Genomic DNA, 144,179 nt, shown 5'->3' with positions numbered 1-144,179 from the left:
AATTTTCACAGAACCCGAAAACGAACGTTGAAATTTGATGAATTGTTCAAATTCTCCGAAACAACCCGTCCTTTAAGATTCGTAGAATATGATTTGGAAGAATATTTAACATAAGCGGTGCCTGATTTAAATAGTTTCTTTGACCACATGAAGTTTTAGTATGTACGGCCACAAAGTTCAATGTAAAGCCAAGTCTAGTTGCACCGGTTTTTTGTGTATTTTCTGCAAATTCGATATTGATAAAAAATCTACACAGTATTTGAGTGATATACAGCTGTTTTATACATATACCGTTACATTCCTTATAAAGTAGGTTGGATGGATCACGGATTTTATTTGTACTTGATCCCCAACATACTATGTAATAAGAAAGTTGAGACTGGACTGAGGCAAAATAGACAGTTTTTAATTTCTCTTTATCCGAGTTCTTATGTGTCTGATATAAATGTGTCTGAGTTCTTTAAAAATATATTTCAGTATGCTGATATTCATTGTTAACATATCGATATGGTCATTCCAAAAATAAATGAATAACTTTAGTCCACCTCAGCACAGGTCACCCTAGTGAAGAGGACTATGAAATACAATTTACTATACATATATTTACGGTGAGCGGATAACTCATCAAAATGACAATTCAACATATATGTAACTATTTTTGGTTACATTTGTAACTATTTAACCTAATTTTTGTTTCGTCACTTTTCATAACTTTATAGAACTTTTTATAGGTGTGTTGAATTGTTATTTTGATGAGTTATCATTGAACCTATGTTCACTCTCATATTTTGTATGTACAATGTTTAAGGCGAAATAAGTAGATTTGACATGAAATTTGTCACATTTAGGCCAATTTTAGACGTACTTTTCTTCAAAAAAATACTAATTGATTTCGAAAGACCGTCATTTTATCTTTCAAAGCAAGACGTTAAATTTTGAAAAATAATGTTATTTTCATATCGTAATAAAGTGTTACCGTTGGTGGATGCGCAGATTTTTTGCATTTTCAATGGTGAATTTGTATTATAAAACAAATATTTCAAATCATATAATGTTACAGTATAAACAATCAATAAATAATCTACCAAAAATATGTATAATAATTTTGTTTTTATTTTAAATAAAATTACTAATAAATAAATCCGAGCATGCGATTTGTCACGAAAATCCCTCAATTTGACTATTTATTTATGGTCTTACAAATTGGGATAGTTCAGATTTTTTTACAAAAATAATGTACCAAGACTATTAGAAATAATTTATGACCGAAAAATATATTCTTAAAGTATAAAATAGTAATCGATTTCGATTTGCGTTTGTGCATTTTTATTAACTCGGCGCAAGACAAAATTTTGTCAGTATCCACCTCCACCGCGACCGGGCGGCAAGCGGACGTTCAGTTCACGCCGCACAGTGGCCAATTTTGATGATTTGGCGCGACATCGCTCTCGGCGTTCGACCATTTGGCATCATTGATGTTTTTTTAAGTATTAATAAAAAATACCACTTATTTTTTGTTAATTCTTATTAGTTGAAATGTTGATAATAATTTTAATGCTTTTATAAAAAGAAGCGTGTAACTTGGGCGCAAAGTTTGTATTTTATGAAAATTAAGTACAATAATTTCTTAAAAATGCAATTACTGGAGTGGCTGGCTTAAGTTGGTGGTGAGTTTTTTTCCGTGTACAAAAAAGACACAGCAATAATATCCTATTAAAATTAGCGTGAAGACTAGTGAAGATTTTTATTCCTACTCCATTAAAGGAAAAACTTTGGTAAAAAAAATTGGAAAAAAAGGTAAACTTTGAACCAAGGCAACAGTTATAATTTATGAAAAAAATATTTTTTTCAGTTATTTAAATAAAGCGCGTATCTTAAAGAATATCTCAAGTAATTTTTAAAAATACTTTTTTTGTGAAACAAGTACACAAACAACTTGATTTCGCACGCCTTCAAACTCGCCTAGATACAGCAGCATAGTTGCGCGCCCGAATATCAGTGTACCCCTGTTCTGCGACTAATTACATAATAATTGAGTTTCAGATGTTAATTTAAATTGACAGTGAATAATTGGGAATAACTTAAATTACCGGCGCGCCGGTCTGGTTAATAACATTTTAAAGAAATTCCTGAAAAAATCGGGAGGAAAATACCCTTGGATAAAAGTTTTATTAGAAACGTAGGTGGGAGATATATTTTCAGAAAAATAAAGGTTAGTGATATTTAATTATCCGTGTACATTGTACGTACTTTATTTGCTACAGGGTCGTTCGAAAGAATCAAAATACGCATATATATTTTTTATAACATTTGGCGATAATTTTGTGTTGTTTAATTTCCAGGGAAAAGAATCAACTATGGACAATCAGGAGTTTATGTCTGTCATCGATGTTCCATGTATAAATGTTAAAACTTATGCCGAAGTACATGAAACTGTTTGTGATTGGTGGTCAAAAAGTGCCACAGACCAAATGAATTTTGATTCATGATGTGCGATTCAAATCATGTTTTTGTTCATAATTTCTATTCTATTGTCGAATTCACTATTACATTGGTATAATTCAAAATATTTAATATTTTTTGTGTTACTTTTTGTCAGTTTCATAATGTCATATTGTGAATTGAGCCTCTTGTTTTAGAAAAAAACGAAGTTATTTTTGGCATACTAACCTACAATTTTTTTAAATTTTCATTTCAAAAATTAGACGAGTCAGGTCTTTCTACCTCTGTTAACCATGAAAACAAATGGTAACCGGATAAATCATAAAAATGATAATTAATTACATCTTTAGTGACAAGATAGGTAGGAATAGCTTGGAACTTCCTTACCTTCTTCCTCCCCATCTCCTTCTCCTCCCCATTACCTTCAGCCTGACATCGTAACCTAATTTGAGATGTCATAGTCTCCCGTACTCCAAATATTTGGGACTCTTGTACGGTTTCACATGACAAACAACCTTATATTAATGGTAGTTGTGTATAATTTAAAACATAGCCCTCAGTATGCAAATCTGTATAAGGTCCTCAGTGTGCAGATATTTTCAGGGCCGAACAGCACATACATGTTAACGTCAAATCACCACGGCAATCTAAATAAATCTAATTCAAATACTTACCACAGAATCGGTAAATACAATATAATCCTCTCCTTAATATGACAATTATGTTGGTAATTGCAGGTAGTGTATAAGATCTTTTACATAAATAAAACCACAAAAACTTACTTTAAAACTTCGGTAATTTTACTAAGACTTGAAGTCAAAATAATTATGATATCCATTCAATATTTATTATAAGTTTTTGACGGATTGACCATCTGTGCTAGTGTCCATCAGTTTACCGTTCCGCCCCCTTTTGAACCTATAAAATAATAAGTTGTCCGAAAACTTTTTCAAACTACTACAATGTGTCGCGTTGGTCTTATACTAGTCATACTATCTCTTGTTTGTGAACAGGGTAAGTTGTTAATTTCTGATGTCTGATTGATAGCACAATTCACATTCTCGTTGTTGAAAATTTTTGTTTTATTATCGTATTAAATTTAGAGTATATTTAGGAAACATTCAGTTTTACTTGAGAATTAATTTTGCATTTAAGATGTCGAGTGTAAAATAAACCACTTAAGTTCTATATACCATATTTTTTATGGTTACAGGTTTGGAAGAAAGTAGATATTTAAAATTGTAAGAAAAAATAAAAAAAATATTAAAAGAAGAGTTGAAATGTAAAATAAGGTATTCTATTCTCCAATCCAGGCCGCTATGGTCTCGTCGAAGTCGGTTGAACCACCAGTTGTTCGAGTGGAATGACTTCGTCGAGAATCGAGGCCCTGGGGCTCTATTCCTGAATCGAGGGCGCTCGTAATCGCCGTCGAAAGTACGCACATTGGTCGTCGTTGCGATTTCCGAAATTGGTCGAAGGTACATACTTCGACGCCAAACGTCAAAAGTCATTCCACACAACAACTACTGGGTATAACCAGTAGAAACAGGGCAGCGAGTGGTAGGTTGTTGGCGTTTCTATGGAATTGGCTGTCAAAATCTATTCTAGCTGTCAATTTTTGTTTTACCGCGCGGATTCCGCAAATGTAAAAGTGGGTGAAAATTTCCCACTTACTAAGTCTTTATCGGAGCTTACAAGCTCAATTAAGAGTTGATTTTGGCAATTTGTAATATGTCCCGCAGCCATTTCTGTTTTGAATAACGAATAACTGTTGTCTGTTTGACAGTCACACCATTGAAATCCCAAAAACATCAGGAACATAGACAATATTCACAGGGGTGCCAATATAATCATCTCTTCTACCAACTTCGACCGTTCGACGCTCAAGAATACGTAAAATTGAAACATTCGAAAAAGTTAGTCGCGACGACTAGTAGTTTTTCACTCGAAGACGGCGCATACGAAAACGATTGATCGTTTAACTCCAGAATCGCAGGCCTGGTATGTTATGTAAAAGAGCAACTTTCCATTCGCCGTAAGAATGATGCTAAAGCATAAAAAGACTTAAGAAATGTTGAAAGTTTATAATGAAGCTAATATGAATATTTTAGATATTATTAATTCTTGGTGTAAGTGTAAGATTTTGAATATATGGTGCCGGCTGCGAGTCCCAATCAAGGGTGATCATCCTCGTACAAATTATTTATTTTTATTTATTTGCATTCCAGAAATATATTCCGATATAATAGATACCCCATACATGGCTGCCGTATTCTGGCTTCAGGGAGATATTTACAAATTTCATTGTAATGGAGCCATCATCAGCAATAGGCACGTGTTGACCACTGCCACGTGCGCCGGGTAAGTTTATGTAAGATAACACTAGTTATATAATTCCTCAGATTTTGATATGTTGGATAAGATGCAACATCTCAATACCATTTTTGATATAGTTTCCGGTCACGTTGCTTTTCATGACTCGTTGCACTACAGCTGTTTCGGCATCAACAAACAAAGCTTCTATGCATTTTTTATTTATGTTGGTTAAACCGGATATACCTGTATAGTATGTATTTGTTCAGTTCATATGGTAACTATATACTGTTATGTATGATAATTTTCACAACTTAAGAACAAAAAGTAATTCAAAAATATGTATGCAGGTATTGCTGCTTGAAACAACTGACCATGAAAAACAACAAAAAAATGATTTGATGATAAGTAAGTACCGGCAATATAAGAACCTATATAGAATTATTATAAAAACAATGATCATAACAAATGTCAAAGGATCAATTAAAATTGCAATAAGGTTTAAAATTTGGCCCTTGGGAAAAACCGGCTATGTTGTCATGTAGGGCTATTTTATCAGTTTTTATAATCCAGCATCAGGCGATCAAATGAGACAAGTATACATTGTATAAATGTAATACAGAAGTGCATTGTTTTAATACTTATTTTACCGTTTTAGGGATAAGGTTGGGTTCAGAAACATAATGGTGAGAGTTGGGTCGTCAAACCACCTTTATGGAGGGCAAGAACACTTCGTGGAACATGTAAGCAGGCATTTTAAATTCAGTCCTGACTTGGATGCTGACATTGCAGTCCTCAGACTTTCGGAATCCTTAAAGCTCAGTAGTCGAGTTGCAGTGGTGAATCTTCCCCAACAGGATTTATCCCCAAATGAAGTCCTTTTACCGAAATTAACTTATTACGGAGAACATGTAAGTAACTGTTATTTATGGTACGTTGTAGGGTGAGTGATTTGACAAACCAAGCATAAGCCGCACATAGCAGTTATAATAATTTGTATTAAGTGTGTTTTACTAGTTAAATCTTCTAGTCTTCTTATATCTGTAGTTCCAATGAGACAAGAACAAAGTAAAGCGTAAAACACACAATCACCAGCCATACTAATTAAAAGCAGTTAATATTTTATTCAATTGATTAACAACCTATGTATGAAAAAAGCATGTTGGTAATCTTAAAAATAATGTACAAGAAAAGTTTTTTGTATTCGTCGCAGTTATTATGTAGTAAAAATAGCGATATAGCGAAAAGATCACTACACTAGATTGGGTTCTATCAGCCGGTGAATACCAGAACTTTCTTTGGACATAAGATTTTTTCTTATAAAGCTCCTTTGCATTATTTATGAATGAATCTAAAATTGACTAAACTGATCATCATATAAAATATACACATTGCTTCATGATGAACAAGTAAGTAAAATATTAAATGTTCATCTAAATCAAAATAATATTGATTACATGAATTTCAACCTGGTGTGTGCTAATTCTATGTGTGTGTGTGCTGGTGGTTTGAAATTAAAACTATAGTAAATCTTAGATATTTTAAGATTTTTTTTTTAAATTTTACTTTTAAGCTACAAACACGTACCATGTTTAATTTCACGTAAAAACTGTCAAAGTTTTTGTTTTTTAAACACAATCTGTATTGGTGACTTAATTCCCTATTTTAGATTTCAGGTGCAACTTTCGACTCTTTGATACAATCTTTAACTTCGACCACAATGACTAATCTCGAATGCAATGACTTCTTTAAACCAAATTACCTAAACAAAGATTTGATAAGCGATAATATGATATGCGTGGCACCGAGTGTTTATCCCCAAAATCGTATATTTGGTGCATCTTGGGTACATAATCGCACCATTTATGGCTTATGTTCGTGGGACCATAATGTAATACCTATTGGTAACGCCCCTTTAATATTCACGAGAGTTGCTGCCTTCACAGATTGGATCAAAAACTGGATAAGGTGATCTTTCGACATAGCCCTCTTTACTTGGTGTAAATGTACCAGTGAACCGTCAAAACTTTTTAGTTGTTGTTAATGTACCAGTGAACCATCAAAACTTTCGCCGATTTGGAGTTGTTATATAATATTGTTATTTGGATTATTTCTTGTCCATAAAAAGACCTGTTTTTATTTTCAAGCATGACAGAAGTTTCACATTCCGAAAGTATTATCGAACTTTGTAAAGCAAAACATTCGCGTACAAATAATCTTACTAAGTACTTTCAAAGCTGTACATGATTTAAACATTTTTGTTATTTTGATGAATGAGGCTGAAGTAGAAGTTTAGAGCTAAAAAAATGATTTGAAAAATAAATGTTAAATTAGTAAGCATCCGGAAACTAGACTGGCATAAAACAATCGGACCTTGGGCTGTATTGAAATAACAGGAATTGAGGAAAAGATTTATGAACATCCCAAAATAAATGCCAAGAAACTAATTGAAAATGCTAATCTCAAAATAATTTCAGTGGATATTACCTTAGCAATAAGAAAATATGACAGAAGACCATGTCACCCGAAAAAAAATCTCTTAAACATTAGAAATCCAGAAACAACAGTAAAATTATTAGTAAACAAGAAGGTTATTTCAAACTGTGAGAAAAAAATATTCTTAGGAGAATCATTTACTCCTTATTTTAAGGAATTATTTGGAAGCAAAAATAAAGCGAAAAGAATTGAAGTTTAAATATATTTGGTTTATAAAACGGATCCATTCTAATGATAGAAGATGAAGGCAAAAAATCAAGAACATAAAACACGAAGATGACCTCAATAGAATATTATAGAGGTTAAATAGTAAAAGGCGCGGAATAGATTTACAGCATTAAAAATGGATATTGATTTACGACAAAAAAATTGGATGACAATACAGAACCTATTTAAATTATTACAGATTCATTATCTTGCAAAGTTTTCTTTACTTGGAAGTTTAAATAAATATAAACTAATTTTAAACCTCCGTCCCCCGCTCACACAGATAATTTCCTTGAATCACTGAATGCACTACTTCACTTTACATATATACAAAATAACTAAGTCATTTTATGTGGGGACATTAATATGAATATTTTGGATTTAAGTAATATGAAAACTCCAAAATACATCTCACTTTTGGCTTTTCATGATTTTGAAGCCAATCATAATTTCACCTACAAGAGTTTACTACCATTTCAAGCTGTATCGATCATTTTATGAAAATCTGTATTTGAACCACAGGAAGATGTCTTCAAAAATTTATGAAACAATAAACAGTTTTAAAAATAATTAAACACAAATCGGAGCGTTTGTCGTGAGCTCGGTCAGGGCTTATATTATATTTTTTCATATTGTCAAAGGAAAAAAAAGATTAAGAAAATGTAAACAAATTGAAACTGAAAATATTTTATGATTTATACTAAAAAATGTTTTAAAAAAATCAAAAAAGAAATGTTTGAGGATATAGGTAACTATGAACTTATTTAATATAATCTCAAATAAATATATATTGATTATATTATAATATACCTCCCTTCGTTTTCATTTTGAAAGAGATTCCTAAGCCCGATTTCTCCAAGAATACCATATCTCCATTTGATTGATTAGTACTTAATATAATAATGATTGAGAGTTTAGAAGAAAATATATATTTTGAAGGGATTCTAAAGCTCGACTTTTCCAAGAATTCCATATCTCCATTTGATTAATAAGTATTTAATATAATTAGTATTTAATATAATATTTATATAATTTACATTTTTTCCACAATTTTTTTCCCAATTTCCTCACCTCTTCTCTGTCGCTATCTAAAAGAATTAAATCATTTTTCCACATGGAGTTTTTATGTCTAAATTTTTCTCAGCGTATTGAATTTGTTGATTTTTCGATGTACAAGTAATTGCTCCTTACGAAAATCGTTAACAATGTGCATATTGTTTCCCCTTTGGAAGTAGTAGTAATTCACGAATAGTTTATACACCCGTTGCTTCATGTTCTTATTGTTAGGTGTTCAAACGTTGAGCATGTAAAATGGGCTAAGCGATTCTGCATAATGCATTGTTGCCATTCGTATTTCATTATGATCATTTATTATTGGAAGTTTTTTTTATATAGTCGTTCATCTTTAGCGACATCTGTTTACATTGTTGAAGCTATTTGCCCCATTACATTAGCGCCACCTTTCGGCAAGATAATTAATTATTTTATAGTGGTTTTAAAAGAAGAAAATATTTTTAAAAAGTGGTGAAAAATAATTGCAATTCTTTATCGTTAAGTTCTTAAAAAAAAAACAAATTTTTGTGAGTTACCTTTAAAAAATCACTAAATGTAGTGTTTATGAAAAAAATTATGATTTAAAAACATTATGTTTGATCCAATATTGCGATTATTTCACACTGATAAATAATAACCCTCCACCGAAAAATTCTAAATCGGAAGAGGCGTGGCATTTATGGGGGTATTATCAATGACTAGAGAAAATTCCTTTTATTCAATGGGTATAATAGAATAGACAAGTCTTGACGAGATTTGATAAAATTTGCCTATAAATTAAAATTTGTACAGAAGGCCGCAGAACGTATCCTACCTACGCGAGTTGCTCCCTACTAGCAAGTAACTTTATAAATATAGGTAGGTGCCTAGGTACTTGAAAATCAATGTTAAGGCCCGAATATACTGTAATGATCACAATTGATTTCATTCAATTTATTATCGCCTTTCGACTAATTTTATTATTTGTTCGCTAGTTAGGATCCTAACTACGAGAAGCTCATCCTATCATGCGTGTGCGGGCCATGTGTACGAAGCTCTTGAAAATATAATAAAACTGTACTCGTATATTGCAATCTAAAATCCAACAAATAAATAATATTTCTTATTTTGGAACCGTTAATAATAAATTAATGGTAGAATTTCATTAACACGAATTTTCAGTAAGAACCTTAATAACTTTTTTCACTTGTTCATAAACAAGAAATGGAATTGTTAAATGCAGGTTGAAGTCTTAAATATTAAAAATTAAACATATTTTGACAGATTGACGATCTGTGCTAGTCTCTATCAGTTAACTGTTCCTCCCACTTTTGAACCTATAAATTAATAAGTTTGCCTAAATCTTTTTTAAACTACATACAACAATGTATCGCGTTGGGCTTATACTTGTTATACTATCTTCTGTTTGTGTACAGGGTAAGTTGTTAAGTATTTTCGGCGAAATTTGCGTTACTTTTGAAAAAAATTCAGTTATTTTTTTTAAGGTTAGTTTTGGTTTTTTATAGCTGGATTCTATTATACGGCTATTCAAAGCCATAAATAATAAATCTGAAGAATGAGTAGTAGGCATTACTTTCATATTTCAAAATCCCAAAAATTGCATTATTTGTCCGAAATTTGAGAATTTCGTATTATTTCTGCGAACATGACAACATTCGTGTTTTTTTCTATTAACTGAAAGTCGCGTAGGGTCGCATATTTTTGAATTTGCTATACTATCTCTTGTTCGTGAAGAGGGTAAGTTATTGTTTTCTCAATTTTTATTGGAATATCTTTTCTTTTAATAACTTTTGAAGGTAATACGCATCCTTTTTATTCTAATTCATTGATATGTTAATTCTTAAATTTATTTTGTATAGATAACATTCTCGTTTATTGGCAAATTCATTTTCTGTAGGTAGAATTATTTTCTAAGAAATACTTTTCATTATTTGTACCATTTTTTTTCTTCTTAAACATGATGCTAAATTAATTTTTTGTCGTACGGACATAAAAACTCTTACTCAGTAGGGAAAATGTAACAATTTGTTATAAAACCCTTATTACGATCTGAAAACGCCTGTGGCAGATCCCAATCAATGGTGATCAGTTCATAGAGTAAGGACCGGTTGTTTCGGAGAATTTGAACAATTCATCAAATTTCAACGTTAATTTGCGAGTTCTGTGAAAGTCCTATTCAAGTTCTGATATTATATCATTATAGGCTAGTTGCTTGACAGAACTGAAATAATAACAGAACTAGAAAATATCTTTCACAGAACTCGCAAATTAACGTTGAAATTTGGAGAATTGTTCAAATTCTCCGAAACAACCCGTCCTTATATAATTTAGTTTATGGTCTTACATAAAAAATAATATATTATTTGCATTTCAGAAATATATTCGGACATATTGGACACGCCGTACATGGCTGCCGTATTTTGGCTCCAGGGAGATGTTTACAGATTCCATTGCAATGGAGCCATCATCAGCAGTAGGCATGTGCTGACGACTGCCACATGTGTCGGGTAGGTTTATTATATTATGTTTATGGAAGTAATCACTGGTTATTAATTTTTCAGCTTTCGTAATTTCATTCCTTCTGATTAGACGCAACATCTGAATTATCTTTTATGAAGCAACTCATCCAAATCATTTATATATTTTGTTCCTTCAGGCTGGGAATTAATTCATTAAAAGCAGTCAAGTCGACATCAACCAGCACTGACTGCGCATCTATCAGTCCTCATAGATAAAATCTTATCAAAATTCAAAGACGGCCGTGTATTTAGTAGTAAGTGTTTGAAAGCATCAACTTCGCCGCCTACACCCACCCATATGGATTTTTCGTCTGTGTTTGTCCTGTACATGTGATGCAACTCACCGCAAACTGTCACCGCAACAGGCGACAGTCATTTTGGACGGCTGTGCATGTGATACAACTCAGCGCAAGCTGTAGTCGCAACAGGTGACAGTCATTTTGGACGGCTATACATGTGATGCAACTCACCGCAAGCTGTCGCCGCAATAAGCGACAGTCATTTTGCACGGCTATACATGTGATGCAACTCACCGCAAGCTGTCACCGCAACAGGCGACTGTCATTTTGGACGGCTGTGCATGTGATACAACTCAGCGCAAGCTGTAGTCGCAACAGGTGACAGTCATTTTGGACGGCTATACATGTGATGCAACTCACCGCAAGCTGTCGCCGCAATAAGCGACAGTCATTTTGGACGGCTATACATGTGATGCAACTCACCGCAAGCTGTCGCCGCAATAAGCGACAGTCATTTTGGACGGCTATACATGTGATGCAACTCACCGCAAGCTGTCACCGCAACTGGTGACAACCATTTTGAGTGCCCAGGCCTGTCGACAGATATTTAGTAAAAAAATAATATTTGGTTTAATTAGTTTATTTGTCTCACAGGTCGGTAAAGTATAGACAGAAACCGAGTGCGGTATACCACAAGCCCACCGATCTATATATTTGTATTGGGGCCTGCAAACATTGCAAACGGGTCGGGTGGCGAGCGGGAACGATGCGATATGCTTTCATTGTACAGCGGTACCAGGTATTACAGTGGGCGCTCGATATTTTTTCGCGTCACCGCCGATATCGCATAAAAAAATTCTAATTACTCTTTTTACCAGCTAAATATATTTCAGTTGAAAACATTTAAAAATATTCTTAGGAATTTATTATTTATGTACAAAAAATCACAACCTCGTCATCACTTAGGGACAGACTTGATTCACAGTCGTTTGTTGTTTTTTTTTCAAACTACAATTTATTTTAATATATTAAATTACCTTTTATAATAGTACCCGTGAATCAATTTAACATTAATAAGCTAATGACATTCAGCGTAGAGTCGGTAAATTCTAGAATAGAAATCCGCAATACCGATAGTTTACTGGCCACAAGTTACAATCTGTTTACTTGATATCTGCCATGTGCAGAGACATGCAGCATTCATGGCGCAACATTTCCAACATTTTTTCGTGAGATGACTACGGCTTTAGTCAGTTACAGTGCGGAACGTACTGACAGCAAAATAAACGGCAACAAAATGTCCGTATGATTATACTCAGAATCCTTAAATAAAATATTGTATAAATCACACATAATAGAAGTACATAATACTAAATTTATTTTTTTACCATTTAAGGGATCAGCTTGGATTTAGAAATATAATGGTGAGAGTTGGATCGTCAAACCACCTTTACGGAGGGCAAGAGCACTTTGTGGAAAATGTAAACAAACATTTTAGATTCAGTCCTGACTTGGATGCTGACATTGCAGTCCTCAGACTTTCTCATCCCTTAAAGCTCAGCCATCGAGTTGCAGTTCTGAATCTTCCTGAACAGGATTTATCCCCAAATGAAGTCCTTTTACCGAAAGTAACTTATTTCAAAGAATATGTAAGTAACTGTTATTTATGGTACGTTTTAGGGTGAGTGATTTGAAAAACCAAGCATAAGCCGCACATAGCAGTTATAATAATTTTTAATAAAATAAAATACTTTTTTGTTTTAAAACCACGATATTTATTAATTTAAGAACCGACCGGTTTCGCTTTACTTAAGCATCATCAGGGTACAAATTAATACTGATGATGCTTAAGTAAAGCGAAACCGGTCGGTTCTTAAATTAATAAATATCGTGGTTTTTCAAACAAAAAAGTATTTTATTTTATTAAATATGTCAAACCACAAAGTGATTGCTTTCTACGATAATATAATAATTTTTATTAAGTTTGTTTTCCTAGTTAAATCTTCTAGTCTTCTTATATCTGCAGTCCAGTGAGACAAAAACAAAGTATAGCGTAAAACACACATAATCACCAGCCTTACTAATAAACGCAGTTAAAGTTTTATTCAATTGATAGATAACCGTATATGAAAAAAGCTTGCTGGTAATCTTAAAAATAATGTTTAAGAAAAGTTTTTTGTATTCGTCACAGTTATTATTTAGTGAAAATTTTTCAACAATTAATACAAGTGCGCAATACTAGATTGGGTTCTATCAGCCGGTGAATACCAGAACTTTCTTTGGACTTTCTTATAAAGCTCCTTAGAATTATAATATGCTCAGTGTACATAATATTACTGTACTATTGTACCTACTGTATTATTTTATGAATGAATCTAAACTGATCATCATATAAAAGATACACATTGCTTATATATCGAAAGAGGGTAATTTTTTGTTGTAAAAACATGATTCTCATTGATTTTCGGAATATTTCCAAGGTAAATTAAAAATCTCATATTTTTGAAGATGTCGTAAAAATGAATATCGTTTTAGAAAAAAGATAATTTACTTTTTAGTATTTGTACTTGAAATATGACTTATTAATATTTACACATTAGAATTTTTTTAAATTATTCTTATAACATAGAAAAAGTAGAAAAAAACACGTTTAATTCAACCGTCGAAAAATTTTACAGAACACTAAATTTACAAATAACATTCTTTTTATTTATGGAATCTGCAAGAAAACTTTTACTTCACTTTCTCATTTATACAATTAAAAATAATAAGAATAACCCAAAAACAGACATATTTAATTAATTATTTGCAAAATACAAACGTTAATGTTTTAAGTTTTAATTTACCAACACATGCACAAGTCATATTTATATCAATAAAAATATCTCTTTAGGAGAATTATTATTTAATTTACACGGTAACAGTCATTTAAAAATGTAAACTTTCAGAAATAACCTTCTTTTTCAAGATGTGAATCTCATCCGTTAATTTGCCAAAATGCGACGCATCCAGCTCTTTCGCAGCACAGTTTAAGAATTTTTTAATTATTAAGAATTCACAACAGTGCTTGTTTGGTATTTTTCAACTTTGTAACCAAAACACCGTTTAACGTTTGGCGAGGTTTTTTTTATTAGTAAGACTGAATGTTTAGCACATAGAAAAAAGTTTAATTATAACTAATTAAAATTATTATAAGAGCTAAAAGCAAGGCAATTTTCGGTGTAAGCTATTCGATGGTAAATTTGTATTTATTTTATTTGTTTCATTTCTCTTTACATATTGCATTTCTTAGTTTTCAGGTGCTCCTTTCGGAACATTAGATGGATTGGCAACTATAAATTATTACAATAAACGTGATTGTAACAGCTTCTTTAAAAAAAATTTATCAGATAAAGATGTGGTAACCGATGACATGATATGCTTGCAACTATATTATGATCGCAATAATCGATTGTTTGGTGCACCTTGGGTTTTTAATGGAACTATTTATGGCTTATGTTCATGGGACCGTATAACAAATAGTAAACTCCTATTTGTTTTCACGAGAATTACTGCATTCACAGATTGGGTCAAAAATTGGATAAGGTAATTTTTTTCCATCGACTCGTTTACTTGAGGTTTATACACATTAGTCGACCGAAAAACTTTGCTGAATAATATTTTAATAACCAAAATTGTTACTTATAAATATAATAAAAACCTACTTATTATTATATCTTCGGGGTTTATCACAAGCTCTCCGATTAAATAAAACTCCGGATTCAACAAAACACTTGGACTTTTAATGTGGTATCATACTTGCATACGGTTGGAATAATATAGACCCCGACCTTGAAGTTCCCTCCTTATAAACTATGCAGCAAGGGCGGATCCAGCTTTGGCGCCAGGGGGGGGTCACGTAGTCGTGGTCAAGTTTTTTTTTTTTTTTTTTAAAGAAAGACAAACATTCCCGGGTTACGAATAACCCAACAATAACTCCTACCACCACCACAGAAAGCCGAAAATGCTTGCTTGTGTTGTGATGGAGGACTTAGGTCCGGTCAGTTACAGTTACAAAAAGTTATAATTTAATTTTGATAATAATATATACAAGTAAAAAGTAGGTATTGTTGGATATGGTAACACTAGGTATATCATTAATATTGTCTTTTGCTCCGCAAGCCCGGGCGGCGTAGGCTCGTGTAATGTCAATTGTCAACCAATACAGTACAGATTACAATTATTAATCGTGTTCTTATTTCACCACAATATAACATGGTGTCAGGTGTGTCTTCAACATAGTATTGTGTGTAGGAATCTTGCAACTTTTTGAATTTCCTTTTCCTCGTTGTAGTTATTCGCCATCATATATAAAAGAAATGATTGCTTAAAACGTTTCCACTCGCCAACCATATCCGTAGCATTCTGCATTTGCAGAATTTGACTCGACATTATTATTGTAACACTTTGCTTGTCACGACAAAATAGACAAATAATAACAGCTTGTTGACCGTTATTTCTTTGCTTCCTGGTAAAGAATTTGAATCGTTCCACTGTAATATTCACTGTAGGTATGAAGTGTCTATCCAGTCTATCGAAGAGTAGAATAATGCCTTCCAGCGTGCTCTTCTCAATAGTGAGGCCAAATGAATTAAAAATTTGAACTCCTTTAGGACCAATCGTGTGCAGCAAGTGTTATTAATAAATGTAAGTACTGTACTTCCATATTTAAGAGGAATATAAACGCTGGAAATATTTCGATTCTTGTGCTTTATAAATTTTAAAACCGAGCGCCTTGCACCGTCATATTTTGGCCTGATTTGCACGAGGCAAGTAATTTGAAATAAATATTGTTGCCATGACGCGGTGCTTGCAATACGTAAGAAGCGCCCAGCGAGATCTCCGTTCGCCGATGCTTCCATACGCTTGTTAATACCTTGTTACCTGGTGGATGAATACCGTCCATTCTATTTTGCCAGCAGCGGCCGAGCCGGCAGCGTAGTCAATATTATCGACAATCCTCAAACTATGGGGAACGCTAATAAAAGTAAATATTTATAAAATTTGAATTGATTTTATTTATTTACAATCCAAACAAAAATATTCTGAAAGTGAATTATTAATAGGTACATATAAATATTAATAAAAAGAAACTTGATTAAGTTAAATATAATATGTATATATATTAACAAAATGTAACTAATACGTTCTTTTACAAAACTAGGTATATGTACTTTTATCAAATTTACATACACTTTATCAAATTACCACATCTAAAATTTTTGTAAAATTTATTTACAAATAAATTATTTGGAAACAAATCAACAAACCAATCTCAATATTAGAAATGATGATGGAACAACTCACAGCTAGGTTTAAATATATTCTACAATAGATGCATCCATTTATGGATACATACACTTAAAAAAAAGGTTAAAATAAATAACTTGCATCTAGCTATTCTGAATTTATCCTAAAAGAGCATAATTAAAACAAATACAATAGATATCGCGGGTTCGAACCCCGGCAAACAAATCTCAGTATTAGACATTTTCAAGGAACAGCTCACAGCTACATATATTTAAAAATTATTCTTATAAAATATTAACTCTGATCTACCAATACTGAATTTAAGCATTATATTCGTCAACCTAAAATTTCTCAAATGAAAATATTCTACATTAGATACATCAATTTATGGATACATAGACTTAAAAAAAAACGGTGAAAATAAATAACTTGCATCTACCTATGCTGAATTTATTCCAAAAAGAGCATAATTAAAACGAATACAATATATATTATTTTAAAACAAAAAGTAAAATTTCGACGGCCTCCATGGTAGAGGGGAAAGGCTGCCAGCTAGCGATCCGAAGATCGCGGGTTCAAACCCGGCAAACAAATATCAGTATTAGACATTATCAAGGAACTGCTCCCAGCTACATATATTAATAAAAAGAAACTTGATTAAGTATATATATATATACATATTAACAAAATGTAACTAATACATACTTTTAAAAAACTAGGTATATGTATTTTTATCAAATTTACATACACCATACTAAAGGTCCCCATAAGGACGTCAACAACAGAAATTTTTAAGCATTTTGACGTTCCAAGTATACAGAAAATCTATGCCAAAAACATTCAGGTACACCACCTCAAAAATAATTCAGAAGTAAACACCTCACATACTTGTAAAACCAGAGCCAAAGAAACAGAGATACAAAATATACCAAAGTGTAACTCTACCTTTGGACAAAAAAGTTCTAATTTTTAGCAATAAAGGTATATAACAAACTCCCACTTAGTATCAAACAAATTAAAACCAAAAATCACTACATTAAGGACATTAAATCTTGGCTTAAGGAACTACCGGAAAAAGAACTCACTAGCCTATTAAAAACATCGTCGTAGAAGTTTCTGGAAAACCTTACCCAAAACATGAAGTCGAACCATAGAAGTCGCTGAAAAATTATTCAAAACCTAGTCCCCCTCAGCACAGGATCTCCTAGTGAGGAGGACTATAAAAATCTATATCAATTAATCATATAAATATATATAATTCTTATAAAAATGTTTAAAAAAATGTAATATAGTTACTAAATAAAAAAATAAAAATAAAATAAAAAAAAAGGATAGCTTCATCTTAAATAACAAAATCAATTTTTCGTTTACTTCTTCTCCCGAAACGCGTTATCACCTCATCTACTTCAATTGGTACGTTTTTATGAACGTGGAGAAGTGCCAGTCCGGTTAGGCGTTCTTCAACCATTGAAGCTCTTAGCCACGATTTGATTCTTCGTAACGTAGAGAAAGATCTTTCCGCTGTCGCTACACTAACAGGTAGTGTAGCCATAATACATAAAAAATTTCTTACATTAGGATACATCTCAATATCGCAATTTAAAATAATGTCAGAAATCGACTGCGGTATGTCCTGACTTTTTATAAACCGGAAAGACGGGACATAATTTTATATGTGCAAAAAAACGGTAATTAACTAGCCGAAAGTCATTTAAAAAAGAACGTTTTCCACACGAATGTCACAAAAATGGCATGAAATTGTACGGAGTTCTGTTCATAACATCTGTCAAAACACCGCCATCTTTAGCAAAAAGCATAAATATACCAAACCACCTACTCATGCAAAAAGTCAAATCAAAGGTTAAGTGGTTAAGTTCGCAGAGAACAAACAATAAATCTAGTGAACGTTAAACGTCAAATTCAAAAATTCGCCGGATATCAAAGTGTTGCCGTATAAAAAAAATAATCAGTGTGGAATTTTACAAAATTAAGGGAACATAATCGGAGACGGAACATTTTCATGTAAATCATTCAAAATCCATCATTAAAAATAATACTATGCATTTCTAAAAAAAATTACTAACGTTTTCGTAATCTTAGTAAAAAAAATCTATCCACACTTTTAGCCTTCATTTTAATTGATTCTGAAGAATTTGTTACAAATATTAAAAATGTGTCCACTTCCGAAGTTATTAATTCATCATCTAGAAAAATAAAATCTGGTACTTACCGCTAAGTCCGCTAACTTTATAGTTATACACGGGTTATAAAGTTTTAAAATCGTTGAACGTAAAATATATTAATTGTAAGGTATTGTTTTATTAATCTAAAATATAAATAACTTGCATCCCTCGTGCGGCATAATTTTATTTTTTTTTAAATTCAATTATAATTTCGCCGAAATAAATTAAAATGTTAGCCTTGGGCAAAACCTCGATGAACGAGGTTGTGTCTCGCCTTAAGAATTGCTTTAGGAAGTATAGGAAGGCTGGTAATTCGCGCGGGCGCGTTAGACCTGTCCAGACCTGTCAAAAAACTTCCGAAAGAATAAGTTCTGTAACTTACTAAAATTACGTTAAGTGACTTTTGGTGTCGTTTACATTGGGAATTTGGCCAAACTCGCCTTCAAGAGCGATTTACAGGAAAAAAAACTTACGAGTCTAACCCCAGCCTTAGAACATTAACAAATAACATTTGAGTTTAAACACACATACACTGGCATAATGAAGAAACTGATTAGATTACTTACCATTTCTTGTAATGATTTGAATTTGCAGCAACAATTTTTAAGAACACTATTACTTATAATTGGAACTTATTTTTTTTAACTTAGTAAACAAATAAAAGTAAACACTTTATTAATAAAGTTTAGTCGTTCCGATTGAGGTTAGGTTTTGCTAGACGTTAGTCGAAACAAAGCGCGCGCAAGCGTCACACGTGGTTACACGAAATGTGTCATAATAATATGAAAGGTGGCGGCCGAAGCGCGCGCCGGTGGCGGTGCGCGGTGACGCGGTAACATTCGAATTTTCGATGCGTTCGTTCCCGAATAATGCGTTTGCCGTCAAACAAAGTATTATATTAAATTAATTAAATATTGAAAGTACTTAAATAAAATTTATATTGTGACAAAAAATATATAAAAACATTATGGTACAATTTTAATTAGTGGTCCACCTAGGTCCTGGATGGGCCCAGGACCTAGGTAGTCATAACCCCCCCTGGGCTGGGGCCCAGGGGGGGGTCATGACCACCGTGACCCCCCCCCTGGATCCGCCACTGCTATGCAGTCCCTACAACATTTGACAGCTAACGCCATCTATGTGTAGCCTAATAGACAACTACGAGTGCCATCTATGGGTGAGCTCTGACATTAATATCAAGGATATTATTTATTTATTATTCCGGAATTTGTTCATCTGAAATGTCAGGTTCAAACGCATCTTTAAAGAAATCGGCAAACATGTCAACAATTTATTTTATGTTGCTAGAACTCTTTTGTTTATGATTCAAAGTTCCGGGGATCCCGACTTCATTTTTTTTTCATAGACTTTACGTGTTTCCAGAAATGTTTTACATCATGATTTATTGTATTTTCCACTTCCATTATATGATTTTTATAACTATTTTTAGACAAATTTTTGCAAGCTTTCCTGACACTATTAAATTTAATATAATTAGGTACAGATCTATGTTCTTTATAGATTTTATGAGATTCTTTTTTAAAATTTATCAAGTGAATTCATTCCTTAGTGAACCATATTGGATACGTTGATTCTTTATGTTGAGTAAGAGGAATATTATTTGAAATTACATTATTGAGTTGCGAGTAAAAATAGTCAGTATTGTAATCAATATCACCGTCATTAAGACTTGTCCAGTCAATACATAAAATATGATTCTTGAAGCTATGACACTAATCGATATATTTAAGCGTGTTAGCAGTTATACATTTCCTTAATATTACAGTTTGTAAGGGGAAATATCTCATTTGGGTTCAAATACCTAGCCGAACTTTAAATATTGTAAATAATTTAAAATATTATATTTTTAAGTACAAAAGTTTAAAACAAAAACAAATCGTAAAAAGTTACGATAATTTCTTTCCATAATATAATGCAATTTAACCCTTAATTAGGTTATGGTTAATATAAAATAAACAACTTCCGCAAAGTAAAAACACATTTTGTTATTTCCCAAAGTAATATTAATTATGAGGTCGCAGGTTCAAATCCTGGCTTGCGCAAGCAAATTTTATTTGATTAATTTGTGTTATTTCACAATTAAAATATATATTTAAAGGAATAAGTACTAATAAGTACTTACCTAGAAATGCCTAGGATTCCATTGTTTGAATTCTGAAGTTTTATTTTATTTTATACGCTCTTCAAATGTCATTGATGTGTTTCCTTGGTTACACATTAAACATCATCATTGTTATGTTGGTATGTGGCTTACATTTGAGTTATTGAAATATTTATTTAATTTGTTTAATATAAAAAAGATCGACAAATAAACTTTAAATGTCGTTTTTTTGTATTTCAGGTAGTGTTTGTAAAGTTACGATTTGGCTACTCAATGGCTTCCGACGGTTGGGAGCAGTTGGAAATTTTGTGCGGTTTCGTGTGAAAAATAAATAAAAATTAACGGTAAAATTTCGATCGCGCTGGCCTGATAAAACCTTTAGATTCACCTTAATTACTGTACGACACAACTTTTAACCTTCGGGGCGGTGGAAAATATTGCAATAAAAATTTCAATTACGTAAAATTAAAATTAGCTTTCGTTTTGTGAAACGAGACCGTCCATTTTCAAACTTTATTTGTTTATTGTCAAATGTCATTTTGTTTTGTTGGCATTTCTGTTACTATAGGACGAAACGAACGGCTAGAAGTGGCTAGAGACAATCGCGCGGGCGTTTTTTTTAATGTTAAAAAATTCCGTCAAATTAGTATTTACCTAATATGCATGCATTGTGTGCGTTGTGATTGAATTTTTCTAGCTGGATTTTATTTTTTTACGTTCAAATTTTATTTAAGTTAACTATTTTTGCGATGTTGAGCGGCTACGCTAAGTTTGTAATACAAAAGAAAGTGCCCCCTTTATAGCGCCTGCTCGCGTCAAGGCAAGAAAAACATCCCAGTTTTCAAGTAGTTTAGCGGCTACGCTAGGTTTGTGTAACATGGTTTGTGATACAAAAGAAAGTGCCAAAAATTAAGAAAACTATTTATTCATATTATTCATATGGCGTGTAGACGGGCGAAAACAAATAATTCGTCAATATTTAAAAACATAACTTGCAAAAAGCGTATTTTTATAAAATAATTGAATTATCACATTCTGTGAACGCGTAGATTATGACGGAAGTTATGTTTTTCCCTTAAACAATAACAAATCATTACAGTTTATGTTATAATAATTAATAGTTTACGTAATAATAATATGTTCAATAAAATACAAGTAATAACCCACGTATTTGTTTTCAATCCATACAATACAAGTGTTACTATCCAATACCTGTCTGAAGTTATTGTTATTAGATGAAAACTTACTTCAGATGTTAAGAAGTATTTGTTGCATGTTAAATTTCAACACCATGTACAAAATAACAATAGTACAATCTCAAATCACAATAATATTATTCCATGGAAAATACATGACAAGTCTTGAAAATATGTTTTTTTTACAAGGAAGAGGGGTGGGTAGGAATCTAGGGATCAGTGTATCCAGGAGTGACGGACGAATGATCTATCCCTCCCGCTGCGGTGCTAGGCGATGAAGAGAGAGAGCAGCTGGAGAGGTCAAAGAGTCTCCCTTGAAGAGGTGGGCAGGTACATTCTGAACACACCACACCCGATGAACCCGCGCCCCCTGATAAATTACAAAACGTAGCGAACCACTTGAGGTGACCTAAGGCAGGGGTGTTGGTTATCCAATACATGATTCTCGGGGCGGCAGTACCCAAACCTGCTTCCCAAATTGAGATTTAATCCAGCTATAGGCATAAAATGGAATTTTATTAATAAAAAAATAAATTTGTAACCACTTTTCAAATTGATGTTATCATTGACTAATTTCAATGGATGTTATCCATATTAATTTCTCAAATATTTTGTAACTTTTACAGTGAAAAAAAGTTTTGGGGTATTATGCTGTGTTTCGCTATCCCCTTCTTTAACCAAAGTTTCGGACAGAATTATAGTGTGCATCGCCAGGAAAACATCACAAAAATTCTTCAATATTAATAAAGTCGACGGGGCTAAGCTCAATTGTTAGGAGTTAGCGCAGTACGGCATAATACCCCAAATATAAATCACTTTAATACTTTTGGCCGTGGAAATCTCAAATCATATTATTTAATAACGAATAAGTTGGGAGATGTAGTGTGGAAGATACATTATTAAAATTGTTACTTGACGTATACGTGTATTCAGAAAAGTAATGAACATTTTCCATAAAACAAAAAAAATATTCGAACAGATTGAAGATCTGTGTGAGTCTTTATCAGTTCTCTGTACCGCCCCCTTTTGAACCTATAAAATAATAAGTTCTTTTTTTTTTTTAAACTTCTACAATGTGTCGCGTTGGGCTTGTACTTGTTATACTATCTCTTGTTTGTGTACAGGGTAAGTTGTTAATTTATTTCTCTAATGTAATAACTAAAATTCTCGCGAAATTTCATTTACTTTCATATTTTTTCACATTTTCTATTCATTTTAATTCTTTGTAAACAGGACGCAAAAGTTTCAAAGTATGTTTAAAAAAATAATTAGGTAATTGAAAAAATGAAAAAGGTGATCAGTACGTTAATAACCTACAATCTGCGCATAATTAAAAATAAATAAAATCCATTTATATTTATCAAATAACCATTGTTAAAATTGTTCCCTTCTATGATAGAACCTAAACATTGTAACTCTGTAATTTAATTTTTTATTACAAAACAATACTACATTTCAAATGATAACAACATAAAAATCTTTTTTTTTTCCTAATATTCTACTACTCCATAAGGTGAACTCCAGGAGCTCGTGTTAATGGGAGGAGTAAGAATATACACAATGAAAATAATGCTTAAAAGGTGATGTGCAATCAATATTCAAAGTCTTATTAAATAACTACAAACGTAATTCAAAATACAAATGAAGATTATTCAATCTTCAAAATAACAAAATTCAATATTTACAATTTTTAGAGAATTAGTATTATAACAATATTTAAAGTTTTTTTTAATGCCAGATAGTATAGATTAAGAATACGTATATTAAGGGTACAGTATATCATTATAAAATTTCAGGGAGTTAATTTACTTTTTGAACTGTACATTTTTCAAAGTTTCGGTTACCATAATTTTGTTTTTGCAAAATAATACATTGTACCATGCTGAACCTTGATCGTTCTTAGCATTGGGATGGCTTTTAGACCCTTTGTTTTCAATCTATTGCTTATGCTATTTAAGGGGTGAATTTTGTTGATGAAGTATTCTTTATAAATTTGATATAATTAATTTCATATGCTGATGAAGGTTCAGGTCGAATCGAAACCGGTTGGTTTATATATTTAAAATATATACTTTATATTGTAATTATAATAAATGATTAATTATTTTTTATTATGAACTAATGTTTTTTAAGACAAAGTTTTTATGCAAGGCACAAAGGATAAAAATTATTTTCAGCAATAATTATTAGCCTGAAGCACCAATACAAATTGAAAAAAATCTTCCTAAATAATATAAATGCCTTGATAGGAATTGAACCCACAGCCTTCTGATTGCCGGTCAGCTGCTCTACAATAATATTAGCAATAATTGTTTATGAAAAATACTCGTACCTATATATTGAATAATTTAGAGGGTTTGAAATGAGACTATGTAGCTTAATTGGTTGAGCAGCTGACCGGCAATCAGAAGGCTGCGGGTTCAATTCCCGTCGTCGGCATCAATTTTATCTTATGGCTGTTTCAGATTAATAATTATTGCCTATAATAATTCATTAATTATTTAACTTTTTTTAAACGGGATGAAAATATAACATCGTTATTTAAAATTCTTAAAATAGTCTGAAGATGCCCGCAGTGGAGAAACCGATCCGTTTATCGCTTATCTAAATAAATTGACACAATTTGCATTTCAGAAATATATTCCGATATATTTGACAGCCCGTACATGGCTGCCATATTCTGGCTTCAAGGAGATACATACAGATTCCATTGCAACGGAGCCATCGTCAGCAATCGACACGTGTTGACCACTGCCACGTGTGTCGGGTAGGTTTATGAATGTTATCCCTGATTGTTCTTCAGTCTTTTCATTGTCATTTATTTTTTGATAAAATACAAAAAATCTGTATCTCATTTTCAACCTAAAACCTGCTTTTCAATACGGTTAAGCTTGCGCTAGCATCGGGTCGTGCTCTTTCGTCAACTTAGTGCCAAAGTATTATTGTATTGGGAACTTCGGAAAGCGCATGTTAACATTGCTTATTTTTTAAGGTTCTCTTCAAACTATTGGTATTACGGTTTAAAACGGGATTGAAGGCCGTTAACGAATGCATTGATAGGTTTCCTAATAAACTTTTAATAAAATACCAATGTATTGTCACGATATCGGAACACGTGTTCATAAAAATCCTAACATTTTGCATTTCGACATGATATATTACTATTACACAATTCAGGTGCATAAACACGTGTTCCGATATTAATACGAATTTACTAAAAGTTTATCAGGAAGCGGCCTGCAGATTGGTTTTTAACCGCATTATCAAAATTAGCATCTCCGGTAGCCTAGGAGGCGATTCTTACTATTACAAGTATTTTTTTAACATAGATACGTACGTATTCGATACGTATGTTTACGATGTTAGCTATGAAAAAAATTACCTGCAAGTTTTTATATTTCGGATATTTTACTAAATTGATTTTACCTCTCTTGGAATTTTACGATTGTTATTGAAATTTTGTTTTATTTGTCAAAAGTCCGACTTAACTGAAATACTGATTTCCTTTGCAATTATTGTAAGAAATAATATTAAATGTTATGTAGTGACTTGGTCAACAGTGGATCACTTTTTTTGGAGGCATATAACTTCAACATCAGTTGAGGCATTGTAATGAAAACTTTCACAATGGTTCATTGTTTATCATTCTTGTTAATTGTAATAGTTTAAACTCCGCCATTAAATGGGAAGGATAGTTATATGTACTTATTTGCGATGAGGGAAAATGATCCACTGTGGAACTTGGTGGTACACAGTGGATCAACCTATATTTAACAGTGGATCAAGGATGGGATTTCTTTTAAATAAAAAAATAAAACTGAGCCTTGAGATGCTTGAGCCTTCTGAAATTAGCTTTAATGCCTCTTCTATTTCCGCCTGTGTATGTTTGCCTATTTTTCTTTCTTTCGTCCCTTTTCGAGGCATCCTATAAAACAAAAAAAAACAAACAATCAAGACAAATCAGGCTTCAGTAGTACACAGTGGATCATGATCATCAGTGGATCATCTGTGTAATCTGATCCAGTGATCCACTGTAGAACAACACTCCATTTTTAACTAAACATATTATTCTGACTTTACCCTTTTGAATAAGACATATTTCTGGGTGTTAACACATGTTGTAATAACTACTGGTAACAACTAAAATATGCTAAAATGTATCATGGAAAAAATAATTAAATGGTACGCAAAAATATACTCACGTGATTTTTTTTCTCCTACCACAAAAACACTAAATACAGCACCACACGTCTATTCGTCTGCGCAGCCGGACAAGTACTGACTAACTGACTTGTTTAGTAGCATGAAGGAACACCTACCTAAGAGCCGAACACACATGCAAACACACTAAGAACTTTCGAGATATTGGAGTGATCCACTGTACCATACCGATCCACTGTAGACCAGGTCACCCTAAACATTATTTTTGTCGTAAATTACCCAAGTAAAACATAAGATTGTACCAAATAACTGTAATTTGTGATTAAATTAAAATTTGAATGTGAAAAATACTATTTTACTGTGAAAGTAGCTTTACAGGCAATCATAAGTAATTAGCGGTAAAAAAATTATATTGCTAGTTAGGGACATTTCGGCCTTTGAAGCCAATTATGATCTGAGGCTCGGCTTTAAAAAGATGATTTCCTTGAATGCATTTTTTTACCTTTGTACCCTTATATTGTGTAGATAAGTAATGGCGTCGGTTCCGAATCTTTTTTCATTTCATATGACACCCGTTAAATTAGTTAAACTAGGTAACCTAAAACATAAACTTAAACTTTAGGGCACAGAGCTTACACCCCGCGCTGTGCAAGTGGTTCCCTACAGACCATCGGACCATCTCTATCCCCATCCTCACCCCCAATAGTAAAACTATAAAAAATGAAATATTATTTTAAGCGCACTGTTATACATACTTATAAATACTCATATTTGACCATTACAGGGATCAGGTTGGATTCAGAAATATAATGGTGAGGGTTGGGTCGTCAAACCACCGTTACGGAGGGCAAGAACACTTCGTGGAAAATGTAAACAAACACTTCAAATTTAGTCCTGACTTAGATTCTGACATTGCGATCCTCAAACTTTCTCAACCCTTAAAGCTCAGCCATCGTGTTGCAGTTGTGAATCTTCCCAGTCGGGTTTTATCCCCAGATGAAGAAATGGCACTTCATGCGAAAGTAAACTATTATCAGGAGATGCGGGTAAGCTGCATGCTAACTATTATATTATTCTTTACGTTTTATAGTCACTTTTGAAATGCAAGTTTTCAATTTTAAAGAAAGGCATTAAAATTTGGGAAATTTAGTTCGGATGATCAGAAGATGAAGAATTGAATTTTTCGAGACGATGTATGAATTGAAATCATGTGAGGAGTGTATACCTAGGTAGAGTTATGTGGGCGTCCATCCCATTTTACTACATTTTGAGGGAAACGAAGTGACCCTTAACTATGACAATTTGTTTTTATTTTGTGTACGACGTCCTCATACCTTTTTTTAACATTAGCTCCACAAGGGAGGCCTTGAGGAAAATAATTTCCCTTAAGGCCTATGTCATCTTCGAGGATGATATGAGTATTTTTAAAGAAATCAATGAGGGGAAGTTGATGGAATAAAAAAGGTATTAGTGGTGGGAATCTGGGGTCAATCGATCTAGAAGCTATGTAAGTATGAATTCATCCCTCCCACTGCGGTGCAAGGCGATGGAAAAAGGTATGAGTGATGGGAATCTGGGGTCAATCGACCCAGAACCGATGTAATCCATCGCATGAATTCATCCCTCCCACTGCGGTGCAAGGCGATGGAAAAAGGTATGAGTGATGGGAATCTGGGGTCAATCGACCCAGAACCGATGTAATCCATCGCATGAATTCATCCCTCCCACTGCGGTGCAAGGCGATGGAAAAAGGTATGAGTGGTGAGAATCTGGGGTCAATCGATCCAGAAGCGATGAAATTCATCGTATGAATACATCCTTCCCACTGCGGTGCAAGGCGATGGAAAAAGGTATGTGGTGGGAATCTGGGGGTCAATCGATCCAGAAGCGATGTAAGTAAGAATCCATCCATTCTACAACGGTGCAAGACGATAGATCTCTATAGTCCTGCTGGAGAAGTCACGTGGACTCCCTCAACAGGTCTCTCACCAAGACCTAGACAAATTTCACCCTATGAACCAGGGGACCCCTGCTAAGTCACGATACGTAGGGTGATCTAGGGCATTATCTTATTATCATACATCTTTGTTTTCAGTTAGGCAGTTAGATTTTTAGAAGTTCTCGGGGAAGAACTAGTAAAGTTTCGTGAATTGCATTTTGTTGATGTTGTTTTATTTATCATATTACTTACAGATCCAACAGACAGAATTGACTTTATTTCCAATTTTAGTTTTCAGGTTATTCATTAAATACTTTGGCTCATTCTGATTCTATAAACCATAGGACTAATCTCGATTGCAATAATTATTTCAAAAGCTATATCCCATATAAATATTTGATAACTGAAACTATGATATGCTTTCGTATAAATAATTATCAAGAAACTAGTATGTTTGGTGCATCTTGGGTACACAATGGAACCATTTATGGCCTATGTTCATGGGACCATAAGGAATTGAATATTTTCACCAGAGTTGCAGCATTCACAGATTGGATAAAAAACTGGATAAGATAATTTTCCTTCAAAAGCTCATTTACTTGGTGTAAATCAAAAAATATACAATATATCTGCCTACACTAAAAACTTCGATGACTTGGAGATGAAAGATTGATAAGAAGTTAGTCATAAATAATTAGGTATGAGTAAATGACGTTCAGAAATCTATTTGTTATTTTTGAGTTTTCGAAAGCTACAACAACCATTAGATATGTATATGCTAAATGATTAAAGTTGGTATTCAAAACAAAGACTCATACAATAACATTAAAAATATATATTATTCAAATTAATGATTTTATTTTTTTATTTATTATTGAAATTTTTTTTATACATACATGGATAGTTACATAAAATATTGAAAAATGTATAAGAAATTTTGAAATAAATGTACATAATTTAAAAAAAATCCCACGAAGGCGAAGCCTGAGTGTGGGTATTATAAGTATTTTTATCTTATTTCCACGGTTTAAGTGGAGATACAATATCAAATATAAATTTAAGTTATTTTAAAAGAATACTGTAGAGATGCAATACAAGTAACTAAATCATGAAATATGTAAAAGTTTTAAAATAACACAAAAAATAAGGTAAATACTAGTTTTTAAAGAAGACATCTTAAAAAGTGAATTAGCAGATATCCTTCTACCCTTAATTTTGAAATGAACTGAAAATGACATTTTTTTTATAAAACGGGCATTTGCCTTGTTTGGCAATTATCTAAGCTCAAAAAGTTTGTAAAAAATAAAAATGAATAAAAATAAGCAAATATTTTTTTATTTTCTTGCTTTTTGGTAAAAACAATATTTGTCAATTGTTTTTATTTTATTTAAATCTTAATTCTTGTTTTTTAAATATTATTTTTTAACATGATCCGAAAACAATCTTACACCCTATAAAGATTGTAGGGATTTTTTAAAAACGCAATATTGTGTGTATTGTAAAAATAAATGCAGTGTTTTAACCTCAAGTCAGATTTTCCATTTATTTATTCCTAGCCCAACATCCCTTCCCTGGGAAAAAATGATTTTTTACTCGGTGAAGTCGACGGTGATGACTTCATTAATTATCGGGTTTTTAGGTATGGTAAACTTTTGGAAATAATGTGACCACCCGAACATTTTATATCTTAGATTCAATTTGTGTTCCTTAATATGAAGTATGATGCACCTTAGACGAGGACTTGTCACAGGTAAATAGAAAATAAAAACTACAAGAACAATCACTGTTTTTCAATTGTAGAAATGTTAAATCATGACATTTATTTTCGCGGCCATAAAAATTATAATCCATTCAGACCACAGACATTACAAACATTTGTTTTTGGATTCTATGATTCAGACAATATCTCTCAACTAATAAATTTGATTTTTCACTTGTAGCAAACACTTTGTGGGTATACATAATTATAATAAAATAACTTTGTTTGAATACCACTTTATTGTATATATTTAAAACCAACCGGTTATAAATATATTACAATATGTTTTTATTAACCTGATGACTTGAGAGAGAGAATGAGTCACAGAAAAGGTGTAAAGATACACGGGCAAAAGGTGGATATGATAAGGTTTGCTGACGATATTGCTTTGGTTGCTGAAAGCGAAGAAGAACTGCAAGAGGCCTTAACAACCATGCAAAGCATTCTTCAAAACAACTACAACATGAAGATAAATAAAGACAAAACAAAGCTGCTGACTGTAGGCCGAATGCAACATCGGATGAGAGTAGAGATGGCAGGAGTTCCACTAAAGAACACCAAGGAGTTTTTCTACCTCGGGAGCAAAATAACATGGGACGGTCGGTCTAAGAGCGAGGTCGACAGCCGTATACATCAGGCTAGGCTTGCATTCAATAAAAGGTCGAAAATAATAGAATCCAATAATATAGACCTAAAACTGAGAATACTCCTCATCAAGACCTATGTATGGAGTATCTTGATGTACGGCTGCGAAACATGGTGCCTATCCGAAAGAGATAAACGGAGACTAGAGGCTTTTGAGATGTGGTCCTATAGAAGACTGTTAGGAATTTTCTGGAGAGACCATGTTACAAATGAGGAGGTTCTCCAAAGAATCGAAGGAGGAAGGCACCTGCTCAGGACCTTGTCCGAAAGGCGTGCAAGATGGATCGGCCATGTTATACGACAAGAAGGCCTCTTGCATGTCATAATAGAGGGTATGACCGAGGGGACCAACTCTAGGGGACGCCCACGCCGAGAGTACCTGGAGGACCTGCTGGTGGACGTGCGCTGCTCATCATATGCAGAAGTCAAAAGAGCCGCACAAGACAGGGAAGAATGGAAGAGGAGATTAGATAAAATTGCTGCAAACCAATCCCAGGATTGAAACCAGAGAGAGAGAACAAACGGGTTGCAATATTTAAAGCAAAAGCGTCAGTTGGGAATGCTGCCATTGTTCTACTGATATTTCAGTAGAAGATGCTCAGTAACCGATGCATACTTGGTACTTGATAACTAAGCGAAACGTAATGTAACCATTTTCGTACGGTTGGCATTTGTATCACGAGAAGAGGTATTTGTATCATTTCCACGATTCGCTTTTGAGTTCAATATCTCTGTTGTGGAACGATTTGCCGACCTCTGTGTTTCTTCCATCCTGAAAAAATGAGATGTACGGAAATAAAATTAATATGCACTTTTAAATCTTTATCGTTTCGTCTTGCATTTTTCAAAAACATTTCCGCCAAACATTTTTTTTATTAAAGTGATTATTTTTTTACTTTGCTTTTAACCACTTTATTGAGTTATATATGTCAACCGGTTTCGGTTGCACTCAACCTTTTTCAGGACAATGGAAATATAAACTCACACCAGGTGAGATGGGCAATAAGTCACTACCGTAAATAAGTGTAATCTTTAAAAAAAAAATGACATAAAAACTAAATTTAATACAGAGGTCAATCACAAAGTAAACAAAAGGAAAAGAGAAAGCATGCGCGAGAGGGAGAGATCACCAAAAATAGGCTGATGGAGGGGTATGTAATCAATGAAGTGGTTTAAAAAATTGTTTTAAAAGAATCATTTATTTAAAGTCAATGTCTAATCGGAAAAACAAAATAAAAAAATACACGTTCGCAATACATAATTTACAAGTGAAAAATAAGAAGAATTGTTGGAATTTAACGAAAAATTGTTTATTGGTAAAATAGGCAGTATAGAAAATTCCCTAGCAAAATATAAAATAGATAAATAGATAAAACACAAAATTTAGAAATTTGTTAAGTCGTGGTGTGAAAATAATGTGTAAAATATTCAACAAATTAAATCTATTAACAGATTGGGGATCTTTGTGAGTCTTTATTGTTTATCAGTTCCGCCCGGTGCCGCCCCCTTTTCGACCTATAAATTAATAAGTTGTTTTACCAACTTTTAAAACTGCTACAATGTGTCGCTTTAGGCTTCTACTCGTCGTACTATCTCTTGTGCGTGTCCAGGGTAAGTTGTTCTTTACAATTGTTTCTGGCTTTCACCGTTCAAGGGTGTTCAAGGCCATCATTTCCAATTATGGAAAGAGTGAAAGTGAATTTATCTATTTTATTTAAACGGGCAATTTAAAATTCATATGGTATATTGGAGTCGAATTCAGACTTAGAAGATATGAGATGTTGAATGGAGGGGAGGCAATTTTAGATAAAGCTTGATATATCACAGAATGTATCTGAGGAGTAAAGCACGTGAATTTTTAAAAGATGAAAAGAAACGGAACAACGTCCAATCCTCATTCGAATAAGTGAAGAAATTTATTTCTTGGAGAAAGGAATTGTTGAAACGACGGTTTTGATAGGATAATACTTTGTATTGAGGCATAACAGACTCCCTTGAATTGACTGTGTAATAAGATAAGACAAATATTCCTGGGCTACGAATAACCTGACAACATTTGAAGATCTCCTACTACCACCACAGTAAGCGGAAAATTTTGCTTTTGTCATGATGGAGGACTTAGCTAGCCAAGGAATTGAACGCGATACCAACTCAACCACTGACCGGTCAACTAAATGAATCAGCACAAGTACTAAAACAAATAAAAAGAAAATATTTACATTCAGTTAAAATGTACAAAATCAACTTTAGAGTCAGGAATGAAGTAAAGGGTAAAAACAACATAAAATGAGAGTTTGTCAATATTATTGAAGTAGTTTGTTTTATTAAATAATACTAATATATTATTAGTGACCCAGTTTGTTGTATTAACCCTCCGCAAGCCTGGTTAAATTATTCCACTAGTTATGCCTGGTCGTCTGTGGGACATGGTGATACCAGGGGAACAGCTGCGCGGCCATTTTCATACAAAACATAAATTTGGATATGAGACCAAAATACTTTCTTTCTTTATTTACTTTCTTTATTCGTTCTTTAAATTATAAAATATAGGCCATTGAGGAATTGCATTTAAATTATAATAAATAGGCCACTAAGAATTACATTTAAATTATAACGTATACATGTTATAACATAGGCCATTAAAGAATTACATTTTCATGATTTTAGAGGAAACATTGGCAACTATTTTTGGTTATCGTGTTTATTACTGTTTACTCTATTAATATGAAAAAATATAATTTTTGATAAAATATGATTTAAAAATAAATTTAAATCGCAAACCACCGATTTCAGTTGGAACACAAATTTGTTGGATATAAATTAAAATTTCTACCAAAAAAACGCCGTTCTTCAGAATTTTATTTTATATTTTATTTATAATTATATTAACTCTCTAAGTAGGGTGAGTTAGATAATACTTACAACTAACTCACAAAAATATTCAAAAGTTGTCATTCAATGGCCCATATTTCAATATTTAAAACACAAATAAATAAAATATCACATATCCGTACTAGAGGTTTTCTAAATCTTTGGATTAAAAGAACATTTTTTCAGTTTCCTTCGCCTCAAATCCAAATTTAAATTTTGTATTATCCTTATAACCTTATTTTGTATTATCCTTACCGCGCAACCGTTTCCAGTACCAGTTGTTTTCCCATGCAATTGGCAGATGGAACATTGTTTTCATAAGGAAATGTGCTCGAGTACAAAGCAAATGAAACCATGTTAATATCTCTGGCAAGTAAAATTAAGTTACTCGTAAATGTCAAATGACATCTAAAGCATCTGAACTATTGAAAGATGAAATATTATGATTTAAGAAACCTTTCAAAGTTGTATTATTTTAATATTTTATACTATACACATTCCAGAAATATACTCTGACATATTGGATTATCCGTATATGGCGGCAGTATTTTGGCTTCAGAGGGATGTTTATAAATTCCATTGCAATGGAGCCATCATCAGCAGTCGGCACATACTGACCACTGCGACGTGTGCTGGGTAGGTTAATTAAGGTTATTATTTTATTGTTCATTACCCTTCAAAAGCTCGTATTACTAGTAGTTCTAAGAATAATATCCAGTCCTCGTTACAAAAATATTCATCCTAAAAAATTACGTTTCTAATTTTTTCATTAGTTCTGTGAACAGTATGTCCGAAAAAGGATGTTTCTAATTTTCTCTTTAGTTCTGTGAACAGTATCTGGTCCTCGCGTCTGAAATAGTACGTTTCCAATGTTCCCTTTAGTTCTCGAACAGTATCTATTCTGAAGGTATACATGACTTAAAATAGACTGAAATTAAATATTTTGTCAGATATTACAGTAAAAAACGAAAGAAAAAAATGTTAATCTTAACATTTCTAAATGGGGATATTTATTTAAATAATAGTTTTTATGTTTCACATTAAATTTTTAGAACTGTATATTATCTGTCTGTATAAAATATAAATGTATAAAAAAAAGTATAAAATATACCTACTGTGCTTGCGGCACATTCGAGAGCGGTATATACCTACTCTCAGTTTCGTTCTGGTGAATGACCAGCATTCAGAAACGTTGATTTAATTTAATGTAAGGTTTTAGCCGTTTTTGATGACCAGATGTAAATACCTGGTACACCTTCCTATCTCCATCTCCTTTCCCTCCCCATATCCTCCGACCTCACAACATACCCGATTGGGGATGCCATAGTCTAAGGACAGGTTGTTTCAAAAAATTTCTGTTCTATAAAGCAACTGGCCTAAAATGATCAAATAACTGGACTTGAATATAACTTTCACAGAACCTGAAAAATAACGTTGAAATTTGATGATTTTTTCAAATTCTGTGAAGCAATCAGCCCTAAGTGTTGTTATTGCCATAATCCGGTTAGAAGGGAGCAGTTAGAACTCTAGTTCAGAACTCACATTAAAAAAAATTCTGTGTGTTTATATTAATCGTGGAAATAAAAGTCTTTTAGTTTAATATTTCATTTATCATTTTAGGGATGCGTTCGCATTTGGAAATATAAAGGTGAGAGTTGGGTCATCAAACCACCTTTACGGAGGGCAAGAACAACTCGTGGCAAATGTAAACAAACACACTAAATTTACCCCTGACTTGGATGCTGACATTGCAGTCCTCATACTTTCTCAACCCTTAAAGCTCAGCTCTCGAGTTGCAGTGGTGAATCTTCCCGACCAAAATTACCCGACTGACAAAATATTGGAATCGAGGGTACCCTATTATTATCATTTCAGAGTAAGTTAAAAAGTTATTGGAGACTTCAAAATATATCTTGCTTGCATTATATTCCATCGGTGAAATATATGTATTTATTACCCCTCTTCTTAGGAAATTTTAACCACGAATAGTAAAAATTATACAGTACATATGTATTATACATACTTATAGTTCCACAAACAAATGATCAATTCTCTCATTACCTCAAAATATCTAACTTTTGTGGAAAAGCAATCATACGGCTAAAAAAACCGTTTTCCGCATCTTATGGTTCCGCAGCCAGCTGCAGACTTGTCTGCAAAAGACCTGTGTACTGGGAAAACAATTTCCTAAATTAAACTTTGGGATATAAATGTGTATGTACGAAGGGCTGACAAATTTTAATAAGAAAGATAGAAGACTCCCCTATCTATAATACGAATTAAGTGTGCAAACGACATACCATTACAGTAAACATGTACTGGGACATGGGGAACAAATCTTATCACCTTGACTATTAATAATGAATGCACAGCAAAACCCTTAAAACGGAAAACATAGCAGACTTAATAGATAACACAACACCAATCCTATGTACATCTAATAATGATTCCGAAAGAGTGTTCAACGTTGGAAATTTGAAAGGGCGCAAGAATTCTTTAAAAAATTTCTAAAGACTTCCTAAAACTATTTCATAAAAATTAATTATAAAATATATAAATTTTATCTTTACCTTTTTTTATTTATTTATCAATATAAAGTTTTTTACATAGATTTGTCGACATCTGTCTCACTAAGGTACATCTGTGTTGAGACAAACGTAAATTATTTACACTTTTTATGAATTTATTGTTATTTTTCACATTGTATAATTTATATGGCTACCATAACAGGTACGGTAGTGGAAAATTTTATTGTTCGTAAATCTATAAAATAAATGAACATGAAAACGATCACAAAGGGAAAACAATCGTAAATCACTAAAAGTCCATTTGCATTATGATATTATGGCTAATTAACTTAAAATTAACCTAAACAACTCACACCAAGATCACACAACCTCCGATTGGCAATTATGTGATTCAATCCTCAATTGTCACTCAACCATTACTAACTATACTGAATCGAAACCTGCATCCTGTCAATAAAATTTTTTGGTGAACTTGACATTCTAATCAACACTTTTATCAAAGACTTTAAAATTATTATTCTAACCGAACGTTCGATTACAAACGCTTTCACCCAGAAACATATACGGAATTACACCGTGTGTAAAACATCAAATAATAAAAAAATAGAAGTACGGTGTTATGGTCCACTTTCATTCACCTTATTACATCAGTTTCTAAAATTCTTATTGAAAACTCAAATGGTTTACAAATAATCATCAACCAGGAAACATGCATAATTGCATTATATAGATCACCATCCATACTAAGCATTTCACCATTCATATCTTTCCACGTACATTTACTCACGTCAATAAACTAAAATCCTTCAAAAAAATTTTGATACCGGTGACATTCACTTTAATATCCTACCCAATGGCCACCCACAAAACTATGATAACCAAATGATGCTGAAGCAACATGTAACATATAATACCTCAATAAAGGTAACGAGAGACACTGAGTCTTATATAGACCAAATAATAGTAAAATACCTCCACAAAGGTAACGAGACATACTGAGTCTTGTAAAGACAATATAATTGTAAAATTAAGATAGTTTGTAAATACCTTATAACAACTATTTTAGGCCTGACAATACCAATACCAAACTTGTCTGTTCAATGCAACTTCATAGTTAAAAAAATTGACTATGACTCTATAAAATCATGCTTAAATAAAAAAATTCATTAATCATATAAAAATATATAAAATTAGTCATTAATCCCTTCAGCAACTATGTACAGTAGGCAAAAATGGCGCAATAATAATGCGGTTGATATTTTGCCGCATAAGTTTAGTATTCAACAGCTAAGCTTCAGAATGATTTGACAGCCTCTGTGTTTCTTAAAGCAAGCATGGGTCTCTGTAAGACGTATAAATAACTTCAGCGTCTCCTTAGATGACATCCACCCCAAAGATGACTGAGTGAAATTATTAACCGATTTTCTGTGTGGAGTTAAAATGAAGAAAAAAAAGATTTGATAAAACAGTTCAATCCTGCATACGGAGTGCAAATTGCCATGCTTGTGTGCAAATATTATATAATTAAATAGACGAATGTGCATTTTCAATTATTGAATTATTACGTTGTAAAAAAATTTCGCGCTTTCACAATTGCATTGGAAACTTATTTAATGTTTCACAGTGTTTTTTAACTGTAATTTCTTAGTCACTCAGCAATTTTGCAAATAAATTTTAATCAATAATTCTTCCGTGTATTCGATTTTAAATAATCTGTTAATAAAAGTTGTTTTTTTTCAGGATTCAGAAGATTCTGTACGGACTTTGTCCGTTGCTGGGGTAAGATCTCGGTTGAATTCTGTCGAATGCAGAAACTTCTACACACATTATAAATTAGTACCGGGAAAGGATTTAGTTACCGGAAACATGATATGTTTACGTTTGTCAGCTGATCCCAAAACTCGTATCTTCGGTGCACCATTGGTGGTTAATGGAACCATTTATGGCATATTTTCATGGAACCACGAGGGTAATTTTTCTGACCCTCCATTTATTTTCGTGAGAGTTTATTTGTTTACAAAATTTATTAAAGACTGGATAAAATAATAATGTAAATATATGTAATAAATGTCCCAACACAGGGTCTTCGTGTTAATTTAACATATCATCGTAAATAGCAAACGCATGAAAAACAAATGCTATAGGTATATAGATTAATAAAGTACATTAAAAACCATTTTTCTAAAAAAAAACAGTAAATCAGTTTCATAAAAATCAATCTTAACTTTTTATGATGTCTTCTCTCATAAGTAAAATAAATATATATGTAATAAAAATTAACATATTACTAAAACGGACAATTGTTTCAATGATCTCCAAGGCCTAACAGGTTTTTAATATTAAAAATAGAATAATTGTTTATTTTTAAAACACTTGTACACGGCTCTGTTTTCATGTCTCTGATTTTATCCGTGTATTTTTTTTTTTGATTCTATGTTTATTTTTTGTGTTTTTTTTAATATAAATAACTCGAGTTAATTCGTAATTAAAGAAATAAATTTTGTTTTTGGGGTTTTATGCCGTGCCATCATCTGGGCAGATGTGGACACTATAACGTTGTCCGAAACATTGGCTAAATGAACAACACGGCAAGACCCCAAAAACAAATAACAAAAATAATTTTGGTCGTGAAAATCTTAAATCATATTTAAAGAAATAATTAATTTATTTGTTACATTTACTGATGCTAGATAAAACATATATAATATAATGTTATTAAGGATCCTCTGACAAACTATTAACAAGCACAGTTTATTGTGATACTAATAATATTTTAGTATGTAAGACTGAAAAAAGGAATAGGATCTACGAGGGTATTCTCAAAAGTAATGTCTCCAAAGTGTTGGGGACGCAGGTAAACTTTTCATTGCACGGAAGATCACAAACGCGCTTCAGCTAAAATGACTATTTTCGTCTTATTCAAATATGCGCCGACATTGATTAAAAAGGCTATCTGATGTATCTACCTAAATATAAGTAACAAAACACACAGTTTATGAAATATCTACGTAACACAAATATATACACATGAAAATAGATAATCTGCCAACATCCTCCACATCAACGGTAATATTAATAAATACTAATGATAGGTAAAGTACTTACCTTATAAATTTAAATGTACATAAATGTTCGTTTGTTCAAAATCTTAAATCTCAAAAAGTTCTTCACTGATTGCTTTGAAATGTTGACACAACTTTGCATTCGAATGCGCATGGGTTTTTATATACATATTGGTGCGTAAAAGTTTTTTTTTTTTTTTTGTAAAGAAAGAAAAACATTCCCGGGTTACGAATAACCCAACAATGTTTGAAAATCTCCTATTACCACCACAGAAAGCCGAAAATGTTGCTTGTGTTGTGATGGAGGACTTGGCCAGCCGAGGAATCGAACACGCGACGCTCGGGTGAGACCCAAGCGCTATGCCCACTCAACCACTGACCGTAGATCCGAAGATCACATCTTCGGATCTACCGGATCTGCCCTGATGATGGACACTGCAACGCTGTCCGAAACGTCGGCTAAAGAAGGAGTTAGCGCAACAAGGCATAACACCCCAAAAACAAACAACAAAAATGCTTTTGGCCGTCAAAATCTAAAAACTTACCACACCACTATTTATTCAAAATAATCGATAACATTGATTGCCAAATAACCTGGAAAAAGTCAAGTACGAGGACATGCCACAACTCATTGCCCACAAGCATTGTCGTTAATGTTTGAACATGAAACACGCCCACATAGCTTTTCTTGTGTTCGTCATTATTCCACAAAAGTGCATACTTTTAATTTTATTTTTAACTAGCTGAACTCCCCGGCGTTGCTCGGGCTTCGTGCAAATTTTCATCAACCCCGGAATAAAACTTTAGATTTGTATACAAATCAAATCGACACCGTCCGTCCTCCCGTTCGTGGCAATCAACTTTATACAAGAGATAAGTTACATAACTTAATTTTAATAGTCAAGTCACCCTTCTCTACCTTCCCCACCTTCCTCTGCCCCTTCTCCTTCCACTTCCCTGCTCCTTCTGCCTCACAACATACCCCAATTGGGGATGCCATCGTCTCACTGGCTCCAGACGGTTGGGAATAGTCTCTTGTGCGGTACTTACATACAAAAATTGCATAAGACACTATTATAATAAGTAGGCAGTACCACTGGCTGCTTGAGAAGTATATCGATATTTGATTAAATTAATCACAATACAAGATTAAATTGAAGGTTTCTACTAATAGTAAAAAACTTTGGAAGAAGTTTGTAAATCAAACTACCCAATTCTATACCTACCTATATAGTGAGATATATATATTATGCATCTTACAGTGTGTCAGTCTGAATATGGCCTTGTCCTAGTTTCGTGCTATAAACCTCCCCGCGCATTATAACGAATACTTCTCCAAGGAACACCCTATGACGGCTGCAGGAATTAGAATGATTTGCACCTTCACTAGAGAACTGAGGCTGCGATAGGATCAGATTTAATATCAAGCTTTATCTGGGACAGCCCATACATTTTTTTAACAGAGATCATTGGACTTAAACAAACTACATTTCATGGTGAAATTAGATAGGAATATCTTGTAGTGTTTTTATTATATTTAAATGAGCAACAAAAAGCATAGTAGTGAAGGTGTGACGAAACATTTGAAATTCAAACACAATTATCGAACTGTTTGATAATGCCTTCAAAATGCGAATTCATTAATAATTACACAGCAGAACTTGTTTATAAATTGATAAATAATATCATTGAACATATGAAATTTAAAAAAAACTTAAAATTAAAATGGAATTCTACAAATTGATTAAATTGTTTTCCTTAAATAAATTATGAATGCATTTATTTCTAATTTACTAGGTGAATATCCCTGGGTTGCTCGGGCTTTACACAGAGCTTTTGGAAATATAACGTAGATAGTGATTTTCCTCTTTAGGTCAAATGTGCAAATTCTCATCATACTCGGAATAAAACTGTAGTTTTGGATGCAAATCAAATCCACGACTTTCCTCTTCAGATTAAAAGAATTTAATTTTTGCAAACGATTTTATTAATGTTTCTTTTTTTTAAATTATCAATGTTGAACTTCTATAGATAAACATATTTTCTGTCTTCCAAAACCGAATCGGAGAAAATGGTTCCTATTCCCGCCCAGTATTCCAGCCATTCTTGAGCGACAAAACAGCTGACGACTTTTCACTTTTGGGCGGGAGAAATCGCTTTGTGATTACAGGGACCGGTAATGATAACGCTGTTTTGCCAAACAATGGCCAAGAAAACGCTATCTGGCTTGGCAATAAATAATAACTAATAATTAATATGTTATTATCGCCCACTACAACAATGGCAGGAGTAATAAATTACCAGTTACTCCGCTGTACCGCAGGCAAGAGGGCAAACTTTAAAGGCTACTAGATTTATATCTGGTTGTTATACGAAAAATATGTACTTTTAGGCACATTTACTTGAATGCTTCCCAAAATATTAGGAAAGTAATTTTAGTATTGTTATTTGGTTGTAGTTTCAATACCGCCCACCAGATGTTGATAGAGTGTGTAGATCTAAGTCATTTTAATCAAATTGATAAAGTTTTAAGATATTTCCATAACATAACAGAGATAACATGTCGGCTGTACCCGATTGATTACGAGTACAGCCGATGCTAGACAATCCCTTTTGGCAACGCAGTTCCAGTTGAATTCTCGTAAGAATAACTCCTAGAAGTCTTTACACCCGACGTATGTTCGAACGGACGAATATCTTAAATCATTGTTATTATCTTACGATAATAGAGAATTATTGAAAACTCTCGATCTTATGTGAATTCCATAATAAGAAGACAATTAACATTATGCCAGTACATTACAGTACATTAATACATGTTATTAAACGATCACATCTTCCCTGGTGATGGATATATTAACGCTACCCGAAAAGTTGGCTAAAGAAGGACAATATTCAATCACTAGATGAGGTAGGTTTTGCTGTAGAAATTCATGTTTTCATAGTAATGTAATGGATAGGTACGTTATCATACATACGGGCAAAAGAAACAAAGAAAACTATTTTAATTTGTTGTATTTAATTATACATCGACGTAAGGGAGGCTTTCTCATTTTTTTCTGTGTCTGTCTTCTTAGGGATATCATGTGTCGAGAATGGCTAGTTTAAAAATATGGCACTTTATTCGATAATTAGGAAGCAAAAATAATGTCTATATTTATATTGGTATTTGGGTGAGTTGACTGATTTATTATTGGACGACCTCTGTTGATCCATTGTATAATTAAGATTTTTGGCAGGTATGTTTTTACATTTTAATTGTAATGTGCTAGAATTTTCTTTGTCTGTTGTATTTATTTGTGTTTAGGCTTTTGTAAGAATTCTTTGTTTTATGATAAAGATTTAGAATTGCTCCAGCAAGCGATAAAAAATGCAATTTCGAAACGTTGAATTGCACACAACGGCGTAAATCTGAAAAATGTATAGACTAGATGTTCTCAACCCGCATTTTTTATTTCTATGCATTACCCTTTTACTTCGGCCTTCGCAAAATTTCCTTAATTGACGTTGACACAGTCTAAAGGCTGCAGATGGCACTCTAGTGCGATATCACACTTTAAAAAGTACAAGGAAGCTTTGAAATAAAAATTATGTTGACGGTTCACGAGAAACTTTATGGTTCTGAATGGATATCAATTTTTATTATATATAAAAACAAAACCACCCATTTCTCAAAAAACGTTAACTCGCCTCAAACCAATCTCAAAATGTGATAAATTTAAAGCATCCACGAGTAACAAGAGAGAAATTGATGATTTAAAATTACTATTCAGAAAAAAACAGTACTCTATTATAAACTTTGGGAAGTGTCAGAAATTATGGTACAACAACGACTGTTGATTTATATTTCCAAATGTTAGTTACTGTACGTAATAGGTATTTTGTTGGAGGTTATAATTTTAATAATGATCATTAACTCACAAAAAATTGTCAAAGTTATCTCTAAAATCATGGAAAATTAATTTTTTAATGGCTTATTTTTATTGTTTAAAACAGTAATAAATAAAGCGGCACATATCTGTAATAGATATATGCTATACCTTTTGATTAAAAAAAATAATAATTTTGTCCTATTTTGGTCTCACATCCAAATTTAAGTTTTGTATGAAGAAAACCGCGCAGCCGTTTCTCTTAAAAAGCCAATCCTAAGAGCAATCAACAACTACAAAATTTTTCAAAACCTATGCACAACCAGTATGTAAGTGTTGTCTAACTAACTAACAATCACGCCATTTCTCCGCAGGGGTATACAGCGAAGATAAACCTACACAACTATGACTTAGCACATACTCTTTGCTTTACTCACATTCATATATCGTCTTAATTCTGGTATTGTGACGAATGAGAGTGTTGTTATGCTAGAAATGCCATGTACTTTTCAAACCTTTCCCTTTCCCACCTTCAATACTAGCTCGGTATTAAAATATAATTTTATAATATACAAAATAAATAAATTATAATATAATTACATTCTAACACAGGATCGCGTTTCAATGCATTTTGTACTCGTACATATAGATATGTGTTAGAGATCGGCGAACCGGTGGATGCAATCTGCTAGCCAAAAGTTGATATTAGTTTGTCTAGTGTATAGTTAGTAATAAGATAGATCATTGTAGAAATATATTATAAAGTTTTACAGCGCCCTTGAGGTTAAAAATAATCAAATATTATTATTAATATTTTTAAGAAAATCAGGGAAAATAATTAAATGACATTGCATTAAATTAGTTTTGCTTGCTTGTTGCAACAAAATGTTTGAATCTCAGATTAATTTACTGTCATTTTAAAACAGGTAGGTCATCCATCAAAGCCTCACATGCAACGTTTGTAGTGGAAAATGAATACGGCGTATGTCGAGGATTTATTTGGAACAGCATGCAAGCTAAAATGAAACAGGGAAGTTTGGAGTTGCACACCCCGATCAGGATAAATGTTACAGTACAGTAAATATAGTACCTACACAGTACTAATCCGGCGTTGAGATACATTACGCCAGATGTCTAGAGTTATGGGGTATTTTACAACTACCGATACCTACCATTAAAAATATGTCGAAGGTAAAGTATATTTATACTTAAAATGTATAGTTTTCATTAATATTCCTAATTATTGATTTAAAAAACGATCTAAAACCGCACATTCCTAGTTGAATTACGTAGAAAATTTGTTCCTCCTGGAAACAAAAAGTTTATTTTTTTCTTTAAATAAATTTGACACTAATTGACACGATTGAAAATACCGTACTACATACTGGAGGACATTCGTCAAATTATTGTCTTTTTTAAATTAACCCAAACAGGACGCCAGGAGAAAAATAATATCCCTCGGGCCTGTCATCTTTGGGAATGCTGTGTAGTGGGTATTTTTAATGAAAGGTAGTTCTGGGAAGGAAAAGGGTATGAGAGGTGGGTAGGTAATTTTGGGAACAGTGTATCCAAGAGTGATGGACGTATGAATCAATCCTTCCTGCTGCAGCGCAAGGCAATGGGTCGATAGAGATGAGAAGGAGAGGTCTTCCCGATCCCCAAACTAGCTTCTTTCAATCTAGCACGCCATGTGGCTTGTAGGCGCATCCTGAACATCCTGTCTTGTTTCTGTCGTAAGGAGAGCAGGTCGTCTGATTGACATCTCCAAAGCACAGACGCAATGTAGGCTGATTCTGTTCGACAGGTTTTTCAATGGAGCCTGCTCGAAGAAGTTGATCCATTGCAGGTACAAGTGCGAGAAGCTCGACGGACATGCGCGGAACCCCTCTCATAATTATGGACGACGGCTTCGTGGGAACGGATTGTGAGAATGCTGTCAAAATATATTAAAAAAGTACTTAATTACTTGTATTAATTTGCTCTTTTTTCTAGAGCACTTTTTACTAAATATCCCTAAAGATTTTTGTCGATTTTTAATATTATGTTTCTCTTCCTTACAGTTAGAATATAGCTTTAATTAATTAATACTTGGTAGAATAAGATACAAATACCTGTAAAGTTTAATGAACCTAATGGTTTAGTGATAATTAATCGTCAATATTTTCTAGATCATTTACGAAGAGACGAGGACAAACCTAGCTAATTCAAATTCTTTGGTTTCAGCCCGAGGGTAAACAGCGCGCATATGGCACCTTGTTAAAAACTCATTTATAAATGTCAATAAACAGAACCATATCTTTTGGAAGTCGCAAGCGTAGATACCTTGTTTTGGTTTCCATACAGTGTTAGAATTGTAGTAGTCCCATAAATTATACAGTTGGTATTGAATTGATAAAATTAGTTCTACAATTACAACTATTTTAGTACTCTTAAAATTCGAACATTAACTGCTCTCAATATAAAATGTGTACCTAAGTTTAACGTCATCATTGTGTAGGATTGGTGATTTAATTTTTTATACTTCTTATAAGCACGCGCTAAAATTCCAAGGAGTTTGTCAGCAGATCAATTTCACAATATTAATTATAATGAAGCCATATTATAGAAAATAGGTATTGAAGAATAAAAAAACAATTCAGTACGATACAAAGGCATAACATAGGTAGACGGACAGATATAATACAGTGAACATACTAATAGATATACGCACACTCAATGTACACAACATATAACGCTAACACGTGGATTGAAAGTTTCCTAAACTCTAGAAATCAATATGTAAAAATAAAAAATATTCTTAGTGAACCGAGCACAAGCGACTTTGGAATACCACAAGGCACAATTTTGGGCCCTCTTCTATTCATCTTATATGTTAATAATATCTTTAAATTACCAATAACAGGAAAACTTATTTCATATGCAGATGATACTGCAATTATATTCCAAGCAAATTCATGGAATGAACTTGAAACAACTGCTAATCATGATATCAATACCTTAAAAGAATGGTTCGACAAAAATTTATTAACATTAAACATTGAAAAAACCTATTATATACTTTTTAGTATAAATAATAAAAAAAACCTCCTATCGCCTTAAATATTAAAATTCATTCAAGAAAATGCGCCGCTAAAATATTAACATGCCAAAATAATAAAAAAGAAATAAAATATTTGGGTGTAATAATAGATAATAACCTTAAGTGGAAGACTCAAATAACCAATATTATAAATCGATTAAGAAAACTCATATACATATTTATTAATTTAAGAAATATACTTAACTTAAAAATTCTTAAAAATATATACTACGCACTAGCCCATTCAATAATACAATACGGTATCGTTGCGTGGGGAGGAGCTTACAAAACCTCAATTTTGCCACTGGAAATTACCCAAAGACTAATAATAAAAATTATTACTAGGAAACCATCAGATTATTCAACCTCTCAACTTTGTCAAGACTTTCAAGTCCCACCTCTAAAAAATACATATATAAAAAATACGCTGCTTCAAATACACAAAGATTCTAAGAAGTCACACCACGCCATGGTACGCGTAGAGAGCAATAGACATAACACAGTGGGTCGCTTAAGTACGCCATTAATGCATACCAGTTTTGCACAACACTTCTACACATACAATGGAGTGATGTGGTTTAATCAATTGGAAATGGAACTGAGATTGGAACCTGACTATAATAAATTCAAAAATAGACTAAACAATTATATCTTAAATAGTTTGGCTACCTAAAATTGCATTGGCAATTGATTAAGAATATTTAATTGACAGTTTCTTTTTTTTAAATTTATTTTTTATTATATATATTTATAAATATTATTATTTTTTATCTATGCACGTATATATTGTGTTATAATTTTTTAACTTTTAATTTTAATTTTTAATAAACTTCTCTATGTTCCCGCCTTTACACACGAGTAATTTAACTCTCGTAAAGGTTATATATTGTATACATATATGTGTTTTTACAGTTTTTTAATCAATGTTGCAGGCTTAATTACTCATGATTATGTTACATATGTATGTATACAAAAAACTAATAAAACAAAAAAAACATATTTATAAATATTTATAGAATACGTGCAACAACAAAATATTTATACAAAAAATCTAGATCTATTAACCATCTTTTAGCCTTTTTGAGTTTAGTTGTGCAGGTTGATTCTCTTTTTACATCCATTGGCTTCCCATTAATATGGAAGGCAAAAGATAAGTCAATGTGCGTTAGCCGTATTTATTAGTAATACTTGGTATAGACACACCTTCTTTTTGACAAAATCTTGTGCTGTGTCTGTGTGATATACTTTTTCTTTATATATGGATTCCGAAAATAGGATTTGGAATATAATTTCAAACCATAATATCCCTCTACTAGGTACTATATTAACTTACTCATATAATGATGTAATCTCTTCTTAGTGCATGAATACTTTTGCTTACCAGAAGCTTAGTCATAGCTATCGTTTGCATGTAATCTACATTAGTTCATGTTTTAAAAATATTAACTCTTCCGCCTTGTAAGTAAAGTAATATCTTGTCGTAGATTTCGGGTAGCAAAACCTGTTTGTAATAAATGATAAAGTTATATGTTATGTTAACGTAGTGCTGAGTGATAAAATACACATTTAGAGTAATCGAGATTCCCAATAAGAGGAGATTCTGATTCCCAGAAATAAGGAGACTGTCAGTATAAGAATCAATAAAAACATCGAACACACTTGATAGTTTCATAATCGTAAATGAGTACGATTAAAGATAATATACCGTTTACTTGTTATTTTATCACCCTCAGGGCAGACTCCCTACTTGTTGATGCGCGGGAAGATTGTAGGTATAAATATCCGGCGTTCTCGGCGTTAACGAGGAAAACCTTTTGGGTTAAATGAATTGCACATTATTTTCACTCGTTTGTTGCTGGCTGAAATTATTACTTTGGTTGCCTGAGTAAGAATTACTTACAAAATACTAAATTATTCGAATTTCCGTATTTTAGAAGATTGTCTTTTTTAACTTTAGCTCCACTTTGAGGAAAATAGTTTCTCTCGGGGAATGTGTCATTTGGGGCGCGGTGTGGAGTGTGGAGAGTCTTTTGGGGGGAAATGGCGGGTTGAACCTGATGAACCTGAATCTTGAAGATATCCATGTAGTAAGAGGAAGGAAATACAAACGCCGGCATACAATTCCACAACTGAGCTGTTGAAATCAAGAACGAGTCGTAGAAACGACCCGTTCTTATTTGACAAATGTGAACTGTGTACAAATGTTGAGCACGCGTTTGGCGTACTATACCGATGCCGAAGGGCTCAATGACGTTAGCTGAAAGTTATTTTTTTAGTAATTATAATTAAGGTTTTGGCAATTTTATTTAAATAAGGATCTAAAGTCACTTTTTATTTCAAGTTTAAAAATGGTTATTTTTGTTCCTAATACTTGATCTTCATTGTTGTTATTATTTAAATTTACGAATCTGTATAGTACGATTACTGTATAATAATGACTAGCCATTTAATAAATAAAGATTCGAAATTTTGAAATTGGAAATTCATATATGTCATACGGCATATATTCTGGACTAGTAATGTGTAATTTCTATCACCTAAGAAATTCTAAAAAAAAGCACTATAGGATTCATATGTCTGTAGTTATCTTAGTGTACAACATAAAAATCTAGTTTATTATTCACAATAAAATGCTAGCGATATTTAGGTCAACTTGGCTGGCGGTTTGGAGACGGAATACTAGCGAGTTCCTTCACGCTGCCGCTTTTATAAGTTAAAGCTTCTAGAACAATTTGGTTGCTATGTATAATTTGCCAAACAAAAAATGAAAAATAATAAAAGAACATCCAAGAATCTTGTTTGGAAAATATCGAAACTTCTGGAATTCCGTTCAAATGAAGTAGTGGCGTACCGCTACATGTCTTATACTGATGGAAATGTGGAAATTCTAATTATACAATTGTAAATGTTCTCCAAAATGCCCTGGAAAGAATCTCAGACTTGTGATGTCCCGAAAGAAACCATTCATCTGTTCTGAATGCAATTACTAATGTTATCCAAATTGACCCTGGTAATAAATTAAATCTTTGCGATTCTTTCAAGGATAAAGAAACCATTCTGTCACTTCGAATGCAATCAACAATGTTCCCAAAATTTGTTTTGACAGCATCGCCATTCCATTGTAAGGATATTATGTACTAAATACACAATTTGGCTGTCCTGAAACGGGAATCCTCCCCAGTTGGAGAGACAAAGGTTCATTTTGTTATGTATTGTTTGTATTTTATATATATAAAATAAATAAATAAATACAATTAACTCACGAAAAATGCCAAATTTTCCTCTAAAATCAAGCGAAATCGAATATATAGTTTTAATAAAATAACCGGTACTAGTCTTTTACATAAAAATAATAAAGGTATTAAATTAGATAATCGAAAATCATTGGAAATTAGGAAGTCTTTAAAAACTAATATCGCACACCTAGATGAAGAGTAGTACAACTCAAAATACCTCTTTTTTCAGGAACAGCAAAAAACATTTGACTCGATTTTTATGTGACCGATTAAAAATATTTTTATATAATGTTGTATGTTATTTTACTAGGATATTTATTTGCTCAATTGCTTTTCATCAAATATACGTATCACTTGTTTATTAATTAATTTCGTGTTATTTTAGTATTCGTGACTAAATCATTGTTTAATAATTTTATCAACTCAAATTAATCAACTATTATGAATTAGTAAAATCAAAATTACTTACTTTTGTAAACAAAACCGGAGTATGTGGAGTTGATATGTAGAACGCCCGAGAAACAATACAGGTTCAATCACGAATACCAAATCAACTAAAATAATTCACGCTTTATGACTGCAGTTAATCACGAATACAAAACTAAGTCGAAATAATCCAGTCTTTGTGCGTATTGACAGCACCTTCCCCTACTGCTGGTGTGTCGTAATTGGTGATGTGTTACTTTTGTTGGTGGTGGGTTGTGATGGACTTGCCCTGGGATAATTTTTTTTTATTATTGATTTATTATGGTGGGAAAGAAATTTTCAGTTGGTCTCACGACATAGGGAATTACCAGATGTTGGACAACTGATTTTAAAACAAGTGCTTAGATTTATTATGGTACTAGGGAAAAAAATAGGAACATGCACTGTATCGTCAGAGACCTCCGAGGTGGTGCTAAAATTCTCAGATTTAGTCCAGTGCAGTAGCAGATTTGCCAGTATAGGGGGCGGATAGAAAAAACCCCTAACAAGATCAATAAGAAACAATTAAACTAGGCTGAGCAATGCTACTAAGTGACTTTCTAAGTAGGGAATACGCCGTTAAATATAGTTACGTAATTTTTCTAAGGATTTAGACGAATTATAATTATGAATAGCGAGGAAAATAACATTTTAACAGGACGAGTTTGGAAGTTGCTTAGTTAAATTAAAATCCTGCAAGAAGATTTAAAAATAAAACTTATAAATAGAAGATATTTAATACATCCTAGACCGTGTTGATAATTGTAAGCCGAGCTAAAATTCTGGTGGGCCGACACGCCACTGGACTGAGGGTAGTCAAGTTTCATCCTTTGAACAAAGAATTGGACAGTTTACTTGAGAAGTAACAATTTATTGGTTTTGAAACGATTTAAATTAATGTGACGGGTTCTAGAGCTCATAATTGATGAGGTCTTTTAGTGCGTTTCTGTCCTTGGATACACGAAATTTCGAGAATTCAGGAGACATAAATTAGAAATCGCATTTGGCGAAAGGCGGGGTTGGTTTGGGAAGAGGGTCTGGATTTGAAAGCGCGGAGAGACGGTCGGGACAGTAAGCGTCAAAGAACGGGAGAAGAAAGTCGATAGTCGTGGTTAGAAAAAGCGGTTCAAGATAGTCAGTTTGAAAGCGTTGGGAGACGATCAAAAAGAGTCAAGGGGGTCAGAGTTTCAAGGTCTGAGAGACGGCCAGGAATAATCAGGATCGGTCAGCGTTTTAAGATAGTCGAGTCAGTAAAAACTAGGAAGCGCGTCAACAAGAATTAATCTTCGGGACGCGAACACGGCTAAAGTCATTTAGTGTAGAAGGAGTGATTTTTCTAACAGCATGAGTATTTTACTGCATGTGTGTGTGGTTGTTTCTTATAATTATTTGGATTGTTGACACTAAGATGTATCGGTAAGTCTATTATAATCTAATTATTAACACTTATTTTCCTTTATGTAAACCAAATAATTCAATTGTATTTTGAAGTAAGAGTGTTTAACTTGAGTACTATAGGTAATTATGCTAAAGTCTTGAACGGAAGAATTCGTCACAATAGTCCGGACCCGTTAGCAAAGGAGGCCATAAATCACCTATTGTGTTAGGGCCGCCTGGGCACTGGTTAGTTTTAACACTCTAGATTATCGAACAATGCGCATTATTTGGGTTATGAGTTAGACTAATTTTTGCAATTTAGAATGATTTAATAATTTTCCAGTAGTTATATTTAGCGTTAAAATTTATAAAATACAAACCATTGTATTTATGCGGTGGTTTTATAGTCCGGCGAACGGTTATTAGTCGAAGCAATCAGATACCTATAGGCGGAGTGGTAACGAATGGAACGGTTAATTATATGCTTCAATGCCTGTTATTTGACAATAAGTTATCGTATCCTCCTTGAGATTTCAACTTATTCTTCACGGAATTAACACAGCGGATTGAAGTTAGTCGCCGAGAGAATGCATCTGTCTGGCATTCCTATTCTATCAATTGAGATTTTCATTTTTCATAAGTTTGGCGGGGACGAAGTGTACGAATTTTCCGTAGGCTGTCCTATCTTATCAAAGCGATAAAAGCGAAGGGAACGAAATTTGTGATTGGCTTGCCTAATAGGGACTTTTGTGTTAGCAAAGTCGATAACCCTGGATACCGAGATAAAGTCTATTTCAGTAGAGCAGCGCCGGCTTTTCCCCTGCTCAGGTGTGGTTGAGTTATTCCCGTAAAAGCATCGGTTTCTGTCGAAGGTGTTGGGGGACCAGCCTTAGATAGTCACCCTGAATAGACCCCTGTTTCGAGTATTTTCAGCTGGTGAGAGGACGCTTTCACGGAGTTCAAATCGAAGGGAACGAAGATTGCTAATGGGCTTTCTTACTTGAGTTGGCTTGGTGGATGAAAGAACAAAGCGGATAAGGGCTATGCTATTCTTGTCTGGCGTATGGGGAGGATTTTCTCGCTGACAGAACGAAGGGATCGTGACGAATATGAAGTTGTTTTGGCGATTTCTGACGACTTTCCTATCAAATTCAATAAATAATTACCCCACTATAGGAGGAGAAGTTATCCAGAATAAGGTTGGGAATTGACTCCGACTGAAACCGTTTGAGCTGACGGAGATCGGATGATTTCAGATTCACGACCTGATGATTCCAGTATCCCTGATCCTTAGCGCCGGAAGTCGAGGATATCATTTTCTACCATTCTTTGATATTTGAAGCGGGCGGAGGGTGACAAACGATAGAGCGAATGACCATGACTTTGAAGTGGGGTAAAATCTCCCGTCTCGGAAACATTCGTTATGTCGGATGGACACCCTCATTCAAATTAAATATTGAAATGACTATTTTGAGTGTGGACGAAAGACTTGAAGTATGTTCTGTATTGTACATATGATAAATATGTGTCATTACCTCTACTGGAACGAGAAGCTGTATAGACTGGAGACAGGAGCTATTTGGAGTAGCGTGACTGCAGAGACGAAGTCGAACAAACTGAAGCTGAATTCAACATTATTCTTACGAGCCAGAGGGGTGTTCACGGGACTCCCGAACTCCTGACGTTGCTGATGCAAACCACTTCAGTATATGTTTATGTTTGAGGTTAGTAGAGTGGACTCCTAACTTTCGGCATACTGGCGAAACTTAACTCATCATCGATTTGGGGGAGGTTGACGCGACCTAAACCTCGCGCTACCCACGTGACCCAAATGGTTCCTGACACCAGGCTATCATGCCACCGGACCGGAGCAGCTCCTTATACCTAACGGTATAAGATGAATCTTCTTCAATCATCATCATCATCAACATCATCATTTACCAACAAGGACCCACATCCCACCTTCATCACCCTCCGGCAGGAGGCAAAACATGTCATTATTTCATCTGTCGCTGAGCGATATTCAATTAATTTCTGGAGGTGTTGGGATTGGACCATCAACTTGGCTGCTTTCGAGCTGGTCACGTTGATGGATGGGATTTGGACGGAGACCAATCGAAAGCAACACATGTTTTGTCTCTAGCTATTCCCGAAAATACCTACTCATAGAAATAACTCACAAAACTAACAATCCATAGTCAAATCATTAACTTAGAATTTTGTGCATCTTGAATTGAATTGTTTATAGCGAATTTCATGTACTTGTAATTAATTGTCTCATTATATTAGCACTTTATCGACTGCAGCAACCGGAAACGTTTGGGCGAGCAAACAAGGTAGGAAAAGGTAGTTAAAATCAGGGTAGTCGGTCATTGTCTTATTTTCAAACCATACAGAATGTAACACGCCTCATCTAAAAAGAACCAAAGTTACCACAACCAATTAAAAGGATCCTTCAATGAATTAATCATTGTCGAAGCAAAAAATTGACACAACGTGACATATTAATTCGTTAAGATTGAAGGGTTGATAAACCGCGAGAAGTTGCAAATCAAACGTAACAAAATATTAATTCGTTAAGAAGTTAGTGTAGACGGTTAAGAACATTACAGGGTGTACGTGGAGCAACTCAGAAAGACTAACTTACATCGCCATCACATTATTATTGATGGAGATTTTAAAACAGGTGTCTTTGTAGTTTGTGTAGTTTTCGACGCAGATTCCGAAAATCGCAATAACTCAATTTTGAATTATTTCGAGTTGTGCTACCCTTTATCTAGGGGTGCGATATGTCAGACCATTTATTAAATAATCAAATCAACCTTTCTGAACAAAAAGACACACTTTATAGCCCCATATTTAATCTGTTTCCCACAATCCATTCCACTCCATAATATTATATATATGTTACATTGTGTTTCTTATGCCCTTAAAATTTATTGTTATATTAATTCTTATAAAATTATTATTTTCTGTAATTTGTTTTTATGTTATATACGTTTTTTCATTTTCACACCCATGTATTGTTTTCTCCCTCTCGCGTAGGTATTAATTATCAATTTTGTCTTCTCTTTCATGTATGTTGTGTCTGTCTAGTATATACTCTTACCTAATATGTTATATTCTGTCTCCCTCTGTCCTCCTATATATTAGCCCATTCTCTGTCTTAGTTTTTAGTTTTTAATTAACATCCTCATGAAGTTTGACTGAAGCGAAACTGGACGTTCCTCTTACACAGAGTTAATTTCATTAGCCTGCTGTCCGATGCCCAGATGCAGAATGTCTTTTGTATAAATTAAACCAAGCAGATTTTTGACAAAATTCAGCAGCTACAGTCAGATCTGGGTCCAGTGATGCGTGGAGTAGCTGATGCAACAGAGGCTAAACACTTCCAATTCCCCCACCGCTCACTCGTACCAGCATCCAGATAGAAAAGCTAAGACCATCTGTCTATTTTTTTCCCCAAACTACCGGGGGTCAATGAAAGTGATGGCACCAAAAAGATTATTAGGGTCATCGTGAAGCCGTAGCAGTTGGGAGTGAAAAAAAACAATAAAAATAACGACAAAGCTATTATCCAGTAACAAGAGCGACTCTTAAATGTTCCGATTGTAACCAGCTCCGACATGCTGAGTGCCCGGCTTCCAGTAAAGAGGCACCCTTGATATTTTTAACGTGCCTCGGGAGCTATCTGGTGTCAACTTTCTGGAGAAGGCACCCTCTGTAATCTCTAAAACTGATGACATTACAGAATGTATTTCCAAGTGCAAACTACGAGTAAGTCATATGGCTGGAGCCCGACCGGACCGTCTTGCCGCAGGGTGTACTCGGTGCCCGCTAACATTCATCATGCGCTAGTGCAACAAGGGCGGGTATCCGTGGACTGGACTGTTTGCGATGTGCCATAAGTTTTGTAAATAAACAAATAGAAGGACATGCGTGCAAGGTCTGTCCCGCTACTGCAGCACTACCCAGTTGTACCACATGCGCACGTTTCGGAAAGCCCGCAGCTTCCCGGGCACATCCCACCGGAGAGATGGATTGCCCGGTCTAAAAGGCTGCTTTATTAATAGACTTCTCTACCATCAACCATGGCGTCTAATCATACCGTAAAAGATTGCGAAGTACTTAGTGTATTATCAAAATGTGAGGTGTATTCAGGAGTAGGTACGTAATGAAATTTTAATCAATAATTCTCACAGATTTTTTTTCAAAATATTGTTGAACTCAACAGTCTTTAGTGTAGAGTAATTCGACGACAGAAATGTAATATTCAGAAGAGATCGTTAGTCCACCAAATCTGTGTCTAAAGAAGGTGGTGGAGTTCTAACCACCGATTCTAAAATACTTCTTGTATCATGATAAATCGAGTGGAAGAGTGACAAAGAAAATGTGTGGCTTGTGATAAAGTCCAATTCCCATTACAAGGAACTATTTTTTTTTGGTTCCTCTGTATTAGTCCCAGTGTAACAGTTGAAAATTATTGCAATAGGATTAATAAAAAAATTATAGGATCTGCATTTAAAGTACTCAAATTCTAATTCGCAGTCTATAATTATTGGTTATTTAAATTCCCGAATTCATTTAAAAATACAGTTTTTTCTCCGTCTAATTATAAAAAGCCAGAAAGCACATAATCTTCTCAAAATTTCATTAATTTGTAATTTATATCAATTCAATTATGAACTAAATATAAATTTCATTTTATTAGACCTTGTTTTATCTGATAAAGTTAACATAGATATACATTTCATTATCAGCCTTCATATGAAATAAGGTCGTTATCAGCATTCACAAGAAATTAGGTCATTAACAGCCTTCATATGAAATTAAGGTAAAGCAAAATAAAATCAATTCTTAGAAGTTAATAAAAATGATTTAAAATAAAACTTCAAGAAACTATGCAATTTTAATTGGATAGCTCTTTTTAAAAATTAAAAATATGAATAGCATGGTTCTCTTGTTATGTAAAAAATTGTGGAAAAAAAATTAAAAAATGTTTAAACCAAACTGAACTAAACTAAAACATTTGTCATGTTTTAAAAATTGTAATGTGTCAGAATATAGAGAATTCTCTAATTTAACGATGACATGACCAAAGTGAATGCTATAAATCATACATCAACTCTGTCGAATGTGGTCTGCAAGATAACAAAGGTGTTCTGGTCATACTGAAAATCCAATGAAATGCATCTTGATGATATTAAAAAGATGGAGAACGCATAGCAAACATATTGTCTAAATAATTATCTGTTTATAAATCGAAATCACCAACTAATGATTCAGTGCCAAACATTACTGAATACAACCAAAGGTATCTGGGTACAATACATTTTAGTGCAGATGAAATAAAATGTTTTTTGAGTAAAAGTCAGTAAATATCTCGGACCTGACAAAGTTCACGAAAACGGTGCAGAAGAAATCAACCAAAAATTATTATAATGACGACAGTCTTATTCTTTCAAATCAGAATGGATCATATTTCTTGGCATATGAAGCATATGAAGTACCTGCCCCTTCGATTCCCCGCAGTTCCTAATCCAGAGACATAATATTTCACCTCGCGTTGTCAAAAACATGCACCGCCGTATAACTTCTGGTCCGTACTCCAGCGCGCTCACCTGCATTCACGATGCTGGCGTACATTATTTCATTTACTTTGCAAAATAATATCCTTCGCCAAATTTATATATTATAGCATGCCTTTAACGAAATTTTATAGGTGTGCCGAAGATTGTTAAAATTACTCTTTTATGTACGTACCACGTATGTTTTTTTTAATACTCACTACATGTTAATCCCTCCACACAGCACCCCCAAGGATGAAATAGGCCCTGGGGTAAATTATTTCTCTCAAGGCCTTATGTGAGGAATTAATAAAAAAAATCTTACCAAGGTCATTAATCAAAAAGATAAACAACTTTTTTTGAATTTTCAAATACAAACGTTCGATTGTGAATATAATATTCTTCGTTGGAAACATATTTTTGTATTTTTTTTATTTATACCATCATGGAGAATCTCCTCACGAGTTTGTACACCTCGCTCATGAACACCCTGTGTATGTTCTGATCTCAAAAGAAATAAAACATATTTTTCAATCAGTTCATTGGCGTTTCAATATATAATTTTTGTGAATACTAGTGGGCCTGGGCAGACGTTGTCTTACCACAGACCGCCTTCTATGTAGGGAAGTAAAAAAATTGTGGTTGTACGTATTGTTGAATGAGAAAACTGAAAAAAAAATTGTAATTTTTTTTATTTCTCGAGAGTAGTGCCACCTATCAGGTCCAAACTATCTTATATTTCATGCTGGAATCAACCATACATATTCACAAAAAATCATTAAAATCGGTTGGGCGGTTTCGAAGATTAGCGTGTACGAACACAGTGACACGTGATTTTTATATATTAAGAAGATAAATAAATAAACACATATACCTACTTATCACATCACACTAAATAGTTCCCATTTTGAATGTGATTTACTTTACCATTGGCGTGCAAAATGTCAAAATAAGATTTCATAATGATAGTTCAGACAGTGTTCAAAGTAATTTATCATTTGTACCCTTTTCCATCGGTGACATAACATTTATAAAGGTTGTAAAGGCGATGGGAGAGAAACATTATTAAATGTACCGATGGGGTACTTTTCCACCCCATTTGTAAAGTAAAAAAAATATTATACGATTAATTACAAAAACCTGTCAGTTTTAACTTTCTTTTTGTTTTGTTCACTTGGTTTATTGAATGTATTCAAAAGCAAAATGTAATGCTTCATTCTTTTTATTACATTTGTATTGGCAATACCGTACAAGAGTTCTAAATGCCTAGAAAAAGACGTGGCATTATTTATTTAAGTATATTTTTAGGTTAAAAAGGGTGGGGGGAAATGGGATGGGAGAGAAAGAGATGGTTGAGAAGAACCTGGCTATTTAGATCACATAACTAAACACGGATAAAGTCATTTCAACCAGACAGAGAAAAATGAGCGAATCTCTTCAAATTATTGGTAATCCCGTTTAAAAACGGGATTGAAGGACGTTTCCTGATAAACTTTTAGCAAATTCCTAATATATCGGAACACGTCCATGACGAAATACGAACATATTAGGGTTTTCATGAAAACGTATTCCGACTTCCGACATAGTGATAATACATTTATCATTTACTAAAAGCTGATAAGTTGTACGGAGAAAAATGAGTATTGCTAAGAATCTCTTCAACTTATTCCTAATCCGGTTAAAAACGGTTTTCAGGCTTTAATTAATTAATTAATTGCCTTAATGAATGGTTTCCTGTACTAAGTAAGACAAGGAAACCGATTATTTCAGTCATTAGGACCTGCAATCCCATTTATAACCAGATTAGGAATAATTTGAAGAGAATACAAATTTTTCTCCGTGCAACCTTTCCACGCTGAATGGATTACAACGCCATCGACTTATGCATATAATTTATAATAAAAAACAATAATATTTTCATTATTATATATATAGAAACGATGAGTCCATGCCCCTAATATCTTCGAGTATCACAAATATTCAGAAATAAATACGTAATAAAATAAATCTAATCATTTGAGACGAATGAAAACACTGAGCAAACAGAGCTCCGTAAAAGTGACACTGATTTTTCCTGTGTACACAACTGCACCAAGAATATTATGAGTCCTTCTGTTTTCCTTGCACGTCTACCGTTATGGAGGGGTGTTTATATTTGGGGTAACAATGGTAATATCTGTCATATCCAGTGCGGGCTGGTTTGGTACCGTCCCCTTGTTGTGGGGGTTAGTAGGTACACAGCAAGAAGGCTTGGATGCGAGCCAACGATTGTTATATTATCGCTGTGAGCGGAAACAGGATAATAATAAAGCCATTGATATGAGATGTTAACCCTCGATGGGTTTAAACTTGGTATTATTTTGTAATATTTATTCAGAAAAACCATTTTTTTGCATTGGAATTAGAAGTTCCAAATAGTTTTTTTACGATAGCATCATAAGTTGGAATAGTTTCTATAATCTATAATGTTGGAAACTTGTAATCATTACCCAGCACGACTGAGATTGCCAACGAACAAACTCATAACGCCAACTAATAACACTTGACTTAACCTGTTTATTCGTTGGCGAACTGCAATCGTGACAGGTTACCGACATTATCGATAAAACATTTATCGATGTAGGTACTTATGCTAGGGGACCCGGTGTCTAATAATATCTCTTAAGGCAACAGTAGTAGGTGATGCTGATATTGTTAATGCCGAAATAAGATAAATAAATATAAGTTGAATAATACGCAATTTTTAAGCCGCAAATAATTATTATTTCAAACATATTCCAAAAAAATATTTTTTGATGACTTATCTAACTGACTCAAACTTTTAAAATGTTTGAGATAATTTTTTACAATGTGTATGTAATTTATCTGCATTCATTGGTATAATGATATAAGTTCCACCAAATAAACATTCAGTTGTATAATAATAATATAAGTTCAATAAAATAAAATTAAATCCAATAAAAAACAAGTCCCATAGGTTTAAAATTTACAGTATAATACTTCACATAATTTATCAGTTGTCAATCCTACTAAGGTTTTGAAGTAGGACAATCTTATGTCCTAGTGTATTAGAGATTTCCTTTTTCAATAATATCTCGAATACGAAAAGTGATCATCCCTCCATCTTCCGGCCGATATTCTAATAATCACGTGTGGACGATTAGCGACACTGATTTGCAATAGGCTGATTAACTTCGTATTATTGACCGGGTCGGAGCTTCGAAAAGCCCGGAGGGGGAGGGTGCACACCCCGAATGCTTTTGTTTCAACCACTTTATCATCGAATTATCCTGAGGCATTATTAACGGTTTGCTGGCGACGGTTTTTAATCGAATATCAAACATTTCGACTGTTTGATCTTTGGTATTTGGCCATGCATGGATGCCGCGGGCGAAACGCCTTTGCAAAATTTTGCTTTCGTTATTAATTTAAAAGCGAATGTATTGTATGAGATGGAAGCCGATTGTTTTTTAATCGAATCATCCACAGTCCTTTCAGCCAATCTAGGTACGATTTGATTGGAAATAAAATAATAATTTACTTGTTTTTTTAGTTTGGAATGAGAACCGTTTTGAACAAAGCGGTTTTGTATTTCAATTTTACTGTTTCAGGATATTTTTTTTTTAGTTTACTATTCTGTAATAAAAAAATCCTTTTATATAAGTGTTTGATAGATGAACTAAAGAGACCACCCACTTGAGCGATTTTTGGCGTACTATAGCAAGTTTTCAAAAACATTTTTGGCATACTATAGCAAGTTTGCAAAACATTTTTGGCATACTATAGCAAGTTTGCAAAAACATTTTTGGCATACTATAGCAAGTTTGCAAAACATTTTTGGCATACTATAGCAAGTTTGCAAAAACATTTTTGGCATACTATAGCAAGTTTGCAAAACATTTTTGGCATACTATAGCAAGTTTGCAAAAACATTTTTGGCATACTATAGCAAGTTTGAAAAAATATTTTTGGCATACTACAGAAAGTTTGCAAAATAATTATTGCTATACTGTAGCTAATTTTCCTAATCATTTTTTGCATACAAAAGCAAGTTTGCAAAAACATTTTTGTCATACTATAGCAAGTTTGAAATAACATTTTTGGCATACTATAGCAAGTTTGAAAAAATATTTTTGGCATACTACAGAAAGTTTGCAAAAACATTTTTGTTATACTGTAGCTAATTTTCCCAAACATTTTTTGCATACAAAAGCAAGTTTGCAAAAACATTTCGACGAATGTGCCAAATTTGTAGAACCCAACAATATGGGATAAACAGCGAAATCTAAGTGGATTCATTGGCTTTAATCCACAATAAGCAGTTCATATGTTAATATTTCGAGTTAAATACTATGGTTGATGCATAAACAATATAATATATATACAACAGTTCGCTCGAGTGGCTGCAGGTAACAGGGTAACTACAGAAAAACAAAGTAGTTTTTTACTTCCAAAATTTGCTATTATTTGATAGTTTAATGATAAGATCCATTCAGTCTAATCAAAACAATGATTTTCATATTCCACATTAAGAAAAGACGTATGAAAATAAATTCTATTTTTTCCCTTACGTTAAAGTAAATTTTAAATAATCTAGACTCTTTCCTACATATCCTAACCTAGCCTAAAATAATTATTGACATTGAATGCTGAAATCGCTGTCACAATAACAAAAGCTAACATAAGTAATTGCAGAACTTAATAATAATATTTGAATATTTAATTTATAATTCAATTAAAAATAAATAACAAAGCAACAATAAATAACCTAACCCTACATAAAATTCCACGTAAAGCTGTAAAAAGCTGTAGGCATCAGTTAGATCAGTCCACAACGATGTTAATTAACTATGTATTTAAAAAACAGAACTTTTAGTGTATCGTAAAAAATATATTTTAATAATAATTATTATTCTTTGTTAAATTCAAATCTACTGATTTTTTTTTCCAGCCTGGCCTTAAACAAGTGCGTCCTTTGTTTTCCATTAGCCCCGGGGAGGGTTGGAGGGAGGGGGGAGATGCGGGGGTGGGGGAGAGTGGAGGATGTTTTTGATAATCACCCCGTGACCACCGCGCCATGAATCATCCCCTAATTTATGACTTCTGATTCTGTCGGCTTTTTGTATTGTACAACATGCTACAGATACGGCGAGGAGCAGGGTGTTTAAAACTTCATTTGTCATTTTTTTGCGAGGAATAATGAAAATTCATGATTGCGTTGGCATTTTTCTTGTCGCTTGTAACGCAATTCTTACAGCGTTATACAATATTATTGTTTTAAACAAAGCATAACATCTTTTAAATAAATGGTGTATTTTTTAAAAATTTTACTTTTATTAATGTATCAATGTCTTAAGTTTCGGCCCAAATCGTCAAACATATCCAATTCCCTTCCATTGATAGGCTTGGTGTAACTCTAAGTGACCAGCTTAGGCACGGGGGCTCCATCAAAGCCAAAGTCAAGTTAGCTGCTCAGAAGCTGGGTGTATTGTACACTGTACAGTAGGGTGGAGTGACGTTGTATGGGACTTTTTTTTTTAAAGATGCCAGTAATGTAATAGCAAAAAAAAGTTGCCTTTATATAACACCTCTTTCGTCTAAAAAAATCAACTCGATCGAAACATTCCTTTATTCAACAACCAGCACATTTATATTTAGAAAAAAATTGTATGAAAAAAGTCGCTGAAAACTCTGCCAAGCATTATAAACAAGCGATATTCATAGCAAAAATACAATTTTATTAGGGGTTTTATAGCTAATAAGGTGCATAACACATGTGAAAATAAAAATAAAATTACCATAGTTTCAAGGCGGGGTCTATTTTTGGTTTTTTGAAGAGGATTATTGATTTTTTATTGTTTTTTTCGTGTTTTTGAGAAACATGTTTTTTATTAAATAAAATAATTTAACAAAGAGGATTTTTTTAAACATTATCGAAGTTTTATAATATTTATCGTGTTTTGAAATGAGATTTGGTGTGAAATTCGGGCATTATATGCCTAGATTTTATTGTCGCCCGAATGAATCCATCTCTTGCTTCAGGCCCAACTGTAGACAACGATGCCTGGGTAACTAATTTGATGCACCTCTCGACTGCTTGAGTGTGGCAGGGAAATCTGGGAAATTCAATACTGTCCTTTTCTTCACCGAAATTATTTATCATTTTGACTAGGTCGTCATTACTGATTTCGGATAGTATCGGTAGCGGTGTAACTTCGCATTCCTGCCAGTTGATAATATCGTAATATTTACTTGCTGAAAAGTTTATTGTTGGAATAATAAAGTCTCTAACAACAGATGGACTCGGACATCTATCTAGCGCCTTTAATATTCGTCTCAAACCCAATTCTCTTACCATAAGGTTGTCATCCATTATCATGGATAGTAGCAGATTTTCCGGGTGGCAAAAATAGGCGTTTCTTTGAATTACTGGATTAATTATATCTCGTAGATCGGTGCTCAAATATCGGGTGAGTTTTATTATAGTAAAAACATGTAATGCCCCATCTTTACACGACGGGTGCCTCTTTATCTCAAACCATGTCGGAGCATATGCTTTAACAACATATTCAGCAAGAATTTTTAGGTTCACTGAAGGGTTAGTTGTTCCTATATATAATCGAAGTATTGAGTTTGCTGTCGTCAGCCAGCGTGAGTGACAAATACTACCTGGATGACGGTTTGCTAAATTTGGTGGGCAGTGACCTGTTGTAACTGCAAAACATATTTCGTACAAGTATTTTTGGTCCGTGCTCAAATTTTTCAATTCCTCTGCGTTGAGTTTGTGCATCTCAAAGTGTATTGGTGAATAATTTATAACGGTGTTTTTAGAGCTGCTTGAAAGAAGTTTTCCAATAGGTCCTGAAAACCCTTTAGGTCCTGTTGTAGCACTATCTAAGTGTTGAAACAAGTGGCGAAGGGGAAGTTCGTTTGCATGAAGCTGACAGATAAACCATTGTAACGGATGACCTAATTCCAATTCCATGAATCTAGTAGTTCCATTTTTTTGCCTGTATTGACAGCAGTGGGTTTTGCCTGTATTGCAAGGAATTTTCTGGAGGTTGCGAAGAATGTGAAGAAAATGATTGGTTTTCATAAAAAAAGGGTTGACGTGGTTTTGTCGCTGATGCTGTAGATGAGCTGACCTTCGAAGCAAGTTCAGATAAACGAGCTTGCATCCACATTTTCCGATGTAATTTTTTTGTTGTGTCGGTGTCTATTGCTCCCAGCATCATTTTTCTCGAGGATCTTTGGTCTTGAAGGAATGCTTGTTCTTTGGTGGGTACCTTGCGCGTCTTTTCGCAGGAACACATATTCAGATTGTTACATTTGCATGAAGCAATATCGAAAAGTTTATTCATTTTGATTTTATGACACACTTTTTTTGGCCAATTTTTAAGTTTTAAGTGTTCGTTATAATGATCTTGGATCAGTTTCATCACTCGATTGTGTGAAACAATGGGAATAGAAGCGCGCTTCCAAATTCCTTCAACAATTGCAGATATAACACTTTTTATTTCGAATACTGACGGTTTTTTTGTAGAGTTAAGAGTACGCTCATATCGTAAGAACAAATAATGTTTAATCACTTCTGAGACAGTAAGTAACACTTGAGAGTTCATTTCAGTTGGTGCCCCGAATATTGGACATAAAATTTTGCTTCTCGTGTAATTTGCATTCATTTTCACAACAATTATATGTGTTAAAATTTAATCGGACAAGGATTCTAACACGTCTACGGTCAGCGGTAGCCGAAACGAAACTAGATGCAAGTCGCATCTAGTTTCTGCGACGAAACAATAGGAGCGAAATTATCCCCCCCACCTCCACAGCGCTCACAAAATTCTCTAGTTTAACAGTAATTTATGCAGTGTTTTTTTTTTATAAAACATGTAATGTTCAATAAGGTAAATGCAATTGAAAGTAATGGATATTATTTTATATTTTTGAGACTGTACTCAGATTTTGGGGAAAAAAGGCTAAATTTACGTTTTTTACGTTACGAAATCGCTAGGTTGTTGAATGAAGACATAAGTTTAGATTTTTTTAAGTATTTTTACGAGAATATGAATGACATGAAGCATCTTTTGGCAGCTATTACAATACCGAGATTTGATTTTTGCAATGTCGCTCCACGCTACTGTACAGGGCCCGCAGATACTTTAGTGGTACAAAACTGCTGACACTGTAGAAATTACAAGTGCGCCCCACTGTTGAATTTGACAGCGACCTCTGGTCTGGAGCCCGGAATTACCTGAAAACGGGTCCGCTTGATTGATTCCCATCTTTTAACAAACAGATTGCAATCCCTAAAACACAGGCATTAGGTAGGTATGCTGTTCTTGTTCTACCGGTATAACAATGGAAGATGCTCCGAGGAACTACAGTCATTGATCCCTTCGGCACCGGTGCGTAGTCTGGAAACACGCCAAGCGCGCGCCCATCTTACGTACATGGTTGAGTTGTGTCACATGAGGACGGGTCGCTTCTACAGCCCCTTTTTGAGTTCAACAGCTCGGGTATGGAACGATTTTCCGGTCTCTGTGTTTCCTCCCTCCTTCCTCTCCTCACAGACCTTAAAAGACCCTCCCTGAAGTGACCCTGTGTGAAGCTGAAGTTTAAAAAAAGGGTTATATTCAGAAACTATGATTACCGTTAAAAATGTGTGAGAGATTTAAAGTTTATTTTGCTGATAATAATTATCGTATTAAAAACATGTAATTTTTTTTAAATTTTCGTTCGTAATTATTGATTTTAACAACGATCTTAAACCGCATATCCTGAAACGGTTTCAACTGGCTACAACGTCACAGGAACGCCAATGTCTGGTAAGACGGCTGTCACCAACGTCGCCCGGCGGGACATCGATGCCGCCGAATTCACGAATAAAAACTAACATATTATCGTCTTGACGTCAAATTGAAAATGGCACATTATAAATTGAATAAATACCGGAAAGTTTAATTATGTCCTGTGCGTGTGAACCGTATCTAAATTTCGCTAATAAACAATAAACAGTGTTAATCTCAAGTGACCTTCCTGGCACGTATGGTACTGTATATTATCTGCCTGAACACAATGTAAATAAATAAGAATAATAACATATGTTCATTCTAGCATCACGTCCATCAATCAAATACATTTTACGTATAGCTTTGTATTAGTGATCGACGAACCGGTGGATGCAATCTGTGAGCCATAGGTTGATAATAGTTTGACTTGTCTATAATTAGTAATAACATAGATCATTGTAGAAATGTATTATAGATCTGTACAAGAGAAAGAGACTGGAGGTAATTTTGCACAAAAAAATCATCCAAACATTAGTATGGAAAATTATTTCTTCTACATAAAAATAAAATAAGTAAAGACTCACCATCGTAATTTTTTTCGAGTATAACATTAATAATTAATTAACAGTAAAAATACCCAATTTTGAATGTTTAAAAGAAACTATATTCTAAATCTCTGAGCTTGTTCAAAGGTGAGCATATACGAATAGTCAGGTACTTCTCCGCCTTTTTCTTTCCCATATCCTCTCTTTCTTAACTACCTTCAATCTGACAACATACCCCAATTTGGAAAGCCACTGTCTTACTGGCTGTAGACGGTTGGGAATCTTGTGCGGTACCTACTCACATAAACAAAATAACAAAATTAAGTAAAGGAATCCATCCATTGCTTATAATACTTACGCTCTGTACATATATTATATTAAAACAGCCGTTATAAAGCCTCTTATGATTTTAACAGCAATGTTAAAAAGTTTTTACCTGCTTTGGTGTTATGATGTACTTTCATTCAGTCTCAGAAAAACAAATTTACAATGGATATTAATTTTTATAAACCCTGACCTATTCAAAATAATGCGTAATAATAAATATTTCAAAATCTACCAATGGCAGTACAAAAATACTTGTAGCCATTTACGTAAATATTTTTAAAGAAATATCGTTACCGGCTTATAAATAACCTGAACAAATTTGAAAAACTTTTACAATCACTGCTCCTGCAATGATGGAGCACATAGCTGGCCCATCAAATGAACTTGGTGAGAATTAGACGCATTTGTTAACTCAGCCACTAGCCGGTCTGTATATTAACATTTATAATATTACAAACGAGTACACTAAGTATGCAGTCAATTGGCCGTAGGTGCTTTACAAAGGGGGACTTCGGCGGAATGGGAATTAATATAGGTTGGATCAGACGATGATGAGATTATCATTCCCCTCTGTATATTTTAATACTACTGTCTGCTTTAACTGGTCCACAATGGGAAAGAAAAAGGGTAGATTGCACGAGCTATTACGTTTTCAAAATCATAACAGAAAATCTTTGAATACTCGTATCTCAAAAGCGTGTTAATTTCTCACAAAGAGCAAATAAATCGTAAAGGCGGTTTGTTCCATTTGCCAAACCGATGTGTTGATAGTAATTTTTCCAAATCCATGGGGGGGAGGGGGGTAGCTACGGAAATATATATTATAAAATTCCCCAAATTTTTCCGGTCGCAAAATATCATCATAAGAAATACCAGTCACAAATACCCAACGGAAATAGCCGTTGAAAATACCCATCAAAAATACCTATAAAAATACATTTTAAAAATACCCGTCGAAAATACCCATCAAAAATACCCATCAAACTGCCCATCAAAAATACCTATCAAAAATACATACTAAAAATACCCATCGAAAATACCCATCAAAAATACCTATCAAAAATACATACTAAAACAAAAGTACCTATCTAAATACGTATTAAAAATACCCATCAAAAATACCCATCAAAAATACCTATCAAAAATACTTACTAAAAATACCCATCAAAAATACCTATTCAAAATACCTGGTAAAAGTACCTATTAAAAATATTTAGTCCCGGTATAAAATACTCATGAGTATTTTGGAACCAGGTATTTTGGAGATCTGTCACAAGTACAAAGTATCGCATGGAAATACCCAGTACTTTTACTGGGTACGATAAATACGCCTCAATTTTTTTTTTTTACATATTACATCCCATTAAAAAGGGTTGAAGTCAAAATTTTCTGTTTTACGTTTTATCTCTGAATAGTAAAGTGATTTTGATTGTCTATACCCCACGAAAACCATATTTAAATTATTTCACTCCGTCTCCGCGAGATGTCGTTGGTGTCTTTTTGAGACGGGACAGCTTGTTCATCACACAACTCTATGGTAAAATCACAAATACAAAGCAGTAGTATTTGTGATTACACTGAAGTGAAGTGTGTCCAGGGTGTATAACTGCGATCGAAAATTGGAACCTTTGGAAAAGACATGGTAATCTCCATGGCTTGTGACGACATATTGTTGCCTAACTATTTCAATTAATAAAAACTCTGAATGTCTTTTGAAAAAACTGTTGGCAGCTGAACACTGGTTGAGGGGTACATCTACGGTTGCTTGATGTTTTGATCTCGAACTACACGGTTGTCCTGTTGTTTTGGCGGATTTTAATTTATTGTTTATAGTTTTCTAGCGAGAAGATCATCAGTTTGTGCCTCTCATTTCTCAATCGGAAGCAAAAAGCCGAGTGGTTCGTTATGGAATTACGCATTGCCAATGCAACGTCTCGTGTTTTTAACCAAAAAACATGTGAGAATCTCTATTTGTTTTGTTCCTTATTTGATAATTTGTAATACCTTAATTTAACTTCACCACAAATAAATCTATTTTATTTTTCATACAGTATCCTATCCATATGTAATCCGTGTTATTGTTAGGAATATGCGTATTGTGAGTCCGTACTGGATCGTGATTATATCATGCTAGGTAGAATTCCATGGTTGTACCTTACTCATTAATGATTTGACCTGTATTTATAATTTATTGTCTTGGTGAAATAAAAATTCTAAACATGTAATTGAGTTTCTTTATTTTTTTTGTCGTGATGTGATAATGTTAAAACATTTTGGTTTTTAAAAATATTTTAGGCTAATAAGTAGGCTCTGAATAAGAATTATACTATCTATGGTCGCGCCTCATTTTTGAGTTTCCTCTATCCTCGTCGATGGTGTGTGACGTAGTGTCGTCGCATGTATAAAATTTGTAAAGTAAAATAAAATCCTTTTTGTTTTAAAACCACGAGTTTTTAATAATTTTTAGAACCGACCAGTTTCGCTTTACTCAAGCATCTTCAGGGTACAAATTATTACTGTAAAGCGAAACCGGTCGGTTCTTAAAATTATTAAAAACTCGTGGTTTTAAAACAAAAAGGATTTTATTTTATTTTATTAAATATGTCAAACCACAAAGTGATTGCTTTCTACAATAATATATAATTTGTCTAAATATTGGCATAAAACATCAAATATCTATAGTTAAATAGAGGATCAATTTGTTACATACAAAAAGCCCGAAGATATCGATCTAGTGAGTGGCTTATTTATATGTGTGTCTTTGATTTTTGAATTAAGTCATTGGATTTTTTTAGATGAAAAGTATATTATCTCCAAATTAAGTTTTAATAATACGTCATTCAATAAATTCAGTCTCATAAAACAATGATTTAGACTAAATTTGCACCTGATAATAATTTTTTTCATTAAAAAATGACCCTTCGTCAACAGCTTAGTTAAAAGTATTTTTTTGTTTTTGCTCTCCTGTGAAAATTAACTTTTTTCACTTCTATGGGATCACATATTTTTCTATGGGATGTGCGATATATATTTACAGTAATAATGCCAACTTGGACTCCACCCGAAATTTTTTAAGAAATATTTTTTATTAAAACACAAATAACTTAGTTTACATCACTTTATTTCGATAGCAAAATCTCAACATGTTTCGTGAACCAAGTTCACATCATCAGGAGCACAAGTATACTAAAGTTATAATTAAAATTAGGTCTAGAAAGAAGAGGTAGAAGGAGCGGGGAGAGGTAAGAGTGGGGGAGGGTTATTCAAAGTAGGAATTAAAATGTCATTAGACGGGAAAGACCGAGTAATTGGGAAAATATTTAAAATGGGGTTTATAAAAATTTTTTGTTTATTAATAATATCTGCTTTCATATTCACGTGTTTTCTTATTTCTAAGATTTCAAAATTATTGATTTGAGATACCTTGTAACCAGAATGTAGTATTTTAAAACCTGAATTAATATCGAAAGTATGGTCGTTATTTAATAAATGATCCGCAAATTCTGATTCAAAGTTTCCCTTTAAAGCTAAGTTATTTGTGTTTTAATAAAAAATAAATAATGCCATCACAAAGTGAAAAGCAGTTAGAAGAAGTTTTCTTCGAAAAATTTACTTTTATAGTTTATACGAGGTATTTATTTGCTCCTTTTTAAAATAATAAAACATTATATATTTATACAGCGTTAAAATCTTTTATTTTATAAAAAAAAAACTAAACTCAATCCAAAAATATGAGTAAAATTAACAAAAATATTTTTTTTTTGTATTAGGCAATTCACCCTAAAAAGAGTGCTATGTGAATTATTGTACACAAAAACATAGATTCTATGCATGGCGTCCAATTTTTTGAAAGGGATATTTGAAACATACAGTTGTACCTTTTTCATGTATCTTTTCTAATAGAGCTGTTTCAAAGTTATACGAAAGATATTTCAATTTTTTTAAAAATATTTTTAATTCGGTTTATATAAGTTTGGTATTGGGTATTCCAGATGGCAGATGCGAAATCGAGATGAGATCTTACGTATTCCTTATATATTAGTTGAAGTGTAAAAGGTTTATTGAATGGTTTTCTAATGTGAAGAATGAAGCCCATAAATTTTACAAACTGTGTCAATTTTTTTTTTGAAAATATGTTTTAGTGTTGTCAAATCATAAAGAATGCGAAGAAACAGTGTAAAAATATGTTACATGCAACTTTATGCACTGATGGGTTCTAATGTTTTTTATTTAACGCACAAGCGCCTGGCTGACTGTATAGATCAGTATGTAGATATGAATTTTGAAAAAAAGTATTTTTTGTCGGTCATAGACGCAGAATAACACGCTGCAGAATCTACGTAGTGCAAGATTAGCGCCTGCATAGCTAGCGCAACGCCGGAAACTGCCCGGCAAGGAAGTCACACACCTCCCTTTGTGTATCCGCTTGTGTGTTTAATTTTGAATTTGGAACGTAATTTAATTTGGCCAATGAGTGAGCCAACCCACGATAAGCAATCGCGACGCGCATAAATAATACCTAGTCAAAGAGATACGGCTGCTTTGAGCACGTGTGTCCTGCCAGGCTGAGGGGTGGTGAGGGGGACAGGGGAGACTGTTGGTTGGAGGGTTCCAAAATGGATTTACGTAACCGTATACGTTCAGTCACTTGTTTGGGACAACCCTGTTTTGGAATGAAGCCTCCTCGAGACAATGGCCATGATACAAAAACTGGGAATTGTGAAAATATTCTTAAATTAAAATGTTGTTATCATACTCAAAAATGTTTACAATAGTCTTCCATAAATGTGTTTTTTATATAAAAAATGTTTTTTCCACGGGTTGTATGTAAAACGTAATAATCAAACATTTTCAGTTCAAGATTTCTCATCTTAACATTTGGGAAGAAAGGCACTATAAAAGGTTTTAATTAATTTAATATACGTACCAACTCCTTCATGTATAAAAAACAATAGAGCAATTCAACTATCTTATATTAAATGTTTTAAAAGTTTACCTCAAAGTATCCAATATAAAAAATTAACAACAAAGATTTTAAACTTCACGTTTTAAAACACACGAAAAATAAAAACTGAATACTTTGGCATATACATACAAAATAACGAATTGAATGAATTATATGATTATGCGTTCCATACTTGCTTTGGTAAATCCAATATTCCTATGATAGTGCTGCCACTGGGTATTACCACTTTTTAATATTGTCTTGACCGATATATGTCTACAAGCAGATTTTTAGCAAAGTCCGCGATCTCCGTATTAATTCCATAGTAATACGTCCCTAATCCTGGGGGTCAGATAGACTAAAAATCTATCAGGCACTCATTCTGCGATATTACGGACGGTATATGCAGTAAAAAGGGGGGCCTCTGTAATCTCTGGCCCACGGGCCGCAAGCGGCTTTTTGGTGCGGTCCGCGAGCACTTGTGGTGCGGCCTATTGACCATACAAAAATAATATAAAAAATAAATAATTTCGGATCGCGGGAACGGTTTTTTTCACAGTGTTTCATATATTCTTCAGACAAAACCCATAGAAAAGTATAACATAGCTGACCGTATGCGCCTACGTTACCAGAAATTAGTTTACACGTATAAATAGGCGATCCAATATACCTTTTTAATTTTTTACTATTTTGCTAATCAGAAGTTAAATGTGTAATAAGAAATTATTAATGTAATACTAATAAAACTGGGGACTCGCTTATAGATAACTTTACAGCTATGCATTCATCCGCAGGCGCATTTAGAGATAACCATTCTCGTGTTTGAAGTGCAGTTATTAATTTCTATTTGCAGACTACGTGCTGCAGAAATCAGAGGAAACCATTTTCGTGTGATAGACGTAGTTTGAATCAAAGCAATTCTGTCTTCCGAATGGTTTGTTAAAATTCCATTTGCGGATTCATCTGTTGACGCGTTTTGAAAGAAAAAATAAGAAAAATTATTCTCATAATAAACAAAACTAATATTATTTTCTTTATGCTTATATTTTTAAGTATGAAGAAAAAATAATTAATACAAACCCGCCGCCAAAGGTTTGAATGGTCGTCAGAAAAAAAAACATTTATAAAAATATCACAATAAATAAATTGTAGCCAGGCCTATGAACCGAGGCGTCCCAGGTTAGGTCCGGACAGCGCGTACAATCTGATCAGTGTTGGCCGTAAATTATTTTTGTATTTTTAATACGAAACATGTCTCGCGTTGTTGTTGTTTTAATTCGTTAACAATTTGCAGAATTCAGTTTTAAGGATTTCATTAATAGAAACTTGAACTTCCCCAACATAAGGTGATACTCTCCTTTGTTGCTCCTCACGGCATTACGCAAATAACTATTTTTTTAAATCTACTTTGAATTTGAAGTAAATACATTTTGTGAAAATCATTTGCCCAAAAACTATGTTTTAACTGAAAACAAAAACGTCGAGATGTTGAAAATGGAAATCTTACTGTTAACTACTAATCTTTACTTTGAAAAACCCGGAAGGCATGGATACTATGGACAGCAGGAAATTTTTCTCAAAATTTAAAAATAATCTCTGATATTCACAATAATAAACGAGAGACATCAGCTCATAATAAAGAAACCAATTGAGCATCAACGCATTACAAGAGCACGTGAAAATAATAGTGCTATAGAGTGTAATAAATCACTACTTTCTTTTCAAGGCTTACAAATCGTACCGTAGAAACACAAATATTTAATCTGGTACACTTAATAGTATTAAAAGAATAAAAACAACAAAAACGCATCAAAGAGAGGAAAATACATTCACTTCAATATTTTTGCGGAAATCTTCATTCTGGCTACATTGAAAACTCGCCAAGAGCATCGTTGCTCTGCGGAAATCTTCAGTCTGGTGATTTTGAAAACTCGCCAAGAGCACCGCTGGCATGCGGAAATCTTCATTCTGGTTACATTGAAAACTCGCCAAGAGCATCGTTGCTCTGCGGAAATCTTCAGTCTGGTGATTTTTAAAACTCGCCAAGAGCACCGCTGGCATGCGGAAATCTTCATTCTGGTTACATTGAAAACTCGCCAAGAGCATCGCTGGCATGCGGAAATCTTCATTCTGGTTACATTGAAAACTCGCCAAGAGCATCGTTGCTCTGCGGAAATCTTCAGTCTGGTGATTTTGAAAACTCGCCAAGAGCACCGCTGGCATGCGGAAATCTTCATTCTGGTTACATTGAAAACTCGCCAAGAGCATCGTTGCTCTGCGGAAATCTTCAGTCTGGTGATTTTGAAAACTCGCCAAGAGCACCGCTGGCATGCGGAAATCTTCATTCTGGTTACATTGAAAACTCGCCAAGAGCATCGCTGCTCTGCGGAAATGTTCAGTATGGTGATTTTGAAAACTCGCCAAGAGCACCGCTGGCATGCGGAAATCTTCATTCTGGTTACATTGAAAACTCGCCAAGAGCATCGTTGCTCTGCGGAAATCTTCAGTCTGGTGATTTTTAAAACTCGCCAAGAGCACCGCTGGCATGCGGAAATCTTCATTCTGGTTACATTGAAAACTCGCCAAGAGCATCGCTGCTCTGCGGAAATCTTCAGTCTGGTGATTTTGAAAACTCGCCAAGAGCACCGCTGGCATGCGGAAATCTTCATTCTTGTTACATTGAAAACTCGCCAAGAGCATCGTTGCTCTGCGGAAATCTTCAGTCTGGTGATTTTGAAAATTCGCCAAGAGCACCGCTGGCATGCGGAAATCTTCATTCTGGTTACATTGAAAACTCGCCAAGAGCATTGCTGCTCTGCGGAAATCTTCAGTCTGGTGATTTTGAAAACTCGCCAAGAGCACCGCTGGCATGCGGAAATCTTCATTCTGGTTACATTGAAAACTCGCCAAGAGCATCGTTGCTCTGCGGAAATCTTCAGTCTGGTAATTTTGAAAACTCGCCAAGAGCACCGCTGGCATGCGGAAATCTTCATTCTGGTTACATTGAAAACTCGCCAAGAGCATCGCTGCTTTGCGGAAATCTTCAGTCTGGTGATTTTGAAAACTCGCCAAGAGCATCGCTGGCATGCGGAAATCTTCATTCTGGTGATTTTGATAATTTCCATATGATTTCCACGCTTCATAGAAATGTACAAAAAACGTAAGAATCGGAATTCAATTAGTACGCATGATCCGTATTTTTTGGTTTGTGTGCGAATTTTGCTTGATGTTTGAATGTGTATTCGAAGCAATCTGTTTGGGAGGAGCGTGCGCGCTCTCTACGTCTAGTACTCCGCTGGGGTCCATTAATGCGGCCGTGATAGAAGTTTATAATTGAATTATCTTACATCTACGTGCTATCCTTTGTTTTGGTGCGCTCGGTCTATCCTCTATCCCCGGCAGCGATACATACCCCTCCTACTTGTGCTTAAGTAATCTGCATTTTGCCAAAGGTTTTTGTGGGCGCTTTTATTTTGCTACGCCATTTTAAAAACAACCGGTTAATATTTTCTCTGAGTGCTGCCAAGCTGTGCTTTATGATGCTTTGGAAAGTGAATATTTGAACAAAATATTTCGAAAGTTTTTATTTCATATTTCTTTGAATTTTGGGTAGGTGGATCCTTTACCTCAGCACATCAAAACTATTCTTATTATTATTCGTATTTTTAATTTTACAAATCCTTTAATTTTGTCGCATATTAAAAAAAGTACCTCAAAACGAAAGGAAAATACAGATTTATCCACGGTCTTGAATCGTTAAATCTTTTTCGAGGTTTTAATTTTTTCAGGTTCTTCTAAGACCTCATATAAAAAGTAGTTCTTAAGTCATCTTTGAGCGTATTTTTATGAAAGGAAGGGGAGGAAGTTCTAGGAAGAAAAAAAGTTGTGAAGGAATCTGGGGGTCAATCCATGAGTAAAAGACGTATGAATCCATCCCTCCCACTGCGGAGCAAAGGGAGTCTTGCTGGAGAGGTCAAGAGATCTCCCTTAACCAGTCTCTCTCAATCCAGCGACATGCCACGCGGTTGGTGGGTAGACGCATCTGTGGCCGAGACACGGATAAACCTAACAGCATAAACCCGGGCACCCCTGCTAAGTCACCAAAGTAGTGAAGCATTCGGGTAACCCATGGAAGAGGTGTTGGTTATCTAATCAATGGTTCGGGCGGCAGTACCCCGACCCGTCTCCCAAATAGTTTCTTTCTTGTAACAAGCAAATTACAAATCAAACACAGATCCTTTTTTCAACCATTATTATAAGTATTTCAACATCCTCTGAAATAAAAAATTATATTCCCATCTTCTTATAGACTTTCTTCGAATAGTGTAAATAACTTTAATTCAGACTTTGCAGACGAATGCGAGACAGAACTAATCAATTACCCCTTGAATACTAAAAACATGCAAGTATTTATTTTGACAAAGAATGAGTAGGAGCTAATTAATATTAATTTTTCACTTGTAGCAAACACTTTGTGGGTATACATAATTATAATAATTAAAATAAAAAAATGGTATTCAAACAAAGTAATTTTATTTTAATTATTATAATTAATATTATATTTAATCTCCACCACAATAATGTTCTAATATAAAAAAATTAAAATGCTTTATTTGTCATGAAGGTTTTCACGCCAGAAAAGTAATCACTGAAGGCAAGTTGTTTTCACCCACACACCAAAGATCAGATTCCAATCATTCCCCGGCATATTTCAACTACTGAAATGGTAAGAACTTACTACTCTGATTCATGTATTTTATGTTGTATTAGTTTTCCAGTGTTGGCTCGGCTGCTTGAGCGATGGGTCTCTCGGGATCGCTCCCCTGCGCGAGTATAAACGGAATACCGCTTCATCTTCATCATCCCCCGATTCCTTTCTCTCAACAATGCAGTGAGAGCTATAAAACCAATCGCTAAGAAAACGTTTGTACCCGGACGAAAGGCGTTGAAGAGTATCGCTTTGGAATCAGTCAGATAATTTTTCGAATCGTTTATCGAAAATGTTTTTTCATAATTTGAAATTTACTATTTTTTTTATTTGCGGAGAAAAAAAAATGATAAAAGTAGAAAAACAGATGAAAATAAAAGATTCTTATTAAGGCGATGCACTACGTCGTGTAATATTTTGAATCCAGCCGCCATCAATAACACTCCTTATGTAGATGGCGATAAGGCTTAAATTCCCGCTTAACACCCTCCAGCTGTTTTGATTAAGGCAAGAAAAAAACGTGGCCAAAAAGTGCCTTTTATTTTATTTTGTGGATGTTCAGGCATAAATATTAAAATGTTTTCCGATCATTTTATAAATAACTTAATTTGCCACATTATAAAATAAAACCATAACCGAAAATGGGTTCGTAAGTAGGAAATTTTGAACTTTAAAGCAGTTTTCATAGGCCTTATAAATTTTTATTTTTCTGGGCTTATAAAAAGACTTGATTATTTTAAAGGCCAAGATGTATTATACTCGTGGTATTTATTTAAAGCATCTGAAAAATTTCTAGGCGACCAAATTTTTAAACCAAAAACACATGATTTTACATTAACACGTATTGCATTGCCTTAAGAAGATATAAAAAATGTGCTCAAATTAAAAGGAATTAAAAATTTTAAAAAAAAATAGTAACCTCATGTCAGAAGTAACGTTAACTCTATTCATATTTAAAAGTTTCCAGAAATTGTCCATAGCAAATCATTTACATTAATCAATTTTAGAATATAAAAACAAAAATAAAATATTATAATAATATTTATAGACCGGTCAGTGGCTGAGTTGGTATCGCGTACGGGTCCCACTCAAGCGTAGTATATTCATTTTCTCTGCTGGCTAAGTCCCCCGTTAAGATGGTAGGAGATTTTAAAATATTTTCAGGATTCCCGCATTAGCGGGAATGTTTGTCTCTCAAAAGTATATCCATTTGTTATAGAGATTAATCACAACACAGTCAATGAATGTGTATTTTTGTTTATTGAGGTGAAACATTGCGGATTGAATAATATTGTCAATTTATTTAAATTGTTTGGGCGTTGTTGATCTGCGTGACTTGTTCCGTCCACATGATGCCTGTACACGCGCTGAGTCACTTGAACTACCAAGTAAGCAAATACTTGAACGTTATTGGTAGGCCTGTACGTTTTATATTACCCATTTGATAGACGAGAGATGTTTAGTGCATTGTGCGGGCTTCGTGTGGACGGAACCATCTTTATGATATTTGACGATAGATAGGAGCATTGAACACAATTGACATCGATCTTTATATTTTCAAAGTGGTGCTAAAAGATCTCTTTTAAATTGATAACTATATAAAAAACAGAAATCACATTATGAAAAAATGGATAAATTTATTAAAATTCGCTTGGAAAATTCTTTTAAAATGATAGAACGACCAGGGATTGGGGAACGGGTAGCGAGGAGAGGGAAGTGGGGAGTGGGGAGAGGGGAGCAGAGACCCAGAGCTGGGAGTTAGTCACTAATCGAGTAAGATTTATTGCGCGTGAATGGATTGAAACAGTTCCTTGGGGCTTGGGCTAATTAACGAGCGCAGGTTGGTTACCGCACCGGGGCCGATTTGGGTACACGCTCGTGGCTTTAACGTATATTGTATTGAATTCAATATACCTTTCTATATTGAAAGTACGAAACATTAGACATTCAATATCATTGAAGAATATCATTTAAACAAATATTTTTTTTAAATACAGATTGCTTTCATCGATTCGATTGATTTTATGTGCATGTAGTTCTTCTGTTTGCATAGTTTCCTTTTACTTCAAATATACTTTGGCCACTTCTGGCCGCATCCTCCACAGAACATCTCCAAATATGTCATCAGGGCCTCCTGTGTAGAGCTAATGCAAAAAGATATACGCCTATAAACCACTTGCACCATCTGCGGAAACCGACCAGAATGCAGCTAATGTAAATACAATTACAGAAAACTGTAAATCGCTAGGATAAAAGGACTAATAATGACGTATTTTTGAACGTTTTGATTCTTTTTTCTTACAAAATTTATTGTTTTTATTCAATTTTTCTTACAATACAATTATTTCTTCTACACCACAATTATTTCTTCTACAATACAACTATTTCTAGACAACACAATTATTTCTTCTACAACACAACTATTTCTTGTAAAACAAAACTATTTCTTGTACAACACAACTATTTTCAGCTCAAAGTTTATATCAATGACGATCTATAAACCTATTTTTAAAACAATTCCAGCTTAAATCATTGAATGTTATCATTCGAGATAATGATATTACTGATGTGCCTTGATTTATCGACCCTATAGATTTTTACCGAGAAAATTTATAGGAATTAACACTCAATGTTGAGCAGTGAAATCAAGCAATACCCATGAGTCTATGTAACTGTAATACTCTAGATATTTATAAGAATTCTCGGAAAAAATAAGCAAGCAATATTCCATACTAATTTAGTCCGTCAATTTCTCTTTTCATTTGAGTATCTGAAAGTGGCCATTAATTAAAATTTTGTCGTAAACCGCTTGTCACCGTTCCGCTGAAAAATAATTAATCTGAAATCGCCGGGACATTAAATACTTTCCCCCATACTCTCCCTTTAAAAGCTTTCCATTAAACCCTTTATAAAGATTAGCATCGAAATAAAGTGGTAATAAATGCTCCTGCTCTGGGGAGGGTAATCGCATCCCTTCATACAAAGGGATGAAACTGGTGACGGGGCTCTTAGTCGTTTCCGCAACCTTAATGCTATTAATATCCACCGATGACTACCCTGTCTGGGCACTGGGTACTGGGCGCTGAACGCTGGGCGCTGGGCAGCTCAGCTATTGGCTGTGGCGATGTATCGTGCTGTTGGTCAGATGCACTTTTGAAAGCCTTGTGTTGTTTTAAGGGTAGGATGACGCTTATCTGAGTAGATGTGATTTTCCGCAATACATGTTTTACTAGCCTTTATTCCTGGCTTTACACACGATAACGTGGATTATTGTATTGCACAAAATACAAATTTCATAGAATTTCCTTAAACATAATTTATTTGGTCTTTTATTTTTATTTTTTTTATGTGCCACCTCACAAGAGCGCTCCTGTTTTTACAGTATAAAGACGGTCAAAATAAATGTTGGCAAGGGCTGTAGGAAGGGATTTATTAATGCGGGTCTTCGAAAGGCCTAGATTACATGAAGGAGGAAAACAGATGCTGATAGCTTGTTCTGCATCTAAGCCGACTGACACAAAAGTGAGTTTAAGAAATGACCCGTTTTCGTGAATCCAAAATCAACTGTCAACGGGTGTTCCACTCGCGTCCGTCGAGTTTCACGTATATGAAAGATCATTCAAGCAGCATCTGCTGAAATACCCATAGAACAGACATGTCTATTGAGCGTGTTCAGTAGATATGGTAATCTTGTACATTTGTAATAATTTAATGTTCCCTAATACTTCACGCGTTTTTTTCCGAAGATTTTGTTGTCAACTAACAAAATTTCCAGACGGAAAAACTATCGAAGTTTCATGATACCATAGCTCATCGTTTATAGATGATAAAGCGAGTTAGTTGATTTGATTTTAAATTTACTATTTAATTGAGTGTTTTTAGAAAAAATGTTTTTTTTTTTTAATTCTGGAAAGTTTTTCTTCAATTAATACGAGATTTGAATAAACACCATAAATCGTTTCGACTTTATAAGCGGTTTCCACAAAGCAGTTATTGAAAATTTTCAATCAGCCCGAACAATGCGGAAAATAGCTAGGTCCAGATTCACAATAACCACAAATCATAGCAGCTTCCCACAGGCTGATTGTAATCGCACCACTCACATCAAAAGCATATCATAACTTCATTTGAGTACCGCCCGGTCACCCGGTGGTCAACAATGGCTAACGTTCTCGGCTTAATGGAATATGTATATACTTACCTATATGTGAGTATATTTGATTATCTGTCTGCGTTGGTATCCTTATTTTTAAATACATGTATTTGAATTTCACTTTTGAGTTCGGGTATGAATAGATGAATGAATGCAAATTTTGGAAGCAGAAATTAAACCACTTTCCGACATATGATCGTGCCGAAACTCGGCAGAGATAACAATCCATTCTATCAAATTAACCCGCTTCCTGATATCTGATCATGCTGAAACTTTGCAGAAATAACAATCCATTCTATCAAATTAACCCGCTTCCTGATATCTGATCCTGCTGAAATTCTACAAAGATAACAATGCATTTTATCAAATTTAACTGCTTCCCGGCATCTGATCATGCTGAAACTTTGCAGAAATAACAATCCATTCTATCAAATTAACCCGCTTCCTGATATCTGATCCTGATAAAATTCTGCAGAGATAACAATGCATTCTATCAAATTAAACCGCTTCCCGACATCTGATCGTGCTGAAACCCTGCAAAGATAACAATTCATTCTATCAAATTAACCCGCTTCCTGACATCTGATCCTTATGAAATTCTGCAGAGATAACAATGCATTCTATCAAAGTAAACCGCTTCCTGACATCCGATCGTGCTGAAACTCTCCAGAGATAATAATGCATTCTATCAAATATTGGTGGAATCGGATGACGTTACAGCAGTTAAAATAGGAAATAAATGGCGGTCCTACCCAATCGAAATTTGGTTATGTTGGTAGAGTAATATAATGTAATAAAAAGTACCCGACATACGAGTACAATGTTGGTAGAGTAATATAATGTTATAAAAAGTACCCAACATACGAGTACAATGTTGGTAGAGTAATATAATGTTATAAAAAGTACCCAACATACGAGTACAATGTTGGTAGAGTAATGCTGACTCCAGTTCTTGAGTAGGAAGGTTCAATACTCAGTCAAACTTATATATTTGTAATTTTCAATTTGTCACGTCAAATATAGGTATTTGTAATTTTTGAAAAAGTTTTTAAAATTGATATTTACATTAATATAACTTTTTTTTGTACGGGTTAATTTATTTTACCCACGCGAATGTTGCAAATATCATTGTTGGTTTAGTCTTCTAGTTAAATTACAGAACCAATTCATGAATCTTTTTTTGTGAAATGGGATTATAGCATCACAACTAGGTTACACCAATTCTGAAAAATACACAACTAGACGCTGATAACTTAGGTAATGATCGACCCGTTTCAAACTTACCATTTATTTCAAAAATCCTGGAGAAAATTGATGTCGCACAAATAACCAGTCACTTGAATTCAAATAAATTATTCGCAAAACATCAATCTGCGTACAGAAAGTTCCACTCAACTGAAACCGGACTACTTCGTATGCTATCAGACATAACTCTGGCCGTAGAGTAAGGTAAGTTATCACTTATCTCACTCCTAGACATGAGTGCAGCGTTTGACACGATTGATCATGAATTCTTCATTAGGAGATTAGAGGAAATATTTGGTTTGAATTCCGACAACAAAAAATTGTCTGGTATCCTATTTATCCAACCGCTTACATGCCGTGAGGGTTGGAAATAAATTGTCCAACTTCACAACACTTTCTTCAGGGGTACCCCAGGGATCCGTTTTGGGTCCACTTCTTTTCATCCTTTTTACAAATGATGTCGCCAAAATAATCGAGTCATTTGATCTCTTGTCTCGCTGCTACGCTCAGATCAGCAAGTTTATTTTTACTGCGCTCCAAATGAAATCAATAGTCTCAAGATCCGTATAACTGAATGTCTAGAAGCAATAACTCGTTGGATGTCTTTTTCACCTAAGACAACTCAAGTCTGTTCGAAGAAACCTTCCTTCAGAAGAAACAACACTACTTATCAACTCTTACGTAGTCTCACGTCTCGATTACTGCAACGGCATTTATGCCAGCCTTCAAAATATCAAATTGACAAACTTCAATCAGTGTTTAATGCAGCAGCACGGCTCATAACCGGGGTTTCAAAATATTCGCACATTTCAGAACACCTTTGTTACCTTCACTGGCTCAAGTGCCCTGAAAGAATCCAGTACAAACTGTGCTGGATGGTGTTTAAATCCATCAATGAAATGGCCCCACCCTACATCTCGGAACAATGCTTCCCGGAAAACACTGGTCTGAGGCAGTCAACGCTTAGATCAGCAACATCAGCAGCTGTAGGCAGACTGATAGAACCTATGCGCAAGCCAAATACTAAGTTTGGTTATCGCGCTTTCGGAGTATCTGGGCCGAAGGCTTGGAATAAACTCCCTCCGGAACTAAGATCCATAACAAGTCCAACAGAATTCAGGTCTAAACTAAAAACTTACCTTTTTAAGCTGTCGTACCCTTAAATTAAATATACCAATCCTAAGAGAAAGTCCAGTTATATTCAATTTTTCAATTTTGTCTTAAATCCTGTATTTAAATTTCGCCAATAAACAATTAGATAATGTTAATTAAGTGTTAATCTCAAGTGACCTACCAGGTAAGTATTGTACTGTATATTTTCTCCATAAATAGTTAAGTAATAACATAGATCACTGTAGAAATGTATTATAAGTTTGTACAGCGCCCTTGAGGTAAAAAAGAAAAAGAAAAAGACGGAATATTTGTATTTACCATTTGAAGACCCAAATGCTGTAACTCCTTCGATGCAATTGGATGGAGTAACATTAGCCAACTGTGACTCATTTAAGTATCTGGGCTCACTCATCCACAGAGACGGAGGATGTGCAGCAGATGTAAACCATAGGATAGGAGTGGGATGGATGAAATTTAGATCCGTAACAGGAATTTTGGGCGACACGAAAATGCCAATAAAACTTAAAGGAAAGACATACCAGACTATTGTTAGACCCGCGATAATGTATGGCTCCGAATGCTGGACTATGTACAACTCCTACTCTAGGCAACTCGAATCAGCAGAAATGCGAATGCTTAGATGGACGGCAGGAGTATCATTAAAAGATAAAATTAAAAGCTCACGCATTTGTGGTAGCCTGGGTGTCACTGACATAAACAGTAAGCTAGAGGAACGACAGTTAAGATGGTATGGGCACATAAGACGGAGACCACCAGACCACACAGTGAAGCAGGCAATGTCTATAAAGCTTCAAAGACAGTCATCCAGAGGTAGACCAAAGAACTCCTGGATGACCCAATGCTCCAAAATCCTACAAAGAAACGGCCTAGATGAAAGCGACACTCAGAACCGAAGAAGCTATAACCTGAGAACGAGAAGAGCCGACCCCAACAGCCTACCTAGGCAATGAGTTGGGATAGTGCTAGGAAGAAGAAGAAGACAGCGCCCTTGAGGTGTTTTTGCACAAAAACGGCGCTATACAAGTCATCCAAGTATTATTATTATTATTATATATGTAAGTTAGGCTAAAGTGAGTGGAAGGGCAAGGAGATTTTTAATTGGGAGGCGGATATGGGTTCCGCCGCACCGAGTATCATTTTTTGGATAATCAACACCTTTGCCGTAGGTCGCCCCAAGACGTTCGCTACGTTTGGTGACTTAGAATGGGTGCCCGGGTTCATGGAATGAGGTTTTTCTAGGTCTTAGAATCCGATGCGGCTGCTCACTGACTGCGTGGTGGGCCGGATTGGAAGAGACTGGTGAGGGAGATATTTTGACTTCTCACGCCGGACTATCTCGGCCCATCGCCTTGAGAGGCAGTGATGAATGAATACGTCCATCACTCCTGGACCCTCTGACCTCAGATTCCTACCCACTCCTCATACCTGTTTTCTTTCCCTAAACTTCTTCTACTTCCTTTCCCCCAAACAGCATCCCCAAAGAAGACATATGTAACAGGGCCTCGTGTGTGAAGCTAATGTAAAAAAATCAGATGTTTGTGAAGAATTCCGAATGGCCGTCTTCAACCAGGGCGATACTGAGAGTATCTACCATTCTGCAACTCGCTGCAAATGTACTACGTTGGTCTATGGTTATAATGTGATGTGAAAGAAAACACTCAATTGAAATGAATTTATTTGCTTTTACCGGATTTCGAACGCCTGACCTCTAAACTCGTAGTTTTTACTTTGGATAATATTTTTGGGAATAAATGAAAAACGGTATGTAAATAATTCAGTGATATTATAATGGAGATCTTATAGTATTATTACGCTATCGTCTGGACGGTCTAGGCCCTCTGATTGGTCGAATTGAAATCGTGTTTTTCGGGTAAATTCCGCGTAGGGGGTCTGCAGACCAAATTCGACCACTCTGCCCCTCAATTTTAACCAACCGTAAGGTTCATTTCGGTTTGCAGGCGACCGGATCCAAAAAAATAAACCTTTAAAATTAAGACCCCCATACAGTTCATACTGAAATATTATCACTTCATGTAATACGAGAATTCTTCAAAAACATCGTTTCTGCTCATATAATTTTTGGATGATATCGAAGAAAATATATTTTAGAAAGTTCATAATCCATTCGATTAATTACATTACTTTAAAAATTATCCACAATTACGTATTAAATGTTTGACACATTTGACGTTTGTCATTATTCACGCGAATGACTGACTGTTCAGTGTTGCCAGCGTATATCGGTTTCCTATCAATGTAAAAAGCTTTTATAGCCAGTCAGTGTCAAGCAATGTACAGTGTCAGTGTGATTTTTTTAAAGTGCCATATGTGTACAAATTATAAAGCCGGCTGCAAAAATAACCAGTTCCACTCGATACTTAAATACGTTATTAATTATTTTTTGATATTACAACACCGACCCCATGCGCTGTCATGTTTAATATCTTGGTAATCATATAATTATTATTGACGTGATAACCTAGAACTTTGTTTTAAAAACTACCTGTGAATCGCTAAAAACAAATATATATTTTCATATTATTATTTCAATTTAATAACTATGGCTAAAAGGAATGTGGACGATATTTTACCAGAATTGTTCGAATTTCGGAATGTTCGAATTAGAGAGGGAAATTTACCAAGCGATCGAAGTGCCAGGAGACAAATAGAATATATGAAAGGTAACCAAATTGAACACAATAATTAATAAATAGAAGTAGTGTATTCATGAAGTGTCCTTTAATTAATAATCCTAATTATGTGCTCCCAGAACAGAATTTTTTCGGCGTCATGTCAAAAGAGAGTACAATCGAGCATTGCAAGGCGGTTCATTTTGCAGTTGAAAAAGGTAAACTGTTACATTCTTGCTGTCATAATGGAAAAATAATCCCACAAATTTTTAGCTTATCCTCCAGCACTTAACGCATTATTGACAGGAGATTGAAGTCAATCTAAAAACTTTAGGAATTATATTCGTCAATATAACAGTGCTAATGGATTTGCCTCATTTGGAGCGCAAATAGCTAATATCCCAGGTAATGGTCCATATTGTTTAAAAATTTCGGCGAGGTTTATCATCTGACTTACAGAAGTATGCAAGTTGAAGGTGAAATACCTCAGCTCAGCTCAGCTTTATGTATATGATCCTGATGAGGCTGTTAGAGTACGTATGAGTCATCCATCTAATGCCGATTGCTATCAAAATATAATGCAAATAATTGATAATTAAATACGCCAAATAAGCACTTATGTCCATCAGTATAAGAAACTAATAGAAGCTGTCGAGGAAGAAGAATTACGCATTGCGGCTGACGGTTGGCAGGTGAGAGATATATGTCTATTATTTACACGTTCGTCAGCTGATGACCAACGGAGGTACAATGCTCCAACCAGTTCTCACGATATCACCATGGTATACGTAGCAGACAGAGACGGGAATTTACCATCGGGTATAGATATCGCTGTTTATCCTAAAAATGTTGAAATACTTCAAGGGGTGGCAACTTTATCAAAGCATTTAGATCCTATGGTTTTCCCACTACTATTTCCATCAGGTGAATGTGGTTGGACCCCGGGCTTTCAGCATCATGCTGATTACTGTACTGCTCAACGTCATACTGTAACTGCCATGCAGTTTTATGCAAGTAAATTAGCAGTGCGAAGAAACATATTTAATCCAATCCATTATGCCGGTAAACTTTATTTAATTCATGCTTACATTATTTATGAATATGTTATCGCCTAGATTACATTAGGAAAAACCAACGACACCTCAGAGTGGAATGCTACCAAGGTTTGCAAGACCATGTAAGAAATTTAGCCGCTGATAGAGGAGTACGTGCAGGTAATATAGTCATTCTTCCATCTTCATTTACTGGTGGACAACGCCATATGAATAAACTTTATCAAGATTCAATAGCAATTATACGTAAATTTGGTCGTCCTGATCTATTCATAACTTTTACATGCAATCCCAAATGGCTAGAAATACAAACCAAATTGGAACATTATCAATCAGTCGCGGACAGGCCTGATATAGTAGTCTAGGTTTTTCATCTAAAAGTCAAGGAATTTATTCATGATATGACTGAGAAACATGTTTTTGGAAAGGTAATTTGTTGGGTGTATATAATTGAACAAAAAAAAGAGGACTCCTTAATTTACATGGTGTGTTTACACTTTGCAGCCAAGATAAGTTGTATACAGCTTCTGATATTGATAATGCCGTATCTGCAGAACTACCCCATCCAAAGAATTCGGCTTTGTACCGTATTATTTTAAAAAATAACATTCGTGGACCATGTGGCGTACTTAATTCAAGGTCAGTCTGCATGGTAGATGGTAAGTACTCCAAATATACTGATAATAATTCGGCAGGCTACCCAGAGTACAGGAGACGTGATAATTTTTCTGAAAATCACGTTGTTCGGGATATACGTATCGACAATCAATTTGTTGTTCCATATAATGCTATTATAATAATCCTTAGCAAAAAATATGATTCTCATATTAATGTTGAAATTTGTTCCTCTGTGATCAGTATTAAATATATATATAAAGGTTTTGATTGTGCTTGAATCGAAATAAGACCAGAAGCTGGAAATTTGGAAGAGAATGCGGTTTTAAAAATGAAAATTTAAGTGCCCCTGAAGCTGTCTGAAAAATTATGGAAAATCCTATACATGATCAATCTCACTCAATTTTTCTTCTGGCTTTACATTTACCCGATAGCCAATCTGTGTATTTTGTAGAGGGGCGGGAGGAACAGGCTCTCAGTGAAGCATCTACAAGGAACACCTCTTTAACAGCGTGGTTCCAATTGAATCTTCAAGATATTGAGGAACGCTCTATTCTGTATCAAGATGTACCAAATAATTATGTCTTTTCAACTGGTAAAAAGTGGACGAGGCGACAGCGGGGAGGTGGCAACATCATTGGACGAATACCTTCAATTTCTCCTAGAAATATAGAACTATTTCATTTACGGCTGATTCTTATAAAGGTGGCTGGAGCTACATCCTTTGAATCTTTGCGAACTGTTGATGGCAATTTACTAGCTACTTTTCGTGATGCGGCGCGTGAACTGAAGCTCATTGATGACATAGGAAAATGGAAGCAGTGCATGACGGAGGTTTTATTGTATTTGATGACTAAAACTCTTCGACATCTATTTGTTTTAATTTTAATACAATGTGTCCCTTCGGATTCATTGCAGCTGTGGAATGATTTCAACAAATGTATGTTTGAAGATTTTTTTCATCGTGGTGTTGCTGAAGAAACAGCTATTAATCTTTGTATTTTAAACATACAGGATATGATGATGAAGGAGAATTCATCTTGCAGAATGCAGGGCTTACCTGAAACCGATGAATGTTGCAGTTTTGGACAAGTGGAAAATATTAAATTGTTATAAGGTTATGTTGAAAATGCGTTCCTGATGACATAAAAGACACAATAAGCTAGATCTTGAATTAAAATCAATTATTTAACGTGAAAAATCACCTAAAAAAACATATTTAATTCATGTAGAATTAAAATAATCAGACCGACACAATAAACTTTTATTTTTCAGGTTTTAAAATTACAAAACGTCGCCAACGTCATAAATAAATAATAAATAACCAACACCCAGAGCAAATACCTTACTTATACTTGTATAATTGTACTCGTCCACAAAATAACCGTCTTGTTCTTACATAATTTGGCGACCAAAAAAACATTCAATATTCGTATTTTTTTTCCAAAAACAGATACGCATATCAATAATAGATTGAAGAAAGTTTTTATTCCCCTGGCTTCTCTTCTTTCTTTGTTGCGTTATTTGGTCTCTCAAGCCTGTTTGGTCTGTTAGGTCTTCCCCTCCTGTCGAAATCAGGGTATTCCTTCTTCTGTAATCGTTCTCTCATCCTATCGCAGGCCTTTGTATTCCTGACCAGGTCTTTGGGACAGGACAATTGCATCTCTCTCCATATGCAGTGGCTAAACTTGAGACTCGAGGAGTTGCATTTGGACTCTGGTTTGTCTTGTTTGGCCTTTCGGTTGTCTAATACCTCCACGGTGCTGTTGCCCTCTGGTTCTGCGTTTTGCTGAAAATATTAAGATGAGAAAATAACATCGTGAAGAAACGAAAAAAATACGAAGAAGAGCATAACTGCTCGTAGAAGTAAAATATATCTTTGTCTTAGTTCACCCTTCTTGCTTCGTAGGTACGCATTAATCCATGGTCTTATACATGATTTTCTACTATCGACCTGACTCAAATTTATTATTCTTGATCGTGCCATGTCTTTCTAAGGCAACCTAAGCTGTCTTCTTCTTTTTCCCACTTTCTTATGATTCAATATCCTGAATCTCGTCCATCCGTCCATAAAAAGTATAAACACATTCAAACTATGCATAAAATTCTTAATCTTATTCGTTACGTTTAGATTGACTGCTGTCAGTATTCTTTATTCCTTCCTCTACAAGAAATTAATCCCTCAAATTCTTCGTTTGCTTAAAAAATATTGTTTGTATGACGAAAAAATAGGATTTTCTTGAAAATTCTTGAACGATCAATTATTATTATTTAATGAAACACCTGTGGACAAGAAAGAAAGTTTGATTTCATAAAATTTTCAAAAAATAATACCATTTTTACTCTTTAAAAACGATACAAATTGAGTTAATAAATTAACTAGACCATGCTCTACATTAATAATTTATGAAAGCTTTATCTTTTAATTAATAACGTATTTTCTTTATAATCTTACAAAATGTTCACTTTTGGTACAAGCCAACATGATATATTTTTTAGGGTTGGTTTAAATTAGTGTATCCACGGTGAAAACATTTTGGTAATTAAATAAATTTTCGTTTGGTTAATTAATGATTCGGAAGTAGATCGCCTCAGAGCAAATATTTGAACACAAAATTAGTCTATATTTATAATTGAACATCTGTTTGACTAAATAAATAATCAACCGACAGACAACGTTAATTCGGATTTAGTTCAATCATTCATAAATTTTTTTACTCATTTTATGGCTAAAAAAGTCATTTTTTTAGGAAGCGTTATTAAAACCATGACACCTATTACTAAACGGCAAACGAATAAAAGTAAAAATAGGGTGACTTTTCCTACACTAGCTACACTACCCGGCTTCACCCGAGATATGGATTGAAAAACATAGATCACAAAATAAGGCATCGTGTCTTATTTTTAAATACATCCATATAAATTTCGATTTTGTTTTCTCAAAGGAATGAATAATTAAATAAATTTATGAATGAACGACTCAAATGGAATCTTTGAAGTGGAAATTAACCCACTTCCCGATTTCTGATCGAAGTGAAACTAGGCAGATAGAATTGTTGTCGATGACAATGCATTTTTATATGTATGTATTATATTGAATAGTGGTATGACACATACAAAAACAGGCGATGATAAAAATAAATACAAAATTATCTACTATTTTCTTCAAGAATATTACATAAGCAAAATAGATAAGATCGAGTTTAGCTGGAGAAAGAATGCAATAAACATGTAAAAACAAAATAAACAATTATAATAATACGTGTAATATTAAAAAAAATAGATTAATACGGAGTATGAGCATTTGTTTAATATATTATATTTTGAGATAATTGTATCAAGTGTCGTAAGTAATCCTTGGATGAAAATATAGCAGCAGAAGTTGTTACTAGTTTATGAGTTGGACATACCTTGTATCATTAGTCATATTAATTGATGTTTTTCTCGATAGAGATCCAGGAAATTGGTTAGTGTAATAATTTTGTCTCAGTAAAATACGTCCTGAAGTCGACCAAGAGTATTTGAAGTTGTTATCTCTTGCATTTTTTTTGTTTGAAATAATAGAAATTTTTCTTTTGATTTTAAATGTTCGGATACAAAAATGCGTCTGACTTCTTGCGATAGCCCGAGGTCAACTGCGTTTATTTTATTACTGTTGATCGTAACTAGTATAACTTTTGAAAAATTACTGATGTATACAATTGCTAATTTATTACGGAATTGTTCAAATTATTCTTAATCCGATGACGAATGAATTGGCCGGTTTCGTTTTTAGGAACACATCATCATTAAAAAATCATAATGTTTCCGCTTTTCGACATTGTATATTATCAAGGCAAATGCACGAACATCAGGAAAGGGCAACTTTTGGGAGTAATAGAGTGTCAATATTCAAATAAATGTCATTATTTGTCGTAGTCGAAAACATTTTTTTTTAAATTCAATTTCTTGGATTACCAACAATTTGAAGAGATTTTTAATAAATTGGCAATACTATACAATATTTTTCTCCGTATGGTGACACTCACAACCATCCAAACCAATTTCGATTCGGCTTAAGTGACTGGGCAAAAGATAATAGAATGATAGATTATAGAATCTATTATCTTTGGAGAGCGCGGTTCACTCATTCCTCACTTATTCAGTGATTGGGGAGGATGGTTCAATCCACAGTCCAACCAAATATACATATATTTTTCAGTTTTAAACGACCTTTTAATTTAATCTTCAGTATAGTTTTTAAATACATCTATTAATAAAATAGGTATATTATAATATTTAAAAAAAGTTGTATGATGGTTAAAAAATTATTCTTTTTAAGGTTGATTTTTTATTGTTAAATGCATATTGCAAAGTTCCACAGCTGATCATAAATATTCTCAAAGCTCAGGGTTTGAAGCCTTGCTTTGACAAAAGACAAACAAGTTTCAGCTTCATATTTAAGACACAAACCTCATTTGATACTATTATCTTCCTCAATCAAATTGTTCAAAGATTCGAAAAAAATAAAAGTGAACAATCAACTGGCGCTATTTGTTTAGATGTATTCATGGCTGCTACATCCGGATTGGTCAGTCGCTCGGATGGGTGGTCACTTATCTGTATACCTATCGCTACACAAACTAGAAATAATTCAACCAGGATAACATGCATACGTAGGTACTTCAACACAGTAAAATAGTGGAATTGACTTGTACCTTAAGGCATTTTTCCAGTACACCATCAATGATCTCCTTTTGCCAGTCCTTAGTGATTAGTTCGTCCTTGACAAAGGTAGTCGCGTTTTTAGCAAGAATGTTACCTCCGGCATCCACCTGTAAACATAAATTAGAATAAATTTTGTGCAAAAAAAGGCTACAATAAAATGGGGTGACTCAATCATTAACTTTGAAACTAAATAATTTTTTTTGTAAAATCATTTACGTCGGAAAATTGTATCATATTTATTGCACGTGTTTAAACTTTCAACATATATGTAAAAAAAAATATGTGTGCGGAGATAAAAAAAACTTTATGATCAAATTAACATAATAATGTTAAAAAAATGAGAATTCGAATATACAAGTAATATATTTTTATGGAAAGACATTGATAATCGTTGAGGAATTAACATTTTTGAAAATCTGAAAATATAAAAAAATCGCTTGACAATAATTATTCAACCATTAAAAGGTAGGAACATGTCTGGAAACCAGCTAATTTGATATTTTTTTAGAAGCGTCATTGTATATTCGTTGACCGAAAAATATCATTGAAAAGAAGCAAGTAATGCGAGTGAGTGGTAGCGAGAATTTCGCAGATATCTGCGTTGATTAAAGTCGCCCCCAGATGCAAAAGTTTCCCCGTATTACGGTACATGGAAAGGGTGACCGGATAACTCATCAAAATGATAATTCAACACACCTATAAAAGGTGTTACAAAGTTATGAAAAGTGATGAAACAAAAACTAGGTTACATATGTAACTATTTAACCTAGGTTTTGTTTCATCACTTTTAATGACTTTATATCACTTTTTAAAGGTGTGTTGAATTAATCATTTTGAAGAATTATCATGGGACCCGTGGAAAGTAACCTTCATCTGCATGTTGAATATTGCCAATGGTATTCACATTAAAAAAGTATTCCAATATAAAATATTATTATATTCTTAGCCGCAAAAGCAATAAAGTTTTGGAAAGGTAAAATAAATTAACTAACTAACTAACCATCACGCCGGTACTCCGCAGGGGTATACAGAGAGGATGGACTGCCAAAAAACTCGGTATTGGCACACACTCTTTGCCTCATTCACATTCAGATATGGTCTCATACGTATTCTTCTATTATTCTGACTCTTGACATGGCCTGACTCAAGTATCTGATTCACTTGATCGTGCCGTGTCTTCCTCGGGTGTCCCCGATTTCTGCTACCATTCGCATTTGCTTCATACATTCCCCTTACTCTCCATTCTTCGCTCATTCGCTCTACATGCCCAAACCATCTAAGCGTCCCTTTCTTAATTTTACTCATTACGCTTAAATCAGCTTTGCACTCTTTGCGGATCTCCTCATTTCTCACACGATCATACATGGTTCTACAACAAAAACGCCCCAGAGATCTCATTTCTACAGCATTCAGTCTACTTTCATCCTTTCTCTGTGAGTTCGATGCCTCACTTCCATATCAGGTACCAGCACTCCATTGTGGACTGCTAGCTTTAATTTTTTCGATAATTTTTGTTTGCGCCAACTGCGTTCAGTCATCCATTAATGGGGTTACCTACATTTAATCTTCTTTCAATATCTCTGTCAGCCTTCCCATCTCTCGTAAACATACGTCCTAAATATACAAACTCATCCACCTGCTCCAAGTATTCCTCATTCACAACTATATTTTACACTGTTTTCGTACTCTCTCTTTCAAATACTGACTGAAATGACTTTAGACTTACTTACATTCATCATTAACTCATTTTTCATACATTTTTCGTTCATCCTAAACAAGAGAGACTGTAGATCTTTCATATTGTTACCAATCTGCACCGCATTATCAACATACAAAAGGCAACATACTTTCAAACTACTCTTCTAATTCTTGCATTCAATTATCCATGTATAGATTGAATAATCATGGTGACATTACGCAGCCTTATTTAACGCTTTTTGTGATATCAAACCACCCCACAAATCACCGTTCACCCTAACAAATGCAACTTTTCCTTCATACAGAGACGCAATTGCCTGAGTGAGATTGGAATTCACTCCACACTTGGACAACACCTTTTATAGTTATTTCCTGTCGACTCGATCGTATGCTTTTTGTACATCTACAAAGCCATGGAAAAGTTTCTGGTTTTTTTGCCAGAAAATTCTCAGTAAGCATATGCAAGTGAAAAGATCTGGTCCATGCACCATCTTCCACTCATAAAAGCATCCTACACATTCCATGTTTTATGTTTTATCCTTTGTTTCTTTACTCTTTCAATCAAAATTCAATCCTACCATACAACTTGCCAACTGAGCTTACCAGGCTAATAGCTCTATTATTCCCACATATCATAATATGTGATTCTTTATCTTTGAATAACGGCATGATCACAGCCCTTCTTTAATCTAAAGGCGTGTAACCCTCTTAACCGTGTAAACATTGGTTAAAAAGATTGCACAACCATGTGAGAATTATACGGCTCTCTTTAAAATATTCAGCAGCAATATTAACAGCCTTACCATTCTTCATGCATTTAATCGATATTTTTATCTCATCCATGCTAATTTAGGCTACATTCACCCCATCATCATTCATATCTATATTCGCCGCTGGAATCACTGTCACTCAGGTTGCTTTCGAGGACTTCCTCAAAATACTTCATCCATCTCTCTTTAATTTCTTCCTCATTCTTCAAAATTTTCCCGCATTTCGATTTTATAACTTTCATGCTTCCGTTTTCTGGACCACTCGGGGACCTTTTGACTTCCTTCCAAAACAATTCAATGTTTTCTTGGAAATGGGTTATTTTGAGTCCTTCTTCTTCTTCCAGGCGTTTCTTTCATTTTTCACTCCAACTCTTACTCTTTTCTTACATCCCTTATACACTTCTTTCGCTCGATCCTTCTCTTCGTTGGAAGCACTGCTAGCCGCTATAGGACATAAAATAAATTAGTTTTTTTTATGAGCTAACCGCACAAGATTCCCAACTGCATAAAACCAGTTCGTCTACGGTGCGTGCGTTCCCGATTGAGAGATGTTGCGCGGCTGGAGGAAGAGGGAGGATTGAATGAGATTAGAACGAAGAAACATAGTAAGAACCTGATTGATCATAAAGGTAACCCCTAATTTATAGATTTCGTACCAACGAATACTTTATTTTCTAAGTAAAGGTGGTTGGATTAATATAATTATGTATAAACTAGTCAATAATATTTTAAAATGAAAGATACGTGTATTTGTACATCTCTGATGTTTGGAACATTTTATAAGCAAAATAATGATAATCATCCTAATACAAACAGTTCCTAATTAGTTTAAGGGGAAAATAATGAAAATCATTGAAGGAGGAGACATACTAATAAATCTAAGTGAAACGTGAAACAGAACAAGACACAGACAATAAAATAATAACATTCGCAACTGGAAATGAAAGATCGGATTAAGGGGTTGTCCCGGTAAAACAAAGATCCTTGGTTTGATTCCCAGTTGCGACCGTTACCTCTATTATTTTCTGTTGTTCTGTTTCTTGCTCTGATTCATGTTTACATTTATCACTATTATATTATTAATACCGCAAAAGAGTCCGAACTGCTCCTAGCCGTCCGGAGCCAGTGAGACTACGGCATCCCCGGGGTAGTTGTTTTTTGGTGTTTCTTTATTCATTAAAATTTAAATGATTACTTTTTTGTTTTCTACAGCCACCATACTAGGCACATACCCGTATTATGGTATATTGTGAGGCTGAAAGTAGTGGGGAAGAGATTGAGATGGTGAAGTACCTTGCTAGTCAAATCTGGTCACCAAGCACGGCCGTAGCAATTTAAATAAAGATTTCAATTCTGAATAGTTGTCTTACACCAGAGCGATATTGAGAGTATCGTCCATCTGGAACGTGCCGCAAATATTCCATATATTATTGTAAATGAGTAAATTGTGAAATACCTAAATAAAAACAACACAAATTAATCAAATAAAATTTACTTGCGCACGCTGGGATTGGAACCCGCCGGCTTGCTAGTGGAGAGCCTTACCCCTCGACCACGGAGGCCGTCCTATAAATTGTGCATATTTTTTTTTATCCATCGGACGACACGGAAAAAATCGTTAAGTTAGGCTTTTTGTTAAATTTATACAATTAATTGTCTTCTCTTTTGCAAACAAAGTAGATGGGTACCTACTTACTTCCTCCCGCTCGAAAATAACATAGGCGGGTATTTTAGAAACTGTTATTAACCTCTCAAATTTAATCAACTGTTGTGTTCCAAAATTTGTACTCCAAACGCGAACTCAGTTCCGACACTTCTAATATAATATCAATCCTCTGAGACTTGCTATAAGTATAACCAGGCTTCTTCGCCAAACTGGGCTCCAGAACAAATAGATAATCCAAAAATAGACAGCTACATTTACCACGTTGCAAAAATGATGGATTTAAAACGCTATCAGTTAAAATTTCATCTTAGTGGGAAGTAATTCCTTTTGGTGAGGTTTAGATGTTTTTTATGCGAACACCTAAACGGATAATGCAAGTCAGTAGTATTATGTATCGATGTCTTCTATTCGAAAGAATCATCCAAGCTGGTCTAACTCTCCGAATACCCATCTGAAGGTGTTCAAGATATTCAAGAAGCTATGACCACTAAGTGGAAAAAGACATTTCTATCAAACGGTCTCAACGAGACTTTCCGGTGAATTTTGGTGAGGGGTACACAATTTGTTTGCTGGTTTTCCTTTAAATAAATGCATTGATATTTTCTCTAAAACGCTTATTGCGGCATTCTAAACACGCACGCATATTGTAGAGTCCAGGCAAGTCCAGGGTGTCAGAAGTACAACAGAAGTATTTTCGTAGTAGTGCTGCATGATATCCCATATTATAGTCGTATCTTGATCATTTTCTTTTTCGCTGTTTTCGTACTAGACTTATAAAATGTACACATGTAGGAAGACCTGCCAATTTGAAAAATACAAAAACTATCGTAAAATTAATATTTTTTTTGCGGCACCAGGACTAACAATTTTTCGGCTTGTCACTTTTTAACGCAAATTTTGATTTTTTGTTCAAATAAAGGAATGATTTGCATAAAGAATTTTGTTAGGAGCTTCTAGAATGAAAAGCAGATGTAAGCGCAATTAGTATGATTAAGATAGGGACTCTCAGATGGTTTGGGCATGTAGAGCGAATGAGCAAAGAAAGGAGTGTAAGGAGAATATTATGACGCACATGTGAATGGTGGAACAAGTCGGGGACGCCCGAGGAAGACATGGCACGTTCAAGTGAATTAGATCCCGGATTAGGGCCATGTCAAGAGTAAGAATAATATAAGAGTATGTATGAGACGATGTATGAATTCGAATAAGCCAAAAAGTGTGAGCCCTGACTCTCTGCCTACCCTTGCGGAAAACGGCGTGATAGTTAGTTAGTTAGCTTCTAAAACTTCTCCAAAATATTGCTCAGCAAAAAGTGTAAATTAGAGGCTCAACTTTTTTCAACAAAAATAAATGTCTTTTAATACGTTTAACCGCCATTTAATGAAATCGGAACTAGGCAGACTACGGACAGTGTTATTCCATCTAAGAGGAATTTAGGTAATTTCCTCATGCAAATGGCGCTATGGAAATAATCTCATTATGAGCATATAATCTTTCCGGAATTAAAAATAACATCCAAATCTGTTCAGTCTGAAAATCGCTTACAGATTATCAGAGAATTCAAGGAAATTTATAAATATAGGAGATTTGTTGTTCTTATTACATGAAATTTGCAAATGAGAGAGCGAGAACGTTGAAGAGTTTTAGTTGCATTAGAAAAAACAAACGAATTTTCCGGTCTTATATTTTACAGTTCTACTGGACATACCTTTTAAATGGTCGTGTACTGAATAGAAAATTGTTGTGGATAAGTCTGCACATATACTATAGGAAAGTACGTGAACAAAGAATTTGGTAAATAATTATGAGATATATAATATTACCTTATGAATAACATCAAGATGTAACCATTCAATTGGGGGAAGTAACTTAATAGTGTTTTGAGGAAACCACTTGGGAAATTGTACAGTTTATCTAACCATTTATAACTTTGTCTGTATTTAATACCGATATGCAAATGAACTGACCCACAGACGTTACAAAACCCAATACACGTATTGTAAATATGAAGATCATTCTATATTACCTGCAGCTTGGCATTTAAACGTAGACATTTTTTAAATTAAACGAAAAATATTCATTACTCTGGCAACACTAAAGGTATTTGACATTATTTTTTGCTGTTGTTAGAAATCCGTTAAAGTTTTTTTCCGATAACTCATTTTTATTGTATTATTTATTCATTGTTGCAATGTTTTAAAATTAAATAAATAAATGCATGACCAAACTTGGGAAGTATTGTTTTCAGAATACGTTTACAAAGAAACTGTTGAAATGACTGGTTTATTATTAAATATTATTAATTCGTATCAATATTTTTAAAGATTTGTGCCGATTTTGAGACCGATATAACCATGTAGGTAAATTCACATTTGAATTTACTATCCGCATTTGAGTTTGAGCATTTATTTGTAAAAAAAGTCTAACAGAATAATATCATAACTCATTTTTTGACATAAATTATATATACTGTATATGCTAATTGACAGTTAGTTTATTTCACTAGCCACGTTAGTAAATCTCTTTAGTAAATATGTTCAGCACCCCGAAGAGTACGGCTATAGCCTAGAAACACCATAATACTTTCATATTCGAAATTGACAAAGCCATAGTATTTAGTTCAGCCTTTGGCAAGCACATCATTCCCATGTTTTGTGAATCTAGATGTCTAGTAGAACCACTTGTCCTGATCGACGGGATAGTAGTTATAGTGTTGAATAAAGGAAATTGTTAGTGTTGTTGCACTAAATTTGTTTTAGTTCTACCGGCTGCGGCGTAGGTACTGTCAACACAGCCTTCGGTGAATTAAAACACATTTCCATATTTGATTGCAGGGCGTGTTTGCAGTTTGCAGCCCAGTACAGATTGATGAGCGCAAATGACTGATTGGTAAATTCGTTTCATTTCCGTTCTACTGGGCATTTTGCGTTTTGTCTAGTGTCTATACGTTTCCACGGAATAATTTGCTGTGTACATTGTCGGAGCCTGTTATTGCCGGAAAATTATTTCCCGCAATCATTTTGTGTTCCAATAGAAATAAATCCCGAAAACCATTTTGTGAACAAAATAAATTACATTAAATCATTTTGCAAATTAAAATTAGCCGATCTATTGCCGGAATTAATGCGATACTGAACCTGTTCAATTATTTTATAATCATTTCTGGGTAAATCCAATTCATTTTACAGAGTACCGATCTCGTTTTAAAAATATCGTTTCTATTAGTAAGTTTTTTGGAGGGAGCTTAATAATGCTCTGTTGTATTATCGGAGGCACATGAAATTCCCGCTGAAGGTGGCGACATTGAACAATAAGCATTGAATAATAAACCTGCAAAGTAAATTAAACGAAAATAAAGAACTTGCAATGCGAAGTAAGGTACATTAATTTGTTTTCGATTTGGAAATATTATTTTTGAAATTAAATGCTGCTAGTAGAACAGATCTTGGCCTTTGCTTTAACCGGGCATTTTGTGATTCTTTATACAGGGTATCCGGGGATAGAGTGCGCTAAATTCATGAGATGATTCATATTACATACAAAAATATATTTCCATAAAAACAATTCAAGTATTTTACTTAAAAACTGCCTTAACACGTTGAAAATTAGAAAAATATTATTTTTTAATATAGAATCACCCCCCAAAGTTAGCGCATTTTACACCGGGACACCTGTATAAGCCCAGAAAACAAATAATGTGAAAAATTCTTTAGTTTTAAAATATCCTTTTTACGAACCTTTTGTAGCATTCACTTTTTTATGTACGAGGCGGAAAATTATAATTATTGGGTTCAAATCAGATTTGGCGTTGTTTTTTCTTACAAAAATCGAAATAAGCGGCCATTATCAAGCGGGAATTTCACCCTTATCGCTACCTGCGTATGGAATGCGTTATTTCGTCCGAATGTTCGAATTCAATCCCCTAAAGCCCCAGATTAACAATTGTCACCAAAATTTTTAGCAAAAATTTAAACAATAGATATTAGATGGAAATTCAAAATATATATTTCTAACTACCAGAATTTTCTCGTGATAAAATTATAGTATTTCATGTTCCCGTGTTTCACAAGAAAACACTTTGGCTTTCTAGAACGAAAACGCTTGAAACAAAGCAATTGTGGTCTCGGCCATTGAATAAAGAAGGGTATTTATTGTCTTTAGTCATTGGTCTCGGCTTATATTTTCAATCAACTTGGCGCAATTTTAAATGCTCTATATGCTCAAGATGAAAATACAAATCTCAAAAGTTGCGTTGACTTTAATAATTTCCTGATAGTAATAACCGTGCAAATCCATAACGACGGAGCTTAGAATTTTAGTGGGTTTGTTGAGACATTCTAATTAAAATAATAAATTTAACAAAAAATACTAATAAGATATTTCCGTGTTTTAATACAATTCAAGTCTTTAGTAAGCATCTCTCGAATTGATATTAGTTTAGTCACGCCGAGTATGAGTTTGCAAGCCGCCGACCGGTCGAGATAAGATCTAGAATATGTAGATTTCAGATCACCGGAATGATGACGGTTCCTCTAGATGGATTTGACCTTGGCCCGTGGCAAGTACGGGTTTATTGAGACTGAGTGACTGTATGATTATCATCGGATTCACCGACAAACGGGACTCCTCAAAAGATATCACAATGACTAAATATTCTTACCCTATAATTTATTTAAATTCCAGCTGGGTTACCAATGGACTAATAATGACATTATGCTAACTGAATGTTGTTATTTTTCGTTTTAATTAGACCGGATGGTTGCCGAGTGGAAAAATACGTTGGCTTTCCACCCAGGTATCGCGGTATCATAGGTAATACTATCATGTATTCGTAACCCGGGGATATTTGTCTTTCTTAAAATTAAACTATAACTAGAAATAGCTTATTATTATTTTTGATAAATTAATGTTTTTAAGACAAGATTTTATTTATGCATAGCACAAAGGATAACAATTATTTTTATAAGCAATAATTGTTCGCCTTGTCATTGTTGAATGGACACGGGTTCGAGTCCCGTTGGCGTCATGTATTTTTTATCAGGAGATTTTTTCAATGTGGACGAGTGTTTCAGGCGAAAAATTATTGCTTATAAAAATAATAGAAATAGCTTGTTTATAAAAATTATGTTCTTGCGATAAAATCGATTTCAGTGTAAAAAAAACTGGATTAAATATTTTTAGAATCGTTAAGTTTTGAAGTATGATTAAAAGAAGATACCTTGACCAATATTAAATATATCAATTTTAATCGTTTGTTTAAAAGATATGGTTTTCTTTCCTTCTTAAGGCATATATTCATATGGTTTTTTAAGATTATCTTCAGATAAAAAGGTGGTAAACAAACACATTTATTTATTTTTCTTACCATTTTCTTCTTGCGGGCGACGCATTCCATGGCACACTGAAATAATAAGAAGAAAAAAAAGTTTTATCATCAAAATAAAACACGACTCTTCAGTTATTGACAGTAAAATTACAAGTATTTTCAAAGTTATGAGAATCAGAAAAATGAATTTATCAAAAGTGTGTAGAAGAATTTTCATAATATTATCACTGTGATGTCTTTCTACAGATGTTTTGTACCAGGTTTTGATATTATTTGATATTGAATTTAGTCAACTGGAAATTCAATATCGACACTATTATGATACTGACCATGTTATGTTTTGTCACGATTGTGACAGTTCCAGTCACTAAGCATTTAGAAGTAAAGAAAAAGAAAGCCAAGGCTAACAAAGAATAAACTTTTGTGAAATATATAAGTGATTTGGTAACCGGATAAAAAGAACACGATAAATGATTAGCTTAGGTAAGATAGGTTTAGGTAAGATTTCGTTTGGCTAGGTGAGGTTTTATTAGATTAACTCCACACAAGAGGCCTTGAGGAATATAGGTTCCCTCAGGGCTTATGTCATCTCTGGGGATGCTGTGTGGTGGGTCTTATTGAGAAGATGAGATTGTGAACACGGATCTTGAATAGACCCACGTTGAAGGAGGGAGGAAATACAGTGGCCGGCGAATCGTTGTACTCAAGAATAAGTCGTAGAAGCATGTGTCAAATGTCAACCGTGTACACATGTTGTTGAGCATGCGTTTGGCATGTTTTGCCATTATGCACCGGTGCCGAAGGGATCGATGACGCTAGTAGAACAAGGACGCCTGACTCTAAAGATTGCAATCCGCTTGTTAAGCTAGGGACACTTGCGATTTGTACAGGGTCAGAGTCGCTTGATAGTATACTATCTGCAGTATCTGCTGGCCCTGTACAGTGTACAGTACACCCAGCTTCCGTGAGGCTAACTTGACTCTGGCTTCTATGGAGCCTCCGTGCCTGAGCTGGTCACTTAGAGTCACACCAAGCATTTCAATGGAAGGTATGTTGGGAAGTTTGCTTCCATTGGAGGAGGCTATGTTGTCATTTCAATCCCTTTTAGACGTAATCAGATATGATTGGGTCTTTGAAACATTAAGTTAGGTTCGGTTAAGTTTGTTGATTGTTTGTTCCTTTTCTTCAATGTTCTGTTTTTTCAATATTCAATTTTGCTAGTATTCAGTTTTATCAGAATTCAATTATGTCAGTGAGATGTTTTGTTGGAATTCAGTTTTGTCAGTGTTCTGTTTTATCTTTTATTTCTTTTTTCATTGTTTAGTTTGTCAATGTTTGATTTTTATGTTCTGTTTGTCAATGTTCTGTTTCTTTAATGTTCTGATTTGTCATTAAACCAAGAGATTCAATGATATTTTGAATACTTACAATGGTATCATCCTTCAATTTGGACACCTTATCACAGTTGAACATGTCGATGGGTTCCGACTCCTCGGCTTTGGACTTGCGCGCCTTTTTGATCTCCTTGAAGCACTCCTTCCTCAGCTCTTTCAAGGCTTCTCCGTGCATCTTCAGGTCGTCGCGGTCTCCGCAGCAGGCGCGCTGGTATCTGAAGCTGTTCTCCATACCCCCAGGACCTCCCGGACCTCCCGGACCCCCTGGACCTCCTGGACCCCCGGGACCACTGGAAACAATTAATAAAAATAAAATAAATAAATTATGACGACGACCAAAGGCTCCATTTAATTTAAAATTGCAACAAGAATTCCAATTGCCTAGAGCCAGAAGGAAGTCGGCACCCCCTATTATGTGATTCTACTAAATACCTGCTATAGGAATCTTCTACTCGGGATAAGAATTTTTATTTTGGTTCTTTTAAAACATAAAAAACAAAATTCTTCCTGTGGTTCATCAAAGTAAAAGATGTTGGTTGAACTCATTAAAAAAAATAAAAAAGGGCACTAGATAATTTCCAATATTATTTTTTAACCATGCTCTACTGAATCAACCTGACAAAAGAAGAAATCCTCCAAAAATGGTCTACTGAAGGTTGACATTAATTTATAAGTCAAAACAAAATAAATCTATCCATTTATATAATTTATTCTTACAAGTTAACCATGGTGTTATTCATCGAACTGCAGTCTTGTTCGCATTTTAATACCGAAGAGTATTCGACTATATAGCCAAGGCATAATTTATCCAATTCTTACAAGAATTCATACTTGCAGTAGGTAGTATTTTATTGAACCACTGTTAAACTAAAATATATTATTCTAATACAAATACGTATGTAGATACTTCTAAAAACATTAAGAATAATTTATTATTAGAGGTATCGGAATAACTGGTTTATTTGGAATGAAACCAAATCACGTTCTCACAATATATATGAAGTTATTTATGTACTCGTATGTACATTTAAAAGCTAGTAGCTTCTTATTTCCCATGTTTTGTTTAGCCATAAAAATGAAATATTGATGTTGAAAACGTTTCTACCGAATTGGTCCAAGGAATTGGGGGTAAATAAACGAATGTTGGTAGAAAATCATTTAAATGTAATTAATCAAATAAAAGCAACGTGGAAATATGTTTTATCATTAATATCACCTTTATTAGTGTGACATCACAGTTAATCCATTGACATAATATACCTACCAAGGCCCATGGAATTATATTATACATACCGACACAAAAAATATATGAATTAATTAATATGTACCAAGCGGTGGGGTGCACAGATTTTTAATCACGATAGTCAGACGAAACAGCGAATTAATTGATAAAAAAACTGCATAAATATAAGAACAAAAATGAGCATATTAGCTAATTTATTAATAATCTCATAATAGTTAAGAACGGGATTGCAGGCACATAAATAATGAATTGATAGGTTTCCTTATAAACGTTTAGTAAAATACGAATGTATTATCACGATGTTGGAACACGTGATCATAAAAATCCTAATATTTCTTAATCGCTTCGTCATTACAGTGGTAAGACTTTTACCATAACTGAAGATGTTGTCCATCTATTGAACGTCTTTTTCAAAAGTGCATATGAGGATGAAATCTCGGGGGATGCATTCCTGAATTTGTCATGGATATTAAATTGCAACTATCTGAAATAGTAATTCAACGTAATGACATCATAGCCTCGATTAAATGCATGGAGCCAAAAACAAGTTTCTGGACTTGATAATTTCTCACCCATATTTCACATAATCTTAAACATTGCACATAATCTTTAACAAATATCTTAATACAGATAATTTACCTAATAGCTGGAAATCTAGTTATCTCACTCCTGTATTAAAAAAGTGATGTGTGCAATTACAGACCTATTTGAATTTTATATGTATTCCTAAGCTCTTTGAAAAAAATCTTCTGAGCAATATAGCCTCTAATATTAAATGTGTTATTACCAATTACCAACGTGGGTATGTTTCATCTAGATCTACTCTCACAAACCTTAAAGTTTATTAAAACTATATACAGCATTGACTTTTAGGAAACAGGTAGACTTCGTCTATACTGATTTTTCTAAGGCATTCGAAAATGTCTCAAAATACTCATCAATAAGCTCAGAAAATAAGGGATAAGTGGTAATTTATAGACATGGTTGATTAATTACTTACTAAATCTATATTTTTGTTTAGATTAATGACTATATATCTAATGAATGCGTTGCTACCAGCGGCGTCCCCGGGTTTGCACCTGGGACCTTAATTATTTATTCTATTCATCAATGGCGTTAATAGCATATTCTACAATGCCAAAGTTTTACTCTTTGTTGAAACGGTTTAAAGTCATTAATGACTGATTACGATTGCCTAATCTAGCTAAACAACTATAAACTTCAGCTAAACAACTAACAAATGCCATGTTACGAGGTTCTTCAAAAATAACATCTAAAAATACATAATTATTAATTGTGTAATGTTGACTTAATCTTTGTAGTCGAGTTCGAAATGATTGACATAGGCATCATTTTTTTTACCAAAAACTCTGCTTTTTATCTCAAATAACTTCTATCGCTAATAGGGCTATGAAAATGTTGGGTTTTATAATAAGAATTTCCAATGATTGAAAGATTATTCACACATGCATAAAAACATCAACAACTAGAAAGTCTTCATTACTAAACTTCACAAACATCAAAACGATGGAGAAATTGTATATTGTAAAAAAAAGATGGAATGCAAAATAGAAGAAATCGAACTACAAGACGCAAACTGTTTGAAAGTAAAACTCGATCAAGATATATGCATCTTCGCTATCTACAGATCCCCTTCATTTACAAATTTGTCACCATTTCTTGAATCACTAGATTCCATTCTACTTCAAGAACGAAACATCAGGAACTTGTTCATCATAGGGGACATCAACATTAACATACTGGATACTGGAAGGCAACATCCACAAACACAGGAATCCCAATTACTCCTCCTCTCCCATGGGATGACTGCCGCTATAAGGGAACCAACAAGAGTGGATCACAAAATGAATAAATCAATCCCATGCAAAGGAAAATCGACGATCGACTCAAAATTTAACGGGGAAAAGACAAGTTATAGACTACAACAAATTAAAAAATTCACTACAAACTGAAACCTGGGAATTAATATATAAAGCTGAAGACCTTGAAGATGCTTGGAAATTATTTATTAAACTATTGCAATTAAAAATACATAACCACACCTCAATAAAAACTTACACATATTCACACAATAAAATTATCAAAAAAGCATGGATCACACTTGGCTTACTAAAATATACAAGAAAAGAGACAAGATCCATCAACAAGTAAAACACTATCCATACGACCTTTTCCTAAAACTATTTTACAAAAATTATAGAAACATCTGCTCCAATCTTACTAAATCGGCCAAACAAAATTACTACAGATCTAAAATACATCAATCCAATAATAATCCAAAACTTATCTGGCAAATAATTAAAGAAATCACCTACACAAATCAAAACAAAGCAAACCCATTGGAAGAAATCAACACAGAAAGCGGTACACTCTCGCTCAAAAACAACGTACATAAACTAATTAACTACACAAACAACTTTTTTGCAAACATAGGCTCAAACTTAGCGAATAAAATAACCAAACCGCAACACTATAACCTGAAAATAAACAAACACCCAAATCCACAAAGGTTTAAATTTGCTCTAAAAAAAAGAACTAATACTAATATTTTCTAAATTCAAACCAACATCTTCATGTGGTAGTGATGAAATCACAATGAAAACATTAAAATTTATACAAGATGAAATTACCGAACCGATACTCTTTCTGATAAACAAATCTATTTCGGAAAGCAGATTTCCATCACAACTCAAAATAGGGACTATTACACTAATCTTTAAATCAGGAAATCGTACAGATATCAATAACTACAGACCAATCACAATTCTGAACACATTATCTAAAATCTTAGAAATAACAGTTAAAACTCAACTCGTCGATCAAATAAACTATTATCACCAAAACAATTTGGTTTCAGAAAAAATCTAGGAACATCCGACGCCATAGCCTTAGTAATTGAATATATTAAAAATTCTTTAGATTCACATAAAAAATGCATTGGAGTATTTCTCGACCTTTCTAAAGCCTTCAACACAATAAATCACTCACATCTTTTTGAAAAACTAGAGAACATAGGGATCACTGATAATGAACTGATATTCTTTAAAAGCAACATGGGAAATAGAAAGCAAACTGTGAAACTTAACAACATAACCAGTGAGTGTATTGATTTCAAATTCGGGGTGCCTCAAGGAAGCATTCTGGGTCCGATTCTGTTCCTAATTTACATTAATGATCTATGCCACATAGAATGTGACGGAGAAATCATCAGTTTTGCGGATGATACTGTTCTCCTTATAAATGGGAATAATTGGACAGAAACATTTAAGAAAGCAGAAGACAAACTAAACAGGATGAAAAAATGGCTAGACTACCATTTACTTACCCTAAATGCTAATTAAACCAAATTCATCACTTTCAAAATAAAAAAATACAAAAAACTCTGAAAAAAACCTAAACTTGAAAATTCATAGCCCGCATCACTTAAATTAGCATTGTAATTGTCCCTCATTAGAAAAATTTGACCATATAACGTATCTGGGTCTAAAAATAGATGGAAATTTAAAATTGACCAATCACAGGTCAATTTCATTAGCTATTTAGGTAATAAAATTTAAAAAAAACGAAGTTATTTTTTCAAAACTATCAGAAATGTGCTCATTAAAAAAGACGTAATCAAAATCTACAAGGCTCTCTGCCAATCACTGTTTGAATACGTTATTATCGGATGGGGCAGTTCAAATAAAAATATACTAAATCCACTAATTAAAACTCAAAAAGTAATAGTGAAAATTATACTGAAAGTTCCTGTAAGAACTAGCACTGACGAAATCTTCACCAATCTTAACATCATGTCAATTAAACAACAACTATATTCTAAAACTATACTCATTTACATTCATAAGTACAAAACCCAAGAAATAACAACAAACACGTATAATAGAAACACTAGAACTCATGGTCAAAAAATTATCCAACAAATAACTACTAATACAACTTTTTGGCAAAAAAGCTTCTTATATCATAGTATTAAACTTTACAATAAAATACCACTCTCACACAAAAACCTCAACATTTTAACATTCAAATGTCAAATAAAAAGCTGGATACTTAATATAGGGAGATCTGAAATAGAAAATATACTGATATCAAACACAGAATCAATTGCAGAAAACACTATCTTACTTATTTTTATTATATTTAAAAAAAAAAAAATTATACAACATGATAATGATATATGTTCATAATTAAAAACATATGTAAATTTGTTGTAATATTAATTTTCTTTTACTTAAATTATACATAATATGTAAATGAAATCCTCAGCACGGGAGATCCCAGTGAGGATATCATTATATATTATCTATTTGTTACAAAACAAACACTTATAATTATTATTATTAAAAATTCTGTATATATCTCTCGTTAGAAGCATTCTAGAAAATAACTACAATTTAATAACATTTCTTTGATAATCATATTAATATCATTAAAAGAGTCCAAAGCAAATTATTATACTGAGAATTCCATTAGAATCAATAGATTATGAGTTTTATTACATCCATTGAAATTGTTGAAGATTTGTGGAAAGGGAAAAAAAACAACACATCTTTTGGTTCACCCAGTTTCATATTACTCGCATTACCACGATTCAAACACTGCTGCTGACCACTCTAGTATTTACTATGTACATGCTATTTCTATGCGTTAGATATAATCACATTATTAGAAATCTTTCAAAAGTTAGAACGTTACACAGTTTTCTCATGTTAAAAAAATGTTATTGTTCATCAACAGTTAATTAATGAACACGAGAGATGTGTTAGAAAAAACACTGGAATCTAATAATACAACAGCTCTCTCTACCTGTATTTTGATTGGTAGGAATTCTAACTATTTCAGACGAATCTACTCCAATTTGAATTGACGAACAAAAAACCCAATCCTTGTATGGACAATCACATATGTTTGTTTTCCAATCTGTAGTCGCCGTTTCAAAAAGTCCATTTGCAATGGAAAAAATATGTAAATTAGTATTCTGAATATATCTTTTATTTGTCCACACAACAGCAGATTCAGTTTGATAACGAATCATGCAAATGCGCTTTAAAATCTGTCAGATCGTAAAATATTCCGCTGCGTTTATTTAATTACTGCCTTTCGGTAAAGCGACAGAAAACCCGATTTTAAATGAAACTTTTTTAATTCGATCAAAAAAGATGTGATTGAATAAAAAAACGATTCAACATAGCTCAACAAATTGTCGCAATTAAATAAATAAATGGTGTAAAATAACAAATTGTTTTTGGCACAACAAAAACTTAGTTTATAATTTATTTTTCGTTTGATGATTTTATCAAAACAAACTTCATTTTCCGCATGCTACAAATAAATAATTGACCGTTCTGTGGCATACGATCATGTAACCACATACATACATACATTGACTGTTCTGTGGCGTACGATCATGTAACTACAAATATATAACTAACTATTCCATGGTGTACGATCATGTCGATCATATAACCACATATATATAATTGTCTGTTCTGTGGCGTACGATCATGTAACCTCATACATATAATATGGCGGATAGTTATCACTAGTCACTAAAAGTGACACAACATGTACCTATCTATACCTTATTTCTGTATGTTAGTTATGTGTAAGTTGTATGTGGCAGTCTTCACCACGACTTGTTCAAGATACCACAAGGCAGAACAGTTATTGTTATGTTATTCTAGCTAAATATAGCATGACAAGAGGAATGGTTATATCGAATGCAGATACCTGTATATATTTGTATACTCCTACTTTAAATTCCCTTTTTTGTGTACTTGCCAAATGTACTTGCCAAAAAAATTTTTTGTGTACTTGTAAAAAAATTAATGCAAAATTACCTAACTAATTATCAAGGAATAGAATTATTGATGGAAAATGCAGAATAGGAAAACAGTACATCTAAAACTTGGAAACTTACGTGACTTGGGACTGCAATCTGCAGAATTAAGTTAACCTTGATGATAGCCAATTTCCGATAAGAGAGACCATAAGAAGTAAAAGTACAAAGAAATCTTTGAATTGTATCAAACTTTCTATGCAGGTGTACAGAATAAGGGAAATACCATTACAGTTAAACTTTTTAAACCCTTTTAAAAATATGAATTTACTAACGGGGCACATTCTCCCGGTCCAGGCGCCCTTTCCTGCTTCTGGGGTTTCTCAGCATCTCTGGTCACTCTGTAGTTTACCTGTACGACATCTTCATCAAAGAGTTCAGAGTCTTCCAGCAGGTCGGACTGCAGGATATTGTCTGAAAGTCATTACATAAATACATATTGAAGCTGGTTTAAATGATAACTTTAATATTATCGTACTCAGTTGTTAGCATCAAATACGTGTATATCATCACAAAACTACTATTCTATTATGGTATTCAAACATGTATACTTTTGGATTATGTGTCTGTCCTACGTGAGCTCTGGTTCAATGAACTCTGAATTTAATTGATATATTTTTTTGATTGAACTGGTTTTGTGAAGAATTCAGACAAACGATTAAGTAGGTACCTACCTATAGTATAATTTGAACAGAAAATTATTTTAACCGTCACATTCGAAATTGGAACTGAGATTTTGTAAATAATTTGGACAAACTTACATACCTTAAGAATTATCACATTCAACAATAATAATAATATTTGGCCAATTTATGTAGCGTCATTTTCGTGAGAAATGGCGCCCTCAAGGGCGCTGTAAACAACAATTTGCTATCCATGTTTTGACGTGTTCTTTGAATAAATGTTCGGCTTAGCGATTGTTATTATATTTCCCCGCGATTTTTCATGAATCCGCGCTAGTTGTTCATAATAATATGTTGTCAGTGTTTTTGACGAAATGAGACATGTTATTTGAAATAATGGAAGTTTTAAAGTACAGATAATATGTACCCATTATTTTAAAATTTATAAAATAATTATTACGACCATCTTACTCTACTGCTTTATTCTTCAAAAAAACAATTCATCGACATACAGTAATAAAACGTACCATCAAATTATTTTACTTTCAGCAAACACAAACTCAGGTAAGTAAAGATTTAAGGATTATTTCGTCACTAAAACAGAAGATGTTAGCTACATGAATATAAAATATTGCTTACTGAAGTCTGAGTCAGTCCAGTCATATGCACTCACAAATGAAACCATGCACACAACACCCACGTAAATAAAGAATTTATTCATTTCAATCAATTTTCACAGCAGCTTTGTAAAAAACAATACTTCTTTCAATAAACTGGTAGGTACTGTCGGTGAAAAATAAATGCATGAACTAAAAACATCTCTCGAAGAGAAACGTTTATATAGGCACCTGATCGTCATGGCGGGAACTCAGCGCTTCTCAAACCCATACTCATATTTAGAAAAAAAATCGTCGTATAAGATCACTAAACAGACAATCCCAAGAAGTGTTAACTATAATATATTATATCGATTTGAAAACCAACTGATGTCTTCGATTTCAATATTTGAAAATGCTTAATCAAAGTTATCAAGTGAATTGTAAGATTTTTTTTGGCATTAGTTCTTTGGGCGCTCGAATGCGCCCATACCTCACTTTCATAGGTGTACACGATGAATCATATTAAACTATATCATAAGTATTTTTATTTTTTTTATTTTTTATTTAACAATTTTTTATATAAGATAATGTGTCCTTACTGGGGTACCCCGTTCTAATATTATATAGTATGTTATTAGTCTTTCTAATAAACGTGTTTTTATTTTTTTCTGACGAAAAAACCTTACTAATAAACGTTATATACACTACCAAGTTGAGTCCATGGAAAGTTTCACATTGCTTACAATGAGGCTTGTTTAACTGTGTTATATGACTTATGACAATATAATTTAGCGTCGAATTATTGCTGTGATCGAAGTGTTTTTGAGCTTGTTCTTAAAAGGTGTGCAAAGTTGAATAAACATAACGATGTCATTACCTACATATTTCAAGAACTATGTATTTTTTCAATCCACATACCGAAAACATTTTTGACGAAGTAGATTTATTTTAATTTTTAATTTTAATTATTAATAAATCAAATTTATTACTAAAATTATTAAGTTTTGTAAGTATTTTTTGGTTTTTGTTATTTTTACAGCTATTTCGGCTTTCAAGGCCATTTTCAAACTGTAAGATGTATGCTTTTCACCCTTCAGGGATGTTCAAAATTATGGAAAGAGGTAAGATGAATTTATAAATTAGTTTAGTTTAAATTGGAAAATTTCCAAATTATATGGAAGATTTGAGTAGAATAATATAATTGTTCTCAACAATAATTATTTTCACATTATATTTCAGAAAGCGAGCTTTTTGACATTATGGACATTGACGGTATAATGGCGTTTAAATTATGCCCTCCTATGCAAAACGTATAAATAAAACACCGTTTCACTTTTTGGAAATGTTTTTTTTTATTGGTAATTCTTAATAAATTATATCAAAACATAAAATTTTTTGGATTTTTAATTTTGAAAATAGAAAATTCATTGAAAATCGAGTTAAGAAGGGGTTTATAATAAAATTTGTATTTTTAAATGTTTGATGAAATCGTTAGATTAAAGTCATTGTATTTATTTTGTATTCTACCGATCATGGTATAACATGTAGGTATATACCGATTTTAGTTATGACCATTTCGCAAATAATAATAATTCTTGTGGAATGGGATATCCGGTATATAAATGAAAGCAATTTTGTAAATCGCAATATTCAAATATGCTATATTATAATGGGATACAATCATTACCTCATGACAATGGTTTGATAATAGGTAAGTTTAAAAAGTTTTTAAAAGGTTTAATTTTTTTGGTCCGCCATACTTGTATTGTCCTTGTATTATGGCGGAGGCAATTGACAGAATGATTGGTCACATATTTCAAACTTATTACCTACGTAGTTTTTGTGAATAATAGAGAATTCAATTTTTTCAATTCATTAATTATAAACCTTTTTATTTTATTGATTAATAATTTAAATATTAAAAAGCATTTTCTCTCCAATTTCAATGTTAAAAGAAAGAAAAAAAAACAACGAGGAACTATGCTTAAATTCCGCATTGCTACTATTAAATGTGTTATTTAGAATAATAGTGGTGTATCAATAATTTTTAGGATAAATCCTTTAGTATTTTAGACACGCTCATAAATCATCGATCGGACTTGAAAAAAAGTCCTGAAATATGCTGAGAGCCACGTTATCCTCATCACGCTTGTATGATTCCCGGACACAAAGTAGGGACATAGTTACATTCATTCCAGAAGAAATATGCTGAGAGCCACGTTATCCTCATCACGCTTGTATGATTCCCGGACACAAAGTAGGGACATAGTTACATTCATTCCAGAAGAAATATGCTGAGAGCCACGTTATCCTCATCACGCTTGTATGATTCCCGGACACAAAGTAGGGACATAGTTACATTCATTCCAGAAGAAATATGCTGAGAGCCACGTTATCCTCATCACGCTTGTATGATTCCCGGACACAAAGTAGGGACATAGTTACATTCATTCCAGAAGAAATATGCTGAGAGCCACGTTATCCTCATCACGCTTGTATGATTCCCGGACACAAAGTAGGGACATAGTTACATTCATTCCAGAAGAAATATGCTGAGAGCCACGTTATCCTCATCACGCTTGTATGATTCCCGGACACAAAGTAGGGACATAGTTACATTCATTCCAGAAGAAATATGCTGAGAGCCACGTTATCCTCATCACGCTTGTATGATTCCCGGACACAAAGTAGGGACATAGTTACATTCATTCCAGAAGAAATATGCTGAGAGCCACGTTATCCTCATCACGCTTGTATGATTCCCGGACACAAAGTAGGGACATAGTTACATTCATTCCAGAAGAAATATGCTGAGAGCCACGTTATCCTCATCACGCTTGTATGATTCCCGGACACAAAGTAGGGACATAGTTACATTCATTCCAGAAGAAATATGCTGAGAGCCACGTTATCCTCATCACGCTTGTATGATTCCCGGACACAAAGTAGGGACATAGTTACATTCATTCCAGAAGAAATATGCTGAGAGCCACGTTATCCTCATCACGCTTGTATGATTCCCGGACACAAAGTAGGGACATAGTTACATTCATTCCAGAAGAAATATTTATTTATTTATTTATTTTATTTATTTATTATTTTATTTACGCCCTAATGGGCTTTTACATGAAAATATACATTTACATTGATTACAATAATTGAACATAAGAAGATAAATGGAGTTAATTGTAAGAAAGCAACACATATAATAAAATTTTGTGCAAATTAGCAAAACACTAATAAGATGGATTCAATATAAAATATACCTAAGCATGAAATAGTAAGTAAAAGAAAGTTCAACATAAAAAGTAAGTAAGTGGGTGTGTTTAAACCCAGTATTAATTGTGAGTTTAACAAATCGATAAACCAATATAAATTAGAGTGTAACTTACTCGTGAGGTAAAGAACATTATAACAGAGATTTAAAAAAAAAAAAAAATAACAAAATAAGAGTTGCACCTGTAAAAAGCAAAAACTAATAGAATTTAGCAATATCGACATGAATAAGAAATAATAAGATCTGAGATGGAACATAGTGTTATGTATAAAAAGTAGTTAGTAGGTATATGCATACAATTATAAGTGTATAGTAGAGCAAATAAAAAACAAACAAATATGGATATAATTTACTTGAAAGGTTTCGAATGGGAGAAGATGTAATAAAATTATTAAAGCTATAAAAGTTAATTATTAGCCGATAGAATCGAAATAAGTTGCCTTTTAAAGCTCACAAAATTGTCAAAACCAAACATATCTATAAGTTCACAGTATTTATTCGCAAGGTTGTGAATTCTAGGAATTGGTGAAAAAATAGAATAATTAGTGTTGAGGTTCTTGTTAAATTTAAAAGTATCTTTACTGCGAGTTTGCCTAGCAGGAACATTAATGCAAATAAGTTCCAACAAATTAGGGCTGTCAATTAAAGATTTAATAATTTTGAATAAAAATAGCAAATCAATTAACACTCTTCTATCAGATAATTTAAGAAGTTTAGTTTCAGCAAGCAAGTTATTGTAATTTATAAATTCGATTGGAATTTTCATTTTAAAATTAATGTACCGAAGGAATTTATTTTGTACCTTTTCTAATGATTGAGAATGGACCTTGTAGTACGGTGACCATACGGTGGAATTGTATTCTAATTTGCTTCGTACTAACGAGCAATACAGATGTTTTAATGTTGACATACTGTTAAAATTTGCTCCCATTCTCAAAATAAAACCTAGTATTCTCATCGCATCGCTTGTTATTTCATCGATGTGTTCGTTAAACTGTAGACTCTCGTGGAATATAACACCAAGATCACGAATCTGTGATACACGAAGAAGATTAGCACCATTCATAAAATAGGAAAAATTAAGTGTATTTTTGCCTTTGTAAAAACTGATAATCTGGCATTTACCTAAATTTAGTTGCAAATCATTGACAGAACACCACGCACATAGTTTATTAAGGTTCAACTGCAAAATTGCGCGATCGTCATCGTCTTTGATTATTCTGTATATCTTCAGATCGTCGGCAAATAACAGGACTTTAACATTAGTAAAAATATTAACAATATCATTGATAAACAAACAAAATAATATTGGGCCCAAGTGAGATCCCTGTGGTACTCCGCTCGAGGCAGCAAATGTATAAGAAGTAAACGAATCTATCTTGACTGCTAAGTACCTTCCTAATAGATAACTCTTAAACCATTCCAACATGCTCCCTCTTATTCCCAACAATTTTAGTTTACGTAATAATATTTTGTGGTTTACTTTATCAAATGCCTTACTGAAGTCAGTATATATGGAATCAGTTTGATGTGATGCATTAAGGGCATTAACAATATCATTCGTGTACAATATCAAATTGGTAAGAGTAGATCTACCTTTAATGAATCCATGTTGAAGGGGAGAGATGGTTCGATTGATTCGGGATATCAACTTATCTAGTACTAGGCTTTCAAAAAGTTTGGGTAAAGTAGACATTATACATATTGGCCTATAATTTGTTACTTCGCTCTTATTACCTTTTTTGAAAATGGGCGTTAAAAGACTAAACTTCCAAAGGTCCGGGAATACACCTGATGAGAGTGACTTTGTAAATAACTTATGAATAGGATATGACAATGTATGCATACAATTTACTAAAAACCTGGGCGGAACATTATCAGGTCCTGCGGATTTTCGGGAATCAAGACTCTTCAGCTTAGATATAATATCGTCTATGGTTACATTACAGTCAGATATATCAAGAGTTTCAACCAAATCAAAGCACGAAATATTGCTGTCTTCACTTGCATTAATGTAAACGCCGCTAAAAAAATCAGCAAAAAGATTAACAGTTTCCTGAAGATTTTGGGATAATTTAGAATCGAATGACACACTACTAGGTATGTAAGTACCATTTTCTTTTTGGGATTTAACATATTTCCAAAAGAAATTTGAGTCGTCCATGATAGAGCCTTCGACATCACTAATGTAATTTTTGTAACATTTTGCGGAGAGCTTATTGCACTCTGCCCTCAATTTTTGAAACGCAGTATAATCGATGGCCAGGCGACTTTGTTTGAATCTCTTATGAGATAATTTTTTGAGGTAAATTAAGTCTATCAGGTCTTTTGAGAACCATTTTGGGTATAGAGTTTCTCTGTAAGTCGTTAAAGGAACAAATTGTTCAATTGCAGAATTAACGATGAAGTAAAATTTTTTAAGGTGTACATTAATATCATCGTCGCTATCAAAGAATGACCAGTCAGTCTGTTTAAGGAAATTTGAAATTTTAACATAGTCAGCTTTTTTGAAATTTCGAGTTTCTACTACCTTTTTTACGATAGGAATTGGTTTAAGATTGGACATGCATATTTCTAGTGGTGGATGGTAAACATCGACAGGTAATAGAATTTCGGTACTTCTCACAACACAGATGTCAGACACATTTGACAGTGCCAAATCCAACGTACGACCTCCTATATTAAGAACATTATTACACTGTGTTAGACCTAAGAACAGTGCCATATCTCTAATAACACGAATATTAACATTAGAACAAGAATTGACAGAATTCATATTACACCAATCATAATGTGGCAGATTGTAATCACCAACTAGAAGTAGTTTAGTATTAGGATATTTAGCACAAATTGATTCAACCTCGTCGCAGTGATTGCTGTAGCTTTGGACATCAGAATTCGGAGGTAAGTATGCACATCCCACTATTATTTTACCTCTAGAAGTGTTCACATTGACAAATAGTTGCTCGATGGATGTGTTTTTTGTGGATATTTTTGAAGAACTGAGATTTTTTGAGATAGCAATGGCTACACCACCTCCTCTTGTTTTGGCACTTGTTTTAGAATTCCTATCCATACGGTAGATGTTGAAATTAGGGAAGCCTAATTCGGCGGAATTGATTCCTGAGTCGAGCCATGTTTCGGTTAAAATGAAGATATCACTGCAGATAGTTGCCGCCGAAGTCAGCAACATGGGAAGTTTAGTGCGGATCCCTCTCACATTTTGGTAGTAGCATTTTATTTTTTGTTGTTTCAGTTTTTTGGCGCACATTCAATAATTTTAGGTACAGAGTTCACATATTTGATAGTTATATTGGTTTCACCATTGTTCTTCCTCGTCTCGAGTTGTTGGCGTAAATCTAGAAGTTGAGTCCTCTGCAATGGTGTTTGGTCGTTACTGGCCTTTATACCGTTTTTCAGTTTTGCGTTCCTGGTCAAAACCTCACGAGCCGAGACAGAGTCATTGAATTCGACCTTAATCGGTCTAATTTTGTTGGACTTTTTTACACCAAGTCTGTACGACTTAACCACACTCGGTATTAATTCATTATTTATATCACTAATCGCTGAAATTACTTTATCGCTGTCCATTTTAATAATTGTTGTTGTTGATTCTGAAATACTTTCGGGAACATTAAATAAAATAATGTTCTTTGACCGGGTTTTTCTTTCCTCGGCCTCTGCGAGCAAATCATTTATTGAAGATGAAGTATTTGTCGGGTTAGTAACAATATACTGAGTATCCGTTACACTTTTTAATGTTGACAATTCTCCTTCCAACATTCCCATACGAACAGCCATCAATCCTGTGGTTCCTAACAGATCCGTTGTTATCGGGGTAATTTTACCCATTTGCTCCTTCGTAAATTTGTTGCCGGGGTCATTAATAATTTTTATCAGCGAACAGAGTAGATCCTTGGCCTTGGTCATATAGTTAAGAGAGTTCTCGTTTAAATCCATATTAAAATTTATTTAAAAAGAGTTAAAAATATGTTAACTTTATTCGTAATTAGTTTATACACAAACGCCTGTTTCCCGCAAACTGTTTAGCACTATTCAAAAGTGACGACACTTTCGACCAATGGCGATAGTAATGACGGACTGATAATGCGCCTGCGCGTTTGGTATGTTTACCAGTTGAAAATTGTTATTTTAATATTTTTAAAACACAGCACTGCACAGCACACACGATAATTTAAAAATCTAACTGATTGAATATTTCGAAGATGAAGTGATTTAACTACTTCGACACTTTATGTTGTGTTTACTTGCAATTTTCTAATGTTTTGGAAGTTTTAATGTGGAGCGTATTCACTATCTGTGTAATCAATGACGGTAGGTATTATTATGCTGAGAGCCACGTTATCCTCATCACGCTTGTATGATTCCCGGACACAAAGTAGGGACATAGTTACATTCATTCCAGAAGAAATATGCTGAGAGCCACGTTATCCTCATCACGCTTGTATGATTCCCGGACACAAAGTAGGGACATAGTTACATTCATTCCAGAAGAAATATGCTGAGAGCCACGTTATCCTCATCACGCTTGTATGATTCCCGGACACAAAGTAGGGACATAGTTACATTCATTCCAGAAGAAATATGCTGAGAGCCACGTTATCCTCATCACGCTTGTATGATTCCCGGACACAAAGTAGGGACATAGTTACATTCATTCCAGAAGAAATATGCTGAGAGCCACGTTATCCTCATCACGCTTGTATGATTCCCGGACACAAAGTAGGGACATAGTTACATTCATTCCAGAAGAAATATGCTGAGAGCCACGTTATCCTCATCACGCTTGTATGATTCCCGGACACAAAGTAGGGACATAGTTACATTCATTCCAGAAGAAATATGCTGAGAGCCACGTTATCCTCATCACGCTTGTATGATTCCCGGACACAAAGTAGGGACATAGTTACATTCATTCCAGAAGAAATATGCTGAGAGCCACGTTATCCTCATCACGCTTGTATGATTCCCGGACACAAAGTAGGGACATAGTTACATTCATTCCAGAAGAAATATGCTGAGAGCCACGTTATCCTCATCACGCTTGTATGATTCCCGGACACAAAGTAGGGACATAGTTACATTCATTCCAGAAGAAATATGCTGAGAGCCACGTTATCCTCATCACGCTTGTATGATTCCCGGACACAAAGTAGGGACATAGTTACATTCATTCCAGAAGAAATATGCTGAGAGCCACGTTATCCTCATCACGCTTGTATGATTCCCGAACACAAAGTAGGGACATAGTTACATTCATTCCAGAAGAAATATGCTGAGAGCCACGTTATCCTCATCACGCTTGTATGATTCCCGGACACAAAGTAGGGACATAGTTACATTCATTCCAGAAGAAATATGCTGAGAGCCACGTTATCCTCATCACGCTTGTATGATTCCCGGACACAAAGTAGGGACATAGTTACATTCATTCCAGAAGAAATATGCTGAGAGCCACGTTATCCTCATCACGCTTGTATGATTCCCGGACACAAAGTAGGGACATAGTTACATTCATTCCAGAAGAAATATGCTGAGAGCCACGTTATCCTCATCACGCTTGTATGATTCCCGGACACAAAGTAGGGACATAGTTACATTCATTCCAGAAGAAATATGCTGAGAGCCACGTTATCCTCATCACGCTTGTATGATTCCCGGACACAAAGTAGGGACATAGTTACATTCATTCCAGAAGAAATATGCTGAGAGCCACGTTATCCTCATCACGCTTGTATGATTCCCGGACACAAAGTAGGGACATAGTTACATTCATTCCAGAAGAAATATGCTGAGAGCCACGTTATCCTCATCACGCTTGTATGATTCCCAGACACAAAGTAGGGACATAGTTACATTCATTCCAGAAGAAATATGCTGAGAGCCACGTTATCCTCATCACGCTTGTATGATTCCCGGACACAAAGTAGGGACATAGTTACATTCATTCCAGAAGAAATATGCTGAGAGCCACGTTATCCTCATCACGCTTGTATGATTCCCGGACACAAAGTAGGGACATAGTTACATTCATTCCAGAAGAAATATGCTGAGAGCCACGTTATCCTCATCACGCTTGTATGATTCCCGGACACAAAGTAGGGACATAGTTACATTCATTCCAGAAGAAATATGCTGAGAGCCACGTTATCCTCATCACGCTTGTATGATTCCCGGACACAAAGTAGGGACATAGTTACATTCATTCCAGAAGAAATATGCTGAGAGCCACGTTATCCTCATCACGCTTGTATGATTCCCGGACACAAAGTAGGGACATAGTTACATTCATTCCAGAAGAAATCCTGTAAGAACGCGCCTTAAAAAGAATGCTACCTTCAACCAGAAAACATGAGTTCGTAAAGTTCCTCTCTTTTTCTTTCTCCCTGGCTTACTATGCCAAATAAAGTGACTATTAGTAAAAAAAATATTTTTATTTTATCAATAAGACCTCTGACGTAAATCAGTGTCGTCTATTCCCACGAATCTTGAGATAAATTTCATCATCGCTCTTGTAAAGGTAGGTGATGATAATATACGACATATTTATGTGTGACATTTCGCGTCTTATTACCATGTGTGACATTTGGCGCACAGTGTGGGGCAAATCACTGGTATAGCTTTCCTTAAAGTTAAATAATTCAATTTTAGTTTGCTAAGATCATCGTTTTGTTTTTCAAATAAAGGGGGTACTGCTTTGACATGCCTAATGAAATTCCAATCTGGAAATAATGGGAGAAAATTAAAGAAATTACATAAGAGTGAGTTTTGTATGGTTTTTGTTATAAGTATTGAATGCATTAGTGTCTCACTGCTTATACCAGTGCTGTACTGACAATTTGTGTTATACAAGTGTCGATCACAAATTATGATAAAAAGGTTCTTAAATTGCCTCATCGCTCTCGTTAAGGTAGGTGATATGCGTGACATAACGCGTCTTATATAATCTCACGTCCTTTATTACCATGTGTTACAGTATATATATTAAAAATACTATATGTGGTTGTGGGTCTGAATATCTGTCTGTAAATCCTGTTCAATGACCTCTAGAACAAGTTTAGTGTCATTCATTTCAAAATTGAAAGTGTTTATTTGGACAATTCAAACAAGCGACAAAGTACCTAGCTACTGTTCCTATTTAATGTTTATAGTAGATAATTATTTTATCTGCCACTTTCGAAATCGGAACTAATTTTCGAGAATTCAGATAGCTGTTTTTTTACGGGTCTATTATTTGAATTGTATGTGTCTCTCTGCAACTCTGGATCTATGAACCCTAGAACTTTTAAAGTAGGAACTGATTATAATAAAGCGATACTTATTTAAATTTCTTTTGAAAATTATTGTTATGTGTTTGAAATGTGTATTTTCTTTAGGTTAATTTTTTAATTGGGTATATTATTTTAAGTACAATCAGGCATTGTGAGGGGTCTGCACTTTTTAGCTAACACGCAATCATTAATCCTACAATATATAATATTCGGTGATTTTCACGTTTAATTTAGCATAATAATTATTTATTTTTTAAATTTATTTTATTGATACATGATTTAGAGAGTACATGTGGTTTTTTGTGATATTTCACCCTCCATGCTAGGGATGGTGTTATGGCGGGTGAATTTTACATTTTGCTATAAATATGCTATAATCATTTTTTCTCTGTACGCTAATTTCAATAATAAAACCAGGTTGCGTAAAACACCCTTCTCAACATATAAAAATATTTTATTTTTATTATGATTATTTTAATACTGTATTTATTTTGCCTAGATACCAATGCGTTGCTTAAAATTAAAAATATATACAGGGTGTATCGGCACGTACCCGACAAACTTTAACCAGCTATTCCTTAGCACATTTGGAGTAAAAAATGGTTTGGGCACTTTGCTGTCCGGTAAAAATTTTTTTTAATAAAAAATTTACTTTTCATATTTTCACCACATTTCACCAATGTTTTATCCTTTGTCAAAGTTTGAAAACCCGTCTGGCAATATTTTGTTCGAGTTTCGTTGAATAATGTACGTACGTACCTACATTGGCGCGCTTTTACAATCATCACGAAATGGCACGGCACCATTCGTCTCATTTTTAACTATTATTATTTGGTGTGTACGAAAGAGCGAGGACACTTTTTGACACACTTGCTAATAACAGCTGTTGAACACGAGAAACAATTCCAATGACAGTGACGGAGTGTGGATTTGTTTTTGTTTTTAATTGAAAAACAATGTCACCGGACAGCATAGTGCCCATAACATTTTTTACTCCAAATGTGCTAAGGAATAGCTGGTTAAAGTTTGTCGGGTACGTACCGATACACCCTGTATATTTACATTTATGATAAAATATCTTTTTTCTATCTTGTACGTAACTTTCTCTTATAAATAATAAACGTATTTAATTATATTTTTATTGTGTGATGTGTGGAATTGCAAAAAAAAATAATTATGACGCTTAATTTTATTTTAATAATTTTTTGATGTGCGAACCACAGATAGGCATCCAATAACCCTGGTCTCGTGTTCGAGATCGAAGAGAGTACGAAAATACTAGTTTTGGAATGCCGAGGCGGCAAAAAACTCGAGTGACTCCTCCGGTCTTTAAACTAACGGGGCCAAAAAAATATATGATGATGGTTCCATAGTATTGACAATTGAATTCGAAGTGCGTCGAGTATTTGCCCTGCACCGAATTATTAATTCCGTTATTCAAATTTATAATAATTTGTTTGGGATCATCATCACAATCATTATTGTTGACACGGTGATTATTATAATGATATCATGAATTATCTATTCCAATTTTTTTAAACTTTCAAAATGATTTTTTGTGATGCTGATTTTCACGCCGATATTATTATTTAAAATTTTAAATAAGGTTCCGTCCGGAATATTTCTATAAATATAATATTCGAATTGACCATTCTTTTGATACTTTATGTATTCGCAAATAAATGGAAAACGAAGGGAAAGTTCGATACTTGTATTTCAATGTTAGCTCAACCCATATTAGGTAATTTTATTTTTTACATTATTGAGCATTTTTAAATCTTTTATACATTTATTAATAATCATCTTGATATATTGAGTTTCTCACCGGGCTGAGTCCCCATTTACATATCTGGAATGGTTTAGAACTGGAATGGTTTAAAAACTACTTAAGCAACAGACAACAAACAACAAAGATAAGAAACAATATATCAAATCCGATTGAAAATAAGCTGGGTGTACCGCAAGGATCTGTATTGGGTCCGATATTGTTTATACTCTACATAAATGATATGGTAAAAATATTAAAACATTGCAAAATAAGACTGTTTGCAGACGACGCACTAATTTATATTGCAGAAGATAATTATGAGAAATCAATCAAAATGATAAATAGTGACTTAGAAACATTGTCAAAATGGCTCAAACTAAATAAATTAAAACTAAATGTAAATAAGACAAAATACATGCATATAGGCAGAACAAATACGCATGAGGAACCAAAGGTTTCTATAAATGGAGAAATCATAAAAAAAGTGGAAGAAATTAAATATCTAGGTGTTATTATAGACTCAAAATTGAACTTCTCAAAAAATGCAGACTATACAATTAAAAAAATTGCAAAAAAAATATCATTTCTTGGTAGAATCAGAAAAAAAATAAATAAAAAAACATGCCAGATAATATATAATACAATTATATCACCACACTTTAATTACTGTTCAAGTATTCTTTTTCTCTGCAATAAAGAGAAAATGAAAAAAAAGCAAATACTGCAAAATAAAGCAATGCGAATAATACTTAAGCGCAACAAATACACACGGATAAGAGACATGTTAAAGGAGCTGAATATTTTGACGGTGAAGCAAACTGTGTATTTGAATGTACTTATTTTTATACATAAAATTAACTTAGGGATGATGTCTAAGGAACTGAAAAGAAAAATAAATTACAATAACGAGATACACGGACACGGGACGAGAAATTCTAAGCAAATTAGATTGCCAACAAGAAAAAAAACAAGCACCCAAAAATCTCTGATGTACCAGGCCGTTCAACTCTATAACAAAATCCCGAAGGAAATTGCTGTGATAGAAAATATTAATAAGTTAAAAAATGAATTAAGAAAATATGTCTATCTCAATTATTAATGTTTCTTTTTTTGTGACTTTATTGAAATATTTAAAGAAAGATTATGTTTGCCAAACAATGTACATGTTTATATGTTTATAAAACTATTAGCACACACGAAGATGTGAGCTAACTAAAGATTAATAAATAAATAAATAAATATCACCATATTATATTTGATCCAAGTTTATTATGAAAGATACTACTTTTAAACTTTGCGGATATTCTTATTTCGTTAAAAGACTTATATTTTTCGTTTATACTATACAAATGTGTTATATTTAATTGACTATTTATGGTGAAAATAAGTTGATTCATTCGTATAATTTAAACCTTTTATTAATATTGTAAAGTATGCCGGTCTTGACACAGAAAACGTACTAGTGGGACAGGCAGAAATAGTTGTCAACATACTTCGGGTAATTTTCGGGGAACATTAGCTAGAATAAATATTTTGATAGTATAATAAAATTTTATATACAAACGCCGATATAAATTCAGGATTTTTTTTCCAAAACCAGTTGCATCTGCATTATGAGGTGTTAGCTTCTTTTACACACGTGATATCAATCAGTAACAAATCATCGACAGTGGAACACGTTTCTCGTTGCAGCGCTTGTAATTTCGTAATTGTGTATAGAGTAATTAGTATAATTATATATTTTCACTCTTTGCTGCATTTTTCTCTATTGTGAATGGTACGGTATTACCTAGATATAAATATTAACACAATTTTATCGACACAGGAAATCTTTGTGAATGTGTGTGATGGATCACTCAATTTCGGAGGCGGGCTTGGGTACCGCCGTCCCGGGAACTATTTATTGGATAACCAGCACCTCTGCCATAAGTCACTCCAAGTGGTTCGCTACGTTTGGTCATTTAGCAGGGTTGCCCGGTTTCATCGGGTGAGGTGTTTTCAGAATGCGTCTGTCCACCAGATGCGTGGCTTGCCGGATCGCCAGAGGCTGGTTTGGGGAGACCCTTTGACCTCTCCATCTGATCTTTCTTGACGCAGAGGGAAGGATAGATCGTACATCCACCACTCTTTAACACACTGATCCCTATATTCCTATCCATTCCTCGTACCTTTTTCCTACCCAGAACTTTCTCTACTTTCTTTCCTTAAAAAGTCACTACTCACAGCATCCCCAAACATGACATAGGCCCTGAGGGAAATTATTTTCCTCACGGTTCGTATAATGTCAGACTAGGTCAATAATAATATGCAAAAAGCATATTGAAGTTTTTATTTTACTACTATAAAAACTTCAAATTAGGTATTTAAATTCACGAGTTTAATAATAGTAAAATAAAAACTTCAAACTCGTCAATTTAAATACATCCTAAAACTAGAGAGTTAAATCGAATACCATATGATATTAATTAAATTAATAGAAAACAACACCGCTTATTTAAACTTTAAATAAGTTTCTATGTTTTCAGTATTATCACATTAAGGACGGGTTGTTTCAAAGAATTTGAACTTATTATCAATTTTATATATATTTACATTTATGATAAAATATCTTTGACATTTGTATTTATCCACAATCATTTGGAAAATTAATAAATATTTTCCGGAGGATGTCTTCCGAACATTACTAAAATTGAAAAGTTCCGACAATGACATTATAAAAGTTCCGACACCTATCCAATGACATAATAAAAGTTCCAACACATATCCAATGACATAATAAAAGTTCCAACACATATCCAATGACATAATAAAAGTTCCAACACATATCCAATGACATTATACAAGTTCCAACACATATCCAATGACATTATAAAAATACAAGATAGGTACGTTTTATTCATATAATCACATAATCGAACGAAAAATGTAGCACCGCATTTGAAAACGTTAGCCATTTAAAGAATATATTTGTACGAATGAAATAGCTATACGAACAGATCGCTAAAAATGTCAACTTGATCTAATTCAGTGAATCCACGCGTGTTGTATCAGTAACGAAAGCGTCAGTCAAACATTTAAACAAAATAAACACACATGATTTTTTTTTGTACACAAATATAAGAAATATAATATATATTCAAAGATATAGCTGTTTGAAACGAAATCGACGATTTCGAATTATTTTTTTCTCTCTTTAATTCGACTAGGTTATTCTTACCCAAGAGGAAAATGTCGATACATACTTTTTCACTTGTCTGACATGATTTAAGTTTATTAGTTTTTCCAATTTACAAAATAATTTCCAATTACAATTTCTAACCAAGCACCCATGTAAAATAAATTCTACATTACAGCAAATAGCACTTAGAAAAACTGTCCTTCAAAGGATTCAAGTTCATAACGTTTATTTTAATGTGTTTTGGTTTAAAAATTTTAATATATTCCTCTCTATAGTAAATGTTTTATTTGTTATGTTAGACCATAGTGACAGACAAAAGATTCAAGGTTAAACAACTTCATTATCCGAAAACATAATAAATGTGAAACTGTGTTAAAAAGATGAAGTTACAACAAATACCTTAGCGTTTTTGTTGATGAAGTCAAATAACACCTTTTTGTAAAGTGTTGTTTTACTATCGCGCTAATTAACAGCTTGAAGCGCAGTGTCGAGAGCTCTCATGCAAACTAAAGCTTTGTTCAGAATATCACGTTTTGAATTGTTTGATAGAAACGGGCATTGTTTCAGACGACAATAAAAATACTTTTGACCGTGGATTGATTGAATTCCCCCTTTGGCGTGAATCAAAAACGTACAACATGTGGGATATGACCAAATTAACAACAACAAATAAACAGTTTTTTAAAAATAATTTTCCTGTGCAAATTCACATCATTGTTGTAATTAAAACAGTAATTTATTTTCTGAACGGATATTTTCAAAATCGATATTCATATAAAATAATATCAGGTAATTAATAAAATTTTACAGAATAATGTTGAAACTTTTACTAAAAACAAAAAAACACATTATTTATATATTTCGAGGCGGGTGCGGGTACCGCTGTCCCGGGAAACATTTAGTGAAAATCAACACCCCTGCTGCCATAGGTCACCCCAAATGGTTGGCTACATTTGGTGAGTTAGCAGGGGTGCACGGGTTCATGGGGTGACGTTTGTTTACGTCTACGGGTCGGATCTGGAGAGACCAGTTAAAGGAGACCTTTTGACTTCTCCAACCGACCTGTCTCTCGACCCATTGCCTTGCACCGGGGTGGAAGGGTTGGATTCCGTCACTCCTAGACAAATTTATTCCCAGATTCCTACCCACCTCTCATACATTTTCCTTCCCAGAACTTTCGCTCCCTCCTTTCTCTAAAAAGACCCTTTGACCTCTCCATCTCATCTTTCTTGACCTATCTCCTTGCGCCGCAGAGGGAAGGATAGATCGTACATCCATCACTCTTTAACAAACTGATCTCTATATTCCTATCCATCCCTCATACCTTTTTCCTACCCAGAACTTCCTCTACTTTCTTTCCTTAAAAAGTCACTACCCACAACATCCACAAAGATGACTGAAGCACTGAGGAAGTTTTTTCGTCAGAGCCTTCTGTGTGGGGCTAGTGAAAATAAAACATATCATCATAATACCCACACGGAGAAAAATGAGTTAGGCTAAATTATTAAGAATCTCTTCAAATTAATGGTAACATTTTTGTTGTTTGTTTTTGGGGTGTTATGCCGTGTTGCGCTAACTCCTTCTTTAGCCGACGTTTCGGACAGCGTTACAGTGTCCATCATCAGGGCAGATCCGGTAGATCCGAAGATGTGTAAATTTTGGCTGTCATGAACACGTGTTCTGACAGCGTGATAATACATTCGGAATTTCCTAAAAGTTTATCATGAAATCTATCAATTCATTCGTTAAGAGTATGCAGAACCGTTATTAACTGGATCACTTTGAAGAGATTCTTAATAAATTAGTCAAACTCGTTTTTCTTCGTGCACACTCATGGGCTTTGTTTTTAATGATTTTTTTGGAATTCTACTTGTTTTAGTAATTTTTCTTAATAATAAATAAAATAATAATACTTGGATGACTTGTATAGCGCCGTTTTTGTGCAAAAACACCTCAAGGGCGCTGTGGGTCTTGTTTCAAAATGACACTAAAATTTTAAACAAATGACTGGTACCTATGACGCGAGGTTTAAAAAAAAATCATCGATTTGTAACAATAATAAAAAAATGACTAGTAAGATGGGAGGCTTTTGTTAGCACATTAGGAGCCGTTTTCATAGATTGGACCATTAGTACAATACAAATATATATCCCGCACCATCTCGACTCACAGTCAAACACATCTGACAAATGTTTTAGAGGCCATACTATTGTCAACTGAATAATTAATTTCACTCACTTGTCATCGTGCTTAAAGTTTAATTTTTCATTTCCTCTCATCCCACTTTCTCAGACTCTTACTTCTTATATTCATCTGCATCTCATGTGAATAAATAATAAGCAGTCGCTTAACTTTACACACTTTCTAAACTTTCTTTCTTATGTACTTTTATAAATAATGCTGTTTTTGCACTACACATTATTTATCATTATTCTTTGGTGGAAATGGAGAAAACATTTTCAATTATTAAAATTATTTTATGACCACATCAACAAATAAAAAGAACAAATATTAATTGCATCTTATCTAGGGCCTGTGAGTTAAAAAGTGTTATGCAAACACGCGACAATAGTTTTCTTTTAAATCTCTTATAGTTAGTACTCTGGACTCGTAGACAAATACAGAAAAATGATCCTATTAAAATATTAGACATTGAGAATATATTGTGAACATGTGTTCTTTTCTTAATAAATATCACGAAGGAGAAAAGAGAGTTTTTAATTTGTTTTCCCATGCTCAATTTTTCTATAAATCTTTAGAGCACCAGGTGTGGGAATACTGTCCTTGTTCTTCCAGTATTTCCGTGGAACTAGCGTCGTTGATCCTTTGTGCGTTGTCGGGAAACACGCCTATGCGCGCCACACCATTGTACACGATCGTTCATGAGTTCAACAGTTAAGCTGTGGAACGATTTGCCGGCCCCTATGTTTCCTCCCTTCTGCAACATGGATTTCTTAAAGACCCGTCTTACACTTTCCTCTCCTTAAAATGATTGTCCACACAGCATCCCCAAAGATGCAAAATATGGAGTCAATGTTAAAAATTTAAAATTAAATAAGAAATATACACGGTGTCCGGAAACTCGTAGTACAAGCGGGAAACTGGAGAATCTACACCACATGGGGAACCAAAAAAACATAAAGTTTTTTGATTTGAGCATTTTCAAAAAAAAAAAAAAACCAAAAAAAAATATTTTTCGGCTATTTTAGGGTTAAAGTTTTTTCTGGTGCTTAGGGTTGAATAACAGATGTTTTAACCCTGCATAGCAGAAATATTTTATGATTTCACCGGGTTAAATGAAGGGTGATTTCAAAATAATGCTTCAAATCCGAGTTTCTTCATTTGTTTTACTTTCAAATAGTTTTAATTAGTTGGGTACTTTGATCTTCAGTAATAATTTATAAGAATTTGATTAAAAAAAAAAAAAAAAAAAATCAACTTCAAACTCGATTTACTCGATAACGAAAGCTCAAATAAAAAAAATATACTACAAAATCGACTCCAAATGTGATGTAGATTCACCAGTTTCCCGCTTGTACTACGAGTTTCCGGACACCCTGTATAAATTACAAACAATACATAACAAAATGAACCTTTGTCTGTCCAACTGGGGAGGATTCCCGTTTATTATATCATTTGGGAGGCGGGTATCGGTACCGCCGCCTCGGGAACCATTTATTGGAATACCAACACTTGTGCCATAGATCACCCCGAGTGGTACGCTAGGTTTGGTTACTGAGCAAGGGTTCTTGGGTTCGTTGGAGACGGATGCGCCTGCTCACCTGCTGCGTGGTAAGCCTGATCGGGAGAGGCCAGCATGGGGAGACCCTTTGACTTCTCCAGCTGGGCTCTCTCGACCCATGGTCTTGCACCGCAGCGGGAGGGATGGATTCATACATCAGTCACTCCTGGACCCACTGATCCCTAGATTCCTACCCACCACACATACCTTTTCCCTTCCCAGAACTTCATCTTCTTCATTTCCTTAAATGACCCTCCACAAGGCATCTCCAAAGATGACATAGGTTATGAGGGAAATTATTTTCCTCAAAGCCTCTTGTGTAGGGTTAGTGTTTAAAAATACAATTCTTGTTCAAAATGTAGTTTTTCGTAACTTCACCCAAAAGTAATGAATAATTCTATTTGCTAACGGGAAGAATATGGCAGGGTACGAAATATAATGGATTTCAATTTTAAAATAGGTTAATACCTGATTATCCAAATTAACACCGTACAAAACAATAATCAACAAACAAAACACATTAAAAGAGTTCACCTCATACCTCATACCTCGTACACTTAATTTGGAAGAGTTTTACTTGCGCTACTCCAGTGAACATCGATTTATTCTGACACACAAATGAATGAGAGCCTCTATTCTAGATAAGTGGTTTTCTAGCTTAGTCGATATTGACACGGCTCTTACTTCTTGTACTAAAATACTAAAACTGAACTAAAAAGAACTTTAAAAAAGAGTTTTTTTTTGTGTTTGCGCATTCATAAAATGGCTCGAATATTTCAGGAAAAAAAAAACTTGAAAATTTTGTTAGTGGTCTGAATTAAAAATGCTCCACACTAAATGTACTGAGGTATAAAAATTACATTTTTTCTCCGGAAATTTATTTTGTATTTTTTATAAAGTAAAATTATATAATGTTGATAAAATAGCGCAGCATAAACGAAAACTTGAATTAATGAATAAAAAAAAATGTGATTTTCAATTTACTTCTGCTTCCATGCCTTATAAATAAGTTTTATAAATAAAAAAGAAAAACAGTTCTTAAAATTTTTTATACACCTTTCACTAATTTAATATGAAAAACATTGATGAAGCAATATGACGATTTAACTTTTTTAGTAGATAATGCGGATTTAAAAAAAGGTTTTATATGTAGTTTCAAATGTACTTTACGATGGATGCTGCCACCAGAATATAAACCGGAAAGTTAAAGATATAAAAAGTGCAATTTCACGAATACAAAATTCACAATTTGAAAATGTTTGCTGCTTCAGATATCACACAAACAGATTGTAAAATAAAATGTCATTTAAGTTGACTGGAAAAAAAATTATTGTAAGTACATTATTTTTTATAATTAATGAATGTGCTCATTAATGTTTATTTTTTACATTCATTTAATCTGAAGCAGGTGGTGAACATCGATGTTTTGTTCAGGTTAGCGAAAAAAACTCCGGTAAGGCAAACAAAACTTTCCAAATAACTTCGCCCAAATTTCTACAAGAGCAAAAAACTCTGTCGGGTTCTTATGTGGGTTAAGCAAGTGCGATCGTGAATAATTAACCGTGACATAAAATATTGTTTGAAGTTGAGATATCACGTTCGTTTGTCACCGCATCTTTTTGTAGAACACTGTAGAACAGGGGCGCCGCGAGTAGTACCACCGCCCATGTGCGAAAGTGCCGACGAGGTATAATTTTTTTTTTTATTTTTTTTTTTTTTTTATTAGTCGGAGGCGGTTTACTTACGTTCCCCGCGAGCACTTAGGCCATAGGCCCATTGTACTATCTCCCATTTTACCTCATTCCCTTGCCAGTAACCCGGTCCCTTTTATGAAGTTCACCAGGGCTGTCATTGGATATGTGGCGATGTCTTCTGGTTCCACACTGTGTCTTCCCAGGTATCTGAGCCTTATTCCCAGCAGAGCGGGGCATTGGCACCATAGGTGAATTGGAGTATCTTCCTCCTCTTCACATTTCCTACAGATGTTGGTGTTTTCCACTCCCAACAGTTGCATGTGTCTCCTGAGATGGCAGTGTCCCGTTAATAGTCCTACCAGTTCCCTCAGTGAGTTTCTGTCCATATCGAGTAGTTGCCTGGTTCGGTTAGGGTCCGGTCCGTTTATGAGTACTTTAGATTGCCTCATTCCGGGTGCCTTCTTCCATTCCTTCCAGTGTTGGGATTTGACCCACCTCTTGATATGTAGTTTGGTGTGGCAAGCTGCTACTCCTACGGCCGGCTCAGATCCCACAAGTGGTGCTTTCGCCCCTTTCCTTGCTAGTTCGTCAGCCCGCTCGTTGCCCTCAATACCTTTATGTCCTGGTACCCGGAGCAGGGTTACTTTATTGATGGTCGCCAGTTCTATTAGGATAGTCCTGCATTCCATCACCAGTCTGGAGTCGCATCGGTTACTTTCCAGTGCCATTAAGGCCGCCTGGCTATCAGAACATATGTTTATGTTCTTATTTCTGTACCCGATACTCATATTCTCCTGTGCGCAGAATAAGATGGCTTTCATCTCAGCTTGAAACACAGTGCAGTGCATTCCTAGAGGTATACTGAGTTCTCTCTTAGATCCCTGTAGACAGACCCCGGCCCCTGTTCCTTCCTCCATCTTGGACCCGTCTGTGAACCAGATTAGTTCCTGTTTGGAGTTTGGACCTAAGACCGTGTCCCATTCCTCCCTTGTGGGGTACGTCACTTTAAACAGCTGTCCGAAGAAGTATTCGGCTTGTTTGCCGTCCTGCTTCATCCCAGCCGTCGGACTAATTGCCCTCAGTCTTATTCCTATCTCCGTGTGACTGTTTCTGGGCAACTCTCCTCTCCATTGGCCATTGCAATGTAACCTGTAGGCTGCCGCCATCGCCGCCCCCTCTATTTCTATGTTTAGTGGGGGTAGGTTCAGCAGCACTCCCATGGCTAGTATTGGAGTGGTTCTCATGGCTCCTGTGATGCTTCTGCATGCAAGTCCCTGTATGTGATTGAGTGTGACCATCACTGTTTTCAGTGTTGTTCTCGTCCACCAGACCAGGGCTGCGTGCATGATCCTTGGTTTTACAACGGCTGTGTAAAGCCATTGCATCATTTTAGGTTTGAGACCCCACGTTCTGCCGCAGATTCGCCTAGTTGCCCACATCAGAGCACAGGCCTTTCTGCCTACAGTTTCCACCTGGTTTTTCCAGCTCAGTTTGGCATCTATGATGACTCCGAGGTACTTAACCGTGTCAGAGGGTTCTAATTCCTTTCCATAAAAGGTTGGATTGCTCCATCCTTCTAGTTTCCTTTTACGCGTAAAGATTACTAGTTCTGTCTTGTCTGGGTTGACTGACAGTCCTGTTTCTTCACACCATTCTTCCACTGTTGCCAGTGTTGACTGTATAAGGCCTCGGGTTGTGTCTGCATCCCAACACCTTATTATGGTTGCAATGTCATCCGCATACCCTTGCGTATATAGGCCCCTGTTGTTGAGTTTCCGGATGAGGTTGTCCACCACCAGGCTCCACAGCAAGGGTGATAAGACCCCTCCCTGTGGACACCCTCGTGTCACCAGCACTTTGATGCTTACCTCACCCCTTGTCACCGTAAGTATCCGGCCTGAGAGCATGTTCCTCAGCCACCTTCTGGTGGTTTTGTCGAGTCCATGTCTTTCTGCCGCTTCATCAATGGATTTAATAGTGGTGCAGTTAAATGCTCCCTCTATATCCAGGAATAGCCCTACCGCCAGTTCCCCAGTCGCTTGTGCCTGCTCCAGTTTGTACACCAACCTGTGCAGTGCCGCGTCGACTGACTTACCTGCTTGGTAAGCAAACTGTAACTCGTGGAGGGGCTTCTCTTTCAGTGCCCCGTCCCTTATGTGCCTGTCCATTAGCCTCTCCATTGTCTTCAGAAGAAAAGAGGTGAGGCTAATTGGGCGAAATGCACCTGGTTGGTCGTAGTCAGCTCTCCCCGGTTTGGGTATGAACACTACCCTTGTCTTCCGCTATGGTATGGGGATGTATCCGAGGGCACAGCATGCCCTCAGGATCTTTGTCACCGGAAGTAGGATTGTATCTAGGCCCCTCTGTAGAAGTGCCGGAAAGATTCCATCCTCTCCTGCGCTTTTAAAAGGGTCAAACCCTCTGATTGCCCATTTAACTCTGGAGGGAGTAACTATTTTAGCCGCAGTGTCCCAGTCCTTACCTTCCCGTGTAACTCGGGCTGGTGGTGGACCGGTATCATCTGCTTCTAACTTTTTGTAGCCGGGAAAATGTTTCCCCAGCAGTACCTCCAACTCCTCCTCCCAACTGTTGGTATATCCTCCATCAGCTTTTTTGAATGGGCCTTTTGCTGCCCCTGGGTCTTTTGCAAGAATTTTTTGGATTCTTGCAGTCTGTGGGATGGTTTCCACCTCCCCACAGTATTTCTCCCAGGAGCATGTTTTGGCTTTCTGGATTGCCACTTTGTACTCTTTCTGGTATTGCTTGTGGGCATCCCAGTTTCCTGACTTTTTGGCCTTGTTGAAAGCTTGCCTTACTATTTTCCGTAGCTCCTGCAGTCTTCTGCTCCACCACGGTGTTTTGTCCCTGGTACTTGTCTTCAGAGGGCAGCTATTTTCGTATGCCCTTATCATTGAGTCCCTCAGTACTTCTACTGCGTCCTCAATTTCTACGGGGCAGCCGTATTTAGCTGGGAATCTTGTCATTCCTATATTTAGTTCCTCCGAGTATCTAGTCCAGTCAGTTTCTTTTGGGTTCCTATATGTATCGGTCCCCGTTTTGCTTGTTTCTCCCTCTAGTTTAAATTCTATGTGTCAGTGGTCCGACAGGGATGGTTCGTCCGATACTCTCCATCCTGAGACTCTTAATGTTCCTAGGGTGAGGTCTATCACCTCCTGTCTGTTACTTATAACGAAGGTGGGTTCCCTACCTCTATTAAGAATCTCAAGGTTCACTGTCATCAGGTATTCCAGGAGGTCCTGTCCTCGTTTGTTGATGTCCGTACTCCCCCACACAGTGTGGTGCGAGTTAGCATCTGCTCCGAGTATCAGTTCCCTACCCTTCTCCCTGCAGTCTTGGACGAGTCTCGTTATTTCCCTTGAGGGTGGTGGTTCCACAGAGTCATAGGGCATGTATGCTGATGCCACAACTACTTTCCTGCTTCTTTGGTCCAGCGTGACCTGTAGCTTCACAGCCACTAAGTCCCTACTGCAGTGTTCGGGTAGCAGTGTGCCAGGTATCCCTCTGATGAGAATACAGGCCCTGGGTCTGTCCCCCGACTCGTTATAATAGATTAGACCTTGGTTCATGTTTAGTCCTCTGACCTTCCCCCTATAAGTCCAGGGTTCTTGGATCAGCGCGACGTCCACACTGTCCCGAGTGACTCTACTGCTAAGCACTGCAGTCGCTGCCGGACTGCGGTGCAAGTTTATTTGAATGAACTGTAAGTTTTTAGCCATTACTGCCTAATCCTTAAGTCATTCCTCCTATTTACGCTCCTCGGTGTTAGGAGAGCGCACCGTGAAAGTGGCCTTCCTTATCCCGACATGCGCCGTCATCCCCATCTCCCTCAGCACCTTCACACTTTCCTTGTCCACACTCATGATCAGGCGATACATGTTCTTATCCCTGATCGAGTCGTGGACGATCCATTTTTTTGTGTGTAGCCGGGGAGTCTGGTTCTCCAGCAGTTGTAGCAACCTCTCGGTGCTTACTGCTCCATTTTCGGGGATTACTGCCATAACCTTTACGTACTTTGGCAGTTCCTGCAACCCCACCACCTCCAGGTCGCAGCCCTGCCATTTCCGTATGGTCGGCACCATCTCCCTCAGCCATGTCTCTGACTCCTTGTCGGAGCAGGTCATTTTCAGGACGCCCCTCTGAGTGAAGCATTCGTCGAATCTGGGTTTGAACTGCCCCTTTGGGATGCTCAAAATCAGATCCGCGGCCGCCTCACTCACGAGGGCCTCCTGCTCTTTTGTAAATTCTTCCTCTCTGTTCCTATGTACTACAGCCACTCGAATTTTATTTCCAGCGGCTTCCGCATAGGTAGCAGAGGTGAGAATTCCTCGGGGCTTTTTCCTGGAATTTCCCGGTGAAAGCCCCAAGGGTTTTGGTTCTGGTGAGGTTCTTCTCCTCTTCCCAGCCTTCTTTTCCCCGGGCGTTCCAGGTTGCTCCCGGTTACCTTCTGCGGTCCCCGTTAGCTTCCGGTCTGTCCCTGGTTTGCCTTGCCTGGTTCCGGCCTTCGAGGTCCCTGGTTGTCCCCAGCGGACTTTTACAGTCCCTGGTTGTTCCCGGTTTCCTTCCTGCCGCCCCTGCTTCTCTCTTTTGAGTTTTCTCCTCGCAGCCCCACTGAGTTTCTTCCCACTGATGTGAATTTTCTTCACATCGTCTGACAGGGACTTTACCTTGTCTTCCTCAGCGGTGGTTGTTGGAGTGAGTCTCTTCTTTAAGTCCCCCCCTCTCCGCTGGTTCCCCGAGGGCCCCAGTTGGAGTCGGGGGTTCTTAAAGAAGTTATTTTCCAGGTCCCCTGATGGTCCCTGCATTTCCACGTCTGGATCCCCTGGGGGATCCCGCCGTGTTGCGTCCGTCGGAGGTCCTTCTTTATGGTTCCCAGAGGGCCCCTCAAGGGAAGAGTCCACCAGGGTGGTCCCATCTCTCCTCTCCACTTCCTCTTGGTTCCTCAAAGGCCCCAAGAGGGATGAGTCCACCGAGGCGGCCTCAACTCCTCCTTCCACTCCCCCTAGGTTCCTTAAAGGTCCCTCGTCAGTGTTGTTTTGGTTTTTGTTTTTACAGTCCATATTTGGTCCCACGAGTATCTAGGGAAATAAAAGGTCCACCCCAGCAGAGCCCCGAATGCTGGGGTAAGGTCTGTATACTCCGAGATGCGACCTTGTGTCTCGGAGGAACCGTTCGTGACACTGTTCCCCAGTGTCATTCAGCCCTGAGCACGGTATCTCACACCTTAGCTTGGGATGGCTATTGCAGGTCGTGTTTCCACTCCCTGAGCGATGGGTTCGCCACACTTCCTACGCTATGAGGTATAATTAGTATTTCTCAAACCAATAAGCATTTACCAAAACTCTGTACAAAATTTTGCCAGCAAACTTCTTTAAATTATTTCCCATTTTACTACAGTTGATACAATCAACTAAATGATCACTTTACGAAAATCGGTCACATATTCAAAAGTTTGTTAAATTATTATATAACTGCGGAAAAATAAAAGTATATTAATATTCTATGTTCACGTGCGCAGATAAACCAAACAAGAAACTTGTTAGTCATCATTAGATTAATTTTTGGTATATTTCATTACAACTTTCCGGATAGCGTTTCAGTGTCAATCATCAGGGCTTATGATCTTTTATTTGTTATACTTATGCGCAGTGGCGTGCAGTCCATAAAGATGAAAAACCTCGCCCACTCTTATAAAACCAACGAACCACGAAGAGAAGTTAGAAGACACAAAAATAGAAATATGTCCCATTTTTCTAAATTTCATTTAATCACTTGGCCACAACAATCATCGGAAGATAACTAAGCTTTTGGTAAAAAAATATTATAACAATATTTATGCACAAAGAAGAGATATAAAATTATTATATTAGTCAGTTAACGTATTATCTGTTCGAGGAATATTATGGTTTAAAATTATATATCAAAACATAACGTCAAATTCAATATACAAAGAAAAAGTAGATCATGCATATGACACAAGATTCAATAGAAATGAAGGTATGTCCATTCCGAAAATTATCAATAAATACGGGAAATGGACTTTCTCTTATCTTGTGCCTATCATATTTAATAAGATTCCAATGGACATAAAAATTTTATCAAATTGCACCACCGAATTGAAATATAAAATTAAAAAAATGGTTAATAGATCAAGCGTTTTTTATACTGATATTGTTTATACTCTTATGCATATGTATATATATATGAATATGAGTAATTTGCCTGTGTTACAACTGACTGTCTTTATTTTTTATTATTTTGTATTGTAGTAAGTTAAAAGTTATTCTATTGTTTCTTTTTTATATATGTCTCAGTTTGTTTTTGCAGTTATTTAAGTTCTTATTTAAATTCTTTTGTTTCTATTTTAAATATTGTGATTTCTCATTATTTGAATGCTGTAGCAATATATTACTATTGTTAAACTGACCTGCTGACAAACTGCTTTGGCAGTTTAGCGGGTATAAATAATAATAAAAAATAAAAAAATGATAAAAGAATTGTGAATGCACAATTAATACCCGAACCTGAGAGCTACACAACACGGCCTACCTTTGGCCCACGAGATTAATTATTTGGATGAGCGGCAGCCCATAAGATCGGCCGCCTATGTGCCCCGAACAATCGGCACATACGGTCGCAGCGCCCCTGGCCGAACACTGATCCGGCTCTTAGCTGTCGGAGAAGCGAGGCGAGACGTATAACAAAGTCAGCAGCCTATGTTTCGACTCCATACAATTAAATTAAACTCCGGGATAACTGTAAAGTTAAACTGTGACAGAAACGTCTTTGGAAACTTTAAGTTTACGACAAACTCGCAATGAACATTATTTGCTCCGGTCTGATTATACTCCGAATACTGGCGTGAGTTTTTTAGTGGATTAGTCTCGTTGCTGAGTTCTTGGAATTGAAACGATCTAACCAACAACGGAGAGTGCGAAAATTAAATAACAGAACGTGCGTGTTTCAACGTTTGGTAATTTCGTAAACATAACATTAAAATTGTAAAAACGATAAAACATTAAAAAAATAATAACTTTAGGGAACATTTTTAAACTCCTACTTTGAAAGCATAATTGAAATGCTCGATGAATATACCCAATCGACTTACGTTGCGGGGCTGAAACGACTGGAAAATGAATGATAATATCGAGATCACGAAGACATGTAAGAATGCGCTATTGGAGTGATTTTTTTTTAATTTATGCATTTTGTGGCCACAGTCAAACAGTCAGTACATCGAGGTATAGTGCAATAAATCGTTATATTCCCCATCGTTTTTTGTAATATAATCAAGAGATTTCATTGAATCAGAATTTTTTCTCAATTTATACATTTCTTGTGCACGGTTAAGCTAGTTGGTAAATGCTGTTTGTTAATTAACTTTAAAAGTGAGTAGGCAAAACCGCGGACGGAATTATTATTATTCCCTTGTCGGACAGTCGGCAAAATAATAATTCGGTCTGCGCGAGGCGGTTCAAAATGTCGGCTTCTGTAAGTCTGGTCGCGTGTAGGTACTATTAATGTACAAGAATAAATATTGAGTAACGATATAAATTAGCAATTTTTTATTTCCCTCTTAAACGGTATTATGTTCATTTAAGTTAGGAGGAGGCCTTTGTTGATTTCACAACGGGCAACATTGGCATGGATCCGGTGATAGCTGTCTTAGACATGTCATTAGGACGTCGTAGACTACGCGAACCTTTTAGGATTATGCGGTATTAAATGTTATATTTAATCACTACCTTATTATGTTAAAGTTACACATGTTTGTCACATTAGTACCCACGCTGATCAGAATTTAAAAAAAAAAACATATTAACATATTTTTTACGGCAGTTTGTGATAAAAGCCCATTCTGGAGTGCTGCGTATTATTGAAAGGGTCCGTTTTTTTTAAGATCGCTTCAAACATTGGTATCCAGAAATGTAAGTTCTTGGTGTCTCAGGAGCATCTCGGCGGTAAAGCTAAATCACCCTTCTAAGCCCAGGAGTTCATAATGCACCGGGGGTGATTAAAGTACAGCTTCTACCTCAGGATGTTATGACAAACAGTTAGGAGTCCTAGTTCGTTTTACTGCCGACCCATTAACTGGTATGCCGCAGGTATCTCGGCGTACTTACTCGTAATACCCACATTAAATAGAATCGTACTGAGTTTTGTGTGGTACCAACATGCGCCATGGTGCCAGTTATGGTTTCACAGTAGAATTTAAAAAAATATATGCATGTATAAATTATAGGTACCTAAATATGATTTTAGCAAGACTGTAAACGTATTGATGTGTTGTATTTAGTAGACGGGTAAACGGCTTTGTTTGCGCTGCACACCCCTTACTAATAAAATATCTTTGTTTTATTTGTACCAATTACAAAATAATAAACCAGATTATGAGTAAATTTTTATTTATCATTTAAAAAAGGCAAAAACGGCGTTCATATTTACATGTAAATGTTCGTATTTAAATATGCGCCATCAAATTTTACTTTTAAATTTTATATATTCTTAAAATCCTAACTAACTAACCATCATGTCGTTTCCAGCAGGGGTAGACTTGGCACACACTTTTGTTATAGTTTGTAGGGTGCTTTTAAATTAAATTTCGTTGTTTGAGAATAATCTGAATCACTTTATTCACACTGAATAGACAGTTTTTTACACAACATGAATACTTTTTACAGGTAAAATACACAAGATTAAGCCGGTTCCTGTGGCTCTTTAGGAAAGTTGAAACCTTTGATTGTTTAGTGGCAAGAGAGCGGTTTTAAGGAAACCTAACCTTTTATATGAAAAACTGTTCACAAAAACATTTACACTTCAAATTCAACAGGCAGCAATAAAGGAATTGTTTTTGCCGACGCGACTTAACAAAAAATAAATAGCAGAGACAAGCACCTTTCATAAATAATATTACCTAACCTTCACAGGTGGCACTAGTGGTATATAATTAATCCAATAAACTGTGCAAATAATACGCACTTTAAAATCTTAAGTTTTTCAGAAAGTTATGTACATTTTGTAAGTAAAAATTTATCAGTAGTATCTACACATTCAGTAGCAGTATTCAGAAAGTAGCTCATTTATTCAAGTAATATATTTTTGTTTTTTCGCGTTAACCATTTTCTGGTTTTCACACAAAATTGTGCAAAATTCAATTGTAGGAACCTAATTAAAATAATAATATTATTCTTATTGACACCGAAACTAAGCAGCTGTTCTACAGATAAACAAATTAGCGCATGATTTGGTCTTGGAAGATTTTACCATTTCCTACGGCTTATGCTTCTCAACTTCCAAGATTATTTATTTATTTATTCATGTTCTCCATCAAGCGGTTATTCACCAACATATGTATTATGAAGAAGTCACACATTTTAGGTATATTTTTCTTTTTATTTTATATGTAAGTATAAAAGGTCATAGAGGTAGTTATCCTATTCTGTGACATATGTCAAAAGATGTCTGTAAGTGATGTTGAAAATGTCGATTGTCTAGAATCGTTTGTATTATGTACGTAGTTGAGGTTCTAATTGGCGCGTTCTGATAGGCAGAAGTACTCGCTTTCGGAGTAGGAAAAAGTGCATGTGATTTTCCAGGACTACACTTGTTAGGGACATATAATTTAACCGCTTTTAATTTAATTGGATTAAGAAGAGTTCCAGGGATTAGTTTGAAAAATATATATTTTTCGGCGTGCTTCTGAAGGTGTTGAAATCGAGCATTCCTGTTAAGAATAATGATGGATATATGAATGTATAGTACATAATGCTCTCGTATAATACAGATAACGCTCAAAACTCATTTGTGTTTTTTCTATTTCTAGGATATGGTTTTGTCTAGCAATATTGAAGGATACTCCGAACAAGGGCTTAAACACTTCACATAACAGTACAGTCTGCAACCTGGCAGGCAACGGACGCGTGTAACTGTACGTTAGTCGCACTAACACGTTGAGACCCGAATACAAAACAGGATAAATAAAACGTTGCGATGGAGGAAGAAGTTGATCCGCATGACTACATATCCAAAGCTAAGAAAGAAATTGCTGAAATGACCGCATTATTCGATGAATCAAGAATCACAAAAGAAACAAAAATAGAAATCTCGAAAAAAATTAGCTCTATTATGGAAAATATTTCGCATATGGCGATAGACCTAGCAAAACTGAAAGAAAAAAATACAATGCTGAAGGAAATGCTAAAAACGAAAAATGAAAGAGTAACGTACGCGTCAGCAGTAAAAACCAACTATCACCAAGAAGAGATTGAAGAAAAAAACTTTCCAATTATAATAACATCATTAAATACGAACCAAAATCAAGACCAACTTAAGGAAACAATACAAAATAAAATTAAAATATCTGCTCTGGGCATCGGAGTAAACAGCATGAAAAAAATAACTAACAACAGATTAATTATAACTTGCCCTAAAAAAGAAGATGCAACCAAACTGAAAAATGAAATAAACAAAATATCAAAAAAAGACATTACGGCAGAAGAAATACAAAGAAAAAAACCGTGTGTAATATTCAAAGGAATACAAACAAATTACACAAAAGAAGAATTTTTAACAGACTTAAGTCTCCAAAATGATGACATTAAAATAATGACAGATCAAAATCCTGATATATTTCAGGTGAAAGCTATCACCGACAACAAAAGAAATAAGTCCCACAATATAATTGTCGAAACAAATGGAAACATGAGAGATTACCTTATAAGAAAAAAACGTGTCAACTTAGGATTCTTGAGGATATATGTTGAAGACTGCTACCCTTTAACGCAATGCTACCATTGTCTAAGATTTGGCCATACTGCACATAAATGCCTAGATAAAATAAAGGATCCAAGATGTATGCACTGCGCCGGAGACCACCAATACCGGGAATGCAAATCTCTGGACTGCCCCCCCAAATGTGCCAACTGCTGGGATTCTAATCAAAAGAAACATCCCTACGGATCACCTACCAAATAGTATAGCATGTAAGTTTAGAAATTATATGTTAAAAGTTGCCAAACAAAAAATTGATTACAATGCAGAATAAATTAACTATTTTAATTAAAATCAACAATTTAAATATTCAGCCTGACGGCATAGTGTTAAACAAGCCATTTACAAATCATGAGTCACTGCCGATTGCTTATCAGCGGCAGCACTCTTATTTTAAATATATTCAGACGACAATAAACAAAAATAATAATAGAGGTGTTGCAGTACTCATTCTGAAGAAATTCATTATTGTTAATATTTTAGATTACCCAATATTTCTTACAAACTGCATTCAAATTGAAATAAATATAAAAATGACATATGTAAACCTACCTTTCAATCATTACTCAAATAAATACTTAGGTATAGTAACCAGAGAGGTTGTAATAAATTATCATATTAATAGCACAGAATTTGAACTAATTATTTTATAAAACATTGCTTTAAGTAATTATCTAGAAGAAGATAATGAAGTAGATTTTTTAAGAACTAACGATCTACAACAGTGGATAAATATTAAAAAAAGTGATGTAGGGGAATTAATTTGTATTCATGTAAATATCAGATCATTATGTAAGAATTGGGATGTTTTGCATGTTTATTTAAGAAATTGTTGGGAGCGTATAGATATTTTAATGATTAGCGAAACAAATATACAAGCTGACCAAATTAATATGTATGAGATTCCGGGCTATTCAAATTACAACTATTGTCGTAATAATAAATCAGGTGGGGGCATATCGCTATATATAAGAAACAGTATGGTATTTAAACAATCACCACTAGAATCAAATTATTTTGAAAATGTTTTTGGTGTAATTACTCTTCCAAATAAACAAAGTTTGAGTATATTAGCGATATATCGACCACCGAATCTTAACAAACTATCTTTTATCAGGGAAATTGAATCTATTCTGACGGATTTCATAGGCCTTCGAGACAATGTTTTGTTCTTTGGGGACACTAATATAAACTTGATGAATTTTAATGATCCTGTAGTAAACTCATATGAAAATATTCTTGCAAGCAATTATTTGATCAAATGCATAGACGGTGTGACGCGTGAAGCAATTGTTAGCGGGCGCATAACACAATCATGCATAGATCATATATACGTTAGGTACAGTAACGGGCTTAAACAAATGGACTCGCTATCAGCGTGTGTATGCGAGATTTCCATAGCAGATCACTATATGACAGCCGTTAATATTAAATATGATGTGCAAAAAGAACCATTAAAAAACATGAAAAAGATAACAATTTTGTCCCAAAAACATATTGATAATCACATCCGAGAAATACATTGGAATTCTTTACTCAATGAACAAGAAAGTACCTTTTTGTATCATCAAATTAAAAATAATTTAATTAATTTTTATGAAAAAAGCACTGTGTCATTTTTTGAAAAACCAACCAAAAGACCACATGCGATCAAAAAATGGATAACTACAGATATTTTAGAGTTAATAAAAAAAGGGATTTATTGTTTCGAAGAAGGAAAAATTTTCCTTGTAATAAAACTTATGAAAATGAATACAGGTACATGCGAAATAATGTCAACAAATTAATTAC

General features: G+C 34.4%; 4 protein-coding genes and 3 long non-coding RNA genes across 7 annotated transcripts; 4 read left to right on the top strand and 3 right to left on the bottom strand.

Annotated features, from left to right (window-relative positions):
• Positions 1–3,402: 3,402 nt before the first annotated feature.
• LOC149424006 (uncharacterized) lies at positions 3,403–5,792 on the top strand. Its single transcript, XR_016302091.1, has 3 exons — positions 3,403–3,456; positions 4,671–4,803; positions 5,414–5,792. It is a non-coding gene; the product is annotated as an uncharacterized LOC149424006 (long non-coding RNA).
• Positions 5,793–9,875: 4,083 nt separating this feature from the next.
• On the top strand, positions 9,876–14,223 carry LOC149424005 (trypsin 5G1-like). Its single transcript, XM_089631023.1, has 4 exons — positions 9,876–9,927; positions 10,886–11,018; positions 12,666–12,918; positions 14,218–14,223. Exons 1-4 carry the CDS (start codon positions 9,876–9,878, stop codon positions 14,221–14,223), a joined length of 444 nt encoding a protein of 147 aa, XP_089487149.1.
• An 8,908-nt stretch (positions 14,224–23,131) lies between these two features.
• LOC149424004 (uncharacterized) lies at positions 23,132–29,436 on the top strand. Its single transcript, XR_016302090.1, has 4 exons — positions 23,132–23,184; positions 24,694–24,826; positions 27,005–27,266; positions 28,451–29,436. It is a non-coding gene; the product is annotated as an uncharacterized LOC149424004 (long non-coding RNA).
• A 2,688-nt stretch (positions 29,437–32,124) lies between these two features.
• LOC149424003 (uncharacterized) lies at positions 32,125–37,992 on the top strand. Its single transcript, XR_016302089.1, has 4 exons — positions 32,125–32,174; positions 33,938–34,070; positions 35,055–35,310; positions 37,703–37,992. It is a non-coding gene; the product is annotated as an uncharacterized LOC149424003 (long non-coding RNA).
• Positions 37,993–88,013: 50,021 nt separating this feature from the next.
• Positions 88,014–110,855, bottom strand: LOC149424002 (uncharacterized). Its single transcript, XM_089631110.1, has 6 exons — positions 110,690–110,855; positions 109,703–109,841; positions 102,359–102,614; positions 100,970–101,005; positions 91,461–91,577; positions 88,014–88,552 (listed from the first exon to the last, which is right to left on the bottom strand). The coding sequence occupies exons 1-6, from the start codon at positions 110,769–110,771 to the stop codon at positions 88,250–88,252; spliced, it is 933 nt and encodes a 310-aa protein (XP_089487236.1). The 5' UTR covers positions 110,772–110,855; the 3' UTR covers positions 88,014–88,249.
• A 23,027-nt stretch (positions 110,856–133,882) lies between these two features.
• Positions 133,883–134,584, bottom strand: LOC149424001 (uncharacterized). The gene has a single exon (XM_089631021.1). It carries the CDS (start codon positions 134,582–134,584, stop codon positions 133,883–133,885), a length of 702 nt encoding a protein of 233 aa, XP_089487147.1.
• A 108-nt stretch (positions 134,585–134,692) lies between these two features.
• On the bottom strand, positions 134,693–135,337 carry LOC149424000 (uncharacterized). Its single transcript, XM_089631020.1, has one exon. The coding sequence runs from the start codon at positions 135,335–135,337 to the stop codon at positions 134,693–134,695; it is 645 nt and encodes a 214-aa protein (XP_089487146.1).
• Positions 135,338–144,179: the final 8,842 nt, after the last annotated feature.

This window comes from Hesperophylax consimilis, chromosome 4 (genome assembly GCF_061612785.1).
Source record: "Hesperophylax consimilis isolate HC1 chromosome 4, BYU_Hcon_1.0, whole genome shotgun sequence".
NCBI classification, from domain to species: Eukaryota; Metazoa; Arthropoda; class Insecta; order Trichoptera; family Limnephilidae; genus Hesperophylax; species Hesperophylax consimilis.
The sequence above is the reverse complement of the archived record's forward strand: the minus strand, read 5'-3'. Positions and strand labels throughout refer to the sequence as shown.

Excerpts from the sequence above, each read along its gene's own strand:
- LOC149424001 (XM_089631021.1), bottom strand. The coding sequence starts at position 134,584 with ATGACAAGATTCCCAGCTAAATACGGCTGCCCCGTAGAAATTGAGGAC.
- LOC149424002 (XM_089631110.1), bottom strand. The coding sequence starts at position 110,771 with ATGAATAAATTCTTTATTTACGTGGGTGTTGTGTGCATGGTTTCATTT. Across the intron at positions 102,615-109,702 it reads GGACCGGGAGAATGTGCCCC|TGGTCCCGGGGGTCCAGGAG; the intron begins GTTAGTAAATTC and ends AATTGTTTCCAG. Across the intron at positions 88,553-91,460 it reads TACTGGAAAAATGCCTTAAG|CAAAACGCAGAACCAGAGGG; the intron begins GTACAAGTCAAT and ends TAATATTTTCAG.
- LOC149424005 (XM_089631023.1), top strand. The coding sequence starts at position 9,876 with ATGTATCGCGTTGGGCTTATACTTGTTATACTATCTTCTGTTTGTGTA. Across the intron at positions 9,928-10,885 it reads ATCTTCTGTTTGTGTACAGG|AAATATATTCGGACATATTG; the intron begins GTAAGTTGTTAA and ends TTTGCATTTCAG. Across the intron at positions 11,019-12,665 it reads ACGACTGCCACATGTGTCGG|GGATCAGCTTGGATTTAGAA; the intron begins GTAGGTTTATTA and ends TTACCATTTAAG.
- LOC149424000 (XM_089631020.1), bottom strand. The coding sequence starts at position 135,337 with ATGGCTAAAAACTTACAGTTCATTCAAATAAACTTGCACCGCAGTCCG.